This window comes from Malus domestica, chromosome 04, assembly GCF_042453785.1.
Source record: "Malus domestica chromosome 04, GDT2T_hap1".
Lineage (NCBI taxonomy): Eukaryota > Viridiplantae > Streptophyta > Magnoliopsida > Rosales > Rosaceae > Malus > Malus domestica.
In genome coordinates, this window is record NC_091664.1 from 22,905,464 (window position 1) to 23,037,930 (window position 132,467).

Here is a 132,467-nt window from a genome sequence, read left to right on the forward strand (position 1 = left end):
TATGTGATTTTTATTTAATTGCTTATGATTGATTGCATGCGTACTTTGAATTGTTAATCACCGGGATAAAAACTATCTAATTGTTTTAATGCCTGATCACCATTAGGATTTTTAGAAAAGTAATTTGATGCAATTTTGGTCGGAAAGTTCCCTGAAATTGACGCTGGCTTCTTGTGATTAATAATTGTAACTTCTTTTAGGATGAATATCACGTCTTAAGGATTGCATGGTTTTTCAAAGGATTTTCATAAAGCATAATGAGTCTTTCATGTTTAGATTTGATCCGAACGTCCGGACGGGTTGCATGTTAGATATACGTTCTATATTGGAGGTTCCAAGTAGAATATGAATTAGGAAAATCTAACCTTCAAAGTGGCATGTGTAGATCATAAGTAATGGGTAAAAATTCATAGGATTGCTAGGTGATGGTGGAACCCTAGTGCCTTCTTAATTTGATTTTCTCATAACTGTTTTCTTCTCTCTAGCTTTAATATTGCAGATTATCTATTTTAATTCATTAAATTCGTTTTTACTTTAAGTAGGTTATAAAATCAATCATCCAAATTTCTACTTTACAATCATTAATTAAAATCTGATTTGTTTCGAATTATTTAATAATCCCTGTGGAGAATGACCTTGCGAGATCCGTTTATACTACAATAACCTTGTGATTCTTGCAAGTAAAATAGAAGGATTTTATCGCATTCACATGAGTAGTAAAAATTCCTATCAGTTATCATGGCGCGCAAGCGTAAGCTCCCGACATCTCCAAGTTGTCAAGGTGAAGGAATTTGTTCTGAAAGTGGAATAGACAGATTTAGTGTTCTTCCGGATGAAGTTGCTCATCATATTCTTTCCTTCCTCAATTTCAAAGACCTCACTCGAGTGGGGGCTCTGTCCAAAAGATGCAGACGATTTCATCTATCAGTTCCGGTGGTGGATTTTGGTTCAGACTGGAGGCCACGAACAAAAACCAACCAGTTTCGTGCGAGACTGATGAGTTCTTTTGATAGATACTTGCTTGATCGTGGTCATAACAGGCTGCGGCGCTTCCATGTTAGTTGGAAATTCTCTGCAGCAGAAAGAGTGAAGAAGCTTTGTGATGATGATTATCGAGTACACACGTGGATTCAAAGTGCAGTAAGGTGTAAAGTTGAAGAGCTTCATATGTGTAACTTGACTGTACATTGTGCAAACTTGAATGATGACCTTGTTCCAGGAATGGTCTCGCTTCTTAGGGGAATGCCTAGTCTTACTACTTTGTACATAAAGAAGACTAGACCTAGCTGGTTACGGAGACAGATAACAGTAAGTGAATGTCTGTGTTGCCTGTTGATCTCCCTCTCACGCACACAAACTCGGCAGACATAGTTTTCTTGTGCTAATTTCTTCAATCATTTGCTAACAAATTGCCTTTCATATATTTTCAGTCAACCGGCTTTGGTATGGAATACTGGAAACTGCAAAACCTTGCTTTCATTCTTCAGCTGGAGGAGGTAACCATAGAGAATTCCCATGGGTCTAATGATATCGAGTTTGCAAGATACGTCCTCGAGAATGCTCAAAATTTGAAAAAAATGGTCATTGTTCTTCGTGATAAGGATGAGCAAGAAAAAGTTGTAGTGGGGATGGTGAGTACAAGCAAGAAGGGTTCCACTGCCACGGTTCTCATTCGAGTCGAAATGAAACTCAGGATACATGTAAGACTCAACTCCTGGTATAAAACTCAGCATCAGATTACAAAAGCTCATGGTACTTTGACTGGACATTTTCTACAATTTCTCTCAGATACTATCTCCTTGCAACTTCACTCAAACCTAAATTGTCTTGCAAGGCACAAAAATTAAAACTTTGGGGAAGAAAGCGAAAGGGGGTATTATATAGTTTCGAAAAAAGAAAAAAAATCAAACCGCACTCGACACTTCGCCTTGGCACTCTCGTGACCTTAACCCGAAAGGAGAGGAGAGAAATCAACTTAATTTCTTCTTCACCAAATCCTCGTTTTGAAATCTGCTTACATACTCATAATCTAGCTTAACATACAACTGCAGCAACTTCCTGTACCCCATCATCACATATTTGTCCACATAATCCTCACACCTCTCGTAGAGCGCCGGAATTGTTAGAACAATGACGAGACCTGCACATCGGAAAACAAAAACATAGATCAACTGACTAAAATTACGACATTTGAATCTAGTGATGGCTTCAATCCAATGGAAATGAAGATTTAGACTCACTGGTGTAGCTCAAAGTAAGGAAATCAGTCAAGCCGCCAACAAAGTAGATCACCAAGAGAGATGTAGCTACTTTGAAGAACAATCTCGAGTCCTTTCCCAGAGAAATATTTTGGAAACCCGAGAGCAAAGCGTTTAAACGAATGCGGATGAAAGATGCCATTTCGTTTGCCATTTCTTCCGATAAATGCAATTCAGGCAGGGGAGGAGCTGGTCTGTTTACAAAGTAGGGAACGTGAATTGAGAGTGGCAATGTTGACACATAAACATACGCTAGCCATTCCAAAATCTAAGACGGTGTTCGGATAAAATCAGCAAAACACGAAACATCCCGAGGAAGAAAAAAAATGCTACAAACCAGGATGTTTCGTGTTTTTCTTATAAGTTATAACGAAACCTGTTCGGGGTTCAGTTGTTTTGGATGAAGAACGATGAGTTTACATGAACTGAACAAAAAATCAACCGATTTAACTACATAAATGTTACAATTCAGGAAAAGAAGCTCGGTTCAAATCAAGAAGCAACAAATTTTTGCGCTTACCGGTTAAGAACGGCGGCGGATTTAGCCCAGAGAAAGAGAGTTGTGATGAGGAGGAGAAGAACACTGGATGCAAGTGATAGCAGAGTGTAACCAGACTTCTCAAACACCAGCCAAACAGATAGAGTTACTAACAGTATCACCAAAGTCACATTCTTCTGCCTCCACAGAATCACGTCTGCAACTGTAAAAACCACAAAATCCGATCTCATCTAGATCAAAACTTTGTAAGGAATTGTGGATAACCGGCACACCTGATGCATAATGCATCTTAAATGCATACAGTACAACACCAGATATCAAAGTGAAATCGAACTACATTCATCGAGTCTATACTTAACTTTGAGAGCTCCAAAATACTGGATTACAATTTTAATCAAAATTTTAATCACAATTTAAGTAGAATGATAAACAAATCAGACTTACCAAGACTTGCTCCAAGGATCTCGTGAAGGGTTCTCTGCCTGTTGAACAACCTTTCGGATGAACCCATTTTCCAAAAAAAATACAGCCTGGAATTCCAGTTTGGATCTCCAAGACACGAATAAAGATGTTGGCTTTGAGTTTTCAGATGATCCTCAGTAAAAGAGAAATAATGGGTTCCATGTATATATATTATATTATATATGTGTGTGTATATGGATCAGGATCCTCTCCTGAGCTAAGGATGAGGATCCTCCTCATCAAGGGATGTGGACCGTTGGATGAAAATCCAACGGCTACAATTATTATAACTTTAAAGGGATTTCCCTGTTTGTAGCCGTTGGATTTTCATCCAACGACCCACACCAATTGATGAGGAGGATCCTCATCCTTAGCTCAGGAGAGGATCCTGGTCCTGTGTATATACGGACGAATGTTAAAAGTTGCGGGCGGTGGTGGTCAGAGACAGAGAGTCGTGGCATTCAGCTGAAAAACGTCTTCCCATGGCTTTTTCTTGCTTTTTTCTACCTTCCTTCTTTTAATTTTTTTTTTTTTCCAAAATGTACAACTATTAAATGGTTTTATTTATCCTTGATTTATATATACAACAATTAGTCAATTACTATCTACGCAGAAAACAGAGAGAGAGAGAGAGAGAGATCAGACTGCTGCTCTGCTCAGGTTGGCTGGAAACTGCTTTTCTTAAATTAAATATCCGGTTTGTCATTTTCACCCTTGGGTGAGTCTACTTTTTAAGGGTACTACTGTCATTTCGAGGATATTCTCGTCCACTTAGGGTCGTTGGTCGGCTCTTGTGGGCCCATTTTGTGACCACGAACGATCACTCCGATGTTGGATTTTTTTTATCGATTATTTTTGGTAAATAATACTGGTAAGAATTAAGAGATTATCAAATTTATCTTTCTTACCAAATTTATCTTTAATTATGTTGCTCTATTATTAGAGGAGTAGGGTTCAAACTCGAGATCTTAAGGGTAAAAATTAAAGTATCATTCAATAAGAGTACTAGCTAATTTAATTATTGATTAAGTACTTGTTTGTTATCTTAATTATGGTTTTTGTTTAACAAACGATAGTTTTTATACTAAGAGAGACGAGGTGAGCTTAATCTCACAATAGATTAGCAATAATGTAATTCAAATTCGTCTTTGGCATAAATCGAACTTAAGACCTCTCACTTATAAATGAAAATGAATACTGTCATACCATAGTACTAGGTAGCTATCTTAATTATGTTTAAACTTGTCAACGTTAGTTCTTTCTGGTCTACTCCTAAGCTTGGGAATGGAAAGAAAATGCTTACCTTCAGAAGGAAAGATTCTTGCATACAACCAACGATACATTCCTCTCTTCCTAGTCACCTGAAGAGGAATGCATCTTTGGAGGACAGCATCTCCCGCTCAAAAACTACCCCCAACAGATGAGGCAAGAAAACCAGACCTTTGAGAAAATGTGACAGAAACTTATCCCCAATGACTTATGCCTCGAGGAAGTATTACCAAAATGCAAAAAATTGTAATCATCCAATGGAAAAACTGGGAGGTTATTTCTTCAAGTTTATACATTTTGAGTTGACGAAAGTATAAAGTATAACAGAGCTGTATATGCGGCAAAGTGCGATGACTTTGCACCAAGGATTGTAAATCAACTGTCTAACCTGACATAGATCATTGCCCTCAACCATAAACATAAAATTTAAGAAAGAATATACTTTCCTTTGCTCAATCAATTTTCTCAAGGCTCCCTGAACTTTCTATCTGAGGATTGCCAGTGCTGATCCGAGGATTGCCAGTGCTGATCTGAGGGCTGCCAGTAATGTTCTGAGGATTTCCAGTAATGTTCTGAGGGGTTCCGGTAATGTTCTGGGGGTTTCCAGTAATGTTCTGGGGGTTTCCGGTAATGTTCTGAGGGTTTCCGGTAATGTTCTGAGAGTTGTCGGTGCTGTCTTGAGGGTTTTGGGTGCTATTCTGAGGGTTGTCGTTGCTGTCCTGAGGGTTTTGGGTGCTGTTCTGAGAGTTGTTGGTGCTGTCTTGTGGGTTTTGGGTGCTGTTCTGAGGGTTGTCGTTGCTGTCCTGAGGGTTTCTGCTGCTATAATGTGGGCTTCCGGCTTGAGCACAGGTAATGGCTGGGGTAGAATCCATAAGACTGGCAGCTATAGCAGCTTTCAAATCCTCATCTTCCATTTCTGAAAGCAAATCTGCTTCCTCATTTGATAGAAATTGTGCTGAAGATTGTGGATTCAAATTTGTTCTTTCAGGCTGAGCCTTTGTGGAGTTGCAGGATTTATTTATCCTCTCAGCATCTTCAGGTGAAAGCCACTGCCCATAACCATTAGAAGCTTCGGAGGATGAGATGGGACACTCTTTTGGGAAGTTGCCTCTCACCAGGAAAATGCTCCAACCCGAGCCTTTTAGTGTGTCCAGATAGGCTGAAAGGTAAAACTTTGAGAGGTGCAATGGAGCCGCATAAAGACTGTCGAAGTTATACCACTCTCCACTCACTTTCCGGATACAAAACCAATGATCCTGCAAATGACAGATAAATGCATTTTCAAGCTCAGGATCTATCTGGGCGGGCTCAGCAACCGGAGAATCAAGGGGGATGACCTGCAGATCCCAAACCTCTAAAGCCCTTTGTAGAACCTGCGAATGAAAACTTCAATGGTTTGCAAATCATGGAAATTCTGGAATCTCTTGCAAAGCAATAATCATGATAAAAAATAATGAAACTGCAACCTGTTGTTACAATCAAAGCTTAAAAGTAAATTAACCAAAAAAGAACCAACTACATACTTGTATATAACCACTAACTTTGTTTGGCAGCATAAAATGATAAGGAAATTCAGTACAAAGCTAAATTACTAATATATGAACTCGGTATGGAATGGAATCACACCCAGCAAAATAAAATGCTACGGAACTAAAAATATTTCCAAATTTAGTAATTACTATTTTGCAAATGAGGAAACCCGAAGGCAAATCCATTTCAACGTAATAACATATAAAATAAGTCCATATAAAAGAACCTAATTAATAGCTTGTTTTGCTTTTCCACTGTCATATATCCATACAATTCATCGCCAATTAGGGTAACCACAATCTGCTCATGCTGGGGGAAGTTGTACTCTCCATGGGTGTATCAAAACATGTCGAAGCGTAATCATCACGAAGTATATAGGACCAAGTCGCTTACAAGCTTCCATTGGTGAAATAAACCAACATGAAAACCAAAAAATACCCTTGGAGGAAGCACATTTTCCACCAGAGATTTGTGACTGGGAGACACAGGGTTAAGGCCATGACAAAGTAAAGTGTAGTAGTATTGGTACTCTTGAATTTTTCATGCAAGTGAAAAATAATAAAACTGAAGAACAAAGAATAATTCAGTACGAACATTTGCATATGTTCACTCAGCATTAACAGATTGACTAACTAAGGCATCGTAATGACCTCAACTTCATCATTCGTACAATACTACACCCGTAAATTGTTCTATCCCTCATTTAAAACATCCCATATGTATACATATCCAATTTGTACAGACACGCATACATAGGGGAATAATCAAGTGAAAAGCCCTTCATCCAAGTTAGTCTTACTAAAATACAGGTCTGGCTTCATCATTGCCTCTTAAACCTAGATAGTTAATACCACAAAACACGTGGCCACGCACATGCACGTGGCCACGCACATGCGCGTGCGCACACACGCACATAAAAGTAAACAGCTAATCAAAAGTAATTGGTGATCGAGTCCTTTGGTACACGTGGCCACACACACAAACACATGGAAGCCAAATACTAATCATAGTACTCAATAATCAAGTTGTTTGGTACTGCTAGTTAACCGGTACTATCAGCTCTAGTATGAAACAACCACGTGACAAGCTTTTCTTGGCCAAAAATTATTCAAGGCATACGTCCCACGGAAAGCCATGCCAAGATCAACCTCAATTCAACATGGCTCCAGCTATATTCCAGAAACCCTCCCTTGCACTCAACAACAACAACAACAACAACAAAGCCTTTTCCCACTAAGTGGGGTCGGCTATATGAATCCTAGAACGCCATTGCGCTCGGTTTTGTGTCATGTCCTCCGTTAGATCCAAGTACTCTAAGCCTTTTCTTAGAGTCTCTTCCAAAGTTTTCCTAGGTCTTCCTCTACCCCTTCGGCCATGAACCTCTGTCCCGTAGTCACATCTTCGAACCGGAGCGTCAGTCGGCCTTCTTTGCACATGTCCAAATCACCGGAACCGATTTTCTCCTTATAACATTACAAAGGTTCAAGAACCACCTAATCAATCTTTTGTAAAGCCAAATCCCAGTGCTTTTCTCCTGGTGGAATAATGGAATTAACTAATACAAATCCCATGACAAGAAAACCCAGATGGAAAGCATCATATATTCGTAAACATTCATAAACAATTAACAAACAGAGAATCATATATTCAAAATGTTTCAAAAAACAAAAGACTCTACTTTTTCCCCCCTCCAACTAGCTCAAACGTTAAATTCAAAAACCAAATAACCCAATGCAACAAAGATTACTATACCACTGAATCAAACGATAAAATCACAGACTAACTCTGTCAAAAGTTCCAAATTATACAATAAATCAGTAAAAAAAAAAAAATTAAAAGCAAATTTAAGTTACAGCAAAAAATTAAAACAGACAATGTCGATACCTCCAAACAGAAAAATCGAAACTTTGCTTAAAGACGGAAGAAATAATTGAAATTTGAGGATTAGAATTGGAATTGGAACCTAACCTGAATACTGAAATCGCCGTCCAAGGAGACGTTGTGAGACTCCTCGGAGAGGAAATCGCCGGCGTGTGAGCCGCCCTCGACGAGCATCATCTGCCGCTCCTTCCGATCGAGATCGGAGGCGAGCGCCGCCAAATCAAATTCGGAGAAGAAAGGACCCTGCAGCACCGTGTTCACGCAATGCACGGCGCATAGCTTCGACTCTTGTACCTCGTGGTACAACATCCCTCCGTTGCTCGCCCCTTCCATCGTAAAAAAAAAATCCCCAAATTACAAAAAACGGAAACCCTAGATTCTCACAATCTTCGTGTCTGAGAATTGAGTAGAAACTGGATTGAAGATTTGCGGGAGAAGGGCGTAAAAGGATTGAAGATTGAGGAATTGACAGGAAAAATACCAATTTTGCGTTTTATTTACATTTTAATTATTTTATTTATTTTATAATATGGAATTGGGAGTTTAACGTTTTATATGTGACGAGGGCGTTTTGGTGAGAAACCACGTGCATGACACGTGTAAAGACGCGCGAGGACAAGGTTCGTTTCTTTCTGCTTTTTGTATTTTTTATGTTTTTGCTCGAAGTGGGAAGGAAGATCTAAATCCAATCCATTTCAAGGATGTATTTTGTACTTCGATTCGAATCCGGATCCGAAGATTCGTGAATTATATCCGTTCGTCGTACATTGTGTAGTAAAAAATTATTTTAAATATTTTATTTAAAATTAAACACAAACAATACAGGACAAAAAATAACCATACGATGTATTATGATGAACGGACACGATTCACGGATTTCCAAAATCCTCACCAAAAGGATCCAGATAGGATCATGTTGGCTTTGATTCAGTTAAAGTAAATAGGATCATGTTGGCTTTGATTCAGTTAAAGTAAATAATTAAGGATTAGTTTGGCGTTGTTGTGTTGTGAAAAAAAACGAGATTTTCAGAAGTAGATGTAGAGCTGCTTCTGCTTTTTACTATTTTGGACTCATAATTTTTTTTAAAAATAAAGAAACACTTTTTTTCCATTTACCAAACACAATTTTAGTCTCAACTTTTTCAAAAAACTGTTTTAAAAAAAAATTCAGCAATAATTTACAGCGGTAACCCATTTTTTTACCTTTTTAATTATTTATGTTTTGAAAGCCAATAATATGATATAAATGTGGTTATGCTCTAACAAACAACTCTCAACTATTAATATGTAGTCACATAAGAAATTTACATATATTTACTGATAATCACTCATGCACATTTCGACAATTATTCTTATCATTCCTCTTTGTAAAATGGAAAAAATTTGGTGATACTTTTTGAACTTTTATAACATTTTTCCCACTCGCCTCTTTAAATTTTAATTAAGTTTTGAGCCCTATAATCTTTTTGAACTTTCAAAAGAAAGCACTAGGGACTAGGCTATATGGTACACAGGGCTGGTTTCGGTTTGGTAACTCAACCGAAAATGTCAAAGAACCGAAATTTTGTGTGTCAAACAAAGAAAAAAAGGCAAACAAAAGAAGACACATTGCTATTAAATTAAAACAAAAATACACTTTGTATTAAATTCTAAATCTTTCTTGATAGTTATACAACAACAAAATGCATCTCTCTCTCTCATACAAGCAGATCATAATGGTTCCTGCCACTGTATAGGAGTCTCACAACCTTTCTGGGCTCCTTGTTTCTAGAACCTTTAGTAAACTCGCTTCCATATTCTGCAATCGGAATGAAACCGGAACCCCGTCCACCACTTGTATGCTACAAGATATTTGAACCAACAGATCACAACTAAAACACAGTAAATGTCACAATCCGACTAATTGAAGAGAAAACGCGCTGCTAGAATAGATATATAAACGCACACACTAAGAAAATGTGCAATGCCAACGATCTCCACCCTTGTAACAATATCCAGACGCCAATGTCAGAAGATTATATATTGGGTTATAAGGTGGGGAAGAAATGAATGAAGATGCTCCGTGCACAAATAGTTAGCAAGTCGATGAAGGTAAGAATTTTAAAAGATACATTGGCATCAACAAAGGTAAGAATTTTAAGTGAGAAATATACCTCATGCTCCGGTATGTAAACAGCGATTGGCTGCCCACATAACTTTGACAGCACCTGCAGTATTGAAGAGGGTGATAGGTCGCACAAAACGTGCAGGATAGAGTGAGAGAGAGAAAGAGAACTCAACATTCACATAAACAACTGCGAGAAACGAATTACAGCAACAATTATGAGAAGTAGCATTTGGTTTAAAACATCAACTCCCTCCATATGGATAATCTCCTATTGGGGACTGTAAGCCTTTAATTGAAAGCTAAATTACAATGATTAGATAACTTCAGATACCACCTCCCTAAAACAAAACTTGATTGACAATATCTACAGCTGACAACCAATGATACTATTTATACAATACTTACACAGCGACAAAGTGTTAGAAAGGAAATAGTCTGATCAAGAAAACTGACTGACCAGCAGCTCGGACTCTCCTCCCCAGAAATCCGGTCTATTGATGCGCTGGCAATAAATGCGGAAAGAAATTTACAAATATAGGAGATTAATTTCTATTGGGGTGTGATATTCACACACCCCTTTTTACTTCTTGCACACCCTTTAATTTTCGGTCGTTAAATCGGATGAATTGAAGAAGATCAAATGACAGAAATTAACAAGAGGTGTGTGAAAAGTAAAAAAGAGTGTCGATAGCACATCTCATTTCCATTATAACGACATACTAAGGCACCTGCCAGAACAACAAAACCTGAAACCGCTTCTATAGTAAAAAAAAAAAAGATAGAGATTTACCGCTTTAAGGACTCATCGACGATGATTGCAACCAGAGCAGGTTCATACTTAAGGCGCTCTTCCTCATCTTCGCATATAACCTCTTTCACAGCCATCCGTAGTTCGTCTATGAATTCACAATACTTTACTTGGTCATTCTCAATTGCCAGTTTGCCACCAAAAATAATAAGAATAAAATTCCAAACCAAACATTAGTGCAACCTATACCAGTCCTAAACATTCTCCTTGCAACCAATTTATCGAGCAATTTGATATAATATATTCAAACAAATTCGACAATTCTTTTCTTGGCATCCATCGGATAAGTTCTAAATCCTTGAAATCCACATTGAAATTGAGAACTTTTGTGTAAAAATCCAGCATATACCTGCATCATCTTTCTCTTGCCTTGGGCTAAGAGGAACCCCTTTATTCAAAGCCATTCCTTTCACCTAAATAAATTTTATAACTTTGAGAGAAAGGGATAGATGGACAAGACCTTGGTACAAGATGTTGTAGATGTCAAGAGGGTAGGAGATAGAATCATGGCAATCAAGATTGTAATAGGACAAGAACTTATCAATGTGATTAGTGCGTACGCACCTCAAGTAGGGTTGGATACGAGTTCGAAGGAGAAATTTTGGGAAGATCTTGGAGACTTGGTGCAAGGAATTGCTCAGACGGAGAAGTTATTTATAGGAGGAGATTTAAATGGACACGTGGGCAGGGAGACAAGCAACTATGGAGGTTTTCATGGTGGCCATGGTTTTGGGGAGAGAAACGAGGATGGGGAAGCTATCTTGGATTTTGCAATGGCATATGATCTCTTCTTAGCCAACACCTTCTTTAAGAAGAGAGAAGAACATGTGATCACCTACAAGAGTGGGTCGTCAAAAACACAAATAGATTTTCTTCTAATGAGGAAAGGGGATCGTATAACTTGTAAGGATTGCAAAGTTATACCAGGAGAGAGCGTGGCTAATCAACATCGCTTGTTGGTGATGGATGTACATATCAAAAGAGTAAGACAAAAGAACAAGACTTGGAAGTGCCCAAGGACTAGATGGTGGAATCTAAAAGAAGAAAAACAAGTCATTTTCAAAGAGAAGGTAATCACCCAATGTGTGTGGGATAGAGAGGGGGAAGCTAGCCAAATGTGGGATTCCATGGCTAGTTGTATCCGAAAAGTAGCAAAAGAGGTATTAGGAGAGTCCAAGGGCTTTGCCCCACACCAAAAGGAATCTTGGTGGTGGAATGAGGAGGTACAAACAAAGGTGAAGGCTAAGAAGGAATGTTGTAAAGCCTTATACAAGGAGAGGACCGATGAAAATGGTGAAAGGTATAGAAAAGCGAAGCAAGAGGCGAAAAAAGCTGTCAGAGAAGCTAAGTTAGCGGCTTACGACGATATGTATAAACGACTAGATACCAAAGAAGGAGAGTTGGATATCTATAAACTATCTAGAGCAAGGGAAAAGAAGACAAGGGACTTAAACCAAGTGAGGTGCATCAAGGATGAGGATGGAAAGGTTCTTGCTACAGAGAACGCGGTTAAAGACAGATGGAGAGGTTATTTTCATAATCTTTTCAATGAAGGACATGAAATGAGTGATTCTTTAGGGGAGTTGAGTAACTCAGAAGAGTGTAGAAACTACTCTTTTTATCGTCGAATCCGGAAGGAAGAAGTGGCTGTAGCTTTGAAGAAGATGAAGCATAAAAAAGCAATAGGCCCAGACAATATACCAATCGAAGTGTGGAAACTTTTGGGAGAGACAGGTATAACATGGCTCACTGACCTTTTCAATAGGATTTTGAAAACGTTGGCGAACGAGCACTTTGGTGCCTATCTACAAGAATAAGGGCGACGTACAAAATTGCATGAACTATAGGGGTATTAAGCTAATGAGTCATACAATGAAGCTCTGGGAGAGAGTCATTGAGCATAGATTGAGGCAAGAGACACGGGTTTCGGACAACCAATTCGGGTTCATGCCAGGGCGCTCAACCATGGAGGCAATCTATCTCTTACGAAGATTGATGGAAAGATATAGAGATGGGAAAAAGGATTTACACATGGTCTTTATAGATTTGGAAAAAGCGTATGATAGGGTCCCAAGAGACATTCTTTGGAGGATTTTAGAGAAGAAAAGAGTACGAGTAGCATATATCCAAGCTATAAAGGATATGTATGAAGGAGCAAAGACTGCCGTAAGAACTCATGAAGGACAAACCGAAAGCTTTCCCATAACTGTAGGATTACATCAAGGCTCATCCTTAAGTCCTTACCTTTTTGCGTTGGTAATGGATGAGTTAACAGGACATATTCAAGATGATATTCCTTGGTGTATGCTTTTCGCAGACGATATAGTGTTGATAGATGAAACTCAGGAAGGGGTAAATGCAAAGCTTAACCTTTGGAGAGAAGTGTTGGAATCTAAAGGTCTTCGCCTAAGCCGATCAAAGACAGAATATATGGAGTGCAAGTTCAGTGCAAATGGAGGCCAAAACGAGTTAGGGGTGAGGATCGGAGATCAAGAAATACCAAAAAGCGATCGTTTTCGTTACCTAGGATCTATCTTGCAAAAGAACGGAGAATTAGATGGAGATCTCAACCATAGAATACAAGCTGGATGGATGAAGTGGAAGAGTGCATCCGGCGTGTTGTGTGACCGCCGTATGCCATTGAAGCTCAAGGGAAAATTTTATAGGACGGCAATAAGGCCGGCGATGCTGTATGGCACAGAATGTTGGGCGGTTAAACATCAACACGTACACAAAATGGGTGTAGCGGAGATGAGGATGCTTCGTTGGATGTGTGGGCACACGAGAAAGGATAAGATTAGGAATGAGGATATCCAGGGTAAAGTAGGAGTAGCCGAAATTGAAGGAAAGATGAGAGAAAATCGGTTACGGTGGTTTGGACATGTGCAAAGAAGGCCTACTGACGCTCCGATTAGAAGATGCGACTATGGGACAGAGGTTCAGGGCCGAAGGGGTAGAGGAAGACCTAGGAAAACTTTGGAAGAGACTCTAAGAAAAGACTTAGAGTACTTGGATCTAACGAAGGACATGACACAGGATCGAGCACAATGGCGTTCTAAGATTCATATAGCCGATCCCACTCAGTGACTTGGATTTTCCAAGTCTCCAACCGAGAAGTTTTCCTCACTCGGGAAATTAAGGGAACACTACCCCAACCTACATGCTCCACTCAGAAAGCTTCAACATACAAGCTTCAACAAAAGAAAATTCAAAGAACTTAGCGAAGAAGGCTTTGGTGTATTTAACACAATACGTTGAAATGAAGGAAAGCTTATTTATTGATATCCCCGATCAGCTACAAATATGTACATATACATGAGTCAAAATAAACACACAAGACGGAGCCTTCACAAAGGTTGCTTAGGAGAAGTCTCAGCAGTCGGTAGAGCCCCAGAAAGAGAAGGCACCGGAGGGGGATCATTTGGAGCCTCAGTACTGGACAGAACCCAAGAAGGAGGAGGCATCAGAGGTTGATCATTCGGAGCTTCATTACGCGGTACAGCCCCAGAAGACGAAGGCAATAAATGCCTTTGGAACAAACCCACAAATCTCTGATGATCAAGTAAAACCTGACCATCAGTTTCCTTCATCTGGTCAAGCTTCCTCTTCATGTTTGTAGCATAGTCATGTGCGAGCCGGTGCAACTGTTTATTCTCATGCTTGAGCCCTCTAATCTCCTGTTTGAGACTCATCACTTCAGCCGCCAAGGATTCAACTTGGCGGGTTCGAGCAAATAGGCGTTGGGCCATATTAGACACAGAACCTGCACACTGAACACTGAGAGCCAGCGAATCCTTAACAGCTAACTCATCAGACCGTTTGGAAAGTAGTCTGTTATCTTTGGGAGTGAGAAGGTTCCTGGCCACTACCGCAGCGGTCATATCATTCTTCATCACGGAATCCCCAACGGTAAGAGGACCAGTAGGGGAGACGAAGGATGGGCGCCATATGTTGTCTGGAGAAGGCGGGGCTGCCTCTTCAACAATGTTCAAGTCAAAACGACGGTCGGAGGGGCCAGACATTTTCAAAGGTGTTGAAGAGAGAAGAGGTCGGACAAATCAAGATCTTAGAAGTGCAAGAATGAAGCTTCTACTGGTGGAGATTCAAGTGTGCTTTGGAACTTAATGCCAGCCTCTATAAAAATCTGCACTCGACGGAGCTTCAGAAATCGAAGAGGCGCCTGCTCAGAAATCGAAGAGGCGTTTGCTTTCTCAAAAGCTGGGCTGCTTAGAGATCACGAGGGTTGATCTCAGAAATCGAAGAGGCGTTTGCTTTCTCAAAAGTTGGGCTGCTCAAAGACCACGAAGGCCGATCTCAGAAATCGAAGAGGCGCTCGCTTTCTCAAAAGCTGGGCTCCCCAGAGACCACGAGGGCCGATCTCAGAAATCGAAGAGGTACCTACTTTTCCAGCCTTGTCAGCACCCGTCACACGCACACTCAGCTTTGCAGAAATTATGGGCATTCTGTCGAAGACTTCTGGGGAAGTAGAAAACACATGAATCTTACTGTTCAATCACCCACTTCCCACATGCAACAATAGCTCATGGGTACCACAGATAACTTTGCCAAAGTTTTCTGCCAAAGTTGAGCACGTGAAGCTTGCAGCTCGTACTACATCGCTCTGACCAAGAAGGGTAAAAGAATAGCAAAGAAACAGCACTAACAAAGTTTAGACCCATAAATTTTGAAGGTCTAGCTACCATATTATTACCCACAAGGGTAAAGGAACAGTACCACTGCTGGATAATTGGAAAGTCCCTGTGTGTCAACCTCTGTGCTTCGTGGCAAGGTAGACTAGCAAACATGTCCAACCTTTACTCACATTCGAGAAAACACTACCAATAAGATTGCTTGCTCCAAAATCGAAGAGGCACCGTCCTCCGAATCTCGAGAGCCAGACTCCCAACATGACTACTTTCTTAAAAATCGAAGAGAGGGTAAAGGAACAGTACCATTGCTGGATAATTGGAAAGTCCCTGTGTGTCAACCTCTGTGCTTCGTGGCAAGGTAGACTAGCAAACATGCCCAACCTTTACTCACATTCGAGAAAACACTCCCAACAAGATTGCTTGCTCCAAAATCGAAGAGGCACCGCCCTCCGAATCTCGAGAGCCAGACTCCCAACGTGATTACTTTATCAAAAATCGAAGAGACACTGCTCCCCGAATCTTCGAGAGCCAGACCCCCAGCATGATTGCTTTCTCAAAAATCGATGAGGCATCGTTCTCCGAATCAATTGAAGAGGCGCTCGCTTTCTCAAAAGCTGGGCTGCTCAGAGACCACGAGGGCCGATCTCAGAAATCGAAGAGGCACCTACTTTTCTAGCCTTGTCAGCACCTGTCACACGCACACTCAGCTTTGCAGAAATTATGGGCATTCTGTCGAAGACTTCTGGTGAAGTAGAAAGCACATGAATCTTACTGTTCAATCACCCACTTCCCACACGCAACCATAGCTCATGGGTACCACAGATAACTTTGCCAAAGTTCTCTGCCAAAGTTGAGCACGTGAAGCTTGCAGCTCCCACTACATCGCTCTGACCAAGAAAGGTAAAAGAATAGCAAAGAAACAGCACTAACAAAGTTTAGACACATAAATTTTGAAGGTCTAGCTACCATATTATTACCCACAAGGGTAAAGGAACAGTACCACTGCTGGATAATTGGAAAGTCCCTGTGTGTCAACCTCTGTGCTTCGTGGCAAGGTAGACTAGCAAACATGCCCAACCTTTACTCACTTTCGAGAAAACACTCCCAACAAGATTGCTTGCTCCAAAATCGAAGAGGCACCGTCCTCCGAATCTCGAGAGCCAGACTCCCAACATGACTACTCTCTCAAAAGCGAAGAGAGGGTAAAGGAACAGTACCATTGCTGGATAATTGGAAAGTCCCTGTGTGTCAACCTTTGTGCTTCGTGGCAAGGTAGACTAGCAAACATGCCCAACCTTTACTCACATTCGAGACAACACTCCCAACAGGATTGCTTGCTCCAAAATCGAAGAGGCACCGCCCTCCGAATCTCGAGAGCCAGACTCCCAACATGATTACTTCCTCAAAAATCGAAGAGACACTGCTCTACGAATCTCGAGAGCCAGACCCCCAGCATGATTGCTTTCTCAAAAATCGAAGAGGCATCGTTCTCCGAATCTCGAGAGCCAGATACCACAGACCACTTTTTCAAAGTGCTCTGACAGAGTTAAAACATGTGAAACTGGCAGCTCCCACTACCGTGCTATGACCAAGCAGGGTAAAGGAATAGCATTACTACTTGTTGTTAGGGAGACTCCTATATATGTCGACCTCCATCCCCAACGGACAGGCAGACCTGCAAAAATGCTCAACCCTTCATCATATCTGAGAGGGCACTCCCAACGAAGCCTTTCGAAATATTCAGCTTTCTTTCCCCCCGATAATACCTCTGCAAACAAGCTATACTAGAGCAAGAATATCTCATATCATCAGGGTTAAAAGCAAGAGTATCCCATATCATGCTTTTTCCCTGTCTTTTCCTTTGGCCTTGTTTTTACCTGCAAGACAAGGAGAAAGAGAGCAATCAGTCAGCACTTGGAATTAAGCTTCCAGCCAGGAACTGACTGCCTGGAACCCCTTACCTGATTACTTACCTGGCATTGCTCTCGAGTACTCATCTTCAACATCTTATGTTTCCAGGGAAGATTCCGCATCTGCTTGAGGAACAGATAGGGCAAGTGCGAAGGATACAAGGAAGCATGTGGCGACAAGCGTAACAGCACACGTGCCGATACATCCATTACTCTGTCAAAAGCAAAAGTATCCCATATCAGCAGGGTGGAACGTACTCTAGATTTGATGGACTTGTTTTGACCCTCAAATTCTTCAGTCGGCCTTATACTCTGGAGGAAACCAGAAAACCCTCCAGCTCAGTTCAAGAATAAGCCTGTGGAAAGTTACTTCTTCAAAAGCAAAAGTATCTCATATCATCTCTTCTCATTTTTCTTCTCTTTATCCTTCATGCTGCTGCAAGATGGGGAGAAGGTGAACAATCAGTCGGAGCTCTGATTGCTTACCTTGTCTGTCACCTCTTTCAGCAGACCCCCTAGCTCGGCGACTTGGGGGACTCCTACTACATGGTTTGTATCGCGCTTGACCAAGCTTGAGACTACAAGTAAGCTTCAAGTGAAATTGATACATTACCTTGTGCATCTCCACCAGTTAAAGATACCACCCCTGGATGGAGGAAGAGTACTTCCAGAGAAGATGCCACATCTACCTATGAGACAGATAAGGCAAGTCAAGACGACACCACACTCCGATACTTAGAAGTTTCGTGATTACGAGATCATTCTCCCACAATATTTCCTAATGTCATTTGTACTAAATCATTCACTTGTACTCACTAAAGGAGAGCTTGAACCTATGTACTTGTGTAAACCCTTCACAATTAATGAGAACTCTTCTATTCCGTGGACGTAGCCAATCTGGATGAACCACGTACATCTTGTGTTTGCTTTCCTATCTCTATCCATTTATATACTTATCCACACTAATGACCGGAGCAATCTAGCGAAGATCACAAAAAGTTACCGTTTTCACTACCTAGGATCTATCTTGCAAGAGAACGGAGAATTAGATGGAGATCTCAACCATAGAATACGAGCTGGATGGATGAAGTGTAAGAGTGCATCCGGCGTGTTGTGTGACCGTCGTAGGCCACTGAAGCTCAAGGGAAAATTTTATAGGACGGCAATAAGGCCAGCGATGTTGTATGGCACAGAATGTTGGGCGGTGAAGCATCAACACGTACACAAAATGGGTGTAGCGGAGATGAGGATGCTTCGTGGGATGTGTGGGCACACGAGAAAGGATAAGATTGGGAATGAGGATATCCGAGGTAAAGTAGGAGTAGCCGAAATTGTAGGAAAGATGAGAGAAAATTGGCTCCGATGATTTGGACATGTGCAAAGAAGGCCGACTGACGCTCCGGTTCGAAGATGTGACTACGGGACAGAGGTTCAGGGCCAAAGGGGTAGAGGAAGACCTAGGAAAACTTTGGAAGAGACTCTAAGAAAAGACTTAGAGTACTTGGATCTAACGGAGGACATGACACAAAACCGAGCGCAATGGCGTTCTAGGATTCATATAGCCGACCCCACTTAGTGGGAAAAGGCTTTGTTGTTGTTGTTGTTGTTTGAGAGAAAGGGATAGAGCTCAAAATTTACTAGTTTTAGGCTTTTAGCGGACGTTCAAGATAGAAGGGATCCCTTTCCTCCTAATCCACCAAATCAGGAAATCTGTATCATAATAAACTTATAATAACTTCAGCCGTTGAATCAAATTTAATGGCACGGATACCTTGATTTGATGGATTAAGAGAAAGAGATCTGAAGATCCCTTTCCGTTCAGGATAATGCGCCCTCCCCCACCTAAGTTTAGCTGAATATCAGAATGCGTATACCATAATAAACGAACAAACGGATTACAAAACTAAAAATATTATTGATATCAAACACTACAAAATCACCGAGACGGCTACATAAACTCCAAGAGGCTACATTGTGAATAACATGATTCTCAAACTAAATTACAAGCTATATTTATAAAGCAATAAACCTAAGAAACCCTAATGCGTAAATGCCAAAAATACCCTAATACAAAATCAAATCAAATCTCTAATTAATTTCCTAAATAAACCTAATAAATTCCAACAAGTTTGAATCCCTTTCCAGTACATTAGAGTGGTCTAAAGTATCGAAATTTACTCTTACTGGCTGTAAGTCTGAAATGTAAAAAAATCACAAAATACCAGAGCACGAAATAAACAGCGTCCGTCGCCGGTAACTTTCTGAACCGATAAACGTTCAACTTTCTTCATCGCCGATGATCCTCTGCCTCTGTAAAAACGAAAAGGTACGAACTTTAGGGTTTAATTCCTATGAAGTCAAACAAAATTAAACGAAAATCTAAAAACGACGAAATGCTGAAACATGGAGTGGGAAATTAACAGTGGCGGTCCAATTCTAGCGAAGAACCGGTGGCTGTGGTCCCCGAACGACGCCGTTGGGTTCACCGGAGAATTGGAAGCTGAAATTGAAAGGACGGGGGAGGCGGCGAGCTCGAACCGAGCAGTTCCGTTCCTTAGCTGCTCGAGAATTGACTCTGCCATGGAGAAAGCTGCTCGGGGACGACGACCGTGGATGGATGTGAAGTCCAAGACCGGATAAAGCAAATGCGTGGGGGTTGAAACGGCGTCGTAGTCTGCGAGACGAAGCCGTTTGTAGTTTGGGCCTTGGCTTTTTAATTTCCTACGCGCGGGTAGCCCAGTCCCGCCTATAAACAGATTGGGCCTGGGCTTTTTAATCGTTTTCCATCTCATCCCTCGTTTTCCTTCTCCCTTCTCTTTGAGGAAAGTATTTGTGCATGGTAAACCTCATGCTTCAGGTAGCATTCCTCATTGACGCCGGTACCGCGCCGGACAACGAGAGGCAACACTCATTTTCAATAGGTAGCCCTACCCATTACGCGTACAAAACATTTTTTGATGCATTGCAAAAGCGGGGTATGAGCTGACAGTTCAATGCAACATATCGATAAATACAACATAATTATCACTCATATACTGTCACATTAGCTAAACTCAGCATTGCCCAACGAAACACACATCTCAACTAGCCCAACAATGTGTAGTGCAATAAGCCAGTTAGGAGTCAAGCTGCTAAAGTCATTGAGGTTTAGCCTAGTGGTGAGAGTGAGTTAAGTAATAAGTAAGAGTATAATAGGTCCAGATTCGAAACCTCCAATATAACAAAATAAAAAAAATAAAAAACCATCTTTACAAAACATTAATCAAATTATATATTATTTCATTCACTATGATAACAACTACCATTATCTCATCTTTCATGATGAACTCCAATTTTTAGTTGGTTTTGACATCCTCATATTCTCATTTTTTTTCTATTTCTTCACTTAATTAAAAACTCAGACTTTGACTATCGTAGTTTGCAGTTTTGTTAAATTTGATGCTTGTTAACACCAATAGCAAGCATGGCACGGTCCACCAACCAACAACCTATAACCTAACAACGATCAGAATTAGAGAGGGAGGTTCAAATATTTTTCACTCACGTCATGCCATTTCCTACTTATTTGGAATTTGGAATTTGGAGGGGCCGGCGATATCTGCTCCATCTTCTTGTCTTTGTTTTATGTCTTAATTTACACTATTTAGGGTGGCTTTGAGAATACTCGCCCACGAAGCACTTTTAGACACAAAGGGTTGTGGAGAAAATGTTTTTATTAGAAGCATGTTGTTGTTGGATTCAAGCATGTTGTTTTTATTGATTGTCTGAAAGGTTCTTGTGTGATATCTTGGAGGTTTAATTGTAACACTTTGCATGAATATTAAGGATCAAACATGCATTTTATTTGTTATTGGAATCTAAACACCTTGTTAACTCTTTATATCAAACAATGACATCTTTATCTTTATAGAAGCACTACCAAACTAGGCAAACGCTTATTAACACATTGTGGGTATGTGTGATCACATAATATGATAAATGTGCATCACCTATAAAAAAGAAATCACAATCTTTTTTAAAATAAAATTGATATTTAGTTTTCATCTATTTTCAACATCTGAAAAACCTTTTTATATATACAAAGTCTTGACTATCGCCTTCGCATTTACTATTACCATACCCCCAAGAGCCAAGGGTAAAAGGAATGCACAATAGATTCATTCATATATCCATTGTACCGTCCATTAATTGTTCATTTTCATTTGAAAATGAGATGTTCTAAGTTCGAATATCGTAGATAGCAAATTTGATACCAAATTAGGCTACCAATTATGTGGCTTAACCGAGCTCTCTCTTCTCATAATGTAAAAATCGATGTACTAAAAAAAAAAAAAAAAAAGGATAATTAGGAGTGTAGCCCTAGGAGTTTGAACATCGACGGCATCGAGCCCCAAGTCACGTGCGCAAGAGCCAGAACCACACGTGCCTCAGAATCATCTCTCCCCTCAACGGCCAAACCGAAAAATGCTGGCTATTTATTTATAATTTTCCTAACTCGAACCAGGTCCCTCCCTTTCGCCACCCCTCCCCCACTGAGTCAACTCACTCCCAACTCGGAAGTCATAAGAAGTATCGCCCAATTCACACACGGACGCTCGGCTCTTAAAGAAAATCCCAAACAGAAACTGCATCGCTCTCCTTGGCGATCTCCACGAAGCGCCATTTATCTCTCCTCTCTCTCTCCTCCCTCGCATTGCCAATAACAACACTCGTTCATCTCTCTCTCCGCCCCCATTCTCTTTCAGTTCATCCTCTCTCTGCGCGATCTCCAATCAGCTACTTTCCGGTAAAGTTCGATTTTCCCGAGATAATTTCAGCTGTTTGTTTCATTTCTCACTTTCTCTATCGATTGGAACACTTGAATTAGGTTTTTTGTTTCATGCACGTTGAATATTTGGTTCACTCTCAATTAGTTCGATTTTAAAGTTTTTTAAGTTTAATTATGTGGATTTTGTTTTGGCGGGGAGCTGCTAATTAGAATCAGAAACTATTGATTGGTACTTTTTGTTCTAGATAATCTTGGATTTGGAAATCGTTGATCTTATTGGCGAGATCAGTGTGTAACTTGGAGGAATTAGCCTTCGGGTTCGGAGAATGGCTTCGATATCTCATTCTCCACTGGCGTTTGCTGGAACAAGCACCGCTTCGGATCTTTTTCGGAGCTCCAGTAATGGCGTCGGCGGTGTTCCGTTGAGAGCTTTAGGGAAGGTGCGGTTGGGCATGAGGAGGAACGTTGTGTTGGCCGCCAAGCTCAGGAAGGTGAAGAAGCACGAGTACCCCTGGCCTGAGGATCCCGATCCGAATGTCAAAGGTGGAGTGCTCACTCATCTCTCTCACTTCAAGCCGCTGAAGGAGAAGCCCAAGCCGGTTACCTTGCCGTTTGAGAAGCCGCTTGTTGATATCGAAAAGAAGATCATTGATGTAAGCCTTCTAGCTGGTTTAAGTTTTTTCGTTTGTTTGACAAATTGTCATGCTTTAGAAGCTTTGTTTTAATGAGAGATTTATTGATCACAGGTGCGGAAGATGGCGAACGAAACTGGGCTGGACTTCAGTGATCAAATTATTTCACTGGAGAATAAATACAACCAGGTTTGATGAATAAATGCATGGTTCTCGTTCAGTTAGGGTGCGTTTGGTACGCAGACGGGACGGGACGGAACGAAGGTGTAATTTTTGAAAAAGACATGGGGTATATTTGTCTTAAAATGGTAAAACATTGTGTTCCACAGACGTGGAACAAACCCGTTCCAAGGGGAGGAGGTGGGACGCAAAAACACCCAAAATCTGTCCCGTGGAACAGCCCGTTCCATCCATTTTTGGCGCACCAAATGCGGGACGGAACGCCTCGTCCCGTTCCGTCCCGTCCCACGTACCAAACGCACCCTAGAATTAGTAGCTAATGTACATATTTTGATTCCTGTCCAGTTCTGGTTCTGGTTCTGATGTTTTTTCCGGACCTACATCTTTTGATTTCAGGCTTTAAAGGATTTATATACGAATCTGACTCCTATACAACGTGTGAATATTGCACGACATCCAAACAGGCCAACTTTCCTTGACCATGTGTTTAACATTACTGATAAGGTCTGATACTGATTTCTTTACATGCTTACGGACTTTCTGCATATTGTCGATTTGATCTTTAATTTCCCTTTTTGAAAAAATGAGTCAATTAGTGGGTTTGCAAGTGGTGGAAATAATTGCACACTAAATGGTTTCTTTTTTTAACTTGTACAGTTTGTAGAGCTTCATGGGGACCGAGCAGGGTATGATGATCCTGCTATTGTCACTGGTATAGGAACTATAGATGGTAGAAGGTATATGTTCATGGGTCACCAGAAAGGTAGAAATACGAAGGAGAATATTATGCGTAACTTTGGGATGCCTACTCCTCACGGGTACGCAAAATGACAGATAATTGTGCATTTGATAAGATATAAAATTAGCTTTCATGTCCTACTTAATCTGCTTTCCGAAGTTTAATATTTGGAACACTATCAACATGCAGTTACCGGAAAGCTCTGCGCATGATGTACTATGCAGATCACCATGGTTTCCCAATTGTTACTTTCATCGATACGCCTGGTGCATATGCAGACCTTAAATCTGAGGAACTGGGCCAAGTATGTCATAGTTGTACTTTAAATTCCACATGGTTCTTATTTAGATTTTGTACTGGGTCATCTAATTTGTTTGTTTTACAAACATTCAGGGTGAAGCCATAGCTCACAACTTGCGTACTATGTTTGGTCTGAAAGTACCTATTGTCTCTATTGTCATGGGAGAAGGTGGCTCTGGTGGTGCCCTTGCCATTGGCTGTGCTAATACATTACTAATGCTTGAAAATGCAGTTTTCTATGTTGCCAGGTAATTTGGATTTGGTTGTCTGGTTCAGTTTCTTGGGGAAGTTGTTCAAATTGAAACATGCTCGTCTTTTCTTCATTGTTTGAGTCACCAGATGATTCTCATGTGGTGGTGTACAGTGTACTAGGTATACTAACTGTGTAAGATATATCTCTAAAGGGGTCACTTCCCTGGAAGGAGGCAAAGACTGTAGGCATGCCATATATCCAGATTAATCTGAGAAATATTGAGTTCTATATATAAGGAGATTAGCAATTTATTTCCGGCTTGTTTTTCTTTTTATGTTCCATTAAGCATCAAAATAACTTATTGTCTTTTGGGGTTTTCCCTTTTCTTCTTGTTTTTAGTCCAGAAGCATGTGCAGCAATCTTGTGGAAGAGTTCTAAAGCTTCTCCAAAGGTCTATGCGACATTTACCATTGGCTATCTTGAATTGATTAGTTGATTATAGACTACTAAAACTTACGTTTTTCTGCAGGCTGCTGAAAAGCTGAAAATTACTGCAACTGAGTTGTGCAAACTGCAAATTGCAGATGGCATCATCCCTGTATGTTTTGCAAATCCTACCATTTTAGCTTTCTATATGTTTCTTTTATTTTAAGAATGCGGATATCTCAAAGAAACATGGTAGCTTGATGACATTTTTGTTTAAAAAATTTCTGCGGTGTTCTTTGTGGTGTGCTTGATGACATTCCTTTGTTCCTTTATCAAACTCATCCTTGTCATTGGAATCGTTGATATATTAGAAAAGGTCATTCCTAGCTATGAATTTTCTTTTCTTGTTAGTCTTTGTTCAATTTTGTCAATCTGGCTTAAACTTTTCTATTATTTTGCCTTTGGCGGGAACCTGATACAGATTCTTTTACTCAAAAGTCACTTGTTTTCTTTTTTTCTTTATCCAAGCGTACCCTGTCTCATTGGAAACATTGACATTCCAAGAAAGAACATTCCCTGATTTATGCAAATTTTATTTTTGTTAGTGGTCAGTGTTGCTAATGTGGTATCTAAAGATTCAATTTGTTTCCCCTTTAACAGGAGCCGCTTGGCGGCGCACATGCGGATCCTGCATGGACCTCTCAACAGATCAAAAATGCAATTAACAAAGAAATGGATGTAAGTGATTTCTCTTCAACAAAAACTAAATTTATGCTATCATATTCTAACTTATGTCTTTGGTTATGTTCAGGAGCTCCATAAGTTGGACACAGAAGCATTACTAAAGCATCGCATGATGAAGTTCCGGAAAATTGGTGGGTTCCAAGAAGGAATTCCTATAGATCCAAAGAAGAAAAAGAACATGAAACCAAAAGAGCAGCCTGTCTATGTGAAGACTCCGGTTGTAGATTTGGAGGGTGAGGTTGAAAAGGTAAAACAGCAAATCTTGAAAGCCAAGGAATCTTCTAATGAGCCTCCATTGGTGCCACTGACTGAGACGATAAAAAAACTGAGAAAGGAAGTGGATACTGAATTTTCTGAGGCAGTTAAATCCTTGGGTTTGAAAGAGAGGTTTGCCACTTTGCGAGAAGAATTTGCAAAAGTAAATGCACAGAACCAACTCCTGCATCCAGCTCTAAAAGCAAAGCTTGATAAGCTTAGGGAGGAATTCAACAAAGGGCTGCTGACAGCTCCTAATTATGAAGACCTAAAATATAAACTCGACATGTTGAAGGAATTGTCAAAAGCATATGATCTTGCCGAGAGCAACAAGAAGGCTGCAAAACTGAAGCAGGAAGTTAACAAGAAATTCAGCGAGATCATGGATCGGGAAGATGTTAAGGAGAAGGTTGTGGCACTTAGGGTTGAGGTTGAAAACTCTGGGGTGTCTAAGTTTGATGATTTGGATGACAGCCTGAGGGAGAAAATCAAGGAATTGAAGAAAGAGCTGGAGTTTGAATTTATTGATGTCCTCAAGTCATTGGGTTTGGATGTTGAATTAAAAGCAAAAGAGCCCGTTGAGCAAACTTTGCCCTCAGAAGTTAAGAACAAGATCGAAGAATTGAATGGAGAAATTAATGAGAGGATTGAAAGTGTGATCAATACAACAGACCTGAAGGACAAAGTTGAGCTACTGAAGTTGGAGATAGCAAAGGCAGGGAAAACACCCGATTCAGCAGCCAAAAATAGAATCGTGGCATTGGAGCAACAAATCAAACAAAGCTTAGCAGCAGCTGTGGAATCTTCAAATTTAAAAGAGAAGCATGAGAAGCTGAAGGCCGAGATTTCCCAAACTGTTGGATCGAATGAAAGTCTGAAGAAGGACGATGAAGACTCTTTCTCCTTTGATGCATCTAGAGTAGTGGGTGCAAATCGCACGTTCGGTTAATGTGAGTTCATCTATTTTCCCCTCTTTCTTTAATGAGTGACGCACTACATTTTCCTTTTTGCTTATCATTTGATATGTTTCCTCTCTGAATTATGAAATAACAATTTTTAACGGTATCATGCATGATCAAAACTGAGTGAACTTATCATTTTCGGTTGTAGTCCTACATGTTCTTTATTGGGAAGTCTACCTTTTCAATTTTCACTTATTAGCCTATGCTTTTCTGCAGTACTTCTCTTTTAGTCGGCTTGTTTGCTGATATGGTGCCCGGAAGACGATCTTGTTCGAAACAGATGGAAGTGCCAAAAGTGGACAAATAGGGTAACCTTAAGCTGTTGTGAACTGCCTTTTAGCATATGTTGACATCTTGCAATAGCGTACAAGTTTTGCATTTTCGAGGAACAAGGAGACACATCTTAGCTCCATAGTTTTCTGCCTGAACTTTTTAAATTTATATTAGGTTTCTATAATTTTTTTGTTTTTCCCTTCTTTTTTTTCAATTAAGTGCAATTCTGTTTCTATAAATAGACACCAAATCATTTGAGTTTCTCTTTTTATAGATTCGGATCGCTCTGTATAGATTGTGTGGGGAGGCTAATAAATCGTTTTCGATACTTATCTTTCCTTAACCCCTCGTGCTTTTTATCTTCAAGGCAATATGCCTGAGTTGCAGTGCTGAATAGATCTTTTGCTGTTCTAGATTTTCTTTCATTGAACTCTTCTACTCTGTTCTTCGGAACAAGAATTTCGCTCTGGTCAATATTGTGGCGGCACAAGCGGATGTCGGTCACCATCCATATTGGCCGCCACGAAATTCTTGTTCCGAAGCATACGTAGGCTGCTATCTGATTGCTTGAGAACCAAGCTTCGTTGGACTCAGATCAATTTGAGTTTATTCTCTCTAAATATCGCATTCAGTCATACATCCATGTCCAAGATGGTTTGATTCCTCTTTTTCCCGTCAACGTTTTGTTGGTTGGAGATGAATTTTACTTTCCACATTTTCACTGTAAAAATAGCTCAGAGTCTCAGATTATGCACTTACAAGATATTGTGTTTTTAGCCCTTTTACAATGGGCCGGAAAAATGAAAATTTGAGTGAGATTCTAATATATTGAACTCGTGGAAATCACATTCTTACAGTGGGTAGGAAAAATTAAGTGTGATACCAACGTTGAACTCATGAGTGGTATATTAAACTCATGCGTATGATCAATATATTGAACTCACACTAGTGTACCGATAGTATCATATATATCACATTCAGGTTATTTGATTCCCACACTTACTCATTTTTGTGGAAGGCCTTAGTAACCTACCTTTATATCCAATTTTGTCACTGAAAAGAAGGAATATTGTAGATTATCATTCATTTTGATTACCACTTCACATCACTATAAGAAAAGTTGACAAAGTCATTGATGACATTAGTTGTACAAAATAAAGTGGGTAAAGATCTCTAAGTGACTAGTGAGATGGGCAATATCCACCCTTTATCAAGCTCATTTTGTACAACTAATGTTAGTGACTATTGTCAATCATTGTTTGTGCCAAGTCCACATTCTAACCTCATGATTTAAACTGTTTATTTTTTTTTTCCAGTTTTCATCCAATATCATCCTCATAAATCTCCGCCCAAATTAGAAATCGTTCAGTCATTTATTCGTTGATGTGAATATTAACTGATTAACGCTTAAACGCATTCACATTAACAAAGAAAGTACAACAATAATACCAATAAGTGAAAAAACAAAAAAGCTTTCAATTAGTTTTTTAGATCAACTAAAGGCCTTTCAATACAAGAATGGGAGGACAGCTTTTCTACCCTTGGGATAATCCTCTCCAAACTTCTCTAAATACCACCGGTGATTCGCACGTGCCCTAGGCACCAAGTTTGCACACGTGTAAAGAAAAAACCCCAGCCCTACCCAGGACCACGTCATCACTGCCCATCCTGCCCACTCCACTATCTCCCCATAGTAGTTTGGGCAGCTCACCAACTCAAACCACCCTCCTTTTGGCACTTTATACCCCCCACCCTCTTTTTTCAACCCCACGAGGACGCTATCAGACCATATATTTACACCCATGCCATAACCAAACACCGCCAACCCACCCATAAACCGCCACCAAAACCACCCGTCAGATTCATAATCTTTGTACTCAGAAATCCACCTGCCCTGCAGATACGCATTCAACAGGTTGAAACCAAACGCCATCGCCGCCACGCTCACCGGAAAACCGCCGGCGGAGGATTTGGAACTGGCGGTGTCGCGGTGGAGGCGGAGCGGGTAGAGGCAGGTGCGGTGGAAATAGTGGAAGAGAAAGGGGGTGATGAGCAAAAGGGCTTTTGGGTTGGAGGAGTGGCGGCCGGAGGGGAAGAGGAGGAGGGTTAGCCAGAGAGTTGGGGATTCCATGAGGAACCAGGCGAGGGGCGGGGACATTGTGGGGCCCCACCCCGGGCGGCGGTGCTTGCCGTATGGGGCTTGGAGGAACCGGAGGGAGATGAAGGTTGGGGGAGCTATGAGGTAGAGAGCTATAAGGCAGTTGTGGAAGAAGGTCTGATCTGACAATGCCATTGGAAAATGGATCAGGAATTGCAGTGGAGTGGGAAAAGGGGATAAAAAGGCAGATGGGTTTGGATTAAGATAAGATTTTGTTTGCTAACATGAACCCCGCTTCATATGCAAACTTAGCAGGGGTAAAACAGGAAGCACACTGTGCTTACGGGGATAAATTTTTTATTGTGACCGGAACCCGGGATACACCATGTGTTTTCATAGAAATTGTCATAACTTTTATTTTTTATGTTATTAATTTTTTTAATACACATATCATACTATTTATATAATAACATATAATATACAATCTATTTCCAATTACATCGAAAAATCTCGTGTTTCAAAGTGTTTTGGATTGTAGTAAAGATTAAATTTTGAGAATGATTTTGTGACGATGTGATTATCAAATAATGATGATTTGATTTTGGCAAGTACATCGCGTAAGTTGGTGGGTCTTTTGGAGGGGATTGTTCTTCTGGATGCACACCTTTCTTGGATTTTGAGCCCGAAACCAAAATTTGGGTGAATAGGGAAGGAATTATATGCTACTCGTACACCGTTATGGGCCACACACCATGTAAGATGTTTTTGAATAACTCCGCATGGTTGATTCTTACGGGCAACTTCCGTCTAAAACTTACTTAGTTTGATGATATAGCTAATGATCTTACACAAGTGTAGGTGGGTAATTGAACTGTTTTATTAGAGCACTTCTAACATTTGGATCTACTGATGGGACCAAAATGTATGTTGTTTAGAAAGGTCTTACGAATATCGTGATTGGAGTGTTCCTGCTCAAAATTTTCAAACGTATAATCAAATTTGTGTGGAGATCGATCACTTAGTGAGTAGGAACTAGTACTGCATCAATTTTGTTGCCATTTGAGTTCAACAACTAATGGTTATCAACTAATTTTTGATCTAGTGGCATTTCTTTCTCAATGTTGGGAATAACTAGTAACTCATCAATTTTGTTGTCATTTAAGGGTCCAGTTCGAACAACCAACAACCAACGGTTATCAACTAACTTTTAAATCTAGTGTCATATTGTGATGTATATTTGTTATTTGTTGTTTTTACTGCTAGTTATCCATCAATTGTGCATTCTATTGACATTCTAGAAGAATTTTACTAACATTATTCACGTTCAAATATGTAATAAACTATGATCGATTACACATGCATTAATAGTAAAAAATTACCAACACGTGCACAAATGATTGCTTTAGCATAAACCTTGCCAAAATTTGGATTTAGATGAATCTTGGTTGAATTGACTACCAGAAAAATTTTAGCTGTCGTCAATCATGCATATCACGTATTTGCATATAATTAAAATCTAATTGAACTCACATACTTGATTGAGCTTACATGTCTCAATGGTCATAAATCATCAACCCATTCGTGTTTCGTACATTTTTAACTAACTTTTGATCAAATGTGACAACCCATCCAAAACTTACCATTTTATATGACACTATTAGATCTTTTGAGCCGAATGTTCCTTAATGAATGGCCTATTTTATATGACACTACTAGTACGTTGGACCATTATCTACGATAGTTTGGTTGAATTCTGGGTCATGTACATTACATCATTTCAACTCCACCTAATATTTAACTTTGTTTTGAGAATGAGAGTGCTTATACTCGAATCTCAACTTTTTGTACGATGTTAAAGAGTAGATTGTTCACATGTAAAGTCTAGTAAATACACATATTTCATGTCACCTAATTAAACTTATTCACGTTTATGTTTGAAATTTCGTCAAATGTAACTTCAATAACTTCCCTACGAACCTAGAGAGTTTTAGCCATCTATAATTGTATATTTTCTTAATTATATATACACACGCGCGCGCGCGCACACAAAACGTACGAGAAATTTATTATAGTTACAAATAAACCAACTTTGACGTTATATAAACCAAAATGTAACACTTATAAATCACATATGCACTATTAAGCGATTGATCGTAACATAACTTTTAGTCATCGTAACATACACGATCTTCATTCGGGGAACTGAAAAGGACAGAAGAAGGATCAAGAAGACCCACCCAGAAGAGAAGAGTATCAAACTGGCCAGGTATCTTCTGAAAAACATACCAACCAAGTGAACCCACGTGGCGGGTTGTGGTGGAGGGAAGTCGGGGAAGGGAGGATCTTTGCTTTCCAAAGAGTTGAACTCTCCATGCCACTTTATGGGATCCTATTTTTGGACCTTTAGCTACGTTTTCTTTTGTCGTTTTCCTGATTTTGCCAATCCTGGGCACACAAAGCATGTTTCACACTCCACTCCATCATCCTTTTCTTCTTTCCAATTTTCTCATTCCTTTTTACTGTTAGCATGTGATCCCTTTACCTTTTTACCAACACTAAATTAATTTTGAAAAAAACTTACCTGCATCGGATACACTTTCTTACGTTTATCTCAACCTTAACCATTCACTCGATTTAGATATGTATAAAAGAAGTATATTCTCGTGACGAGAGTAATTTATATGGCACGATTACACTGTTATTGTAACGTTTGTGCCCATAATATGACACAATATGGACGAAAACTTACATATGTATTTATATTATTAACACAAAACGTCGTTGTAGCAGTGTTCTATCATGTAAGTCTTTTTTCTCGTGACAAGTAAGTAGTTTTGCACCTCTCAAAAGAAAATGGCTTACAAGTTTCCAACCTTTTTTTTGTTCCCAAATGAGTTGCATCCTAAAATGGTTTGATGGGCTCAATCGTTTTAAGGATGCATTGCAAATTTTATTAACTAAGCACCAAAAACTATTTTGATTTGGAAAAAGAAAAGGTACTTAAAACCTAGGCTAGTCACTCAGTACTACGGTCTGATGATATTCCATTTCACTTAGAAGTGAGAGGTCATAGGTTCGAATCTCGTGGATGACAAATTCGATACCGAATTAGGCTGCCCATTGTGTAGCCTAGTCGAACTCTTCCTCTCCTTAGTGTAAAAATATCGATGTACTCAAAACCTAGGCTAACCACATGAGTGCTTCAATATACTTACCAAGTTTTCCTTCTCTTTATATTTAAAGAGCGGTGCTACACACACTAAGTTTGTGCACCAAATAATGTGACACAAATTTGATGTACGTACCCTAATTTTTCTTAAAATACTTTTCTTGTTTCAATCATTTTTTATTTGATTACTTCTCAAATTATGTTCCAAACTTCATTTTGCAAAACTTTACTATTCATTAGCCACATAGAGATTCCACAACATTACTCGACATATATTCTTATATAAGTATCTCATTTATTACGTGACTAGCAAAATTGAAATTGAAAACCTAATAAAAAAATCAGGACACAGTAAACCACATTTTCCTTTTGCTCAGGCTGCTTGTGCCTGTTCTCACGTGGCCGTCCCTAAAACCCAAAAAAGTAATTTTCACAGCAACTAATTTTCCTTTTTTGGTTTTTTGGTCAAATAAGTAATTATTCGGTTTTTGATAATTTACTCTTCGGTCATTTTCCTCAAGTTTCACACGTATATAAATAGTAAAAAATAATATAATATTTTTTTTAAAATTCAGAGTCATACGCTTGTATAAATTCATCGTTTACCCGGAGGGTTTTATCTGCATTGTTTATTCGATTCTCCAAACTGAATCGTTCCTCTCTCGCTCTCTCTCCTCCGTTCGTGTTTCTTCTCTCTCATGACAAACCGTCTTTAATTTTTTACTTCGCTCTCTAAACCGACACACCCCAGACTTTCTCTCTCTTAGGGTTTCGCAGAGAGCTTCCCAGTTGCGAGGAGCAAGATAAACAATCGTTAGGGTTGTCCTTCGACTTCCGGAGGAAGCCGCTGCGTTTGCGCTGATCGTGGAAGTGTTTATTTGTTACGGCTACGGGGACGGTGAATTGGCTTCCGATTGGAGTTTCGTGAGGTTTGAGCTCTTCTCGATTGTGTTTTGGGTTTTTTAAACTGTGAAGCTTTTGGGGTCTCGGGATTTGAAAATTTTATGGGAAATTTGTGGTTTAGGGATTGTGGTTTTGGGTTGCTCATTTGGGTGCTGGGTAGAAATTGGAGGGGAGATGAACAAAATGGAGGGTGTTTTATTTGGCTAGGGCTTTGGGTGAAGCAAATTTAAGCTAATTTGTAGTTAGATTAAGTTGATTAGGAGTACATTACATGAATTTTACACTTTTGCTCTGCTTTCCCATACAAGGCAAATGCCGTCTTTCGGCCGAGCAGTAGTCTGCATTTTTGTTTTATGGGTTTATAAACTTAAAGTTCTACGTCGATGTAGTTGTATCGGTTTGTAAACTATATGTTTCTTATTAGCTTTTAGTTGCATAAATGGATTATTTATTGACAATGTGCTTATTTGTGCAGCGGACAGTTTGAAGCAATTTTTGAATGAAAGGTTGTTTAGTTCTTACAAGTTATCGAGAGAGAGATAGCCCCCTGACCATTTGAGATTGTGTGTTGGTAATGTAGTGTAGTGGATTATGAATGATTGCTGTCATGGACTTGAATGCCTCGCCAGTACCTGAAGAAGATGAAGATATTTTTGAGAATCATATAGAATACATTGCACCAGAAGAACGCATAGAGAGTGGAGCTGATATAGCACGCCGGGTACTATTTTTTTCTTGTTTAAATGGCCTATCTCCTGCTCGTTTAGTGGCAACTGGATCAACTCATTTCTTTTGTTAGTGTAGTTATTGGTCTGGCCATATACGTGTTTGTCCTGGATCTTCAATGAGGTTGAAATCATTACAGGGAATTTTGCATTGTTTCGATCCATTGTAGTTTGGGGCATTCATTACTGCTTAAGCTTCTATCCTTCCATGGCCTTTGGAATTGATGGATATTATTTTGTCTGCAAACGGTTGTACGGAAACCACAAACTTGGTGGAAACTGTTACCACATTTACGGTCATAAGACAAGGATTTAGAATAGAATAACAGAAGAGAGAAAATACTTTATGCTGCTATATTCAACTGCATCTAGATTTTTTTTGAAATTAATAAGTTGCTTCCACCTTGCTGTGGGGCAAACAGGTTTTTTTTTATGTCCACTTAGCTTATTAATATATCATATATGGGGAATATTATGCCTTCAGAAGTATTACAACTCTCTCTCTCTCTCTCTCTCTCTCTCTCATGTGTGTGCACACAGAGTCCCCCATGCATACACCTGGGAGCACATACACACCGGTTCACATACACAAAGATTAGCTGTGAAATCTTTTCATTTTTTTTATATAATATGTATATATGTTGTTCTCAACATTTTTATGTGCCTGGCTGCTGATCTTGTGTTTTCCTTGTATTAGGAGCGTGAAGAAAGACGTAAGCGATTGAAACGAGAACGCCCAGATGAAAAACCAGTGCATGTTTCTCAACCCCCTGCATACGATTCATATCAAACAAAAAACCCCAAAGTTTACGACAAATCTAGGCTTCCCAATGGTAAGTATGCTGTCTGAAGCATGTTATTAGGTTTGCGAATGTGTTTTCATTTCCATAAGTTGCATTTATTGGTAGAGTTATTTATAGAACTACATTTTGATCAATTCCATGTCGAGCATTAACTGAATTATTACCATTTACATGTTCTGTTACATTAAAAGGTGGTTCTGCCTTTCATAGAATTTTAATCTTCAATATTATTTGTCCTTTTGATCTTGGAATAATAATTCTTCGTTTGATATTGAATTATTGAGTTAGTGGGTTTGACTTTTTAGATTTTCCAATTATTTGAACCGTAAACTCATATAGATATAAAGTGAGCATATTGATATGTTGCGCCTGTATGTTAAATGAATATGTCGTGATTTATTATTTTCATCATACTAATTAGTGAGATATATTTAAATCACTAGTAGCCTTCTGCACTGCGCTGTGTGGAGAGATGCTTTCTCCCAAATACATATTGAAGTGAAGGAGATAAAATGGGAAGATATATTTGATTCATTTTGTGGGTGAATTTAATTCCACATGCATTAGATTGCTCAACTCTTTGTTTCTGATGGAGAGATGGTTGTAGATGATTGTGGGGTGGTAGACACAACGGAGTGAAATACGTTTCTCAAAGGAGTGTTAATAAATGGAATTGGATTTGAGTTGTGGATTAAGTTTTATTTTAGTTTATTTTTTATAAGGATGAAATTAAAGTAATTGGTTAACTGCCTCTGGATGAGTTTGATAGTTTGCTTACCTAGCTATCCATATAATTTAGTTCTTCCATAGTTTTGGGATGATGCGGAAGGGAAGTTTGTATTTGAATTTTGGAATAAATAAAATTTTCTTCATCTTGAAGACTGTAGCTCTAAAAAACTGGTGTTCCCTTTATATACTAGTATGGATAAAGGATTGTAGACCTTTATCTGGGAAAAGAGGTTTCTGTCTGTGGCACTGATACAACTCAGGAGTGTGCATATTTGGTACTATTTTTGTTTTTATAATTGTTATATTATCTTGAAGTTGACTAGTTTTAAGAACCCTAGTTTTTTTCCTGAATTTGCATCTAAAGAGTTATGTGTTTTAGTTTTTAGCTTCAATTGCCATTTTCTTAGAGCTTAACTTCTGTCATCTTTAATCACATTTCTCTTCATAATGCAGGTTGGTTGGATTGCCCGGCAGCTGGTCAAGAAATATCTTGCATTATACCTTCTAAGGTGCCACTTGGTGAATCCTACAATGATTGTGTTCCTCCTGGTAAAAGATACTCATTTAAACAAGTGATTCATCAGCAAAGAGTTTTGGGAAGAAAAGTAAGCCCGCTAAAATTATGCTCTTTTTCTTTTAGTCTTATTTTATTATTTTTTAATTTCTCTGGATTGAAATTTTATATCTACCATACGAACACTCAGACAAATTTCTCTTGATAACTGAAAGGTAGTTTTTGTTACATGCAACGGCTGTCAAAGCTTGGCTATTGTATGTGTATAATTCTTTTTGGACAACGGACTAAATGGTAACTCTATGAGAGTCATTCTGTCTTGTTCAATGGTTGAAATGATTTTAAGATCATCTTCATTCATTTTCAGCTTGGTTTGGTGATTGATTTGACAAATACTTCTCGCTATTATCTAACATCAGATTTGAAGAAAGAGGGTATTAAGCATGTCAAGGTGAGTACTAGATTATTGTACAATTTGTATTCCTTGGTACTTTTGCCTGTATTTTATTATTTATGGAATCCTGTTCGATAATGTAGATTGCGTGCAAGGGGCGGGATTCCGTGCCGGACAACCTTTCTGTAAATCAGTTTGTATACGAGGTTTGTTTCATACTTGACACTTGCCTCTTAAGTTATATTCTCATTTTAGCCAGTGGCTTGCCTGTTTAAATGCGAGGAAGAGAGCTTTTATTTATTTATTTATTTTTTCTAGATATCATATATACTCATATGGTGTATGTACGTAAAATATTTCTGGTTATGATACTTTATTAATTATTCTCATTTCAGGTTATACAGTTCCTGTCACGTCAAAAGCATTCGAAGAAATATATTCTTGTGCATTGTACACATGGGCACAATCGCACGGGGTATATGATCATCCACTACCTAATGCGCTCATTACCAATTTCCGTCACTCAGGTAATTATGAGCTTATTTTAACTGTCTTAGATGTAGAGTAAATCAACCTGCTTTTATTTTATTTTCTTATTCTTGTCATTTTTCTGATGCTGCATTGTATTACACAGGCAATAAAAATGTTTGCAGATGCACGTCCTCCAGGAATCTACAAACCTGACTATGTTGATGCTTTATACTCTTTCTATCATGAAAAAAAGCCTGATATGGTTGTCTGTCCCTCAACTCCTGAATGGAAGACTTCAGAATTTGATCTTAATGGCGAAGCAGTTGCAGACGACGATGACGATGATGGAGGTCCTGCTGCTCCTGTAAATAATGTATGCATGATCTTTATAGTGGAACTGTTTTAATTGGATATGATATATTTCTTTGCCAAATGAATGACTCGAAGATAGAACAGTCTAGTAAAGGATGAGTGGTCTTTTGTTTTTTTTTTTTTGTCTGGGAGAGGTCGCACTTGGTGCGATGGCAAGTGCCTTCGCCCATGAGCGGTAGGTCTCGGGTTCGAGACTTGGGAGCAGCCTCTCTATAAATGGGGGTAAGGCTAGCCGACATTCACCTCTCCCAGACCTTGCGTAAAGCGGGAGCCTTGTGCACTGGGTACGACCTTTTTTTATGGCATTGATGGAGGAGTAATTTTTTTGCCCAAGAAACTTTTTGTATTGTGTTTCATTATTTGTAATCCACCTCGTATTTCTGTTTTGATCATGTAACGGAAACAAATGACCTTTTGCTTCTGTATCATCATACATGCTTGTTTTTTTTTATGTTGTCCTCACTGTAGTTTGACATTCCTCTACCATTTCAGGAGAGTCTGGATACAAGTGGAGTAATGACAAATGATGATATCTTGGGCGATGAGATACCTTGGGACCAGCAGGAGGCAATGCGGCAGTTCTGCTATCAAACTCTTAAGCTGGTTAATGTTGGGGTAGGCATGTTGAGACCTATATTCTTGATGGTTTTTGGCTTTTGCTTCTAAATCCACATATACCTGAGATCTTGAGTTAGCCTGTTTTGGTTTTCAGTCACATATTTTAGTTTATTTCCTACTTGCATAACATCTCACTTTTTTATTTTCTTTCATTTCAGCCTAGAGGAAATTCACAATTCCCGGGGTCGCACCCAGTTTCTCTTGACAGGTGCTCCTTGTTCCTTGTTTTGGTTTGGGTTTCATTTTTTTTTCTAATAGTTTGAGCATATAAAATTTCATCATATTTACCAATTGTAACTTTGTTTGACTCAGTATTGATATATGCAATAAGCTGTAAAATTTCATCATAACTTGGCGAACAATATCTTGAAATGAACTCTCTTTTGTTAACATGTTTTGTGCTGTGTAATTTAGCAAGTGGGAACATTTGATCTGAAAGAAAAGTTTGGTGGGCATTCATCTCGCAATTTTTTATTTGGAATGATAACTGAAATGGTACCTCAAAGTCATTGGCATTGTCAACAATGAATCTATTGATATTGGTGGATGCTTCTCGAATTGATATTTGAACTTTTGTATGTAAGCACAGTTTGTGTTTGTTTTCTGCTTAAGAAAGATATATTTGTGGCACTGTTGAAGCGCTTTGTCTGGTTATTTTTCCACTATCGTGTCCCGTAATAATGTGTTAGTTTTAAAAGAGACCCAGTGTGGCATGAATTTTGATTGCATCTTATTAGATCTTTGGTGGTGTAATGTGCTTGGTTTCTTAATAATTGTTGGCTGGTAGATGACAAGTTCCTTGTGAATCTGTAAAGACTTCTCTTGTACTGCATATCACATATTTACTCTATTCTCATATACTGCTTTATACATGTTGCATGCTTCTTCATCTTGATATTGTCATCTGAATGGACTTCCTTCTCATTCATGCAGGGACAACTTACAGCTGTTGAGGCAACGTTATTATTATGCTACATGGAAGGCTGATGGAACACGATATATGATGTTAATAACCATGGATGGGTGTTACTTGGTTGATAGAAATTTTAATTTTAGAAGGGTCCAAATGAGGTTTCCCTGCAAACACACAAATGATGTATGTATGCACTTACTTTTGGAAGGTTAATGATATCAGGAAGATTTCATGTAGAGCATCCTTGACAACTTAGAGTGACCTTGTTTCTCTCTGTTATTTCTTTTTATTTTTTTATTTTTTTTTATTTTTTTGTCTTTTAAGGGTTTAGCCGAGAAGACTCACCACTACACTTTATTGGATGGGGAGATGGTAATTGATACCGTGCCTGATTCAAAGAAGCAGGAGAGAAGATACCTGATCTATGATATGATGGCAATCAACCACGTTCCTATCATAGAGGTGGGTTTGCCCTTTATCTGTCCCTTGTTGGGTGATCTACCCCTTAAATTATGTTGCACAAACTTCAGAATTTAAGATATTGTATTTATAATCACAAGGTATAACAACTATATTTTTTAATTCATTTTTCAAACTTGGGCTAGATTTTTGTGCAAGCAAACATGCAAGTCATTTGGCGACTGGTAACACACTGTAAACCGAACATAGGGAGTGAATTTTCAGATATAAAGGGAGTCCTAGATTTTGAGTATTGGGAATGTGCACAAAACTGTTTGCAGGCTTCTTGTTTTGTTAGGTATGGTACAATCAACTTGAAGAGGTATCTGCACTGTGATTTTATGACACCCTTATAATCATAATTTGTGGTATCTGCAAGATTATATTTCTTAAATTGTAAAATAACAGTTGGATCCAACTTCAATATATGCATTGAGATGGTGTGTCAAGGTTGTAAATTGCGTTATTATATTATATTGGCCTAATCAAACCATACGAGTGCATAGGTTATCACTTGCCTTTGTTTTTTTTTATAGAATTGTTATCATATTTTGTTACAATTTTATCCCTAATTTTTTGGGGTAATGTTAAGCTACCCATTATACACTCTAATCTTTTAGAATTGTTGCAGCGGCCTTTTTATGAACGGTGGAAGATGCTTGAGAAAGAAGTCATTGAACCTCGGAATCATGAGCGCCACAATATTTACCAAAGTAGGAATCCTTACTATAGATATGACTTGGAACCATTCAGGGTATGTATCAATAAGCTCTGTGTTCTGGCATTGAACTTCATTCCACTGTTTACTTTTCTGCCGAGATTAATTTTCTCAGTGTGTTCAATCAGGTGAGGAGGAAGGACTTTTGGTTGCTCTCTACAGTAAACAAGCTTTTGAAGGAATTTATTCCTAGGCTTTCACACGATGCTGATGGTCTTATCTTTCAGGTAGTTCTATGAAATATCATTTGAACTTTTTTATTGGTTTCAAATTACTTGGTTAGCTGGCAATAGAATTTATTTATTGCCATGCCAGGTCCTATTATTGGTTCTAAATTAGCAGTCCTCTCTCTGATTTGTTTGCATAGAATAATAATGTATATTTTTGATATGCTAGGGTTGGGATGATCCATATGTTCCCCGCACACATGCAGGACTTCTAAAGTGGAAATATTCTCATATGAACTCGGTTGATTTTCTCTTTGAGGTCGTGCTATCAACTTTATTTAGTTATTTTTGTTATAAAAACTCTATTGTGTCACTTAAGCTATTGTTTTCTGAATCTCTCATTTCCCTTTCCATATCTACCACTTAAATTTGTTCTGTGCTTGTTTTCTCATGTGAAGATGCTTGTGTGGACAGGTAACCGATGATGATCGGCAGCATCTTTTTCTGTTTGAACGTGGAAAGAAGAAACTAATGGACGGAAATAGAGTTGCGTTTAAAGGTCGACATGAATATCTTCAGATTTTTCTGTTTAAAACGTGACTCTGTTTTTATCATTATTAGTACAGCCGAAGTTTTGCATTGGGGTGCTTCCTGAAGAAGAACCTGGCAGGTGCTTCTCCAGAAAGCATTTCTATGACCCATAAGCATTTTTGAAGTTTTATTTTTTGTCAAATATATATCGAAGTATTTTGGTTTTCAGAAAGCACTTTTGCCCTTCCTGAAGCAGTCTCAATAGGCCCTAACTTTATAAGCACATTTATTTGGTTTCTTTTTGTTTAAACCTGTGAAGGACTTGCATGCATAGACATGTGGATTGATCCCAAAAAAGGAAATGTTAGAAATTGATGGATGAGAACTTTTGTTGTTTTTATAGCTTCCCTTTTATTGCTTAAAGTGTTCTGGGAAACCTAGATAAAATAATGGTTACTTCATCATATCGTCTTCCACAATCTAATTTGCACTAACATGTAGTATTATGTTTCGCTGGGTGTGATTTGGTATGATCCTGTTGCGTTTAACCTAAATGCTTTTTTTTTTTGTATTCCCATGTAGCAGATGGCCAAGACCCCTCATCTTATTCCGGAAAAATAATCGAGTGTTCTTGGGATGGTGAAGAACAAGAATGGGTCCTTATGCGCATCAGGACTGACAAATCAACTCCAAATGATATCAATACCTACAAGAAGGTCCTTCTCCACATATTTTAAATAAACTAATATTATTTTTGTTTAATCCCACTTTGGGCTCATTGATTGCTGACTTGAAAAACAGGTCATGCGAAGCATAAAAGACAATATCACGCAGGACATCTTGTTGAATGAGATCTATGAGATCATTCGTCTGCCTATGTATGCTGATAGGATACGGAATGATAGCAAAGCAGCCCAGCAGCATGCAAATGCAGCACGAAGGAGGTGACTTGCGGAGGTTTTATCATCACGGGGTTTTCTTGCAAAGGTTTGCTGATAGTAGTGCCCACAGACACCTGCTTGGCAAGTCGTTCAGAGTTCTCTTTACTCGAAGCTGGGTATAATTTGGGCGTATCAGCTGATGAATCACATATTTACTGTGCAACTTCCTAAGCCTAGCTATAATTCGTACTGAGTGCTGTGCTGGTGAGTTGTTTGGTCCAGTTTGGTACGCCGCCAGATTGTCCCCGGGATTACCGTCACATTTATTTGGTTCTGATAGTAGTTCAGATGAAGAGGAGTAGGGTTAGAGTCAGATCTGTATATTATGATGAATGATGTTATTAACTTGTTTAAAAAGGTAGGCATTTTTTATGTTTCGCCTTTCCCTTTTCATGTGAATAGACAACTTTGGGAACAGGTAAACACCCTTTTCTCTCCAAATCCTGGTTTACTTTCTCTGTGTTTTCTACCTTGTATTTGTTTGAGACATGCTCCCTACTTGTCCTCTTAACCGTAGATTTGGCAGTCGTCTCACCGTAGATGAGCAAATCGTCACCGTCTATTAGCATTGGACTTCATATGATTACTTGAGTGATTTTTTTGCTAATTATTGTTTTAGAGATGATGCATCTCCTGGTTCAATTTGATTAAATCCGTAAACTGCATGCTTATTGTTGTGGGCTCCTTGGTGACCTTTCGGTTCTCCTTGCGTTGTTTGGCGTACAAGACTTCACTACTCTGGAGGTATTTTAAGTTCGTGGGATTTTAGTTTTGTGCTATGGTGCTAATGTGTTGAATAAAAGGGAAATCAACGAACAAGATTGAGCAAAGAGCGTGTAAGGTCAGGATAGTGCGGAAATTATTTTCCTTGGTAAATAACGTGGCACTAAATCATTTTATCTCGGCTCACTTTCTAGTGTAATTTCATTACTTGAACAGTCACCTTAAAGACTTTTTGAGAACCATTTTGTTTTCAATTTTTCTTTTAATTCACTATTTTTTTTAAATTGAAAATGTAATTACAAAACGGGTTTTAAAACTAAAAATTAAAAAAAAAAATGGTTGTCAAACATCCTGGTAGCAAAATATTAGGGTTCGCTTGACAAATGCTTTTAAATTGCTCGTTCGACAAATGCTTTTAAACGATTTAAAACATTTTTAAAGAAAATATTTTTGAGTCCTAAAAAAGGGTTTTAATTGTATAAAACTTAAAAGCACTTGCTAAATGAGCTCTCAAGCACGAGTCTTAGTTTAAGGTATGGTTTGGCATTGAGGTGCTTAAAAAAAAAAATGCTTATTTTTCAAAGTTTTTATATTAAAAGTGTTTGGTAAACGAAAAAAAAAAAATTATTTTAGAAGTTAATGTAAGAATAAGTTGAAATCATCAGAAAAGCTGAAGCAGCAGTTGGATTGGAATGCGAGTCCCCTCAATGACCAGAGGCAGCAGAGAGCAGACACTGTCACACTGGTAGTCTCCAAGGATCACGATTAACCGTCTTACTCCGTAGACTTCACGTTTCGCGCGTGATACCTACACAGGGGTCACCGGACCCAGAATCCTCAAACATCATCGGCATTCAATTCAACCTCTGCTAAGTTATAAAACAGCCCCCTTCACATTTCTCGCACTTAATCGTAATTTTCTCAAACCCGAGTGGCATTTCCAATCGCAGTCCTCGACTGTTGACTCTGCGCAGCAACCCATGTCCTAAATCCACACCGCCGAGACGTTTTTAGAACCCCGAGCTGGGGTTTATCTTCTACCCCGCAATTTCTTCCCCAATCCGATTGAAACAAACCGGATCATATGGAATCCGCAGCGATTAGGGCTTTTCTGATCTGTCTAATTCTCTGCGCCGGTTCGAGCTTCGTTCATGGCGAGGAGCCGGTGACGAATAAGTTCCGGGAACGAGAGGCCAGCGACGACGCCCTTGGATATCCGAACATGTATGCATATTCATTTCTTAATCCGTCTTATTTGCCTTGATTAGTGTATAGTCGCTGGGATTTGTGTTAATGTTTCCTTAATTCTGTTTGGAGTTTTTGCATTTGATTAATGGGTTTCTGTTGTTGGATTTGTGTGTTTGGTTAGAGATGAGGATGCCTTGTTGAATTCGCGGTGCCCCGCGAAATTGGAGCTCCGATGGCAAACCGAAGTTAGTTCCAGTATATATGCTACACCCTTGATCGCCGATATCAATAGGTACGAAAAAGATTGTGCTTTGGTTGGAAATTTTGTGTATTTACTTGTGCATTTTGAGATTACCAAGAGATCAATTTTGTGTCCAGCATTGATTTTTGGGGCTTTTTTTCGGGTATTCGTTTTCTCTTATTACAGTGATGGAAAGCTTGAGATTGTGGTTCCTTCTTTCGTTCACTATCTTGAAGTTCTTGAAGGTGCTGATGGAGACAAACATCCAGGTATGACCCAATTTCATTTCTTTCATTACGTTAAGCTGTCTTGAATTTTCTTGAAGTGATTTCGAAGTACCTGCTTGATGATTCATCAGGTTGGCCTGCTTTCCACCAGTCAACGGTACATGCTAGTCCTCTCCTGTATGATATCGACAAGGATGGTGTGAGAGAAATAACTTTGGCCACCTACAATGGTGAAGTTTTATTTTTCAGGTAATTCAGTTACATTGCCCTAGTGATGTTACTAAATATTTTACAATTTGTTTTCTTGTCTGCAATCCTATATCAGCCTCCACAAGCTCATAAAAGTTTTTGTGTATATTTTCTTTTAGGGTCTCAGGTTACATGATGGTAGATAAACTTGTAGTACCTCGTAGGAAAGTTAAAAAGAACTGGTATGGGGGTTTGCATTCGGATCCCGTGGATCGTACTCATCCAGATGTCCATGATGATTCTCTTGTCATGGAGGCTATGGAATCAGCTCATCGTAAGCCATTTACACATTAAAGTAGTTTTTCTTACTACTGCTATTGTTTTTGAGAGTGTCCTTATTCATATAATCCACTTTAGTAGACCTTTAGGAAGAGCATGCCAAGCCAACTGACACAGTTCTGATGTTATATGATTGTGAAAGTATTCCTTTTAAGTTTTAACGGGAACTAATCATGTTTGCAACTGTCGGTTATTTTTGTAGAAACAAATGGAAGTACAGCTAAGTTAAACAATTCTGCTTCTATTTCAACTCCCGATTCCAACACTTCAGCTACTATTTCAACTCCTGATTTAAACAATTCAACAACTATTTCAAAAGAGAGCAACCTTGGCATGGTAAATGCATCAAATCCAGAGAATAAAGGGGAAACAAATTCAAGTCAGGTGGAAACGGTCATCAAGCTGCCTACGGGCACGGACAATTCTTCTGTGAAAAATGTGTCAGAGGAAACTGTTAATGTAGTGAATGGAACTAGTTCTAGTAGACGGCTTTTAGAAGATAAAAATTCAAGTGAATCACAGGATGGTGGTTCTGGATCTAAAGAGAATAATAAGGAGGATGTTCCTGTTGCAACTGTACAAAATGAGGGAAGCTTGGAAGCAGATGCTGATTCATCTTTTGAGTTGTTCCGTAACAGTGAGGAACTGGCCGATGAGTATAGTTATGACTATGATGATTATGTTGATGAATCAATGTGGGGAGATGAGGAATGGGCTGAAGGGCAGCACGAGAAAATGGAGGATTATGTCAATGTTGATGCACACATCCTCTGCACTCCTGTGAGTTCTAACTTTAATGTTTCTTCTTTACACGTGTATGGGCACACTGCACATGGATTTATGTATGTAGGCATGATACTTATTCACTCCTTTGCCATATGCAAGTTATATTTGGTTGATGATTTCTTTTTTCCGTCAGGTCATAGCGGACATCGATAATGATGGAGTATCAGAAATGGTTGTTGCTGTATCTTACTTCTTTGATCACGAGTGAGCTCTCTTCCATAGTGTCAAAATTCACTTATTTATTAATATTTTTGGAGTGGAATGAAATCACATCAAGTTTCATTTTAAATTCCCATTAAAGGTGTCTACCTTCTTATTTTAGAGGATTTATACAGTTTAGACTCTGATAAAGCAAGTATTTTCTAGGCATGGTGTACACTATAGGATTTATCAAAGCAAGCATATCTTTTAACTTGTTTCTGTAAGTTTGACAAATAAGTACCATATGTATGTATTTCATGTAAATACTGCAAGCAGTATACAATCTGGACTGTTGGAGTTATATCTGCATTTGGAGTAGTTGTAATGACCTGGTATGGTCGCCAATGAGCTCAAAACTATAGCACTATTTGTATTGACCAGGAGACACTCACGAGATCTGTAGATATGATGTAAATGAAATAGAAGGGTTATTTTAAGTTGTAGGTAGATTCTGTTTGATCTAGAAATTTACGGTGCTCTTGGTTTCTTCCTTCATCCATACAATAAATTGTAATAACCCTTTAAGTTAAACTTCCTGCAAAAATCAATTTGGTGCATTTTCTTTATCATTTGTTATGCAGCATCATCCAAGATTGAAATGTGAACCGTGTGTTGGAGTTTGCTTAGTAATTAATGGCTTAATGGCTTGAAAGTAAATTCCCACCTTGTACGTTCGCAGGTATTATGAGTCCAATGAAGATCATCGGAAGGAACTGGGTGACATTGATCTTACAAAATATGTTGCTGGCTCAGTAGTTGTTTTTAATCTCGACACAAAGCAAGTTAAGTGGACTGCGGAACTAGATCTGAGTACAGAGACTGGGAAGTTCCATGCTCATATATATTCTTCTCCAACTGTGGTGGATTTGGATGGTGATGGGAATCTGGACATTCTTGTTGGAACTTCCTTTGGCTTGTTCTATGTCTTGGACCATCATGGTGAATTAATTTTTCTTGCTCTCATTGCTTTGTTTGCTGACATTTTTACCTCAGAGTGCATGAGTTGCTTTAAGTTCCCTGGCATACAAGACACTGGATCATCTTTGATGTTACATACAACGCTTTCTGTTTAGTGATATGGAAATTGAATGGTTTCTTTTGTTCAGGCAAGATCAGGGAAAAATTTCCTCTTGAAATGGCTCAAATTCAAGGAGCTGTTGTTGCTGCTGATATCAATGATGATGGAAAAATTGAACTTGTGACCGCTGATGCTCATGGAAATGTTGCTGCATGGACTACAAAAGGAGTAGAAATTTGGGAAAGGCATCTTAAGAGTCTAGTTCCCCAGGTACGTTAAATGTTTGATTTGATATTAAGTTGTGTACTAGTACAGTAGTTGGTTCAGTTGTTTACTGATTTCTTTTTCTGCTCTGGACCTGGTGAGATTAGTCTACCATTTTTCTGTAGAGATTAGCAGTTTTAAACTTGCATGCACAAATTTATGCTTGTCATTCTTCTAGAACCTGGTAAATTACAACTTGACTTATATAATTCCTAGTGAATCTGATGCAGAGTTTTGTTCCACAGGGTCCTACTATTGGTGATGTTGATGGGGACGGCCATACTGATGTTGTGGTTCCAACGTTATCCGGGAACATATACGTTCTTAGTGGCATAGATGGGTCAATTGTTCGTCCTTATCCATATAGAACTCACGGGAGAGTTATGAATCAAGTTCTTCTAGTTGATTTAAGTAAAAAAGGAGAGAAAAAGAAGGGACTTAGCCTTGTTACAACTTCGTTTGATGGTTACCTGTATGTAATTGATGGACCTACATCATGCGCCGATGTGGTCGATATTGGTGAAACCTCGTAAGATGTTTTTAAAGTCTTCAATGTCCCCACATCTTTAATTAGTTCTCCCCCTTTCCATGGTTTACCTGAAACATTAATCTCTGCATGACAGATATAGCATGGTCTTAGCAGACAATGTTGATGGTGGAGATGATCTTGATCTTATTGTTTCAACCATGAATGGCAATGTCTTTTGCTTCTCGACTCCTGCTTCCCATCATCCCCTCAAGGCATGATAGATCTCAAGCTTGATCTGTCGATAGTTTCTTCTGTTGTCTTCAGTTTTTATTTTTTTGCTTTTTGTTGGGTTATAACATTTTGTTTTTAATCATCTTTGTTGTGTTTCCTTTCGCAGGCATGGAGATCACCAAATCAAGGGAGAAATCATGTTGCAAATAGGTATAACCGTGAAGGTATCTTTGTTTCACATTCATCAAGAGCTTTCCGTGACGAAGAGGGCAAGAACTTTTGGGTGGAGATTGAGATCATAGATAGCTATAGATACCCATCTGGGTTGCAAGCACCATATAATGTGACAGTAAGTTGCTCATTCCCACCGATTATTTTGGCCAAAGTCAACTACACGGCCCTCTGTCTCTTGTATGCACACGCAAGTAGCTTGTGAGTCTAATATACAAAACTCAGTCAATATTTGTTTTTTGTTTTTTAAACCATGCAGGCAACGCTATTAGTGCCAGGTAATTACCAAGGAGAGAGAAGGATAAGAATAAACGAGACCTTCAATCGTCCTGGAAAGCATCGTATGAAGCTTCCGACAGTAGGTGTAAGGACTACGGGTACTGTTTTGGTGGAGATGGTTGACAAGAACGGACTCTACTTTTCAGACGATTTCTCACTCACATTCCACATGTATTACTATAGACTCCTCAAGTGGCTGCTTGTCCTACCAATGCTTGGAATGTTCGGCGTGCTTGTAATCCTTCGTCCTCAAGAAGCTGTGCCTTTGCCATCATTTTCGCGAAACACTGACTAAATGTTCAACCTTTATCAATACAAAGACAGATGCTAAGGCTCACGAAATGCGACGGCCATTCTCACCCGAAAAAGTGCAGAAACCGTGGCGGATGTGACAACAATGTGCGCTTGAGTGGATATTTTTTATGATCAAGCTAAGATTGATCTTGGTTTGGCCGAAAAGAAACTGGGTTTTGAGCAAATAGGTGTCGGAACTTGTAACATAGTTGAATATGAGTCAAGGAACGAGTACCAAATCCAAGTTTCTCAATGATAATTGTTTAGAGGATGATTCTATATATATCTCTATAAATTGGCAATCTCAGTTTTCACTCAACCCTTTAATACTTTCAGTAGGCCTCTCTAAGTTTGGATCACTAAGCCATGCTTACTTGAAAAGAATTGGTATTGATATTATTTTGACTCGTCGGCTTTCTATCTGTTTACTAAAAAAAAATATCAAATTATTAGCCGTTGCGGCATTCTTATTTGTTTAATAATATTTTTATTATTTTGTAGTCTTGTTCGTTGTTTACTTTGATATTCAACTTGATATCAAAGCAGGTTTGATCCTTCAAGGTTTAAGCTGCTTTTCACGAGTATCAGTTTTTGTTTGTCTGTTTTCTCGGTGTCAGTTTCGTCTTTAGGTTAGGATTTTCTTGTTTGAAAAAAAAAAAAAGATGACTAGTTGATCCCAAATTTATTCCTTCGTCTTTACTATATCTAGCTGTATCGGTTCATAACTTTGCCCATCCCAAAGTTATATTACCATAAATGGGTTTGCTCTCGTGTTTCATTTACGAGAGCAACTTACATAGCACGGATACACTGTTACTGTGATGTCCTGTAGCAATGATACAATGACATGTGAATATAAATTTACATATATCTTTATATCATTGACACGAGACGCCACAATGACGTGACACGAAAGTCCTCCCCCAAATACATACTCCCGTTGGATTCATACTACCATACTAAAAAGGGACGGAGTAGAACTACCTTGTAGGTCCTATACAAGGCAGTTTTTATTCGCAGTTGTTATTCATACCACCTCCCCCTCCAGATTTCGATTCCCTCAAAATCAGGAATCAGACTCCTGATAATATGTGAGGCCCGCGCTACGCTTGGTTCCCCTTAGTTTTGTAAACAACGGAGTAATTCGGAATATGAATGGCTCTCATTCTACTAATACGGTTTTCGTGTAAGTAAACATGCCCTAAAACGGTTTTCGTGTAAGTAAACATGCCCTAAAGTGAATGGTTTCAGATATAACATTTTTCCTTTCCTAAGATAGAATACATTCTACCATAAGCTTCGGTCCAAATATGAACAGAGTCCTAATTTGATGCAAAAAGTTATCACAGATTTAAGCCAAAACTATATAACCCCACAAAACTAATCCATTTATATCTCAATAAAGCTCAAAAGTAAATAAACATGTTCAAAATACAGACCAAAAATGGAAATACAGGTCCAATAAGCAGAATGGAATATGATCACACGATACAGTAGTGATTGTCACGCTCTCGTTTTCTTCTTTTGCACTCGCATTTTATTTCTGTCCAAAGACTGGAACAAACAATACTAGAAAACGAGAGTGCGAAGATCACTTCGGAGCTCTCGGAAAAAAAGAGAGCGCAAAAAGACATGCTAGATAGGCCTCTTTCCGAGCCTCTTAATCTCTCTGTCCATGTTACCAGAAAGCATCAAAGCAAACATCTTGTAGTCGCAAAACAGAGACCAAAACGGATGCCCGAACGTCGCCGGAATATTCCCCTCCACGAAAAAATGGCTGTACCACGCGAGTCCGTACCCAGAGAGAGGCACACAAACCAGAAACCGCCAATCAAACAGCAGCGAGTAGAGGAGGAAGGAGAGAGAAGCCAGGGTTCCTGCAAAATGCCAGCGCCGCGTCGATGGCTTCGAGTGCTGGCTCATGTAGAAGGCCCAGAACTCCTCCAAGCTCCTGAATTTCATATCTTGGAGTGAAAGTAAGAACAACCCAGTTCAGGATTCTGGTTTTTGTGAGGACCCAAGTGGAAAAATGATCAGAATTCGGATTCGGGAAAGATTTTGGAAGACGGTATCTAATCTGAATTTGGATAATTTTTTGGGGGTTGAATTAAATTTTGTGTGGGGGGAATCTTGAGGTTGAGGATGGGATGAAAATATAAATCTGGAGTTTTGGGTGATAGATCTTAGTTTTATCCGCTGTGTGGTTGGCGTGGCGTCCGTGGGAGGATGAAACAGAGCGGGTGAAAAGTATGAGAAGGTGAACAGTTTCTGTGTGTGTGTTGTGTGTGGTTTGAATAATGCAAGTAGGTTATATTAATGTCTTGTCCACGGCAGCGACTTTGTAGTTATCATCCGGTTTTTGTTTCTTTTTTCTTGGATTTAACATGTTGATTAATTGAAAAGAACAAGGGGGATTGAAGAGTTTTTTAAATCCGAATTGATATTTCATTTCGATCATTTGATGGACATCCTAGTGTACGGTGTACCATCCAAATATAGTGTAATATGGAGAGAAATTTACATGTGATATTGTCGTATTAGATCATGACACCACAATGTTAAAAAGAAGGATATCGTGGAAATCATCTTCATTTCATTGATACTGATATGCTTAGTCACCTTAACCATTAATAAGAGATGAAACAAAAATGTTCTCTACCAACTGATAAAGAGATATGCTTGGCCACCTTAACCATCGATTTGATATAAAAGGTTGAGATTTAATGGATGTGCTTTTGATGTTTAAATCAAAACCTTTAAGATCAATTCAAGGGCCTGTGATCACAAATCTTTGGTCACTACCAAGTGACCAACAGAGTTGGATTCGTAGATGAAAATGCTTTGGAATAGGCATTTTATAACTATTGTTGGCCGAAAAGTCTTCAGCAAACAAATTTTTATAGGACGTGAAATATTTATCTTGATCGAAAGATATAAATTTTGCCTTTAAAGGTGAGATTGCCAATTAATGAGGAAACTAAAAAGGATCTCAAATTTAGTCTCCTGGTTGGAAGAATTCATATAGTCATATACATACATACATACACGGATAATTCAAATAGAAGATAAAGTAGAACTTCGATAATTGAATATCTGATAAATTAATAACAATACTTTTGGCTGGTCCCAACTCGAGATAACATGTTAAATTAATAATTCGTTAAATTTATAAGATAATACATTATAATTTTTTTATATATAGATCCTATGTAATATATAAATTAATAGTTCCCATTTACTCTGACATTTGTTTATTTAACTATAATTTTTGCTTGGTTAAATGTTTATAAAAGAAAATAAGTAGATCCATGAATTTACTTGATTAATCAAATACATACAATTGTTAGTTCGTAAAACGATAAACTAATACAATATACAACATATAAGAAAGTATGTAATTTCTTGATAAATTAATAAGTTATTAATTCATTTGATAAAAAAGAACTGTTATTAGCGCTTCAAAAATATCATTTTTTACTCCTCATAAGTCTATTTTTCTTCCTAATTATAGAAAGTTTAGAATGCCGAATGAGATTTTTTGAGTACTAATAACAATTCCGTTGATGAATTAAAAACTAATAATTTATCAATTTTCTAATATTTACTAAATTAATAATTTTTTATTGATCACAAGCACCATGTCAGTCAGAATGTCACATTCATCTGACTGTGAAATGCTGCTGTTTTTCTATTGGCCCATCCGTAGCATATGCTTGGAATCCATTGGACTCAACAAAGAAAATTAAGGATTAAAAAAAGTTATAAAATAGAAAAATAAACGTTATGAGTAAATAAAATTCTTGCAAAATTATTGGCCAGGACGGCTGGATTCATATAAATGTGATGAGGATATATATTTGTAGTGGTTCATATAAATCGTGGCTCAATATAGTGTTTTTTTTATCGGTGAACTAACAATTCGTTAATATTCATTTTCTCATCGAGAATTTTAATGAAAAAAAAATATTTCACATCGAGAATTAACAAAATAATGATATATTTCCACCTACAAATGAATTAAAAATAAGGTAGTGTTGTCCACGTACCTTTTTTTACTTTTCAATATCTTTGTTAATTTTTGTTTATTGATCTTCTTCAATTCATTATTCCAACGACCGAAAATTGAAAAAATATATGAGAAGTAAAAATGAGTGTGTGGATAACACTACCCTACAAATATACAACTTAAGAGCAATGGAAAATAACAAATGCAATACAGAAGCACTTCAGACAAACATTTTGCATAATCAAAAGCTGAACTCTACATGATCAAATGACCCTAAATTTTGAACTCCCAAGTGAATATTTTATGTTCATCTGTTTCCTAGCCTAACATAAACATCGGACATTTACCAACAAACGTAAGCTAATGATTTACTTGCGCAAACTGATGGAAATTTTGGTCTAGAAGACGCGCTCTCCAGTAGCAAATAGGTTCCAAAAGATTGTCGTCGCGAAATATAGCCCTGCAGTGACCGTTAGGAATGCCTGAAACGATCCTAACCATTGTACAAAATAGCCAGTTCCTATCGTGCTGATTATCGCCGCCACTGTCCCGGCTGAATTTGTAATCCCTGTTGACACAGAATGTCATCGAATCATTGTAGTCAGCTAACCAATTTAAGAGATGAGAAAACATAATATAAACATTCCGTTTCTGGCGGGCTAATGGGAAAGAACGTACCATGGAGAAATCCAGCGGATTGTGGCGCTATATCCTGATGAAATGAAACCGCAGAAGCTAAGATCAGATCGGAAGCAAAATGTCCAACATCTATTGGCTATGATTGGATTATTTTGGTAATTAACTATCTGCTGCATCAGTTTAGTTTGACAGTTCTGTCATATGCTTATATGGGTGGAACTTACCTGGATATTAAGGAGAAAGCCGGCTTGACTGAAAGAGCTCAAACACAAGGCTGCTGTGAGGAGTACCGCTGCAGCTTCGGGTGTTTTGGCATAGTTTAGGCCAAGCAATGACACTCCAGGCCCGATGAAACCAATAGACTGTTATGCACAAATATTTGTCAGTATAGTGATTTGTTACAAAAATATACTACAGTGTTCGGATAAGTGCAGCTGAATTTTAATTTGATTTGATTGAATCGTATAATGTTCTTTTAAAGACAGACGGCAATTCAAGGGCTACCTGCATGATCTTTCGAACTGTAGTCAACGAGTAGCCAGCCTTGATTAATGAATCCGATGCTGCACCAGCAATGTAACTGGAAATTGCCATTGATCCCCATGGAACAGCACTAAACCATGCAGCTTGCTTCAAGTTTACACCAAATACCTATAACAATAGAAAAATAGAAATCGTCATTTCCTAGAGCACACTGCCACAAACCACTATTGGTAATTCAACGTGAACACGTATGTGCACACAAATACTAAACCAGTAACATGATAAATTTATTTGCGATCAATCAATTTTTACGCTATTAATGGTGTTAACGTAAACAAAGATCTAGGAAAAATGAACCTACCGTCTTAAAATAAACCGGCATCCATGAGAGCAGAACAAAGTACCCCTGTAAGGTAGACCATGATTAAGAATCAATTGCGCAGCGGAAAAGAAAGGATGAATCCACAGTAAAAGCTATTAGAAAAACTCACCCAATTATTAGTTATGTTGGCACAAATAATGGCCCAAGTTGGAAATTTTGAAAACAGGAGCCGCATAGATGGGAGCTTTCCACCTTTTTTTGGAGAATCAGATTTACCAGCTTGGATCAATCGGATCTCCGAGTTGCTGATGTAACGACTCTCACTTGGATCATTTGTGACTGTGTATGCCCATATTGTCAGCCAAAGCAGTCCAATGGAGGAGAAGAGAATAAAGGGACCGGAAAGTCCCATTGTTGACAACATAACTGGAGTTAGTAGTAAGCCAACAACATTGCCGAGGTGAAATCCAGCCATAGAGATTCCAACTGCACTTGCTCTTTCATGGCTCGGAAACCACCTGCTCATATTACAAGCGACATGAGCATTGACTTCAGCTAAAATTTTGAAGTATTGTAAGTTGAACGCATCTGATAGTTTGTTTACAAGAACTCTCTAAATTCTGTTATAGATTTACTTGCTCTGCAAGTTACCTAAACCAAGCATACTGATACATCATTTGGTAACAAATTAGGTGACCCAAGCATTATTGTAACTACAGTTAGAGGTATAATGAGTAATTATGAGCAAGGATTAGGGAGACATTATATTACCTTGATAAGAGGGTGCTCATGGACGGGAGGGCTACACCTTCAGAGAGTCCAAAGAAGGCGCGAACGGCCAAGAGGCTGGTGGTGGAATGGTTGGCAGCCCATGGAGTGAGGAGAGTTGCCAAAGACCACATGGCCACACCCCATGCCATCACTCTCTTTCCTCCGTATCTGTCTACCAAGGCACCTCCAATCACTGATGAGAATATGTATCCCCATAGAAAGGATGACTGCAAAATGAATCGTTCGAAATTCTAAATTGTCAACAATGAGAAGGAAAAAAAAAAAAGTCAAACAATAAAAACAAATTGCCCATTTTGTAACCTTTCCGTTTTTAATTTCTAGTTTTAATTTTTCTGTTAATGTCTATTTCCCCTACAACTCATTAGAAAGAGCAGTGTAATGGAGGATTATTTTGTTTACCACACTTACCAACCGATAAAAATAATTTTTTTCAATATACATTCTTAACTATTCTAGTTCACAAGTAGGGAGATTTGAACTTGAGTGTAAACGGGGATCCATTGCCCTCTGAGTTTGCAAATAATTACAAAAACTTATCTAAAATCAAACATTTGTGGACGAAGTTTTTCTAGCAATAAAATCCAAAAATTAGAACTTTTACTTGAGAGCCCCATCCAATCCCTATTTGTACTTACACAATTGAACCAACTTGAGATGAGCTTGGGTGAGATATTTCAGCAGTGTAATCTGATGCGGGTACGAATAAGGGGCTAGCTTTTTTCCACAACAACCCAAGAAGTGGAGAAAATTTTCATTGTAATAGAAACATGAGTGATATATCATGTGTTTCTATATAAGTGGTGATAAATTTTATTTTTGAAATTATTAACGTTTTAACATACATATCTCACCATTTGTATATAGACACATGATGTACCACCACGTTTTCCGATCATATTGAAAAATCTCTCCAAGAAGTGACAAACGATTGATGATGTGAGAAACAAATTTGAGATGCAAAAACTACATGCTCGTTGGAAATTATTTTTAAAATGATTGAAAAAACTTTTGATGAGAGTATGCTTTAAAAACCAATCTTTAGTAAAAATGCAAGTGAATCATGCAAAAAGTACAAAGTGAATCCTGAAATAGCACATAGTGCTTCTTGTAGGAAAACTTCCTACAAGAAGCACTTCAAGTGCTTTTAGAACTCAAAACACTTTCACCAAAAATGCTTGCAGTCATTTTAAAAACATTTTTAAACAATATAAACTTGAGATCTCATTTACTTTGAACTCTTTATTTGGCATGCCCTGCCTACAAAAAATGTTAAAAATAGGTGCAAAGATGAAAACTTTACATCTTTCCATTAGGAGGAGGATTCTCTTCAGATTCACTTTGTGGGGATCTTAGGGATCCCCACATCATAACCGTTTATCGTACATCGTGCGGTCAATTTTCATTAGATACTATTTGTGTTTAATTTTAAATAAAAAAGTCAAATGATTTCTGACCGCACGATACACGATGAATGACTAAGATGTAAGAATTCTTAAAATCCCCACAAAGTGAATTTAGATGAGATCCAATTCCTTTCCATTAGAGGCATCTCTTATCAACTCATTTTTATGAACAGATGACAACAATGATGCACGATTGATAATAATACTCTTCAGTAAATGTTACAACGGTACTCATCCATAAACGCTTAACAAGCACTTGCAGTCATTTTAAATCTTGTTAAGTTATTTGCGCATAGAGGCACAACACGCAAAGAAAATTTATACCTACACTCCCAAAAACACGTTCCAAACACTAACCAAACTGTGTGCCCGCTAGTTTCGATGCTATGGACCTTTTGGTAATCCTATCATCGCCGTTATTTTCGATGTTCCAAACAAAATGTCAAATTTTTAACAAAAACAAACAAACAAACAAAAAGATGAAATTGACTAGAAGGGAGAAGAACTAAAGCTTTAAAACAGCTAAAAGTACTTCGAATGATCAAAAGCGTTTCTGCGTCAAGTTAGTAGTGCTTCTTACATATGCGGTCGCAAACAAGCTCTGACATAAGTCTATTTTATTATCGAAAAGTGCTTTTGGCTATACTGACATTCCCAAACACGCCCTAGGTTTTTGCGCTCAAAGAAAGCAGAGGACGGGTTTAAAGTTTGAAGTTGAGAGTAACGGACCTGAACTACGCCAAGGAAAGAACTGGACCAGCCATTTTTAGCAGCAAGAGGGACGATGGCCACCGACATGACGACCCTATCGGCATTGCACAAACACATCACGCACGCCACCAACGCCGCCACCTTGAATCTCTCCGGCACACTCACTATTTCCTCAGCCGCTACCTCTCTCGCTCCTCCTCCTCCTCCTCCTCCTCCTCTGTTTTTCCCCATCAGCATTCCTCTCTCTATCCCCTCCGCCGTACAAGTCACCGCCACCCGCCGTCGGCGCCCCCTCTGAACCTCCTCCGTTCTTCTCCTCCATCCTCCTTTGTTTTTTCCAAACCCAATAACCAGCTGATCCCATTTTTTGGGCTCAAATCCCAGCTGGGTTTTCTTTGTGCTGGTCAAACTCGATTGGGTTTTCAACAATCGAGAAGAGGGGTCGGAATGAAGCTGAGATTTAATGGGAGTTGCAGCCGCCATGAGAGAGAGACAGAGAGGAGAGAGAGAGATTAAATAAAACAGTGCATATTGATATACAATATTTCAAACACAGACTGACTTTGAATGCTGTTTAAATAAGAGAAATGATCAAGTGGGATTATCTAACATTTTGTAGCTACGTAGTTTTATAATAATCGTGGGAAGATTTTGGGATTTTAAAGAATTGAAAAATAGAGAAATTTAAGGTGAAGGAGAAGATTGTTTTGTTTTGGTTTGGTTTGGGGGGGTTGGTGGGAATTGAGAAAGAGAATGCAGAATGGCACTTGGACTCGGTCCCAGAACGGAAATTTCGTCGAGGGAAAATAAGGGTGACGTGTCACCCGATGGCATCGTCCACGTCGATAAAACCATACGTGGCAACACGTACTGCTCTGCTTTTGGTGGTGGTAAGTGGCAACCAAACCACATGGTGGCTTCTAGCTACTCTACTCTCCACAATGTGAAACTCACATATCATATGTCATGCATAGGAGATGCCACATTTCTTAGGAAGTCCCAAGTTAGTTGTAACCGGAATTTTTTTGATGCGAATATTTTTGTAGAGGTATTAAAAAAATTAGTAAAAGATATAGAAAGGGAGAGTGAAGTAACTTCACCCCACATAGGAAAAACAGTTAAATTTCAGCTAAAATCGACACATTTCGTCGATATTTTCTGACATATAGGTTAAATATTGACAAATTGCTATATGATATTTCCTAAAGTTTCATTTTAAATTTCCACATTTTTGAGCAAATTTTCATCATTTCCATCGAAGGTAACAAATATCAATATTGATATATCCATTGATATTTCAATAAATTTGCATATCGATATTTCCATCGATACCCATTTTTTAAACACTGAGTGTAACTCATATAATTACACATGGGAGTGCCACATTAATTTATTGAACAATGCTTGGATTCACTTGTTCACCATGTTATGATTAGCGACTGTTCAGGCTACACATGTTAAAAAATGTTTCTTTTATTTGTCGTCGTTTACATATTTTCTGTGACAAGAATCAATCAAGTTGATGATCGTTTAACAACCTATTGAGTATTTACTTTTTAATTTTGTCCGATAATCTCATGCCATACAAAACAATTTCTTACTGCGATCTTGTCATTTTGATATTGCAAAGGAAAATAGCTCCCATGTCATACAAAACAATTGTATTTGGCAATTTTTGACGTTATTCCTTCACAAAAAGCGCTAATGAGTAAAATCATAATTGCAATTCCAAATAAAACAGGAAACAAGTTGATCAATCACAAACATTTTTTCAATGACAATGCTCAACACAAATTCATCGTATTGAGTCTCTCATGTTATAATGCCAAAAGACCCAAAAACTTAGACGACACACATACGTCTTCCACTCAAACAAGTTGATCATAATTCAAACCAAAAATTTAGGTTTAGGTGGTGACCACTGACCCTGGTGTTGCATTCACTTACCCACAATTTATAGAAGAAAATTATGCAACACCAACAACAAAGACGTTGAAAGCAATCGATTTGGACTTCGAAGGTCGACGAATAAATACAGAATATTATTATAATGTGAGCCATCGACCATGTAAGGTCATGCTCATGTGTAATGCACCAACCCTTCATTTGCTTCCTCACGTGGATGGTAGAGATTGTGAAAAATATTATTCTAATTGTCCAACCAAACCTTCAAGATTTCAAGTATTTATTGTGCTTTTCTTAGACTAACTCCAATCCTTGGAGTAAGTTCTAAAATTTCCTTTCTATTCCCCACTTCCATGTCATTCCAACTCTTGTTCTAAAATTGGGTTAAGTGGTAGAACTCAAATACCGGCCAAGAAACCGGCTTGGGCTAAATATCCTCGCCCACTGTGTGTGTAGACGCGCTGTGAAAAAAAGAAGAAGAAAAAGCGCGCTAGTAAACGTGCTAAAAGCACGGCAACATGCCAAAAAGCAAGGAAAATGGGACACTTTGAGGGGAAGTGGGGCCCAACCTGATGGGATTGTCAGCCACCCATATGCAATCTCATCTCCTTTATTTCTATCGGCATATATTTCCATTTCCTTTAAATCTAACAGGTGATATTCATTCTTTAATAATTTGGGGCTAAAATTTTAGGCTAGACGGCATGAAGCAAAAAAGCTGTTTCTGGGTTAAAAAATTTAGGTTTTACTCCAAGGGTTGGAGATGGTCTTAGGCGATTTCAAGTATTAATTTGAAGGCTAAATCAAATTCAACCAAAATCTTTTCAAAACCTTTATTTCACGCAAATTGCAAACCAATAAATGCACCTGATATTTTAGCATAAAAAATTCTCATCCCGATCAAGGTTGGCACAAAAACCTACAATCCAAGCACCTTTCACTTGTGGAATTTCTGAGAACACTGCCAACTCCAATAATGAGACTATTTTTGTGTAACAAGAGAATATTTCATAATTAGATTATATTTTGTAATAGATATATCAAAGTTTGGTAGATTCGATTGAGATTTTTAAAAGATTTTAATGAAGTTATAAATTTATAGGATTTGATGAAATTTTAATGGACTTCCTAGGCTCCATGAAAAATTGAGTGGATTCTTTTAGGGTAAATTACATAGTAGCTGTGGATGCAAATTTCTTCCTCCTTGATCTTGGACAATTTTGCGCCTACAGAACAATTAACACCTTAGGTTAAGGCCAAGAGCCTCACGCACCCACAATAAATGGGGGGGCTTTGGCCGAAGAACCTTCGATGCCAAAGTTAGAATTTAGAGAGAAAAAGTGTTTAGAGAATTTTGGGATTTTTGCCAAAGTGTTGGAATTAGTATTTGGTGAAAATGGGAACCAATTTATATGAGAGGAAAGGATGGCTGGCCACTTAGTAGGGTTTTAGGTTTTGTTTTGGTTTAATTAGCCAATTAATTGGCTAATTAAACATAAAAGGAAATGCTTTTGTGGTTATGGAATTTATTGGCTAATAAAAAGGAAGAAATGGTGAAAAAGGTAGAAAAGGTGATGGATGAGGTTTTGAAATGGGGATAGCCGGCCCTTTTGTGGGAGTTAGGGTAAAGTGAAAGGTCTAAATGCTAATTAAGGGAATAATTAGCTAATTAACCCATTAATTAGCTATTTATCATTATTTTAGAAGGAATGTTTTAGGAATTATGGAATAAGTGTAGTATTTAGCTAATTGATTAGCTAAATAATGAAATAGGAAATATATGAATAAATTAGGTTTTAAGTTGATACCTATTTTGGGCACTTTTGACTTGGTTGAGGGATAATTGCCCGCTGCTTGCGCGTAGGAATCCCGGTATGCCCCAAGGGTAGTTTTGTCTTCTTTTGTCAAAAATCCACATGTCGCCTTGTGAACATTTTTGGCTCCACAAATGCCCCCACACATGTTGGGCTGCTTGCAGAAAAGGGCAGCAGGTGTAAAGATCTTCTTACTTTAGGAAACTTAGGACTGCTTCCTATTTTGATGTAGATTCTCTCTTTAATAGGAAATTAGATCATTCTAGGAAAGGGAAATAAATTTCTCTCAAAGCCTATTTAAGTCCACCTTAAGTGGGTTATTAAATCAACTTTGGAGAGCGATTTATTCTACCTTACAAGAGAGAGATAGCTTAGAGGATATTTGTTCCCCCTCCTCTAGCCATTTTCTACATCTTGCCCATGCAAACGACCGTCTTTCGTTGCTTTCTTCGCCTTTTTCGTGCCGCACTGAAGTAAGAAAAAATTAATTTTCCTTGTCTTCTTCTTGGATGGTGCTACCTCGGGGTAGTCGTCGAGGTGGTGCGGCACGTCGGCTGGCATGGGCCAGGAGTCGGCTCGGCATGGGCCGATGAGGTATTGTGGCAGGGACCACTGCTTTAAGTTGCTCGACTTGGCTAGAACCAAGGTTAGCTTGTATGGTTGGTGCCACGGGCGCTGTGGCGCAGTGCTAGGCGAGTCACATGGCTCATGTCTTTTTGGGCTTTTGGACATGACGTGAGCTAGGTAGGTGATTGAGAGAAATGAAGAGGTTGAGGGCTTCATGAGCTGCTGGAATGTTGGGTTGAACTCCCCTGCTGGGTACCACGAATGGCGTTGGCTACTTTAACTCTCTTCGTTAGGAGAAACGTGGGCTGTTTCTAAAATAAGAGGTGAATAGGATCAAGGCGGATGCATTGGCTCGTCCAATCACCATTGTGGATCCTGCTGCAAGTGAATGTGGAAAAAAGGATCTTCCCTGCCTGCTCAAGAGATGCCGGCTGAGAAAAACCAAAAGACTTCTTTCGCTGCTTATGCAAAGGATGAAAAGTTGATTGCTGCTTATAATCAAGTGATCCACTTCAAGAGAATCGTCGATAGGCTTGAACCCCAAGTGTTGGAACTTCAAGGTGTACTGAAGACCAACGAAAGTTTGAAGAAAGAAGTGGATGAGCTGCAGCGCGTCCATGTTGGTATTGGTGAAGTAGTTGGAGAAGTTGGTGCCCAGGCTGGAGCAGTCGGGGGTGATGCCGCTGCTAAGAGCTTCGCGGCTGCTAAAGGTGTGGCGACCAAATAGTCGTGGGATGTCCAGGCTGCTAAAGTGTAGTCATCTAGGTAGCCTTTAAGATTTTCTTTGTTTTTCCTTGTAGCTCTTGTTTTGCTTGAACTCTTTCGGCCTTTGCTAGTTGTTTATAAACATGTTTTCCTTAGCTTTTCTTCATTTTTGCTTCTTTTGTTCATGCCCTAACCTTTAGACTTGATAGACCAGTGGCAAGCATGCTACTTTTTTATAAGCAGACAAGCTCGCGTAGCCTATGTAGCCGTAGGTGTTGGTATAGAACTTTGCAAAGTTGTTAGCCATTGGGTTGGCAGCCGGATGCCTTACTTACAGAAGTAGACAAGTCCGCGTAACCACTAGGCTGTTAACCTTGAGTTTCTCCAATTCCATAGGTTGCGTAACAAGTATCACAACACTTTAGGACTTGGTGTAGGTTGTTCCGCGTTTGGCAGAGGTGAAGCTTATCGACTACCTAGTATGTCGGCAGTGGATAAAACTTCGTATATGCGCGCTAGCTTGTTTAACCTTTCACAAGAATGTGCGGTTGTAAAAGTCTAGTGCGACTTTACTGCTCGAAGGGCAAGCCGTAGGCAGTTTTCCGGAATCCGTAGGCTACCTTAGTGCACTCGGTAACAGCTTTAGGATTCCAGGGCAGCCGTCCATCGGATGTACTACGTAATGTGCCATCTCCGTCTCTAGGGCCCGGTTCCCCACGGATTAGGCCAAGAGACCCAAAATCCTTCAAGTAGCTAAGCCTTGAAAAAGACCATTGCGGCTACTTCTAGGAATCCCAGCGCAAGCCATCGTGCATCTAGTTATACTAGGGCAGCCCAGCTCATTCACGTCTGGATATTCGGAGTGTAGAGTTTATCCTTCCGTTCTTGGAGAGTTGACCCATGTGGGTGTCGGGGAATTGGTTTACCCTCTCGCGTTGGAGAGCAATTAGTTTACCCTCTCGCATTGGAGAGCATGGTTGGTCCCTTGGGGGACGCAATTCCTGCGGTAAGTCCTTAAGAATGGCGCAGTCTTCTTTTGAAGTGCAGGAGTGATCAGTTGTTGTAAGCATGCAGCCAAGCCAAGTCGTGATTACTTTTGAATTCCTCATTGAAAAACGAGTTAAACGAACGAGAACTTAGATGTAAGGTAAGAACTGCATAACAACTGGATAATCCTCGGCTGGTGAGGTAGTGCCCGTCGAGCTGCTTGAGTCTTCGAGCCTTGATGTAGTGAGAGGTCACACATGGTACTTCCTCAGATTGTAGGCGTTCCACTGTTTTTTTATCTTTTTGTCATTTTATGGTGGCGAGGGTGTAATTGTTCTTGCCACCTACTCTGCTGATCTTGTACGGACTTTCCCAGATAGGATCCATATTTTTGGAGCCTTTTCTGCTGGCAGTGATGAAGGTTTTTCTTATGACCAGTTCTCCAGGTTGGAACTGCCGGATCTTGGCCCTTTTGTTGTAGCTGGAGATGAGCTGATGCTGGTAGGCTGCGATGCGAGTAATAGTCTGTTCGCGCCTCTCTTCTGCCAGATCTAAGCTTGTGGCCATCTCCTTTCGGTTGCTCGTCTTTTGGTTGTGCGATATGCCCATAGACATCCTTGGAGTTCGTCTGGCCATTTTCTTTTCTTATTGGTGAAGTAGTCGGTTGCTACGATCATCATGCCCTTGCCCCTAGTAGTCTGGCTGGTGATTAGCTAGGACTTCGGAATGAATTGAAAGCTTTTTCACCACTAAGTCTTTTATCATTCGAAAGTCTGCTAGTAGGGCTTCGTACTCTGCTTCGTTGTTAGATGCTTTGAAGCTTAGAGTGATCGCCTGCTTGAGCATTAAAACGTCTGGGGTGGCAAGAACCACGGCTGCTCACGAGCCTTCGTAGTTGGATGCGCCGTCGACATGCAAACGCCAGAATCTCCACTGAGGGAGCGGGTGTGGCTAAAGTGTGCTCAGCTGCCTTTGGGGCATCGTTGGGCTGAGTTGTTGTGTTAGTCAGAAAACTTTGCATCTGCCAGGGTCTACGCCTTTATCGTCGCCGGTTTGGATTCGGCGGAATAGTGCGTCACGATGATGACTGCTTGTGTTTGAAGGTAAAACTTAAGCTTTTGGGTTACAACAATTATCGCCAAAGTTAGCTTTTGAATTTTTAATAGCATCGATGAGAGCTTTTGAACTGTAGAATACAAGTAGTTAGGCCCCCAGCTCTTCTCGCATGATGGTAGAGCTTATTGCTACTTTAGATACCGTCAAACATGCGAATAAGTCATTTGCTACTTCTAGGGAGATGATGTCGGGTACTTCCTCAAGTCCTTGAATGTGCATTGGCGAGCCTCATCCCAAAGTGCACGCTTCTCTGCCAAAACAAAAGAGTCTGCCAGAGTTAGATCTTATTTCATGATCAATTTTTCGAATAGCGGGTGGTATGTTGGAAGTCATTTTTGGAAGGCTGCTCTAGCTATCGAGTCGTTGCATCCGACTATTTTTGCCTTCTCTACTTTAAACCTCCTTACATAGTCGCAAAGCGACTCCTTTGGGTTCTTCTTGACGTCGAACAAATGGTCTGACTTCTTTTTGATCGAGCGATATGATGAATATTCTTTGGTGAAAGCCAAAGAAAGTTCGTAGAAATTTCGAATGGATTGTGGCGGCAGGGTGTAGAACCAATCTTGCGCCTCGCCTTGTAGAGTGGTAGCGAATATCTTGCACATGAGATCATCGTTGTTTCGATAAAGGATCATTGCGCTTCGGTAGCGCTTTAAGTGTCTCTCCGGGTCTTCATCCTCTTTGAAAGATGTGAAATGTGGCATGCTGAACTCGTGTGGAGGCTCTGCCTACTCGATCTCATCCGTGAAGGGTGACCTGCTTATGTTGGTCATGTTTCGTCGTAGTGCCTCGTCGGTGACCTCGTTACATTGGAAATCATGCAATCGCTTGGTCAATAGTCTCTCTACTTCTTCCTGAATTTACCTTTGTTGGGGTAGCGGAGCTCTCGGCTGCCCTCAGCTATGACTTGCTGGTCTAGGCTGCTCTTCCATGTGTTTGGCTCGTCTATACCACGGATGCAGTGCATGTGGTGCGTTCCTAGCAGGCGAGTGAGTTCTTCGCAGGCTGCTGGTTGAACTTGAGCTGGATTGAGTGACTGCTTCTCTCTGTCCGTCGTGCTGCCTACTCTGATGTGAGGTGGATGATGCTCCTTGTGGGCTTAGCCTCGAATGAACAATTTGCCCGGAAGGTTGCTCATGTTAACTATTGGAGTATGACCCCAACCGTGAATGTATGCTCATCCGTGGGCCTAGTCGAGAGTGCATGCTCCTCTGCGCACTAAGACAAGAATGTTGTATGTCTGCCCAAACGTTAGGCTCGTGGCTGGTCGAGTGGTTGCTTACCGGGACGCTGCTGGAAAAGTCCGTTTGCCCTTATCCTACTTCGGGATACCTCGTCCGGGGCACGTTGGATTCCGATGCGTTGCAAAAGTTGATTCACCAAGGTTGTATGTTGTGCAAGGGCACTCATCAACTCTATGACTTGTCGAGACAAGTGTTGTTCGCCATTTAGATTGGAAGAGCTTGGAAGGAATGTGCCTCCTTGGGCAGTGGAAGGGTGGTAGACTCCGGGCGTGAGATTTGAGTTGGGAAATATCAAATCCGTGAAAAATGTGGTGAGAATGCCCTCAGCTCGATGGTAGGTCCGGATGGTTGAGATAGTCTTGGGCCGACTTGGGCTGCTTGGAAAGCCACGGGAGCAGGCTGGGCAGTGAGAATGGGCTGCTCGACTGGAGCTGGCTAGGCCATGGGAGTGGGCTGCTCGTAGGGAGCTGGCTGGGTCACGAGAGTAGGCTGCTCAGCAGGAGCAGGTTGGGCCGTAAGAGTGGGCTGCTCGACGGGAGCAGGCTGGGCCACGGGAGTGGGCTGCTCGACGGAAGCAGGCTGGACCACGGGAGTGGGCTGCTCGTCGGGAGCGGGCTGGGTCACGAAAGTGGGTTGCTTGGCGAGAGCAGGTTGCTTGGCGGGAGCAGGCTGCTTAGTATGTGATGCATGCGAATGCGAGGCTTGGGCCCGGGCCCGTGCAAACTTGGATGGCTCGACTTGGGCCGTGAGCCTTGGATGGCACGGCTCGAGCCGTGGTGAAAGCACCATGGACCTCGCCACGGGTGGCTACCGAGGTAGCCACCGTGGTGGTTCCCATGGTGGAAACTCGTGGTGGTGGTGCTGCTGCCCCACTTATTATCGCATTTAGCCTCACGGATCTCCGCAATCCCATTTCTTGAACATTAGAATTTTCACTTGTGGAATTTTCTAAATTTCTTTTTGTGCGAGAGTCTTCTACGAGTATGGATTTCAACTCTCAATGAAAGCACCAATTTGTGGATGCAAATTTCTTCCTCCTTGATCTTGGACAATTAACACCTTAGGTTAAGGCCAAGAGCCTCACGCACCCACGATGAATGGGGGGGCTTTGGCCGAAGAACCTTCGATGCCAAAGTTAGAATTTAGAGAGAAAGAGTGTTTAGAGAATTTTGAGATTTTTGCCAAAGTGTTGGAATTAGTGTTTTGGTGAAAATGGGAACCAATTTATAGGAGAGGAAAGGATGGCCGGCCACTTAGTAGGGTTTTAGGTTTTGTTTTGGTTTAATTAGCCAATTAATTGGCTAATTAAACATAAAAGGAAATGCTTTTGTGGTTATGGAATTTATTGGCTAATAAAAAGGAAGAAATGGTGAAAAATGTAGAAAAGGTGATGGATGAGGTTTTGAAATGGGGATAGCCGGCCCTTTTGTGGGAGTTAGGGTAAAGTGAAAGGTCTAAATGCTAATTAAGAGAATAATTAGCTAATTAACCCATTAATTAGCTATTTATCATTATTTTAGAAGGAATGTTTTAGGAATTATGGAATAAGTGTAGTATTTAGCTAATTGATTAGCTAAATAATGAAATAGGAAATATATGAATAAATTAGGTTTTAAGTTGATACCTATTTTGGACACTTTTGACTTGGTTGAGGGATAATTGCCCGCTGCTTGCGCGTAGGAATCCCGGTATGCCCCAAGGGTAGTTTTGTCTTCTTTTGTCAAAAATCCACATGTCGCCTTGTAAATATTTTTGGCTCCACAGTAGCCCCTCAGGTTTGAGGGTAAAATACAATCCCATACAACATCTTTAAAACATTTCACTTTCATACATCCAGTACCATTTTATTTCAAAATAACACCTCCGTTAGATTTTCCATCCATTAGTCTGTTAATGCTGACATGGCTGTCAAATGTGTGTCACGTGGTAAAAAAAATAATTTAAATTTTTTTAAAACCTAAATCTTGTCAAAAAAAACAAAAAACAAAAAAAAAACTGAAAAATGCAGGATCCACACCTCACCTTCCCCGCAACCCTTCCCCACCCATCTTCTTCCCCGAGCCTTCCCCCTTCCCTGCAACCCAAACACCCCATCCCACCCCAACCCCCCACCCCAACCCACCTCCCTCTCATCCACTCTCTTCACCTCCCTTCCCATCCAAAAACCCACCCAATCTCATCCAAACAAACGCCCAAATCTCCTTCTACCCCACTTTTCTTCGATTCAGATTCGACTTTCCCCATTTCAGATCTGCCGAGATCATCCCCCACCTCTTCATCACCTGCCATCATGCTCCTCCTCAAAGGTGACACGATCTGACGAGATCGACTCCAAGGTGAAGGTCCACGATCTCCTGCAACCCCACGATCCGACGACTCACCTTTCTCTTCGCTTGGCTCACCGCGGGGTCCACCTCGGGCATCAATTCCAGCTTCAGCAGCAGCCGCCACATCAGGGATTTGGTGGTCGGTATCCATTTGAAGGCGGGAATCTGGGCTGGAAGCCTAATACTTTTCGAGGAGGCCATAGTTGAGGGATCCGGGGAGGTCTGCTAGGCAAACTTTGAGAGAATTTTGGGGAGAGAGATGGGCGTTTTGGGACTGAAAGATGAGCAAGAAGGATGAGAGGAAGAAGGAGAAGGATTGGAGAGGAAGAAGAGAGAAAGAGAGAGAGAGCGCAGAGGAGAGTGAATATGAAGAAGAAAGTGGGAACAGAGCAACGGGGGAAGATGAGTTAGTTTTGTTTTTTTTTTTTGAGAAGATTCAGGTTAAAAAAAAAAAAAATTTGCCACATGGCACAAATGTGGCAGCCACGTCAGTATTTAACAGACTAATGGATGGAAAATCTAACGGAGGTGTTATTTTGAAATAAAATGGTACTGGATGTATGAAAGTGAAATGTTTTAAAGTTGTTGTATGGGGTTGTAATTTACCCTCAAACCTGAGGGGCTACTATGTAATTTACCCATTCTTTTAATATTTTAGAGAAAGAGGCAGAACTTTGATAAGGCCCAACGTACACAATGAAAATACTTTTTAAAATTCTTTAAAATTAGATCCTAACAGAATATACATAGACTTTTATAAGAGATAAACTTTCATAGAATTAGTTCACCGCAACTGTAGTGTCTCGAGCCATTAATACAAAATCATGTGTATAAACTTTCTACACATGATCTTATACAAGTGGGACGAAACATGATGGTGGTAGTCATAGACTCTCTAAGGGCTAGTTTGGTATTGTTTTGCTTTGAAAAAAAAACAAAAAAACTGCTTCTGCTGTGCTGTGAGAATAAACAATTGTGAAATAAAGCAGCATAGTGTTTGGTAAATTTTTTTTGTAAAAGTGCTTTTGAAAAAAAAAAAACAATATTATAGTGTTTGATAAACTTTTATCTAAAACAGATGTGAAAAAAAGATGATTTTTCAAAGCTGGGTTTTGCAGCTTTGTGTTTTTAGCTTTTTTCACAAAAAACTGTGAAAAACAATTGAAGCTGAATGTTTACCAAATAAAAAAAAACTCCTAGTTTTTTTTTATAGCAATTTTTTTCAGAATCACCTCAGTACCAAATCAGGGCTAAAAATCTTGATAAAATACACCTAAATTTTTATATACTTGTAAACATTATAGTTTTGATTGAATACCCCTAAACCGCACATCAAGTTGGTCTAAGAGTCCACCTTGTACAAAGAGGTGATGAAGCACGAAGGTGCAAACCATACTTCATTGCTCTTTGAATTTAACAGTTTGTCCCCCCAAAGTGTCTTGTAGCGGCTGCTGAGATTATCTTTTAGTTATCTTAATAGATGTGTGCATATGAACGTACGGATAACAAAATAATAGATTTAAGCTGCTCTAATATTGAACTTTGCATTTTGTTGGATATCACGTGCATGGTTGGTGATGACATAACATGCAGCTCATGACTCTACGGTTTCAGAGGATGATAACGATGGACGATGATGCGACCGCCGACTGGTTAAAGACGTAAGGGAGTTGTGTGGGGAACTGATGAAGTTGATGGATTCGGATGCTGCCGAGGCTCAGGATTCAAAGGTTCTAGCTGGCCGGTTGGGAATCACTGTTAGGATTCAATTGTCGGACATTGGAAAAATAGCATATTTTAAGTGTCGGTTTTAAAGACAAATTATATTCATGGGCTCTTAATAATTTGTATTAAGGCACGATTTCACCACGCAACTGGGCCTAGCTAGACTTTGCTATAAGCCGGTAATGCGAGTGCTTTTGATAAGAGTTTTGAAAAGAATATAGGAGGGCTCAGTCGTTAACTACTTACTAATACGATGTTAACTACTTGTTCTTGAATTCAATATATTAAACTTTTATAGAATAAGGGCTCCTTACTTATTACATATTTGCCCATTCATTTATTACATAATTACATTTAAGTCCCCCGAATATTTATACGAGGTTTAAATACGGAGACCTTAAGTATGGTATAAACAAAATTGTTCCCCAAAGATTTTCTACTTTTAGTTGAGAGAGATTTGGTAAGCCACACAATAGGCAAACCATGTTCATTAAGTACAAAATTAGTCGTTCAGGTGATTCGAATTTAAGACCTCTTATTTTTAATTGGAGAGTAATACTGCTAGTAGCAATACTATTAATATTTGTGGAGAGAGAGAGAGTCATTTTTTGTCTCCTTAGTCATTATATCTTTTTTATTTGAACATGATGTCGAACATTGTTGTTTAAGCTTAAAAATCCAACGTATTTTGAAATGTGTATTTTTCTTTAGTAGAGCAATACCGTTAGTTGGTTATGTAATTAGTTGTTAAGAGAGAGTGGAATCGATGGGAGGATTGAACCCACGTCAAGGTGCATAGACATAATTATTTTTTGTCACTGTGGTAAAACGTCATCTGCTGAATTTATACTTTTTAGAATTTAAAAATACGATAGACCAATTAAATAATCTGGTCAAATGGACAAATTAATTGATTTGGTTCAAATTAATACCAAATCAGGCTCCAATCAAGACAAATTCTATAAATCAAGGCTTGGCAAATAAATTGATTCAATGCAAAAAGTCATGGAGAGGCCAATAAATACGAGGCTCCAAGACAAAGAAAGGAATCCTCAGACATTCAAACTCTCAAAACACATTAAACACTCAGACACACTAAACACTAAAAAAACTCTTTGCCTTCCACCTTGTTCCTCCATCACCACAAGCCAACATTCTACACATTGGATCAACCACCCCTATACACACACTTTGTATATTTGGAGATCGAATCAGAGGATAAAGTCTTGTACTCAGAGGTTGTAACCCACCCCGTGACACTACGCGTAGTCCAGTTTCATTCAAGATCCAGCCCCACCCAACGGTCCTTGAATAAACCACAAGCCTAATTCAAGACCAAGTGTTCATCACCCTTGAATCAAATTCTACCTTGGAGATCGAATCAGAAGATTATTCTTGTAAGAGAATAAACCACAAAGGTTGTAACCCTAAATATTTATTAATTCAAACATTTATTTTGTGCACGTATTCTTCTGCTATTTATTACAGTAGATTATGATACGTTCCAGTTCTATTTCTAATATTTGATTTGGGTTGTCTGTGATGAAATTTTTCAAATCATTCGGACGAAATTGAAATTTCAAGTTCATGCACCCTTAAAAAAAAGGCTAAAAACATGAAGCTATTTAGTACTGGTTTGGTACTAAGGTGCTTTTATAAAAAATGGGTATAAAAAACACGTGTTTGGTAAACACGTAAAAACAGCTTATTTTCACAGTTTTGGGTGAAAACAAGTTGAAAACGTGAAGCAGCAAAAATGAGCTTATTCTCACAACACAGCAGAAACCGTTTTTTTTCCAAAGCACAGCAATACCAAACCAAGCCTTAATCATCTAATTGTCAATAAAACTTACATTGTTTTTTTGAAAACTTAAAACTTACATTATTTGGCAATTTATTAGCATTGCGAACTTGAAGTGTTCCTTTGTTTAACCTACATAATCTTTCATCGATGATCTATAGATAGATTTTCAGTGCAGTACACTTGTTATATTATAGGAGTTGTGGAACCTAAAATAATCCTATTAATTCTAGAGGCGACACATGAACTTTTGCCTAAGAAAGACAAGATTACTCTCAATAAATGGGCATGCTTTTCACATGCTCCCACTCGCAGCTCACATCCCTGAAGGTCCGAGCAGCTGAATACGATTGCCCATAGCTCACTTGCCCTTGGCAAGGAAAAGTCAAAGCATTAAAGATAAGGATTAATTACCCAAATCCTATTTTTAATACATTTCCAATTGAAAATTGACTCAAATCAAGTAAGTAATCCCAATTTAAATCAATTAGGGATAATTACTCTATTATGTCAAAATATTATTTCCTATTTAATATCTTGAGCATATCTCTCCATAAGCCCTAACACTATGGCCGACCTTATCCTTATAAATACCTCATATTCGACCAAATTTCAAAGGCTTTTGCTATCCTGAAAAGGCCCTAAACACTTTATTCTTACAGAAAAACTGACTTGGGCATCAAAGATCCATTGGCATAACTCCCCCACCCCCCCACCTTGTGGGCGTGTGAGGCTTAGGTATTTGATCAAAGTTGTAAATTGTTTTGTTGGTGCATTTTCGTCAAGACTGAAAACGGCAGAAATTTGCATCGACAGGAGCATCCTGACATAGGTGTCTCGATTTTTCAATTTCGTTGATTAAACATTTGTTTCTTTTAAGATTTTGTTTAAACATTTTCATACAATTTTGATGATTAATTTCATTTTATTAGAGGTTCAATTTTACACATTTTTTAATAATATTTATTTTCGTGAATTAAATAGAATGTTCAAAACTCATTGTCATGTACATAAACATAGTAAAGGTACGTATGATTGTATGATTCGTTTGATTATATTAGTACATTTGATTATCTATGATATGGGTAGATTTTGTTCTATGATACATTTGAATTTCTGGTACATTTAGAATCTAAACGTACTAAAAGGCTATATGTTTATTTTTAAATGTATCATAAGTTTTAAATAATTTTTTTTATATAATTGTACGTAAATTTTAACAAATTAATGAAGTTTTCTTATGGAAGTATTAATGACTTCTTTTTTTACTGTAGGAAGAGACTAATCGTACATAATAACAAAAATAAAAAGTTATTTCTTTTTAATAGAAAAAGCCACGAATTTAAAATTTCTAGATACTCCAGCATATATATATATATACACACACACATATATATATATATATATAAATTTTTTTTTCGAAAACTTCAGTAGATATATATTAAATAAATAGAAAAATGATCATAGCATCTTAATCAAATTTTATAAAGTAACAGATAGTTAAGAGGGTGTATTGAATTAGGATTATGAAGGATTTTATTCTTTTTATAAATCTATGAGTATTCAATCATGATTTAAATAATTCTGTGAAATTCAATCAAATATTTTAAGATAGTTTATTAAAATCTTTAGAAATAGTGGTGTACTCAATTAGGATTTTAAATAAATTTATAACATCCGAGGTGTATTCAATTAGGAATTTATTTTAAAGATTTTTTTTTAAATGTGAAATTTGAGGGAAATTGAGAGATTTCGTAGTATATTTTAAGCATTCACAAATCTCACATTTCTCTCTGAGGTTTCCAGAGAATTGAATAAAAAAAATTACATAGAATCTTTACAAATTAATTAAACTCTATAAAATTTCATGGATTTATAAAGGCTTTTAAGCCATTTTGATCTTCGAAATTTGCATAACTCATCATTTTGGTCTCTGAGATTTGAAATCAATAGAAGTGGTCTCTGAGATTATCCACCATCAACCACTTTGGTCATTCCGTGAAAAATTATGTTAAATAAAAATCAAAATGACAAAAATACCATTAATCTAATAAACAATAGGCCAAATGATTTGATAAAAATTGAGGGTATTTTTATCATTAAATATATGCTTATTTAATAGAGATTTTTCACGAAATGACCAAAATGATTGATGGTGGACAAACTTAGGGACCAATTCTATTGATTTCAAATCTCAGGGACCAAAGTGAGGAGTTATACAAATCTCAGAGACCATTTTGGCTAAAAAGCCATTTATAAATCTCTTGGAATCCTAATTGAATACACCCTCCTTAGTTTATACAAGTTGGAAAAAATGATAGGGGATTCTAGTTACTCCTATAATATAAGTGGAAGGATATTTTGAAATAACCCCTAAAAGTAGAACATATCATCCACTTATATTATAAGACTTAGTGTAACAAATTATGTTTCAACTACATATAAAAGTTTCTCGTTCTTTAGTTCTCTCATCTCGTTCCTTTATTATGATTTTATTATATTATTTTACTTTTTTTGTAATTGTAAATTAGTTGCTAATGTGCTTGTGTATATCTTTTAGGATTCTATAACATTGATAGATAGTTTCCTAATTGTAATGTATTACTTGAAAGACACGGATTTTCCCTTTCTTACTATTATAAATAAAGAGGATGAGAATTATCACCACAGAATCACTAAATCCTCTCTTCTCTCTGTCTTTGCCGCCGACACCTCTCCGTGTTTTTACTATCAGTAAAATAAGCCTACAACAATTTTTTATATTTTTTCATCCCAATAGATATATTAAATGCAAAATTAGCCATCAACATCTCCAGGGACCACAGGTGCAAACCAGAATCCACAAGTTTCCAGAGTCCGAACCCGTCCTTCCTACCCGGCTCTCCCAAAGGTACATTTTTACCCCTACACTCACTTTTCCTTTTTCTACAGAGTTTCTTCAAAGCCCATTAATGGCGGTCGCCACCTGAAGCGACCGAGGTCAGCCCTCCTCCCTCCCTCTATGCAAAAACCTTTTTTTTTTTTTTTTTCCATCTGAACCCAAACTACTAAACACATTAGTAGAAAAGCCCAACCATTAATTTTTTTAGTGTAATGCTGTAAGTTTGATTAATTAGAACTTGACGAAGATGCAAATTCCATTGCCAAAGTTACCCACTTTAGGGTTTTGGGTGTTGCTCTCGTCAGTAAATGGCTGGCGGAGGTTCTGTTTGGTTCGACCGAAAATGGGTCGGAATATTTTCTAGGGGAATGTTCATTTTTGAAGTTTCCTGGCAAATTGAAAGATCATGAATCTCCATCGAATTCCATTTTTGTGCTGACGTATTCTCTGTTTGCAATGTACTGTTAACTTTTTTGATGCATGTCTGGCAAGTTCAAATTCTTTGCTTTTTTGGGGGCAGAAAATTACAATGTGTTTGGTTTTTGTATCAAAATTCAGGAATTTATTATGTTGTTTTAACTTTTATAGTTAGTCAGATGGCGAAAATGCCATTAAATTCATGTTTCGTGTAGAAGTTTCTTGTTGGTGTCAGTGATAATGACATTTCTGTTCTCAGCATTCCAAACACTAGGATGAGAATGTCGGATGCCATTAGTTTCTAAAAACCCTATTGAAAGGATGGGTTTAGAATTCTTGGGTTCGGTTTGGCGAAATTAAACCCACTGGACACGAGCATTGTGCTCCGACCAAGGGTCTCAAACAGTAAGAACATGAATGCTGAGTGTGTAACTGATAGCCACAGGGCTAAGATTGGCCATAGGGAAATCTCATCTTTTACGGCTATAGTTTCCTAATTGGATGAGATCCCTTGAGTTGGGAGCTGACTTTGTCGAATTTCTTGTTACGCATATTTTTGCTCACTTAGTGGGAAAAGGCTTTGTTGTTGTTGTTGTTGTTGTATTATAGGATTAGGTTGATTAGAACTAGGTACAATGCCAGAGTGAGCACTTGTGCATGTTAGCTTGATATGCATTGTTGGTTCATCCTCTAACAACTTAAGCTTAGCTTAAACTTTTGATGTCCAGTGGTAGTCTAACAGTGTGAATCAACGTTGATGACTTTGGACTAGGAGAACTCTGGGCGTTGTTGTGTCTTTTGTTTCTGAAGAAGTTGTCTCTTGTTCTTCTGGATGGAAGTCTTCCCTCCTGGATGAATGGTCTTCAACCTAGGTTTAAGGAGGGTTGAGGAAGTCAGATCAGGGTAGAGCACTTGAGTTTTCTAGTTTTTGTTACCTTCTTTCTGAGTTCTTGATCTAGTCATGGTTTTCAATGTGTAGGGGTCCCATGATAGTAGAGAGCCAATGTTTAGTGCTAAATTTGATGTTTTTACATTCCTTAAACAAAATAGAGTATTGGACTCTAGGTTTGAAATTTTGTATGTATTTGTTTACTATCTACTACTACGTTGAGTATAAGCTAGAAAGCGGCACCTGATAAAGGTGAGAAAATTTTGTACAGGGTTTGATTGGGATTTGAAGGATAACATCATAACATTGCTAAATGGCTCCTTCAAGAAGTCGTGGTCATGACAATCAAGAGAGTGCTAAGAAAGCTTCTTTTCCAATGGGGGACCAGCTGCAAAAATGGAAATCACCTTTTGGCCTCTATGCTGATTCTGACATGTTGGTGTGGTTGAAAGGACTTGCATTGGACCCTTGTGACCAGAAAGCATCTCCTGATTCAGCTCGACAACTATGGAATCAGACTCTTAAAGTGCGGAAATTCTTGCTTCTTGGTAATGCCGAATCTCCTCGGGTACGTTCAATACAACATTGGTATTTTTTTCTTCTTAATCTCATTGCACTGTTGTCTTAGTGATAAATGAGTATTTCTTAATTTGACTGAACCATTTACCATATTAGTATGCTGGGATAATGAAAAATAGTTGGGTTACATCCTAATAAATGTAAATTTGATTCTACATGCTGGGTTCTCTACTGATGGTGAGAAGCCCAATCAAGTTGTATACTGTATTGCACTAGTGATAAGACTGGTTATCCTGTTACATACCTGTAATCTACCAGTTTTATGCTAACATATCCTATCTTTTCGCTCGATCCGAAGAGCAACTTATCCTGCATGTCAAGCATACCTTAGGAGCATTTCTTCAAATATCAACCTTTGAGTTGACCCATCATGTAACTCATAGTCGACTCATCATCGTGTTTCGTTGTCTTAAAAGTTATCTCAAATAACGTCATATTCTTGATAAGCTCTTCCACAATCATTACTGGAAGGAGAGGGCTATTGAGCTAGCTTATTGCTCGACATAAATTTGTTTCTTCTACTTATTGACATAGCACTACTCAAGTGAAACGTTTTGGTATCAAATTTCAAAACATTTCACCCTTGCTTACAATTGGTGATAATTTATCTAAGTTTGAGTTGTTTTCTTTGTATTTTAAGGCATTTGCCAGTTCAGAAGTTATTTCTTACCATGAACTTCATTCTTCAGCCCCAATCTTATGAAAACGACCTTTCCTCCCTTTTTTATACAGAGAAAGCGAACACTTGATCAGTTCCTAAAAGTTAGTAAGTTTGCAGAAGTTTCTCGATTGCATCCTGAGAAATCTGATGTCCATAGTGTCAAAAGATTGAGTACAGGGCATTCCGTCTCATGCTTAACCCATACAAATGCCAACAATGGAATTTCCAAACCACAGCTTCTCTCTAGCTCTCACGGTTCAGGAAGTTTGTTAACATCTGAAGATGAATATCATGGGAAGCCAGGTTCAACATATTTGACCTCTATGGATATGGAAAATTATGGTGCATCTTGCAAGGATAATTCTGCCTCTCCTTTATTTGATACAGATGAATCGAACAATGGTCTGAACACATTGAATCCCAAAAACTTGAGATTCTCTGATGCAACTTTTGCGAATGTTAATGATACAGCCAATAGCTCAGACTCTCCAAGTTTAGAAGAGAATAGTACAGAACTTGAACGTGCGTTGAGGTGTATGATTTTTAGTGATGATTATCTTCCAAGATGTATTCCTGTGAGAGATTTTGATGGTTCAGTTCACTATTCAGATTCATCCAGGTCAATGGAGCAAAATCTGAAACTTCGAGAAGCGGTGAGATTACTATTTACAGATGGTAGTCTTCCGATATCTGTTGTTCCGACTGGTCCTTGTTTTCAGGCGGACGTCCCAGAATGGACAGGTCCAGTAAATAGGAAAACTCTTTATGGTGGTGGTGATTCAGCAGCGTTAAAGTGGTTGGGCATGCGAACGTGGCCCATTAAAGGAAAAAGTGCAGGAACCACAGTGAAAGCACTTGGGAAAGGGAGGTCCAACTCTTGTTCTTGCATATCTCCAGGATCTGTTGGTTGTGTTAAACTCCACATTCATGAACAAAGACTCCTCTTGCAATTCGAACTTGGTTCTGCCTTCCGGAGTTGGAAGTTTGACGAAATGGGAGAATTTGTCTCAAAGTCATGGACATCAACTGAACAGCAGAACTTTGAATCTCTTATGAAAGTGAATCCACTATCAAATGAAGCAAGTTTTTGGAAGATCGCCTATAAGCGTTTCCCTTCCAAGTCTCGGAAGAGCATTTTGAATTATTACTATAACGTGTACATCCCTAGGCGTATGAGCCTCCAGACCAGATCCTCCTGCGATAAAATTGACAGCGACGATGATGAGGCAGAAGAGTAACAGAGGTAGCTGTAAAGATGTAAATCTATAGGGGTAGCTTGATGTTGGCTCTGTATATGCTTGTCCCTTCAGGTTTAGCTCCGGGGCAATTTTGAAGACTGATCAGAGCTATTTTGGGTTCATAGAACCTTACACCAAATTGCAAAGCAATTTTGACACTCAGCTACATCTGTTTTGCTTTCTTATGAACTTGTTTCCTGTAATCTTTCTGTATTTAGTTGTCTCATATCTTCTCAGTATTGTTTCCCATTGAACGTATGGGTAGCAGTCAAGTTTTCTGATACCAACTCATGCTCTAATTTTGACCTGCTTAGGGCTCGTTTGGTAACCTTGTGTTTAGTTTTTAGTTTTCATTTTTCGTATTATAGATAGAGGAAAATATGTGGGAGAAAGGATGAATGAAGAAGGGTGAAGAAATTATGGCGGAAGAAATGCGAAAGGAACGTGTGTAGAGAATGGAACTCTTACTCATCTTTGAGTAGCCAAGTGCTATTCCTCTAGAAATACCCCTTCCTCTTAGCCGATCCTTTTCTACCCACTTCCAAGTTTTGTCAAGATGGCAAAAGCTTTTGTAAGAGGACCGAATTGGGTTAGAGATGAAGATAACCTTCGTGCTTGGCATGTGGCATGAGTTTCCGTTAAGGAAGATGGTGCTACTGGCAATTATCATGACACAACGAGTTTTGGAATCGTGTCCTCGAATTGTTGAAGCATCAACACCCCATTGGTGGACGAAAAGCCACGAACCTTCAACGCCATTTATACCAAGACCATGAACCAACCAGTTTGGTGGGCTAGATAAGATAGGTTGCATTCGGTCTGTTGTTTGTTGTGCCAAAATGTGATATGGATAAAATTGGACATGATGAGTTATGAATCCACAATAGACGAGTTATCTAATATATCTTTACACATGAGTTACAAGTTTTGTCGCATAAGTCATTACCAATCAAATCTCATCCCTAAGGCCCATCTCATTCAACCCACCAAACAACTACCAATTTATTTAGTTATGGATTTCTTTGAGAAGCGGGCTTATACCTTTCTTTCTATATGATTGTCTTGTTGGAAAATCTTAGTATTTTATCATTATTTGGGTTTATTTGTTAGTTTAAGTATATAGGCTTAATCCATCTGAATTAGGATTTCTAGGTTTTGCTCTCTATAAATATAACTTATAGTTTAGTATGAATGACTTGTTAGTCACGATGTAACATCTTGAGGTTTTATAGTCGTTTTGATATTCTTATTTGTTTAATAATATTCTTATTATTTTGTAGTCTTATCCTTCTCGCACTCTGATATTCAACTCGTCTGCAGGAAGGGACTATTAGAGTACAATAGGTACGATTCCTCTCCCTTCTGCCGATTCCCCTCTTCCTTGCAGTCGAGTCCCTTCTATGGGAATTCCTCTTCCCGAGCCTCTTTCTTTGCACGGATTCATGGTTTGGTGAATCCGGTTTTGGAAGGGATGCTTGAACAAAGTGGCAGTAAGTGAATCAAGTGAAAGTGAAAGGAGTGGCAGTGTGAAGTGGTGAATGTGTCCCTTCATAATTTTTCTTCTTCTTGTGCATAATTATATACGTCAACTAATCGATCTTTTATTTAATCCATGCCTATGTCGAAAAAGATTTGTTATATTTACGGTCATTGATAAGCCTAAAAAAAACCTTTTACATAGTTTCTTGCTCGAAACATCTTCAAGATTGTCTAAAGTGACATAAATCTCTGGTCGTTCAGGTGGCAAGATCGCAAACGGATGGTCCAACTGTTAATCTTGGTGATTATTTTGAAGAAGATGTGACCTCAACGTTATCGCAAAGGTCTCCGGGACGTGATAAGCAAAAAGGAAGCAAAGAAAAACAGGAAGATGCATGATCCAGATGTTGCCAATTGAGCTTTCGGAGTTGAAAAATTAGATCAAAATGGTGATGACAACTAGGCGGATAGGGAATTACACTCCTGAAATTTCAGGAATTGGACTCCTTGGAGGTGTATTTGGATTCCTAGAAAAAAATGTTCACCTTTTGTACAAAAACTATCATATTGTTTTGCAAGTCCTTACAGGGGAGGTGTATTTGAATCGTGTCCTCCAATTGAACTCCTTATTTATAAGTGTATGTAATAGAGTTAGTCAAGTTCTGGATCAAATTCGGAATATTCAAATACATTTTGATTCCCAACCGATTCTTGTTGGATTTTTATGGATTTCATAATTTCGGTTTCAGTTTTGAATCATATAATATATTCTAGAACTTTTTCAGTTAGGAGTCGGTCGGAATAAGATTTAAAAGTATATTGAATATTTGGGCTTCGTAAAATTGGCTGAAGTAGTGTGCTCCTTTGAATGCACACAAGTTCAAACATTTTCTCTTTAATTTTGATGAATTTAGTGTAATTATCGCTTATGTAAAATAAGAGTATTCGTTATGATCAATTATGTGGAAAAACTAGATGTTATGTGTATATGCAAGTAGACTTTCTCAAAGTGAGGCTCTTCATGTACTTTGTTCCACTTTACAGTTTAACATTAATTTTCGTGTGAATATTATAAACCGTTGTGCTAAAAATATGAGGTGGTAGAAAATTCATGAAGAATCTCACTCACTTTCGTGAGTCTCTTTAGCATATTTTCCATATAGAGGAAACAAGAAACAGTCATTAACAAAGGAAGATTACATGAACCCCAAGGTTGAGGTTTAAGTCAAATATTTTTGAACAAACAATATTATCTACACTAAGGGGTGAGGGAGTGCACTAAGTCTCATAGTGAACTAACAATAATATAGTTTAAATTCGTCTTTGACGAGAATCGAAGGTAAAACTCCTCTTATTTAAAACAAATATTGTTGAACAAAATCTCAGTAAAATAATAAAGGCAAGTAATTCAGAGGCAAACCCAGCCCCGAGGCTGAGTTGCAGACAGACATTAGTAGCCTACAACCGTTGACAAACAAGTCCACCCATGACCTTAAACAAATCACTATCCACCTCATTTTCCTATTGAGGCCATTGGATTATGAGCCTCCTCCCCTCTTTTTCTTTCCTTCCCTCCTTTTGTCTCCTCCATGAAGAAGCATGCCGGGATGTTTTCATGGCCACCTTTTGACTCTTGAGGCAAATTGTGGATCATTGAAGGTTTTACATACCCAAAAAAAGGAGAAAGGATAGTCTCCACGATTTAGTTCGAGTGATATTCTAATTTAACTTAAGATAAAAGCGATGGAGATTTGAATTAGAATGCAAATGTAGCACATTAGTTTGAGCAATATTTTAATTTAATCTAAACTGCAGATATGAGGATTCGACCTTTGGCTACAAAAGGAAGCACATTAGTTTGAGCAATGCTGAAATTTAACCTACACTACGAGGAGACAGATTCGAACATAAGTGTTAAAGGAGCAGACTGATCTAGCTAACTTGAGAACGCACTGAAATAGAAAAATGTTGATTGGTTTGATTCCTTCAAACATGGTGGGGTGACCCCATTGGGGATAAAGAGATGAGTAAGAATCTCAAATTTTGACAGACAATAATTGTTAAGATTGGTTCATGTGTTTGACAATGGGGATTTGGGTCGATCAAATGATCCAACATGTCTTTACATTATGTTGAGTTTTGCGGTCAAAGTTTCATTTCCTTTGCCTTTTACTCAAAGTGTTATAATGGACAACGAATTTATAGGCTTTTGTGTTTTCTCGACTTCGCACTTTTGCTTGGTTTCTGCACAAGCTCACTTTTCACTTTATAATCCGGTCAATATTGCCTGAAATATTCATACTATGTTCATATATCCGCATGATGAACACTATAGAGAAGGTCACTTTAATACTTCTTGATTTTAAATTAATCTTTGTCTTTATTTTTTTTGGCCAAACAACTAATTTATAAAAGATAAAACACACTAATACAAAGTGAGGCTAGTTCCAAGACAGTCCACAACACAGTAAAAGTGCGGTACAAAAGTAAAGAAACAAGCCCCAAAAGTGAGTCCAAGATAAAGCCTAAACTGAAAACCCTAAATTTGGAAACGAGAATCGATCGCTTCCACAAAAACAGCCGCACCACCATCGCTAGGGTGCTGCCATTAGTAAGAAGAACCATCGAACTGAAAGGATGAGCGGAAAATGGGGGTGGACAAGCCATCCACGCAAAAAACGCTCCCATAATCCTACCAAATAATGAAAATGCACTTTAGCAGCCAAGGCACGCCTCCAACCGAAGCTCATGGAGGAAGAGCACGAGGAGTCAAATAGCCGAACCAAGTGGGCGGAAGCTCGCGACTGGGAACAACAATTTGGGAAGAAAAAAACATGGAACTCGGATCTGCAACCAGATTGCTAGACATTGAGATAAAGCTCAAAGAAATTGAGACAAAACTCAAGAAAAATGAGACAAGCTCAAAGCAAAACAATCAGAGAAAAAGAAAAGGAAGAAGATGGGGTTTAGCGAAGAAGGAGAAGGGGAAAAAGGAAGGAGAAGATGGGGTTGCTACTGACCCTACCCAAGAGGCAGCAAAAGATGAGCTTGATTTGGAGGTTCTGAGTTTGGGGAAATGGTGTGTTCTTGATCTAAATTGTTTTGGTTATTTGCATTATGACACGAGTCATCGATGCGGTGCAAGTTACACGTTAATATTAGTCGCGGTGAGAAAACTCTTGATATTTGATAATACGTTTGTGTCTTAAGTTCGTTACTAATCTCATTTCGATCCAATTTGTTTCTCTTTCCGAGTTTTGTCAAATTTGCCTATTTGTGAGTCACATGCAAATGTGAAAATGACGCAGTACGAAGCAAAAAAATTACAAACGTAAATAATTGCATGAACCAAAATTACTGGAATCCACTGGTTCGATAGGAATTTGAAAGTAAATGATATTAATTAGATGAAAATCAAAAGAACCAATTTTTATTACAGAACACAATTTTGGAGGTTAAAATGGCATCGGATGGCTAAATTCATCTTATGCCACAACAAAGTGATGATTTTGAACATGGCGTTTTTCCCCTTCCGAAAAGATATCATAGGCCCAAATCGGATCTCGAACACCAAATCTACAGATTCTCATTGCGTCCTTTTGTTTTTCGACGGTCCATTTCCTCTTCAATCCACTCGGTCATTTGTTCTACATCAGAAAATGACTGAAATTGGTAACGAGGTTAATTATATGTATATTATTAAGAGTTTCCTAACTACATGAGTAAAGATTAAATACATAAATCACACCACATGTATAATTTCGGCAGTTTAGCCATGTGTTATTGTTCTTACATTTTTGGAATGAAAGAGCAACATGTGCCACTGCCACTGCCACCGAACTAATCATAAAATAAACTCTGTTGAAGCACACTAAGTCAATATGTGGCAGCAGCCGACCAATCATTTCATATTCCATTAAAAATATGTAAATTCCGTAAACATATTTCTTACTTTTTCAGGCAATTTTTATGTGTGAAGCTGGGTTTTGGAAGTTTTGCTGCATCTGCATTTACAGTCTTCTTTCCTTTTTAGCGATTTTTGTGTAATTAAATCATGCTAAATCTCATAATCCAAATGGCACCAAATTCGAATTAACGCGTAGAGTGAGATTAGTGCAAGATTAAAGAAAGATTAGAGGAAGCAAGGATTCTGGTGTGAGAAAAAATGCATGTGGAAGGCAAATGCTCTGCAAACGCAGATAACGAGACGTTTGAAGAGAGAAGCAAACATTTCAGCAGTGAAGGGGGTCCGGAGCCAACACAAAAGAGCAACATTTAGCGCGCGCGCTCTCTCTCTCTCTCGCTCTCTCTATATGAGAGTGGGGTCAAAATTAGGCTCTTTCTCTATTTGAATGAGGGAGGCAGATTCTCTGCCCTCCCACTTCATGTGTCCTCCTGTTTGAGGGTATGGGAGGACGCGGGAAGTGGAAGGGCAGAGAATCTACCTCCTTGAATGAGACTCTACCTAACCAATTACATTACTGTGTCGGTATTTCAAACCAACGATACATTAGAATTCATTTTAAACTTTTCTCACATGGCAGCATTTGGTTTGAGATATAGCCGCAATGGTACTTGAGTATAAGTTCGTCCTTCGTTTCACATCGATGGTTTTCTACATTCCATCCAACAGTACCTGTCATTACATATTTGCTAGTAGTAAGTTATGTTCAATGGGAAAGTCGAAGAGACTTAAATGCACCATCGGAATACAACGTTACGTGAGAAAGTTAATACGTATAACAATAACATTGTGCTATTGTTTTGGAACCCTCTCGCTATTCGGCTATTTTATATAGTCGTTTCCGCTCAATGGGGACGGAGGCTACTACTGTATGGGCCACGGCAGAAACCCTAGGGACAAATAGCAGAACCAGGAGAATGAAGCCGTCGACATACATTGTTACTGTTTTCCCTGCAATGTATAAGATGCCAAATAACACAGGAAAACACATTCTGCAAACTCCTCAGCCTTCAAAGGCTTAAAATCTTCCCCCAATCAGCCAATTATGCTCAAGACAATAAGCAAAAGAACAAAAACTGGGTCCTAGCTAACTCCTAACAAGCCCGGCACGTCCCTTCTCTTTCGGAGATTCTCGCCGCCTCTCTCTATCTCTGACGTCACGTGATATATCTCCGAATGGATTAAATATCCAAAATTTACAAGTTGCACACATTAATTAAGACACTAATTAACTATGATTAAAGACGAACGAAAAACACCGAACTGTTGTTATTTGAGTAATTGAACCAAGTAAATCGCTAATGGCATGAAGAAAAAAAGAAGGAAGATTTCAAATTTTTTATCCCACCAACCAACAAGAATGCATTAGGCAATGTGTGGTTTTACACAAGAAATGCAGCAAATGAACAACATGAACTTTAAACCCAAAAGAAACAACACCCCATCCATTCACTCATCGTTCAATACAGTTTCAGTACGCTTCTGGCGATCGAATGAGCATGGCTGGACCTGCTTTTCCCGACTCCGCCGCTCCTCCAGCTGCTCCTCATCGGAGTCAAATAAAACCTCAGCATTCCGTTTTCAATATGGTTCGGGGAATACCTCGCGCTCCGGTTCCGTTCCAGCACAACCTGATCATCTTTTTTCTTCCTCCCGGCAGTCCCATTTCCAAACCCATTTGCGTCGACGACAGGAACGCCATTGCTCTTCCTCATGCTCCCAAATGCACCGCCACCGAAACCGCCATACCCATGAGAACCATTCCTCCAACTAGCACTACTATTACTCCTCATAATCTTTGGGTTAAAGCCCTTGGCTTCCCCATTCCTCTCACCACCACCGCTGCCGCCTCTGAGCTCCGGCCACGATTCCGAATAAGACCGCTCCACGCCGTTTGATCTAACACTACTATACCTATCATCGTCCTCATCTTTGTTCCCACCCCTCCTGTGTATAAAACTCCATATATTCCACGCCTTGCCCCACCTCCTAGACTTTTTACACCCTTTATTCCTCTCCCCATTTCCCACCACCGAACCCGTATCTCCGCCGCCCCGAAACGACGCCATATCAAAGCTCTCAGAACAGTCATCCCTCAGAGAATTCGAGTTGTAAAATTCCCTCAGATCTCTGTTATCAGGAACAGTCGTGGGCGACACCTTGGCGTTGGCATTGGCATTCGAAACCGACTTCATTTCATCAATCTCCGCCACCACCGCCGCCGCAGTCTTCCTAATGGAGTTGGATCGGTCGAGGCTCTTCCTCCGCCGAGAAGAGGAGTCCGAATAGTAGTCCCGGGTCTGGGCCGAACCGCCTGGAACCGTCTCCTCTTCAATCGAATTCTTGGGCGGCTCCTCCACCGGAATCTCAGCGTCGCATCTCGACACGTGGACCACCGGAGCGTCCTCCACCACCGAGAGCATCGTTGGCATCCTCGGAAACGTTCTTCCGATGAGGTACCCGTCCCATGAGGCCCGAGGCTCGTCAAAGGAGTATCTCGGGTCGTCGAACGACATCCGACCCGCGTCCAGCGACATCCGACCCACGTCTAGCGAAAACCTCGGATCCGTGTCGCAGGAGCGCCGGCCGAAGCCGTAATCGGCAATCTCCGACTGAGTTTCTCTGAACTGTCTCCCGATTGGCTTCTCCACCGGCAATGTGGCCGATCCGCCGCCGTTCCGCCGCTTCTTCAGCTTCTGTTTCTGTCTCCATTTCTGTAATTTCTTGCTGAAAACCGAAGCTGCTGACCAGAAGCTTCCCGCAATCTCCTTAAGGTCTCGCTTCTTCGTCTGAGAATCAAGATCTATGTGATCTTTCATTGGTTTCAACTCCTCTTCTTCGAATTGCTCCGGCACTGGCTGCGGTGGTTGAAAGTCTTCCTCCTCCTCTAAGATTTCAGGAACTCTGTCTTCTGTTACATTTGGGACAATTGCATCCTCACAAATTTCAATTCCGAAGTCCTCGCCGCCACTAAACTGGTTCTCGTCCTCTTCGGCTTTATCTTCCTCTTCCTCTTCCTCCTTGGCCTCAAAGACCGGACCCCGGAAGCTGGAAGAAGACCCACCCAAATTCCGGGTCTCGACCTCAACGTCAGTGGGCGGTGCTTCCTTCTTGTTGGGATTCCGGCCGTCGTCTTGGTGAAAGAGTGTCCACAGAGTGTTCCGAACGTCGCAGGATTTCCTCTGCGGCTCAAACACGCCGGAGAAGCCCTCGTTTTTAGAGGCAGAGAAAGACTTGGTTCGTCGGAGCTCCGGGAAAAATGAGGTGGGTCGATTTTTATTGGAAGAGGAGGCCCCACCACCGCCAATGGGGGGCTTGAAAATGGCCTTAAGCGCGGCTGCGGCGGTGGAGGAAGTAGGGGGCTTTCGAGAAGTTGAAGAGGAAGAAGAGGTCGTTGAAGGTTCCAACACGGCAAGGCGTTCGCAGAGGCATGAGGGGCAGAAGCCCGTGAAATGCTCTTCCGGGTGTCGGGCGCAGGATGTAGAGGGTCGTTGGGCCTGAGGCGGCTGCGGCGGTTGTAGCGTTGGAGGCGGCGGTGCTGCTGCTTCTCCGCTGGGATTCATAACCGGTGGCGGTGCTCTGCGTTGTTGCCCACTTTGCTGCTGCTGCTCATGTTATGAGAGTGAAGCAGAGAAGAAGGAAAAGAGTGACTTTCTTTTTGGCTCCAACGGAGAGAGAGAGAGAGAGAGAGAGAGAGTGAGTGAGAGTGTGAGAGACTGGGGAGTGAGAAGCACAAAAGGGGAAATAAATGAAATGAAATGAATGTATTTATTTTTCATTTTTCATTTTTTGTGGGGGTTTTAATTAATTTTCTCTGGGGGCACTCTCTGGTGAAAGGACAATTACGGGCCTACTGAATCCTTAATCGAGGTCAGTAAAAGCGGACATAGGGGTGTGTTTGGCAAGTGGGTTTTTTAACTTGTTTCGGATGGCTTCAGATTTACATGTTTACTTGGCTACTCTCTGCCATATACTATATACCTCTATTCACAATGTATTATTGCAAAATCATTTCTTTTGATTTTAACTTCTCGTTAAGAATACGATATTTTAAAACCACTCTAATTTATAACATAACGCAAATTGTAAAATTTTAATACGGCCAACCACTCTCTCCAATATTATGTCAATATTTAGCGATAAGGGTTAGCAGTCTACTACTTATCGCCAACTTACATCTTACATTTCTACAACAGATTAATTACAATAGTTTTTTGTATAAGACTTTGGTTTTTTTTTTTGTTTCGATTCAAAAGAACACTTAAATTAAATAGAGTCATCACGATTACAACCAGTTTTCATACAATCAAACAAGAAGGCTCGATGAGCCGCACTCGGAAGAGATTCACCCCAAATATGAAGATTATTATGGTGAAAGCCAATATTCATAACATTGTCCGCTAGAAAATTACCTTCTCTAAACACATGCGACCATGAAATACAATCAAAGAAGTTTGCAACATCCTTGATATCATCAATGACATCCTAAGGCGCCAAGGACTAGTGCACGATCCCACAACAGCATCAATCACTAGCTTCGAATCGCCCTCTGCACAAATTTTCTTAAATCCTCCGCTCCTTGCAATCCAAAGTGCATCCCGTTGAAAGTGTAATTAGAAGTTGAAAATATATAAAGCAAGTTACTTTCAAAATTTCTCGCCGTAGCATTTTCGTATTCTTAAAAAACATTGCACAGTTAAATCTACAACGTAAGAATGTGAAAAGTAAAAGTTAAATTGGTCAATTATTCGAAAAATGTTTTGTAAAATGTCACCCTACTGACCCTAAACTTCTTAAACACTCAGTTAGCATTAATCAAATTCCTAATTAAAGTTATTAGCAAAATAAGAGGATTGAGGTGCCCCAAATTGGTTGGCTTTTTCCCTTGCTCTTGCTAATAATATCTGTTTTTCTTTTCTTAATATATTTTTATATTAAAAATTCGTAAGGACGCTTTGGATTTCAAAGATTCCTGTTGATTGAGAAAAGCAAAAGCAAAACCCACGCCAGCCCAAAACGAGAGAGATAGAGCGCTGCCCTGCTGTTGCTCTCTTTCTCACATTTCGCTTTCTTTCCTTCTTTCTTTCTCTCTTTCTTTCTTTCTTTTCCTCCTTTTTCTTTTTCCTGTTTCGGGTTCTTTTTGTTTTTCGGCTTTTCTCTCTTTTTTTCCCTCCCAAAATACCTTCCCATCGATCGTATTCTCTGTTTGGCACTCTGGCATTCGCTTTCCTTTCCCACTTGGATTCATTTTTCTCACCAACCAAACAAAAACCAAAACCAAAAGCAAACAAAATGATGGGCTGCACTCTCCAAACAGTACAGCTCAAAACCCCTCTTGCAGATTCAGCCCTTGTCATGTTGCACATTCATCACCTGTCATACTCACACACTAACATACAAAGTTACAAACGGGGACAGAATCACACCTAAGAAAATGTCAAGCGGGAAAACGGGGACGTCAATGTGATAGTATCTCAAATCAAATAATGCAATGCGTAAAACTTCAACTTTTTTGTTGATACCAGAGCAAATTAGTCCAGGTGTGAAGTCTAACATTACGGGTGCTCCACGTCACTCAATTTATCCATGTGTAAGGTTTAAATGATCTCACACTCAAGTAGACGTGTTGACAGTGTAAATCTCATGTCAAGAAATTAAAGAATGTTGTTCCTACTTATGAAGATGGCTAATCCTCACATCACCAAATGGTCATAGTAAAACCTCAACCTTTTTTCAACAAGAAGGTTAAAGCGTGTGGCTACACATGATAAAATTTTGGACACCATTGTTTTGGCGTTTGTATTTACATACAAAGAGAGACAAAACAAATGTCTCAACGCAAATGGTAACCAGCTAGGTAAACGACATCAAGGTGATGATATCTCAAACAAGTCCTGCAATGTTATTAAAAAAATTTAAAACTTGTGACGACGCGATAGGTTTAGAACAAAGTTACTTTGGTGTTAATTATGTCCTCTAAACTAAACAAACTTTGGCCACATTCAATTAATTGATGAGAGTATGCATGCATCTTATATTCAGAATATGACGTCCTACAAATCTTTCTGTATTTGTGTAAAGAAATGGGGACTTAAGCTATTGGCCTGCCTTTATAAGTTTGGCAAAAGAGTTTGCATGTATCCGTGCCCTAATGTTTGCCTGCCTCTGCCTGCTGCCTGCACGCCGCTGCACACATAGATTCTCAGAGGGTCACTCTCTCGGACTCTCATCTAACACAAAAACGGACTCACTCGAGAGGATGGTGAAAGCCTTCGGTTCCCTATACATTTTCTCCAAAAGGACAATCTGCTTTTCCAATTATTTACTAGTGATTCAAACCAGATCTCATAACCTCCAAAATCTCTTTTATATATTCATTCTTTTGGCACATGCACGAACACTTTGGTCACCCATTTTGTTTTGTACTGCGACAAGAAAAAGTTACACTTAACATGAAAGTTATTATTTTCTACTCGAACGATATTCTAATAGATCCTAAACTACGAAAAAATGAGTTTAAACATGAATATAGAGGTGCTCACACTCGGAGTGACACACTATCTTAACCAATTCTGCTGCGTTCGGGTTTGCTAATGTGAAGATTAGAAACGGATTAGATTAATTACATATTACTAACAATACTTTGTGCTAATATAATATGATTTTGGACTAAAGATCAAAGAAAATATTTATAAAATTTGTTATGAAAACTCAAATTTTACTTGGTTTCCGTCAAAAAGTCGCATGAGGTGCTTTTGTAACATGCAGTACTGCACGACCATGTTATGTTGAGTACCGAGTAATATACTGTGCTGGTGTATGGTGGGGAATATTGGGAAAGGAAAAAAAAAATCGACCCGAAATGAAGGTTTGATTTTCTGATTGATGCGATACAAGCTTGTACATGTTTTGCTTGTGAAAAAGAACAAAAAAAGTGAATGATTTACGCTAGTATGTATATATATATATATGGTATACGAAGATTTTAATATTCAAACTTAATTTTGAAACTCCGTGAATCGAACATAAGCATCGTACATTTGTCATGCTGTTAATATATTTGACTTATTGGTTACGTTGATTCTTGTTTTAATGTGCGGTTTAGTTTTATAGTTTAACAAAACAACATAATTTGATAATGGAATATTACCTTCAGTTTAGGGTTTTGATTAGTTAACATTCTCGTAAAATATCTATAAAAAAATATATAATCATTGGGGAATTCCACTTTTAATATATAGTTTAAATACACAGTCTATCAATGCATTTATCTCGTAAATATAATCTGAATTTATTACTCTTCGAGGTATATGATTGAGAGTTGATAGCCCACAAGTTACGAGCACCGCTGAGTCACGAGATAACCCGCCGGCTACAAATCAATAGAGACCATCGCATCTAGCCAGCAGACCTACCTCTCAATCGGTTGCACATCACGCGGTCCCATTAATAACACAACCTTACTCGCTTCACATGCGCTATGAATGCAACCAAGGAGCAAGTATGTTTGAGATAGAGAGAGGGAGATAGAGAGAGGGAGAGAGAGAGTGAGAAATTTTGTGGTGTGGTGGCCCTTATGGGTTGGTGACACATAGTGGTGGGGTGGGAATTTATGAGAAATGTATTTGTCGTGACTGTCGTTTTTTGTCACGTGGTATTAATAATACACGTATTATGATATTATTATCGATTAATTTTAGTAAAAAAAAACTTATGTACGAGGGTATGAACCATATGTCTCGCTCCCCTCCCCCCCCCAATATAAAAGCTCTTTCACCTCTTCATTATGTCCCATCCAACTGACTCGTAAACCCTCACTTTATGTTTGTAGTTGTAGTGCGACAACCGCGCCAAATATTCCCGATAATTGATATGGCATGTTTATAAAAGGTAGTATTACTGTATACATATCAGTATGTTACAACTTGATTAGAGTTTTGCTACCACGTGACAATCTGATCCGTACATTAAGAAAATCATTAGAAATTTTTTTAATACAACGATACATTTACACTAAAAAGGTGATGAATAAATTAGCATGAAACTCGTCATTCTTAAAATTTAAATCTAAAATTTCTCACTTACAAGTAAAAAGAAATTTTAATAAACCGTTGTCAGCAACAACTCCTAAAGATTTAAGCAAAGCAAAATGTATAATTTATAGTGTGTAAGCGTTATTTTTTGTGCATGGAATGTGGCGTAAAGTGTTGGCATGTCTTCTCCACCTTTATCTTTTCCTTTTCTAATAAAGTGGCTTATATATAAATGTTATGGAAAAACTATATAACAAAAAGAAATATGTGGCTCAAATGGGTTCATGGGTCTCTCTCTCTCTCTCTCTCTGGGTTTGTCTTTCTAGAGTCCTGTTTGTTTGGTTGGGTATATAGTATTGGCAGATCTCAGACAGGTACATAATTATCCGTATTCAAAGTGGATATCAATAATTTTCATGTTTTATGCAATAGCCTAGCTACTTAGTGGGGAGAAACATAGAACAAAAACAAAGATTTTATTCTCCAAAAAAAAAAAAACAAGAATTTTAATTCGGGTAATGCTAAAGAGGCTAATTATTTAGACTATATTTCATAAATCATATGACGTATTTGTGGATAATTGAATTATTATTTAAATATTAATTAACGTGATTATTTATTATTAGTGATACGTCATATAATTTGTAAATTTGGTTGATATTACTCTTTAATTTGAAGACAAAAATTCTCCAACCCTAATGTGGGTATGCATGCAGTGGGCCCCATAACCTAGCTACAATCTGGTTTTTATATTGGCCAATTCCAAATTTCTTTCCACTAAGCAAACATATGTGGGATATGGTCATTGTTTTCAATATGCATATCATTTTCTTTGAATGGATGTGTGTATATTTGTGTGACGGCCCACAAATATAGTCCCCACAAAATATATGCTCCTAAATAAACAATACTTTGGCAATATAAGCTTGTCTTTCTCAAAATCAATCATTGTCACGTTTATGTTGCGAGAGATTTTTCAGTGCGTTGAAAATACGGGTCAGTACACTTAGCGTAATATGATATTTGGTGTGCCGGATCGTATTCTCGACACATTGAAAAATTTCTCGTGTATATATTGTTGCTTGCATTATTTCTTTGGAGTACTTTGAAAATGTACTATTTCTTAATTTGGTTGTCCTCCTCAATGTACACGTATGTCCACAATGTAGCATATATACGTAGAAAACATATAATCACATGCAAAAATAAATGGAAATATTGTTTGTATCATACTTCACCAATCTTGAAACTACTGAGCACTAATCAACTTCATACCTTCAGGGATCCATTGAAGGATTCGTGCTGAGGCACTCTGCCCAAGCACAATAGTTTTGCTCCAACTGAGAGACCAATCACAACACAAATATGTGTCAACATCATAATAAAGCTCCTAGAGTCCCACATCAACTACGGACGAAAGCCGAAAACTCTCCTGAACTATAAAAGAAGATAATCCACAATGTCATTATTGTACTTAAACTCGTCATTAAAACTCATTAATGGTGATTATGCTTGAACTTTTGTATCATGTACACACTACATTATTAATGAGAACTCTTCTTTCCTCGTGGACATAGCCTGACTTAGGGTGAACCACGTACATCTTGTGTTTGCTTCCTTATCTCCATCTCTTTACATATTATCCTCACTAGGTGACCTGAGCAATTTTGCGAATGTCACAAACTTGACACTTGTCATTGTTCTAAAGTCTCATTGATTTTGTTCATCAACACACATTATAAAATTGATATTTCTTACTAATGGGATGAGGGAAAGAGAAAACTGACCTTTGGATCACTTATAATGTTGAAAAAACAAATATTATATGGGTGATGCTATCTAAACTCTCATTTTTACTTTTGATATGTCATTTGTTAATTTCTGTCATTTGATCTTCTTCAATTCGTTCGATCCGACGACTGAAAATTGAGAAGAATACGTGGAAGGTAAAAAGAAGTGTGTAGATAATAACACCATATCATATTAGATGGTGTAGGTACAAATGTAATATTAGTTAAATTGCCACTACTACGTTAATCATACAATAATTTACCTCTAATAATTTTGTGCACCCATGCCTTTTGTTTAGTGTGAAATCATTGCACGATCCTCCCAAGGCTAGCAAATCCGATATGTTGATAACGCATTGCACTAAGCTAATATTATATCTCTGCAACTTGGCATGTGTACAGATTTACCCATTCACTTGTTGGAGGGTAATTAGCTAGCTAGGGTTCTTTCTGAAACCTAGCAGCGCCTGCGTTGCATTCTATTGTCTCGATCGTATATATTTGTATTTTCTCTGCAATATGTAATGACATGGAAAGGATCTGATTAGAACTGTTCGAGCATGCAAGAGCAAAGATCGAAAGGTAGGCTTGGATTTGGATGCATCAAAATTTTCAGGGTTTGTTTTTCTGTAGTTTTTGAAGAACTGAAGATTCTATATGGTCAGATTACTAATAGTTTTGTCTCCCCGATGGGCGATGCTAATGCTTTATGCAGTGAGATTGAGCTTTCCCTACTTCTTATCTTTATTATTTTGTCATTTTCTAAATAAAAAACAACCAAATACTGAATAGTATATATAGAGGACCCAAATTCTGTGTATATACCGATAATGATGTAATAATGAAGTTAATTAAATTAATCTTCGAACTATTTGAACTTAGCCAATTAAACACCTTACTGTTAGATTCGATGAAATTTCATTCAATTTACCGTCAAATACTGGCACGAATTTACCCTTCAGAGTGAATCGCGTGCCATTATTTGACGAAAAGTGGATGAGATTTCATCGAATCTGATGGCAAGGGCTTAATTAGTTAATTTGAAATGGTTCAGGGGGTTAATTTACCAAAAAGTAGTTCAGTGGTCAATTTCAACTAGAGTAATAGTTGACGGGTTCAAACGACAGTTTACACAATACTGAAATAATGCATTTTCTTACTCTACTATACTCTATTCGTGTATTAACATAAATTCTGATATTCAATCGTTAATGTCTGAACTTCATTATATAGTTATCAATTTTATTTGAGGATATATATAAGGGAAATGATAGGCCTGGTTTACATTATATGCATCTAAGAAACACCCTCCAATAAAGCATAAACCTTTCCTATTGAATCATTATTATTGATCATTCTCAAACGGATTAATACAGCTTTCTCCTACTCAAATATTGCAAACATAAAATATGCACAATCACATATGCATGCGCACCCTTAGATTCCACTAATTTCGCTGAAGCCATTATTTCCAATTATGCTGTTTTATTTCACCATGTCCAACAAACCTAAATAGTTTTAACGTAAGATTTTCGTGCTCCAATAGAGTTGTCAAATGAGTCTTCAAATTTAGAAAATGTCCAACATTTTTTAAATACAGAGAGTACCTGATTGAATAATATTATACTTGATTTATTGCGGACGTGAGTTTTCCAATTGTCTATCTTGATTCTTTCCTTCTGAATTGTTGTTTTTACAATAATATTGAAATTCGTGACTCGTGCACGTTTTGATATGAGGTTGCTCAAGTTCTAAGTGCTTCGAGTGCTTACCTCATTAACGATAGAGTCCAACTCTAGTTCATCAAAGAGATGTCACGGTGCTACATTTTAACTGTGGAAATTGAAAAGGGCAAAATGTATGCTCATGATTACAAAGGGAAAATGGATGCAAAAGGACAATCAAATTGAGTTCTCCTTTACCCCACACGCATACACACACCACATACAAATCACAGGCTTTTGATTTCCTCCATTTTTTTTTCCTGAGAAATGCTAAGCAGGCTATTTCAAAGTGGACTTTTTATGAACCCTCTGTCACCTTATAGTTTAATGTTTATAAACCATTGCTAAGGAGATTTTCTTAAAGTGAGACTCGCCATGAAATCTCTAATATCTCACATTTTAGCGTTATTTTTCATGTCCATTTTGTAAATTGTGCCAATAACATGACGTAATAGAGAGTCCATGAAAAGTCCAACTTTTAAGAGAACCTCCTTAACATGTAGAGTCTCGCTTTTGAGAATCTTCTTAACATTTCTCTTTCCTTTTTACTTAAAAGTAAATAAATTGCAGATATAGTTGTATGATTATCCACTTTAAACAAAGCCTCCATTTTGGACCCAACATGCCTGCCTGCCTCCCAAGTCCCACCTTATACTTCATACAACTCTATTATTCTCAAAACATTTGCATGATCAAATCCCCGTTTGTGCCGCTAATCACTCCACATGGCATCTTTTCGACCGAAAGATCTTGAACAAACGCTCCACTACTCGTTTTACTTTTATTTTCAGATGTGTCCTAATTAAGTTTAATCAAGATTTCTGTTTCTGTGGTCTATGAAATGGAACACTATTTTGCCAATGAAAGAAAAGCAGCAGCTGCAGCTAAAACCAATCATAAATAGACACATATTTAAATAATTAAAATTAAAAACACCGATTAAACATGTGTCTATTTGAGATTAGAGTTTTAACAACAACAGCTGTTTTCTTTCATCAGCGAAACAATGTTCTCTAAAATGGTCATCATGAGGCTAATTTGAGGCAATTAGGGTAGAGATTAGATGAGGTAGGTGTATGAATATGATGGTGGCAATTGGAATTGGAATTCCTATCATAGCCATGAAAAGAAGCATATGATCATCCAAGTTCTAGAGTGAAGGAATCCCAAGAAAGAATGTAGAGTTTGGCATGTTACTACCTCTTAGGGATTTACAAATATTCCAAAACAAAGATCTTGGGTGTGTGCAAAGTCTTGAAATTACACAAAAAGAAGAACTTGCAATGTAGTTTATTATATAATTTGCATGAAAATCATCACTAGAAATGTTATTTTTTCCTTCAAAGGTGAAGGGGATATGGGGAAAAAAGAAAAGATGGTCTTTGCTTTTTTGCCCTTTATCTTTTTTAGGGGTAAAAGTAGAGAGAGGCTGAGGAAATTGTGACTGGATGGAAAGGATGTGCTTAAAAGAAAAAGAGCTCACACAAGAAAGATCCACAATTTTTCTATATTTCTTTAGGGATTAGAACAATGTAGTAACACACATTTTCTTCCAGTCTTCCAATTAATTTGTTATGTTGGGCTTGTAAGGGGCTAGTACATGCTTCCGCAGGCTGGGCTTCCATGGATCCAAGCTTTAGAAATTTATTGGTACTTTGATGATCAGATTCTCTCTCTCACGCATCATGCACGTGCGCATGAATGAGCATTAATTTACTTCATCGAATGTCTGCCTTTTGTTTTTTGAATGAAAATGAGTGGCAGTGAATTGATTAAGTAAGTTGATGCTCATTCCACGCCTATGAGAGAAATTCTACTTTGGTGATATGTTTACTTATCTAGAATGGTATTGGATATATTCTACTTCTCGACCTTTCATACGTCCTACGTTACAATTTGTCACCCAACATCTGAATAACTAGAGATTAGATTGATTGATGGACGGTAGTTGATCTCATAACCATTCATTCTCTCCCGTCTATTGACTTCTCTGATTAATCACTTTCCTCATTTTCAAGTAAGCAAACATGTCACAAGCCCTTTCTTATGTGCAAAGGAAAGAAGAAGAAACAAAAAGCCTTTTATTAATGTAACCATAGCATCAACAATCTCTACTCTCTACTACGTTGGAGGAGGTCATTAGTTGGGTTCTAAGGTCTCCAAGGTTTAGCGCAAAAAGTATTAATCCAAAAAATGTAGATCCACCAAATTGGGCCACTTTGTATCAGAATTTGACCATTCGGCCCATTACCCGGCCCATCGAATTCCGTTAACATGCTGTATAATGAGACATAGCAACCACACAAATTTGCAACTCTGCCACTGCCATGGTCGACTTCCCCAAATCTCTCTCCCCGAAGCGAGTCCTGAAGCTCCTCAAAGCCGAGAAGAATCCTCACGCCGCATTCGCACTGCTCGACTCAGTGACCCGCCACCCGAAGTACAACCACTCCCCCGATAAAGCTATGGCCGTGTTTCAACAGATGGAAGAGATTTTCGGGTGTGCGCCCGGCGTAAGGTCGTACAATTCTCTGCTGAATGCATTCATTGAGTCCAATCAGCAGGACCGAGCTGAGAAGTTTTTCGCCTATTTCGAAACAGTTGGTTTGGAGCCGAATTGGCAGACTTATAATGTTCTGATCAAGATTTCGTGCAAGAAGAAGCATTTTGAGAAGGCCAAAGGGTTGCTGAACTGGATGTGGGAAAAGGGTTTGGAGCCTGATGTGTTTGGTTATGGGGCTTTGATCAACGGGCTGGCGAAAGGTGGAAACTTGAGTGATGCATTGGACGTGTTTGACGAAAAGCTTGAGAGAGGGGTTGGTCCTGATTGATGAGTTATAATATTTTGATTGACGGGTTTTTGCGGAAAGGTGATAGTGTGAGTGCTAATGAGATTTGGGAGAGGTTGGTGAAGGACTCAGAGGTTTATCCTAATGTCGTTACTTATAATGTTGTGGTCAATGGTCTGTGCAAATGCGGGAAGGTCAATGAGAGTTTGGAGATATGGAGTGGGATGAAGACAAATGACAGAGGGCCCGATTTTTTTTTTTTTACTTGTAGTTCTTTGATTCGACATTCACCTCTCCAAGACCCTGCGTAAAGCAGGAGCCTCGTGCACTGGGTACGACCTTTTACTTGTAGTTCTTTGATTCACGGGTTGTGCAAAGTGGGGAATGTGGATGGAGCTAAGAGAGTTTATAAAGAGATGGTTGAGAAAAGGGTATCGCCGGATGTGGTCGTTCATAATGCAATGCTGAATCGGCTTTGTATAGCAGGGAAGACCAAAGAGTTGTGGGAGGTGATGGTGAAGTGTGGTTGTTGTAATGTTGTGAGTTATAACACATTGATTAGAGGCTTGTTTGAAAATGAGAAGGTTGATGAAGTGATTTCTGTCTGGGGACTAATGTGTGAGAAGGCTTGTGTTGCAGATGCCACAACCTATGGAGTTTTAGTCCATGGACTCTGTAAAAATGGGTATTTGAACAAGGCCTTGCAGATTTTAAAAGAGGCGGAAAACGCAAGAGCTGATCTGGATGCCTTTGCGTATTCGTCAATGATTAATGGGTTATGCAGGGAAGGGATACTAGATGAAGCAGCCAGACTAGTTGGTAAGATGGATAAGTGCGGCTATGAACTGAGTTCTCATGTTTGCAATGCATTGATATGCGGGTATATCCGAGCTTCCAAACTTGAGGATGCCATTTTGTTTTTCAGGGAACGTGCACCAAGGTTTGCTTTCCAAATGTTCTCTCCTACAATACTCTCATAAATGGTTTATGCAAAGCAGAAAGATTTAGTAACGCATATGTGTTTGTGAGGGAAATGCTGGAAAAAGGATGGAAGCCGGATATGATCGCATAGCTTGTTAATGGATGGCCTTTGTCAAGGCAAGAAGATTGGCATGGCCCTCAACATGTGGCATCAAGCTCCCTCAACATGTGGCATCAAGCTCTTGACAAGGGCTTCGAGCCTGATGTAACTATGCATAACATTGTAATTCATGGGCTTTGCTCTGCAGGCAATGCAGAAGATGCTTTGCAGCTTTATTTTCAGATGGGGCGCTGGAACTGCATTCCTTATCTTGTGACCTACAACACCCTAATGGAGGGTTTTTACAAAATTAGAGACTGTGAGAAGGCATCAGAAGTTTAGGCCCACCTTCTTAAAGATGGACTACGACCAGATACCATCACCTATAATGTTACTCTCAAAGGGTTTTGTTCATGCAGTAGAATATCAAATGCCATTAGGTTTTTAGAAAAGGCTTTGCATCTTGGAATTCTTCCATCTTCCATTACATGGTACATACTTGTTAGGGCAGTGCTCAGTAAGGTGCCACTTCTAACTCTGGGATTGTAAGATGAGGCCTCCATAGTTTCCTTTCATTCACTTGTCAAATTTTGTTAGGCATGGGCGTACTTCAAAATTCCATGTGCCACAAGAAACGGCCTGTGGAAATATGTTGCTGGGCTAGTTGGTGGATGCTGGGATATCTACCGATGACTGATGAGGAATCTGCAGGATGATATATTCTTCATGAACAACATGCTTTTCTTTTGGAAGTGACACAAGGTATGAATGAGCTGTCCACTGCCTGCATTTGTTTCTTGGGTGTGTTGCATTCTCAGTGCAAAATCTGCCTGATGCAGGTTGGATCCCAAGTGTATTGAATCCTGGACAAGACTCTAGTTGGCAGAAGTTTGAGTTTTCCAGAATTTGGATCCAAAATCTTGCTCACCAGGTTTCATGTCTATTGCTGTTCAGTTTTCAATTCTGGTTCTATATGCATTTTACATGCACACTAGTGGGTTAAAGAACATATAGAAGCTCATGTTGAAAACTTTACTTCTTAATTTAAAAATCTTGAGGCCTGTCTAGCACTAACTACAATAGTTAAAAGTTCATGAAGCATCATATATGATAACTGAGTGCCATAGTTTTTGGTGATTGCAGTAATATCACCAAGATCACCTTTTGATGATGCAAGAGCAAAGTGGCTTCATGTATCAAACCCAAGGTGTCAGGTTTACTTGGGGTTATTAATCATGCTATATTTGTACCAGTGCAGAGCTCCTGATGCAGGTTGGATGCAATCATACTGTAAAGTCACTATCTGGCACAAGCGTGGCTTTCACGGAATTTATATCTGTACCTTCCTCACCAGATGTTAATTTCTGCAGCTACTCCGTTCAGATCAACATGCATTTGTTGTACACTAGTGGGTAGAAGAACATTTAGAAGGTCATATATACACTAGTGGATTCATAAAGCATCATATATGTAACTCGGTTACATAGTTTTTGGTGATTACAGTAGTATCACCAAGATCACCTTTTGATGGTGCAAAAGCAAAGGCTTGATGTATCAAACCCAAGTTGTAAGATTTACTTGGGTTTATTGATCATGCTATATTTTTGTAGCTGATACTGCATTGATATCATTCGTCCTTTTTGACAGTTAAATTCTGAAATGTGTCTATTAGAGTTTCTCAGATTTTTTTCGAGTCTACACTTTTAATTAGACATGTAAATTCGTCATGGCTCAAAATTTTACGTTTGAGTTGATCAGGAAAAAATATGTTATATTTGTGAAGACCCAAGCTATGTTTATGTAAAATAGTTGAGGCTGAAAATTTTACAGCATAATACTTTTGCTTCTAAGGGTATGGCAAGCATCACCTTCTTTCTTCCTCTGTCTTCCCCTCTTCTGTACTTTCTGTTTCTGATAACATTTTCTGCTCATAGATGACCTGAGAAACCAAACCCACAAAAATCGCCCCGAGAAGTGCAACTTTTCTCCAATCAGGTGTTGGAGAGATGAAAGAGTCGACGAGTTGTATGAGTAGCAGGCCAATTAGTGCAAGGTAAATATTCCTCCTGATTTCTGATCCTGCAGTGTTTTTGGTAAGCTCCTTGATCTTATTTATTTCCTCGGCAGCGTTCACTTTTTCTTTCGGTTTCCCCTGCGTTAGACTCTTGAAAAATAACCCTTCATTTCGCTCCTTTTCAATCTGACCTTCGAATGCTTCTAACTCGTTTTCGTTTTTCTCCATCTCCACTATGTTTACTCCCGCAGATTCCTCAAAGGCTTGCATGCGGCTGTTTATATTCTCCAATATCTGCTAATCACAAACGAACAAGAATTGGATTATCAACAGAATTGCATAGCAAGTCGCGTTTTTATATCTTTAATGCGGTGCATAGAGGAGGAACTTAAAAACAGACCCTGTCGCTGGCTGCGTCCAGGTCTTTGAGGGCATCTTCTCCAATCTTGTCAAACTCGGCGGTTACCTCCTCTCCAAATTTGGTAAGATATTCTGACCTTTCGTCCAAGTAATCGGCAAGACGGACTTTCTGAGCTTGAAGCATTGCTATCCTCACCAGCAGCTCTTGCTTGCGAGTGTCGCCTTCGGGCGGGGAAGCTTCCGACTCGGAGTCTGAATCATTGGACTTGCTGCAGCGCAAGATGGACGTCTTGGCGCTGGACGATCTTCCTGTGTATAAAATGGTATGTTGGGTGGTGGTGAAAGAGGTTTGAATGAGCTTGAGGCCAATCATCTTCTCCGGTTTCAGTCCTGGTTTTGAGTTTGGATAAAGGGCAGAGAGAGGAGAGGAGAGAGAGAGAGAGAGAGAGAGGAGAGAGAGATTTGTATGTCGACAGTTAGAACTGTTGAAAGTGCTTGTGAGCCTCTCATCTGGCGTTACATTATCCATTAGTCTAGAAAAGAATGGGATTTATCACCTAATCATTGAAGGAAAAAAGAAAGAAAAAGGAATTGTTTCTCCTCTCGAAAAGAAAAAGAATATTTGGCAAGTGGCCCTTTACCATAGTGGTGGAGAGTCTTTGCATGACGGTGTGTGTTCAAACCTCATTGGTGACTAATCTAACATCTAATCTAACAAGATTTATTGTATAACAAAAAAAAAAAAAAATGGAAGAAAAGAATGTTTGGGATAACGTTTGACAACCGATGTCATGCTTGCTTACTTGGAATGAGTATTAGAATCAGTATATGATGAAACCTTTCTATGTTTACTAACACAAGGGGTATCAGAATTAAAATCATTTCTGACTTCTTCCGTGTTTACTACTTTACTCACACAAAGGTATTAGAATTCTTTAGATTCCTGACCTCTTATGTGTTTACTGAAACATACAAAATCACGAAATATGTAGTTCTCACACTACGATCGGCAATGCAATACTTGGAAAGGAAGAATTATATATGTTGCTTTTACGAAGTATCTGATCTCAGTTGTAGATCTATTTTCTACTCTCTCAATTCATGACTTTTCTCATCCGAAGTAAGTTAGTATGCCTAAAAAAATGCAGAATTCGATCTATCATCTCTCGTTTCAATTTCATCAATAAATGAACGAGTCATTAATAAAAATGCAGGATTCGACCAATTATTTCAATCTACGAATGATTAATTGCCACGAAGTGAAAAAATAACTACTACGAAAACACTAACAAGCATACATTAAATCAATCTTGAAATCAACACGCAAATCCTCCCAACAAAAATTTTCAAACACCAAACAATAAAATCAGACAAAAAAAAAAAAAAAAAAAAACTAAAATGGCAGACCAAGTAGAGATTCACAAGTGCCAGTCCACCACCCTGCGTATCATTGAGCACGCCCAGTCGCCTTCTTGTACGTAAACCACTTAGCAATCCAGAGGTACACCAAGAAATTAATAACGCTCAGAACAGCCAACAGCCAATAAAAATAGTCCAGGTGTCCCCTGTTAAGGTTATCCGGAATCCACCCAAGATTCCCATTCTTCTTGGTAACTTTAGTTACCACAGTAACTAGCAGAGTGCTGAGGTAATTCCCCAGTGCAACAGTGGTAAGTGACAGTGCAGAGCACAAGCTTCTCATGGCATCCGGCGCTTGGTCGTAAAAAAACTCCATCTGCCCAATGAAGGTGAAAACCTCAGCACACCCAATGATGAAATACTGCGGGACCTGCCAGAAAATTGACATGGGAATGTACTCTAGGTCGTAGTAATTATTTTTTCTTACAGTGCCAAGCCTAACAACCTCCAAAATCCCAGCAACAACCATGGAAAAAATGGACAGTGCTAGGCCGATTCCCATCCGTTGCAGCGTCGTGAACCCTCGTTCGTGGCCCGTGAAGCGCCTGGCGAGGGGGACGAGGAGCTTGTCGTAGATCGGTGCCCAGAAGAGGACGCTGGCCGTGTCAAAGACGGAGAGGGAGGCTGATGGGATCTTGAAGTTTGGGCCCATGTGTTGGTCTAGGGTGTTGCCTTGGAGGACAAACATTGTGCTCATTTGGCCGTAGACGGTGGCGAAGACGATACCGGACGCCCAGATTGGGAGTAGTCTGATGACGGATTTTAGCTCCTCTACTTGTGTCACTGTACAGAGGCTCCATGGGCTTGGCAGTTCCTTTGCACGGTCTGTCTCTGACTCCACAGCTGCCTTGTCAAAGAACCTGAAATTTGAATTATATTATTATACAAATTATTTTTTTGTACATAACGTCCATTCTTTAATGCAAACAAAAAACAAATCAATTATATTATTGAGAACACATCGATAACAAACCAGTTTGGTTAGAAGTGTGTATGATTAGAAATATGTTGAATTGTTATTAAAAAACAAAGTGTCTCCTTGAACTTGAAAGTATTTTAAGAAGAAAGGTTTTTTCAAGAAAGCGCTTCTATAATTCAAAAACACTTGTTAAGTATTTATGCAAATTGTAGTTAGAAGCACTTTTAACTATGTGCAAACACTTTTTGTCCTTCCAGATGAGGTCCTACTTAAGGGATTTGAAAGTGCTTTTAAAATAGTAATAGTCAAGAATATTTTGAGAACGTTAGACATGAGGTCAAAATTGCTGCTGCTAGCTAGGTTATGAAAACTGTGTTTGTTCAAGAAGCACTCAAGATTCTTGGGAAAAGTTTCCTACTTTCTTTTAGAAAAATCGCTCATGAGCAAAAATGTTTCCTACTGAAATTCTATCAGCGTGTGCTTCTTACCCTAATTTGTTGGTGTGCTCAAGCTTCCGACTTCCTTGGATGTTGCACTCCTCATCTGCAGTCTCATAGAGAAGAGACTTGTTAGCAGGAATTTTCACTTTGCATTTCCTGATGGATGCAACAACCACCTGAGCAATCCTTGTGAGGGGACTCCCGCCCGGTTTCTGAAGACGATATAACTTGCTTCCCGAGAAAAAGAACACAACCGCAATCGCCATTGCAACTGCTGGGACTCCGAACCCCCAATTCCATCCTACATTCATTTGCATCCAGACCAAAACCGTGGAAGCAATAAGCGCACCGACATTGATTGACATGTAAAACCAGTTGAAGAAGGAGCTCTTCTTCTTCCTCTCAGTTTCGTCAGTTTCATCAAATTGATCTGCGCCGAAGGATGAAACGCATGGCTTGATTCCACCAGTACCTATTGCAATCAAGTACAGCGCTACAAAGCAGGCCGCTCTTTGGGATGCTGTTGCGTTGCAACCAGAGCTATCGCAATGTGGTTTTAATCCATTGATAGATGCAGTGAGGGTCAAGAGAGTCATACCCTATAAAAAATAAAATTCTTCAATATATAGCCTCTTGAAGAACACAATTTATATCTGGACCAAACTTACAAGAACATAAACGATTGAAAAGATGGCAATTGTCCAATATCTTCCCAAGTATGCATCAGCCAGGAAGGCTCCTATCAATGGTGTCGCGTAGCACGTCCCTGACCAATTAGAGACGCTGGTCGCTGCCTTGGCAGTTCCCATGCCGAGACGTTTCTCGAGATAGTTCACTAGATTGGTACCCATTCCGTAGTATGCCAATCTTTCACAGCATTCATTACCTGCAACAGTATTATTTAGTGATCAACATTAGGCCATACCATGAATAAATCAAAATCAAAATCAAATTCGTAACCTATAAAACCATACCGAGAATAAAGCGGCATGCCTTCCAATTTCCAGTCTTCTTCTTGTTAGCCGGTTTTTTATGGATGTCCACGGTCCCATCGTTTGTGTAAAGATCACTGTCTGCCATAGCTACAGATTAGCTATCTTTCGAGTTCCAGGTCTTCTTTTTCTAGATATTCAAAACCAAAGAGACACCTACAAAGTCACCATCATCATCGTATACATGCTGAGATAACAGTTAATCATGAAAATTTGAAAGTGAAAGCATTGACTTGGAATATTCTCTATAAGAATGCAGTGGCCAACTCAATTCTACATTCTCAAAATATGAAATCAGGAACTTCACCAAACACTTGGACATGAAACAGATCACATCATGGCACATAACCAACCATACAAAAACCATCTATCTATTTTTTTTGGAACATCGTTAGATTAGATAATTAAAGTACAATTCGAGCAGCCTGTCACATAAAACTGGAATCATACATCACACGAGAATTGCTTCGTACAGTCCCCTAACGAGACAAAATCTTAATAAAAGATAATGGCAAGGACAGAAGCCCAAACTAGCTAATTAGGTTTCTTTACCTCTCATACAAAATTGAAGGGGCATCTATCTAATATTAGTAGAGTCTCTACAATCATCAAAGAATCGCAACCCATATTTTAATTAATCGAAATTCACTGAACACAAATAAGCAAAAGTTGATCATTATGCGAGTCAAAACCCATCTTTTTGAGATTAGGGTTTTCTCAATATAAAAGGGTAACGTCCACAATCCAATATCATACGGAAAAAAAACCAAGAAAAATAGAGTATAACTGCGTGCAAGATCAACACAAGCAAGTTGAAGAATCAGAAATCATAAGACTCGAGACTTGCTGGGGGCTTGTTGAGATTAGGGTTTTCTCAATATAAAGGGTAACGTCCACAATCCAATATCATACAGAAAAAAAAACCAAGAAAAATAGAGTATAACTGCGTGCAAGATCAACACAAGCAAGTTGAAGAATCAGAAGTCATGAGACTCGAGACTTGCTGGGGGCTTGTTGCTCAGTTGGCTACGAGCATTCACCCTGCACTCGAGTTCCATTGTCCCCTTTTTCTATATCGCATATATAAAAACAAATAAATAAAAAGACTTGAGAACTAGTCTAAAGAAATCTGCATCTTTGACATGAATGACCAGAGAGGGAGAAAAGTGCAGACAAATCACATACCTCTCGAATAGTAGATTTTTATGAGGGTTGGTGAATGGTGATTAGGGATACTGAATTTTAATAGGAGATTACGGAAAGGAAAAAAGGAAAGCCTAGTCCGGTTCTTGCTCACAAACAATTCAAGAACCACGCAAAGAAAACTGTACGTGTATATTAGATTTTGTTTTTATTTTTCTTTTCAATTTTTGGCGTGGACGATTGATAGCCGTTGATTAGTGTTTAGCACACGACTTAGTGGGTCCTGCCGTTTTAACTGTGATTAGCATGGCCCTTTTACGATAATACCCCTACAGACTGTGCATTATGGAATTCTAGCGTATTGCTTAGGGAAATGATACCTTTTCTTCTCCTTGTACACATTTGTTGATTTTTGTCTCTTGATTCTCATTTGGCTTATTTCATCGAAGGGTTAGACATAAACAATGGTGTGCAAAGAAAGAAAAGAAGCGTGCAGAAGTCAATTTCCGCTTATATACAGTTAAAAGCCAAAACGGTCCCAAGGGGCTAGTTATTGAATCAGCATATACCGCCTTTAACTGGAAACCCATTATTGTGCAGAAGCAAAATCTCATCAATTAGGTTGGTTGGTAAAGATGCTTCGATCTTTATCCTTACCAGACTCAATCGCAATGTGAAAGCTCATTTTCCATAAGTGCTTATGAGTCTTTGTGGTATATAATAATCGATGGGTAAGGAAGTTTCATTAGAAATTTTGTTCTTGTTTTACCGTAAAAACCTGAACTTATTTTTGTAATCCTTATGTTATTGTCATTTTAGGTTAACTTTGTACCTGGACTCCTTACTGGAGCCAACAAATTGAAACCTCCATTTTCTTAGTAAACTTGAAAACAAAGAGATCCTACTTTGACATCACAGTCCGACTCTAATTGAAATCCGACGGTTTAGATTTTCTAGTCATGTGAAAGTATCCCATAAATTTGACTGGAGAGAAAGTCACGCCATGCCCTCAACAGCTTTCATTTGTTTACAAACTTTCTAAATGGATATATTAGAAGGAAAAAAAAAATTAAAATGGTGTAAAAAGAGAAATTCATTTGTGTGACAGCTACACGGTGTTGCTGATTCACTAAAATTACAACATTTGCTTAATTATTAAGTAGTGCCATAAGCTCAGCATTATGCATATTATAAACTGGGTTGACTCATAACACCATGGCGGTTGATCAAATTTCTAGTAGTGACCTCACATGCACATCGCTGAGAAAAAATTCCTAGTTCTGCCCTTGGACGCTGTTGCTACCATCATTACGCAATTGTTTTTCGTAATACATTGGAAGTCAATATAGTAAGGCTTCATGAAGTAGGTGATGTTTGATCTTATTAGTTTTGGATCAAGATATATCACTACCAAAATGGATACTTGCTAGATAAATTTTATGCTTAAAAATGCAATAATAATAGTAGTCACTGCTTAATGACTAGGTACCACTGCCCTCTTGTAAGTGTACCATCTAGCAACCAAAAGATAAAACCCTAAATTCACCACACTTAACAAAGCCAAAAGCCAGAAAAAGTAGTGAAGGTGTCCATAATTCAAGTTGTCTGGAATCCATCTTGGCTTCCCATCCTTAGAGCTCACATCGGTCACAATGTTCACCAGCATTGTACTCAAATAGTTCCCCAAAGCAGCAGTTGTAAGGGAAAGAGCAGAACACAAACTCCTCATTGCATCAGGAGCCTGCTCATAGAAAAACTCCAGTTGCCCAATAAATGTGAAAACCTCAGCACACCCTATAATAAAATACTGAGGAACTTGCCAAAAAATCGACATGGGTACGTGCTTTAGGTCATAGTAGTAGTGTTTTCAAACTTCACGGAGTCTCACAAGCTCTAAAGTCCCCGCAGCAAGCATGGCAAAAATGGAGATTACTAGCCCAACTGCTATTCTTTGGAGTTGGGTGAAGCCGCTGTTTCTGTCCTTGAATCTCACACGGTAGTAAACTGGAACCCAAAAGATGACACTGACGGTGTCAAAGAGGGAGAACAAGGTGGAATTTCAAAGGATTTGCTGACATGGAGGTCCATTTGTGTTGCCTTGGAGCACAAACGATGTTCCCATTTTACTGTAGACAGCTGAGAAGATTATGCCGGTGGCCCATATGAGAAGCAATTAACCTTATGAGAGACTTGAGTTCCTCCACTTGTTTCACGGTGCAGAGCCTCCATGGCATCGCTGAGCCTTTGATTTTATCGAATTATGTCTCTACCGCCGCCTTGTCCAAGAAACTACATAGTTCGTAAATGAAAAAGTTGTTATGGCCTCCTTCGTCATGTTGGACTGTAATTGATTGTACAATAGTAAAACATATACAACATTTTCTATTTTACCATGTCGAGCCTTTCTATTCTAGCAATTAGCAGAACGTAAGCGTCATATCAAATTAGGTTTCACAATCACCATATTAAAGTACTTCTTTGCTACAAACTTAAGAATTACCTTAGCTGCTTAGTGTGATCAAGCTTTCGGATTCCTTTGACGGCAGGTTCCTCATCGGCAGTCTCATACAACTACAAGAGCGACTTGTCACGAGGCACTCGAACTCGGAACTTCCTGAAGGATGCAACAAGCACCTGGCAAATGCGAGTGAGGGGACTCCCACCGGGAATCTGGTTTCTGTACAACCGAGTGCCGGAAAAGAAGCTCACAACAGCAAGTGCCATAGCCACGGCTGGGATGCCGAAGCCCAGCTCCACCCAACGTTTGTTTGTATCCAAACAAGCACAGAAGAAGCCACAAGGGCACCAATGTTGATTGAGAAATAGAAACCAGTTGAAGAAGGAACTCTTGGTTATTTTTTTCGGCCTCATCGGAGTCATCGAATTGGTCTGCTCCAAATGATGAGACACAAGGATTTATGCTTCCAGTTCCAAGTGCCACGAGAGGTAAAGCCCCATGAAGAACACTCATGTATGTAAACCTGTGGGATGGCACATGTTGTCACAGAGTGGTTTTAGTCCTTGGAGACGCTGACAAGGTCAATAATGTCATTCCCTGCGAAAAATTATGGCTTTTCATTTCATATAGATCAACAAGAGTTCTAATATTTAGTTTGACGTGAAAGGTTTCACTTGTCGACTTATGTTGTCTTTCAAATGCTTATATTATTGTCAAATTGGGTCGACGAGTCAAATAAATGTTGGGCGAAATCTTATGTCGTTGAACAAACCGAAATAGAACATTTTCCATCGTTTGACAAAGAAATTAACTTACAAAAACATAGATGATGGAGAAGGCAGCAATTGTCCGATATCTTCCTAGGTATGCATCAGCTAGGAAGGCTCCAAGAAATGGTGTGACATTGCATGTACCTGACCAATTTGTGACATTAGTGACAGCAACCACATTCCTCTGGTTCAGTTGAAATTTGAGGTAATTAACAAGATTTGTGTTAATCCCATAGTAAGCCAGTCTTTCACAGCATTCATTCCCTGTCAATCAAAAGCCAACAATTGCAATTTATTCAGCATATATATTTTGTTGATCACTTAGATCATATTTCATAGTTATAAATTATAAAATGTATTTTAGACTTTAGAGTATTTTGCGAATTTTCTCTTGAACTTGTACTGTCGATTTCTCTTTTGAAATTTTATTTTGACCAATTTCCCCCCGTACAATAATGTTTTTCCACATTTCATCTAACATTCCTTAAAATATTGCATTTCAGTAAAGGAAAAGTAACACAAACATTTAATGGATGAAATGTGAATAAACATAACGAGGGGGAAATTGGCGAAAAGAAAATTTCTCTTAAAAAAAACTTAGGATATCCAATCAAAATTTTAAAAGAGTGAATGAAAGTCTAGCTAGGGGTAATCATGATTTTAAAAGTCTCTAAAATTTTATAAAAATCTGAGTGTATCCAATCAAGATTTATGGAATATTTGAAAGTTAAGTTGTATTCAAAAGTCACTGGCTTGAAACAATTATATATATATAAAAAAAAAACAACAACAAATTTTGATAGATTTTAAGAGACTTTACAATTTATTTAGAACATCACAAATCTAGCCTCCGTCTTGAGATTTTGATATTTTTCTCCATCTTATGAGGATACGATCCACCACCTTCCTCCTAACCACAATGTCTTCGCTGCAAATTAACACCGCCAGCTTCGCCTCCTCCACCATCTTGTCACGACCCCTCTTCCACTCCACCCCCACCACCATGACGCCACCACAACCATAAACACTTGACGCCATCACCATCGCCACCGCAACTCACCACCACTTCACTATCACCACTAACATCACAGATGATAGCCCGCCACTACTTCGAGTAGTGAAATGTGAAACTATGGGAAATGCCCACTACCACTAAATAGTTCATATTCCATGAAAGTTTATTCATTAAAACCATAATAAAATGCTCACAAACTCTATTAAAATCCACAAATAGAATTCTGTCAACGTCCATTTGGAGAGTCACATACTTCCTCAAAATTCATGAACTTATAAACTCTCTCAAAATTCTTTAAAATCTCAATTAATTATTAGTGCACCTCTCGGTGGTCCATGAAGCTAGGATGGGTGTCAGCTACAAGCCCTTTTGGTAAAAATTCAGAATGGGCACCCTTTTGGGCCAATTGAATGACTTGCATACACACGACCCAATCCAAAATGCTCTTGATATCTTTGACTAGCCCATGCTGTTCCTGGGTTGGCATTTGGTCAGCCTTTTTTGGAAGATCAATGCTACACTTACTATGTATTTGTATTAGCATTTGTACTATCTTTTTAATAGAAGTAGTGCCCACCAACACATGTCGGTTCAAACTCATCTTATAGCAAGTGGGCTGCTTCTTCCTGCTTGCTTCCTTCGATTTGTGGTGGCTACTGCTGTGATGCTTGGTGGAGGAGTTTGGGGCTCTACTTGGAGGTCTTGTTGTGGCTCAGTTTTGAACCAGCTTTGGGGCTCTGGTTAGTTTGATTTTAGATGTGTGCATGGGATGTTTGCTCGGAAAGTGGGTTTTCAGCGGAAGCAGTGGTAGGAAGCTTTAGGGATTGTTTTGGGCTCAAAAATTATGTTTCGGGCTATTGGGTTACTATGAAGGTCCCTTTTTTGTTTATCCGTTTATTGTGTTGGTAATAAAGTAACTTTTGACCAAAAAAAAATAATAATAATAATAAAAGAAAAAGAAAAAGAAAAAAAAGAATGGTATTAATAATCTAGATTAACCAAATAGTCATGATCACTTACCTATCAATATGATATTAATAAATTCAATGATGAATGACATACCATCAATTCTTTAATCATTTGATAATTAAGAGAACATTTATGTTATTTAGATATCGAACTAAATATTAATATATATCTTCCCAACCTCATGAAAGTTTTACTACAACTTAAATGAAAGTTTTGTCGCAACACGTGGTGGTTTAGTTACAACCTCAGAACTTTCTAGAATATGTAATTTCTAGCTGTGAAACTTTTTTGGTTCACGAAGATTTTGAGATGAAGTCGTGTCTTCAGTGAAAGTTACATGAATTCTTGTCCTACTTGTTCTGGATGTGCCATTGTTTCAAAAGATAATTAATGAAAATGATTTGAAAACTTTAAATTTTAACGATAAGGACAAAATAAAGAATAAAGTGAATAGTACCATGTTTGACTTTTTAGTATAAAAATGTGATTTTTTGTTAAAGTGAACAGTACTGCGGACTTTTCGTTAAAACTCTCTTGTTTCAATGCGATTAGATATCAGCTTACACTAACCTACTTAACTCATGGTGTCGAATTTGATTAATGTCACTCAACCATCAATATCTTAATTACTATGACTCTTAACCTAGCCAAACTAATTTCCACCTTTTTCCCATCTTGTCTAAACACTCGAACATCACATCTAGAAGATATTGGTGACTCAATATATCTAGTTACCCATATTCAGATTATAAATAAGAAATTATTATACAAAACTAAAACCAAATATTAACTACCAATTTATGCGTTGTAACATATGACTGAGCTACGAGTTATACTATAGGATTTAGTATTATTACCTATACGCATATGTTAAAACATAAATATACTAATTATACTGTACGGTACATTGATCGAAAATTACAATCTCACAATTACTTTACTAGGATAAGGAAAACATTGTTTTCTCAAACAAAAATACCTAATCATGATGAAGACTAACTTCCAACCAAATTGACCATCAAAACCTCTAATCACAAATCCATGTTAATTTGTCAAGTACGCATAATGTGGTCAGTCATGAGAGAGAGAGAGAGAGAGGTTTTAAAAAAATTGGGGAAATAATAAGGACAAAGCAGAAAAAGTCGACGAAGAAAAAATGCATGCTGAAGAGGAAGTTTGATGAATACCGAGTGACTTACCCACCGTCGGTTTAAATTTTAGTCTTGGCTTTCAAACAAACTATCATGTCGTCCATCCGTTGGGGCTCCCATCTGATTTATGACCTGAAAGCCATTTCTCAACCATTAACTAATTTGTTCCCTAAGCATCCGATTAGGCAGTCTGACCCAAACAAAAAGAAGCATCCAATTAGGAGGCATACAGTAGGTTTTTAGTACTTATACTTCCATATACGTAATTCTCTACCTACCACATCTACATGTATTTGGCTTCTCACTACCATTTCATACTATATGTATAAAGATCATATACTGAATATGTATACACTTTTTTCTGAAATTAATTAATAGCTTAAAATGTCAAAAAAAATCTCGCAAAATGATTCTTTGATGGTAACCCTCCTAATTGTTATAAACTCAAGTAGAGTACCTTTTAATTAAAACTTTAAAATTTATTATTATTAAAAAGAGGAGGAGATTCAAAACTATTATAATAATTTAGCAGGACAAAATTCAAAACTCAGCCACCTTCGAAATTAAACTTGATATATACAAAACCCTACACCTAGATAGTTTACTATTTTCTTGCAGAATGAGCTTCTTTCTTAAATGTCATTGTTTTGCTCATTTTGAATGTCGGGATTGAGAGCATCTTCGGTGTTGGAGAGATGCAATTAAATCTAAGGTTAAAAATACATTTACATTTTATTTTGCATTTTCGACACATGTGAATATGGATTTTACTCCAATGGATGAGGAAATTTGGAAACTCATTTGTATGTAGAGTACCATTAAAAGCGAAAAATTCGTTCACTAAATGATGAGACAGTGCTTAATTGTTTCAAATTTAGGTCCACTTTAAATACTACATGTTATTAACACAAACACTTGCACATCATTTGGTGAATAAATTAATTTGATACTAAAAATTGGTGCTCTAGCATTATTGATACCTCTATTTAGCTTCATAATTATGTATAAGAAATTTGGTGTTAACTACTTTGCTTCCAAATATCCTCAAAATTATAACTAATGAATGGACAAAAACTCTGTGATTTCTTTTAGTATTAACTACCAGCTGCTGGGTTGACCCAAAAACTCTCTGCAAGATACAGTAATTGGGGAACATATACACTAATTATAAGCTGTCCCAAACACTTAACAAAAAGTCCACCCGATCAACCAAATTGCTAACAAAAGTGTTTAAATCAGATGAGAGGGAATTTAATAAGCATATCTTTTACAGCATTTACCAGAAGTTGCAGCTGGAGCTGGTCAATCAAAAACTTTATGTAACATGTAAGAAATCACGGAGAAAGCGTTTGAGTTAGCTTAAAAATCTTGTTTCCAAAGATTATCATCGTCCACCTACCCTGGAAAAACGACATCACAGCAGTGTCTCTCGTCACCCTTTATAAGCTTGCGTTGGCCAGTCATGACCTTGTATACAACAACAATAGCAGCACAAACAATTAAAAGCGAAGTTTATAATACTAGTACACTAGCTAGTGCAGAGAGAATCAGAGAGAGTACTGAGAATGGTGTCGTCGATTCGATTTCTCGTGCTTTTTCTGGCATGCATTCTTCCTGCATTGGTTGAAAGCAGAGTCCGACACTACAAGTTTAATGTAAGTGCTTTTAACAACGTTTATCTTGCTATATTACACGGTTTATTGTTACATACACTACTACTAAAAAGGTCACATGTGACGGAGCTTCACCATCGTCTGCATGGAAATCGTGCCGTCGTCTATGCTATTGCCGTCTAATTCATTAATTCTGTTCTTGCTATGTATGGTATTTGTTCTGGCCATGAAGAGCAAATTATAAATGGGGAAAAGATATTAGATATGCCAAAACTGAAAAATTCAGATAAAGCCAAAATCATGTAATCTCAGACACGGATTTCTTAGACTAAAAGCTAGCTGAGCATGTAAGCTGGTACACCCTCAAAACCTAAAAGTTACGCCTTTGGATAATTTTGCTTCCAAATGACATTGCATTGCTAATTTCTCACCACACCATTACAACATGTGCATTTATAATTGCTTAACTAAACACGTTCAGTTACTCATAATTAAGTCTAACATGAAGATATAAGTTACGCTTGTTGGTTAGGGCAGTGGATCATTCTCTTAAATTGTACACAAGTTTGAATCCTTGTTCGTGTAAATTAGAGAAGATTAGAATATTGACTTGGGTTTTCCATTGTCATTTTGATAATCTGCGCAGGTGGTGCTAAGAAATAGTACTAAACTATGCTCAAGTAAGCCAATTGTAACCGTTAACGGCCAGTTCCCAGGGCCAACTCTCTATGCCAGGGAAGACGATACCGTGCTTGTCAAAGTCACCAACCATGTCAAGTATAACGTTTCCATTCACTGGTGAGAACTTAGTTGCCAACTTAATTATATACCGCTTTATGATTAATCAACCCTCAAAGTTACAGTAAAATTCAAATTAATTTTTGGACTGGCAGGCATGGTATCCGGCAACTGCGAACCGGCTGGGCAGATGGTCCGGCATACATCACACAGTGCCCAATTCGACCAGGTCAAAGCTATGTGTACAACTTCACCATCACAGGGCAAAGAGGCACACTTCTTTGGCACGCACATATTCTCTGGCTAAGGGCAACTGTCCATGGTGCCCTTATAGTTTTGCCCAAGCGTGGGGTTCCTTATCCATTCCCAGCACCCCACAAGGAAGTACCTGTCGTATTAGGTAAGACTAATCTAATTCTCTTTCTCCCTAATAACAACACGATTAAGGTGATCAATGTTGGAATTTTATGTAATTTGATCAAATATATGAAAATTTTCAGCTGAATGGTGGAAATCGGATACTGAAGCTGTGATCAATCAAGCTCTCAAATCTGGTTTAGCACCTAATGTCTCGGATGCTCACACTATAAACGGCCATCCAGGCCCGGTTCCAAATTGTTCTTCCCAAGGTATGTACGCACTGAGTAAAAATAACATATCAAATAACATATCAGTAGACTGTTTGACAAAAGAACATTATGATATTTTTTTAATGCAGGCGGCTTCACATTGCCCGTGGAAAACGGCAAGACCTATCTGTTACGAATCATCAATGCTGCACTCAATGAGGAGCTCTTCTTCAAAATTGCAGGACACATTTTGACCATAGTGGAAGTAGATGCCACATATGTGAAACCCTTCAAGACGGACACCATTGTGATTGCCCCGGGACAAACCACCAATGCTCTAGTCACGGCGAATCAAAACTCCGGCAAGTACATGTTGTCAGCCTCGCCATTTATGGACTCTCCAATCGCTGTTGACAACCTCACCGCCACCGCCACTCTTCACTATACTGGCACACTTGCTACCACACCCACAACCCTCACCAGCCCACCTCCCCAAAACGCAACCCAAGTTGCTAACAGCTTCATAAACTCTCTCAAAGCCCTAAATTCCAAAAAATTTCCAGCCAAAGTCCCATTAAAAATCGATCACAATCTTCTGTTCACAGTTGGGCTTGGGATTAATTCATGCCCTAGTTGCAAAGCTGCAAACGGAAGCAGAGTAGTGGCTAGTGTTAACAATGTCACATTTGTTATGCCAACCACAGCTCTGCTTCAAGCACATTTTTTCAACAAAAGTGGGGTTTTTACCACGGATTTCCCCGGAAACCCACCGACGGCTTTCAACTTTTCTGGAGGTCTACCGGCAAATGCAAGCTTGGCAACTACAAGGGGGACAAAGCTTTATAGGCTAGCTTATAACTCAACAGTTCAACTTGTGTTGCAAGACACCGGGACTATAGCCCCTGAGAACCACCCTGTCCATTTGCATGGATTCAATTTCTTTTCAGTGGGTAGGGGAATTGGGAATTATAACCCCAAGACGGATCCTAAGAAGTTCAATCTTGTTGATCCCGTTGAAAGGAACACAGCTAATGTTCCAACCGGCGGATGGGTAGCTATCCGATTTATCGCTGATAATCCAGGTAAATTTTATTCAATTATCTCAACAAAAAAAAAAAATATCATGTGACTTCATCATATGTAACTTCTTTCTCACAACATGTATGTAGAATCCACTATTATCTAATGGGATTCACATGCATGTTATATGAGAGATGCCACACATGATGGATGCATACAATTTGGTATAATTTTTTAGTTGGTCTTAACTCTTGCCCACCCCCCAAATTTGTGTACAAATTTTAGGGGTTTGGTTCATGCATTGCCATTTGGAAGTGCACACAACATGGGGGCTTAAGATGGCATTCTTGGTGGACAATGGCAAGGGACCTAATCAATCTCTTCTTCCTCCTCCAAAGGATCTCCCAAAATGTTAACCTAGCCAAAAGGAGCCTCTATCAATCTTGCAAGTAGAGAAACCTAACAAAAATTGAGCTGTGCAGACTCAAAGGCACAAATGATCAAGAAAAGAAGAAGAAGACAGAGAGGATGAATAAACAAACAAATTTATCTATATGTAGATTCCTTGAGTGAACAAGCAAGTTTGGATTCATTTTTTTTTATTTCTGAGGTTAATAAAGTACACATTCTTTCTCAAGAATTAATATATGTATTGATCTTGGATGTCCAAGTCTTTGTTCATGTATTGCAAAGTTGTGAAATGAGATTTTCAAATTTCCTTTTTATGACCTCGCTTGAATATCTGGACTCTCAAACGCTGGCGCATATTTGGAACTAAATCAATCCTCATAATGCATGGGATCTCCCAAGTAAATGACTTGCAATTAAAGCAAAAAAAAAAAAAAAAAAAAAGTCCCCTTTTGGGGCCATAAAATCATAAAAAATCTCTAGTGATATGACTTATTTTATAGGAAATAAACAATTTTGTTTCTCCATATCTTGCTTATTTCTGGCCAATGGATTGAAGAAATTATATTTAAAAAAATATATTATTATTATTTTTTTATTATTAAGGGGAGGGAAAGGTTCAAAACAATTGATTTAGGAAATCAAAGAGTTTCGAACTCGGGACGTATGAATAGAAACCTAACACCATATCTACTAGAATATTGATCACATGGAAAGGGTAAAGAATCAGTTTACATTTTTGTGATGGAAGAAATGGTGAATTTTAACTTAATGGTTGTATTAACTAACTGTCTATATGAAAAAACAAAAAACCTAGTCGCTCGAGAGAAAAAACCAAAGAAGAAAAAAAAACCTACCGCCATTGACTTCAGCCTTTGGCCTTGGGGTCGACGACAATCTTTCTTGATCCTTTCCTTCCCTTTGTTTTCCTCTTTTTAGTAGTGGTCGCTCTCTCGCTTTGTCAATGAGAGCCTTTGAGTGGTGGTTGTGGTCACTCTTTCTTTCTGAGTAGGAGAGCTTTTATAATGGTTAAGACTTACTGCACAACCTAGGATCTTAAAGCGACAATTGTTGCTCAATCTGAGGTGTTGATTTTGTGGTTTATGCACTTGGCAAGAAATATGCAAAGCAAGCTTGGCATTTGTTGGAGGCGACTTATAGCAGGGTTTTTTGTCGATGATTGCAAGATCATCATAGGATGTAGTTTTTCCCTAGTGGGGTCCTTGCAGTGGTTTGAGGGATTCACATTCATGTTTTCTTGTTGTTGCAAAGTCTTCAGGTGATGGTATAGTGTTTACCATGTGTATCTATAAGAATCCTACGTGGACTTAACAAGTTGTGATAAAGGAGAGGTTATGTGTTGATAATATAATTCTTAAGAGTTTTAATATGTGGAAAAGTTAATGTCCTATTATTGTGGAAACACATTCTAAATACTGGGAAATAACTTATTTGTTCAACTGATATTCCATCACTCCACGTCTACTGGGATTTGGGGCAACGAGGTTAATAACCACACTTCCACAATGGATCGAAGTTGGCTGCCTTGCCTTTATAAATGCAGAAATTCCTTGCTCACAAAGACAAATTCTGAGATTAGGGTTCTATCACCATAAGAACATAAAGGCTTTCGGTGAGTAGAAGAGTTTTCTAGAGCAACCATTAACGATGTCTTCCTCAGGTAATCATGTGTTGATCTTTTCTCTCTTATGTGACTAGTGTTATCAGTTAAGTGTGTGAATCTTCCAACATTTGGTGTTAGAGCAAGCATAACTGGTCATAGTCCATCGTTTCGTATTTTTTTCATTTTTTATTTGGAATTAATGAATGGTGATTCAAAACTCATAAATGTGAACATTCTTTTCTAAAGAGAAGTATGTATGAATTGTCGAGAGTTTTAATCAGTGTATTGGGCCATATTGGTCTATCTATGTGTTAGTCCAAAACTTGATTAAAAATTGCATAAATGATCCTATGAATGGTAGCTATACAATAAGGAAATAATGGCAGTTCATATCTCTAGCCTAAATGTGTGATACAGGCATTTGAATAATTTTATTTGTTTGTTTTGATGTCTTCCTCAACTTTGAACCTATTTTCCATTGAACCCTTGAGTGAAAGAAATTACAAAAAGTGGAGAGAGGATGTTGAGATAGTGCTAGGGCTAATGGACCTTGATTTGGCCTTGAGAGAAGATGAACCAGCACCATTAATTGATGATTCAACTCCTGATCAGAGGATGAAATTTGAAAAATGGGAGAAGGCTAATAGAATGGCTTTGATGGTGATGAAGAGGACTATGAGTGATATAGTGAGGGGTGGCTTCGCAACATGTGACAAAGCAAAAGATTTCTTGGAAGTTGTGGGTGTGAAGTTCAGAGAGTCAAAGAAGGCAGAAATAGGAGATTTTATGACAACCCTGACAACCTTGAAACTTGAAGAGAATAAGAGTGTCAGAGAGCACATTCTTAAACTTGTTGAAACTGCTGCCAAACTCAGAGAATTGGATGTTCCCATTGATGATGCATTCATAGTCCACATGGCCCTGAATTCGTTGCCTCCAAAGTTTAACCAACTGAAGATCTCCTATAATACTCAGAAGGAGAAATGGGTATTGGATGACTTGATTTTGATATGTGCATAGGAAGAAGCAAAAATCAAAAGGGATGAAGTCTTTCAAACCGTTAATATGGTGCATGCTAATAAGAGTAAGAGAATGGCTTATAATCATGGTAAGGTTCTTAACCCAAACCTTAGTTTCAATTCTGCCATTGCATCCTCCTCTAGGGGCCCCATGACACACATGGATTACATGGACAATGTTAAATGCTATTTTTTGCAAAAAGTATGGAAACAAGAAAAATGATTGTGAAAAACGGAAGATTTGGAAAAATAAGAAAGGTACAAATTTTGTTGAAATTTTTGTTTGTTTTGAAACTAATCTTGTTGAAGTCCCTCCAAATTCTTAGTGGTTTGACCCTGGTTGTTCGGTTCATATCACTAATTCGTTGCAGGGGTTCACAAGAGGAATTGCAACAAAAAGAAGTGAAGATTTTCAAGTTTATGTTGGCAATGGAAATAAAGTAGCAGTGGAAGCAATAGGCAACTTCAAGCTAAAGCTTTCAAGTGGTTTTATTTTAGAATCAAGTGATGTTCTCTATATACCTTCTTTAAGAAGGAATTTAGTTTTTGCTTCTCAACTTGTAAAATCTGGATTTGCTTTTAGTGGAGACATTGAAAGTATAAGGATTTTTATGAAAAATAATCCAAGTGAAATACTTGGAATTTGTTTCTTAATGCATGATTTATGGCTTCTGCTTTGCTCAGTTTCAAATGATAAGGATTGCCTATATGTGATTCCAACATTGCCAACTAAAAGATTTATTTTGAATGAGAATTCTTCCATGCTTTGGCACCGTAGGCTAGGTCACATTTCTAGGGCAAGAATGGAATGGTTAATAAAAGAAGGGATTTTACCAAACTTGGATTTTGGTGACCTAGTCAATTGTGTTAATTGTTTTAAAGGAAAATTAACCAATACAAGGAAGAAGAATTTGACAAGGAGTCTGAAACCTTTGGAAATCATCCATTCGGATATTTGTGGACCTTTTTTCACAAGGACTCTTTGTGGTAATGTTTATTTGTAACCTTTATTGATGATTTTTCATGGTATACTTATCTTTATTTAATCTTCGAAAAATCATCCATTCTAAATTGTTTTAAAATCTTTAAAACTAAAGTTGAGAATCAATTGGATTTGTCCATTAAAGTGTTAAGGTCCAATAGAGGAGGAAAATATTATGGTAGGCATACTGAAACAGGTTAGGCAAAGGGACCCTTGGCGTTATTTTTGGAACAAAATGGAATACAGGCGCAGTACACGAATCCTGGTACACCACAACAAAATAGTGTGGCAGAAAGATGGAACATAAATCTTATGGAAATGGTCAGGAGCATGATGAGTCACTCAAACCTTCCACGATTCCTATGGGGTGAAGCTTTACAAATGGCGAACCATGTTTTGAATAGAGTTCCACCGATGGTAGTAACTAAGACTTCGTATAAGCTTTAGACGGGACATAAGCCAAGTCTTAATTATCTGCATGTATGAGGATGTCCTGCAGAGGCTAGGATGTTCAATCCAAGTGAGAAGAAGCTGGATCTTAGATCAGTCTCGTGTAACTTTGTGGGTTTTCCTGACAAATCCAAAAGGTATAGATTCTATTCACCAAACCTGTCGAATAGAATTTTTGAAGCAGGATGCACCAAGTTCATTAAAGATGGAGAAGAAGTAGTAGACTTTGTTGATCAAAATGAGGGATCATGGTTTGAAGAAACTAGTATTGTGTAGCCAGAGAAAGAAAATGATAGATTACTTGATAATGAAGGCAACAGAACAAATACCATGCATGGTAGCCATGAAACCTTATTTAATGCCCTACAATCATCGAGTTGCCAGCCCACAATTTTGATCATGATCCTGAAAGGATTGAGCCAAATGCAGATGGAATTTTCAACTAACGTAGCAAACTCTTCAACCAATGCAGTAGGGTCATCATCAATGAATGCAACCCAACAACATAACCCAATCACAACTATCGTGATGAGATTGTAGCCACCAAGAACCAAAAAATAAGCAATTCCTGATGATGATTTAGTGTATCTCCAAGAGTTTGATGTATCTGAGGAAGTAATAGAGGAACTAATGAATTTCGAGCACGCTATGAACTTTGAGCAAGCAATATTGTGGAAAGATGCAATGGTAAATGAAATGAAGTCTATGGAAGCAAGTAAGGTATGGAGTGTTGTTCAAGCACCAGAAAATGTTAAACCAATTGGGTGCAAATGGATTTTTAAAACCAAGAAATACTCAACTGGTAAAATCGAGAGGTACAAGACCAGACTTATGGCCAAGGGCTACATTCAAATGGAAGGGGTTGACTACTCTGAAACCTTTTCCCCAGTGTCAACTAAAGACAGTCTTCAAATCATGCTAGCATTGGTTGCACACTACAATCTTGAACTTCACCAAATGGACGTGAAGACGACTTTTCTCAATGGTGATTTAAATGAAGAAATTTTCATGGAACAGCCACTTGGTTTCATAAAAGAAGGAGAAGAAAGAATGGTTTGTAGATTAAACAAATCAATCTATGGACTTAAACATGCATCGAGGCAATAGTTCTTAAAGTTTGATGAAAAAGTGACAGCTCTCAGATTAAACAAGAACAAAATCGATGACTGTATATACTTGAAGGTATGTGGCTCGAAATTCATATTTTTGATTCTATATGTGGATGACATCTTTATAGCTAGCAACTGTTTGAATTTGCTGGTTGAAACTAAGGCTCTACTGTCCAAGAATTTTGAAATGAAGGACATGGGAAATGCCTCTTTTGTTTTGGGAATTAAAATAATCAGGGATATGGCAAAAGGAATGCTTGGACTCTCACAAAAGGCATCTATTGAGAAGGTGCTCCAACATTTCAATATGCAAAGTTGTTCAGGTGGTGAAGTTCCAATGGGTAAAGGAGATAGGCTCAACAAGTCACATAGTCCAAGAAACGAACTGGAAAAAGAAAGCATGACGAACAAGCCCTATGCATCTTTAGTTGGGAGCTTGATGCATGCTCAAGTTTGCACAAGACCTAATCTTGCTTATGCTACAGTGTTTTAGGCAGATATGAATCGAATCCGGGAGAACAACATTGGGTAGCTGCTAAAAAGCATTAAGGTATTTGTAAATGACTAAATCGTATATGCTGGTTTACAAAAAGGTGCAAAACTTAGAGCTTGTGGGATATGCAAATTTTGACTTTGTTGGCTGTATTGACGATAGAAAATCAATGAGTGGATATGTATTTCTTCTTGCATGAGCTGCAGTGTCGTGGAAAAGTGTTAAGCAAAAGGCACTCACAACCTTGACAATGAAGCCTAAATTCATGGCCTTGTTTGAAGCTACGAAGAAAGGGATGTGGCAGAAACATCTCATCACATTCATGAGATTGGTTGACACCATTTCGAGGCCATTAAACATATTTTGTGACAACAAAGCAGCTGTGTTCTTTTTGAAGAACAATTAGAAATCAGAAGCAACTCGTTTAATGGACGTCAAGTATCTATCAGTGAAAGACCATCTAAAGAAATGAGAGATTTGTGTTAAGCACATAGACACAAAGTTGATGATAGCCGACCCATTAACAAAGCCACTAGCTATGAGGGTGTTTAAAGATCATGTTGCAAACATGGGGCTGCACGAAAACTTTGAATCTGCATAAGTGTAAGAGTAAATAAGGCTTTCATGCACAAGTTAATTTTCATTTGTTCATTTCAAGTTTATGGCTGACAATGTGTTTTCATTTTGAAGAATGATTAACATTAGATAAATGCATAATCATCATTCCAAAGAATGTGTTATTTGAGTGTTTATCATGCAGGAAACTTGAATTGGAAAAGTCTAGTGATTGAAGACAGTGATTCTGAAGTCAATCAATGAGGTAAACTGGACAAAATGTGGGAGAAATGAAGAAATGCTAGTTATTTATTGTCATTAGAAATGTGTATAAATGGATGAATACACTTGCATTATACGACATGAGTTTAAGGACTGTGATCTCGGGGTGAATATACTAGTACATGTATTATTTTTTGAGGTTCAAGGTTCAATCCCCAAATGATTGCTGGTAAATATGAATACGACATTAATTGCATAAAACTCAACGTGATCACATAAGGACGAGTTTATATTAGACATCAAACCTTAAAACCACAACTATTTAGCTTATATGTGGAAGAATGTAAGAATCCTACGTGGACTTAACAAGTTGTGATAAAGGAGAGGTTATGTATTGATAATATAATTCTTAAGAGTTTTAATACATGGAAAATTTAATGTCCCATTATTGTGGAAACACATTCTAAACAATAGGAAATAACTTCTTTGTTCAACTGATATTCCATCACTCCACGTCTACCGAGATTTGGGGCAACGAGTTAATAACCACACTTCCACGATGGATGGAAGTTGGCTGTCTTGCCTCTATAAATGCAGAAATTTCTTGCTCACAAAGACACATTCTGAGATCAGGGTTCTATTACCATAAGAACATAAAGGCTTTTAGTGAGTAGAAAAGTTTTCTAAAGCAAGCATTAACGATGTCTTCCTGAAGTAAACATGCGTTGACCTTTTCTCTCTTATGTGACTAGTGTTATCAGTAAGTGTGTGAATCTTCCACAGTATCTTGACGGCATTAGGTCTAGCTCATAAGGTTTTGGCCTTGTGAGCTTATTTTTCCTGCTGATTAGGTGTGGGTCTCCCGTGGTTGAGAAATCGCACTTCTGAAGAGTTTGTTTTGTTTTAGTTGTGGTTTCATCGTTTCTTTCCCTGGAAAATGACTGTGAGGACATATTTGTGATGTCTCATAGTAGGGCTTCTTTGCCGAAGAAGCGTCATCTTTTGTAAGTTCATCAGGAAGTGATGCAAGGTTTATGTTCTTGAGACATTATCTTTCCATTTGGTTAGATGGTGTTATGTGGTGTAAGTTTTGTATTGTCTTTCTATTGCATTTGTAAATCATAAAACTATATTCTTGAATCATGATGTTTCACATTTTATTTGATTAATGAAATTTGTATTCCCTTAATTAAAAAAAGCTTAACGGTTGTCTTGTGGATCATGGAATCGAGCAAAACATAAAAAAGAGAGAATTGGCTGCACAAATGCACTAGATGTAACATTTACATTGAGTTAGCCCATAGTTATAAAATTGGGGAAATTTCTAATTTCTATTTACAAAGAGACATTACTCATTGGGCGTTTGACTTTGCATTACAAAATTGCACTTTGTGTAAAATTAATGTAATAAACTTTTCACTTTTGTTTTACTTCTTCCAATAGTGCAAATTAATTATAATAATAATAATAAAAACTAGCTTTATAGCCACTTAGTTTCATTTTCACTTGTAAGTAAGAGATTAGGTTTGATTCTCGCCAAATGCGAATTTGAACCATATTATTGCTAACACATTGTGATCCTAAGCACACACCCCTCTCTCTAGTACAGATAATATCGTCTGTTAAAAAAAAACTTTATATGAAATGAGATATTTTTTTTAATTTTATTAAAATATAGCTAAGATTTAAAAAATAATAGCTGCTAAAATATAAATGGTTGATATAAGCAAAAGTTAAATTAAAAAATGTTGGAGAAAATCTGGCTATGAGGTAGAATTAGGGATTTTCTCAGTAGTAGAAATTAGAGATACCCAAACAAATACATATAATCAACAAACAATTTTTTGTTAATATTGTTTGTACCATACTTGATCAATCCTTAAACTACCAAGTACTAGTTAACTTCATACCTTCAAGGATCCACTGAGGGGTTCATGTTGAGGCAACCCTGCCGAAGAACAAAAGTTTCTCTCCAACCAGGAGGCCAATCACAGCACGACACATGACAACGTTAGAATAAAGCTCATAGAATCCCACATCGACCTCGGACAAAAGCTGGAGATTCTCCTCAACTATAAAAGAAGACCATTCTCTTACAATGAATCCCTAATGTCATTATTATACTTAAACTAGTAATTAGAACTCACTAATGATGATTATGCTTGAACCTATATATTTGTGTAAACCCTTCACTATTAATGAGAACTCATCTACTTCGTGGACGTAGCCAAACTTAGGGTGAACCACATACATCTTGTGTTTGCTTCCCTATCGTTATCTTTTTACATATTTATCCTCATTAATGACCGGAGCAACCGAGTGAAGGTCACAAACTTGACACTTTACATTGTTCCAAAGTCTTCACTAATTTTGTGCATCAACATTTAGTGTCGTCTATGGGAATGACACTTATTCCTACTATTTCTAGCTTTATCAAGCTAGTTTCTATCGTTCATACACTCTTTGATCAGGCATCCCTCTCCAACATGGGAGGCAAAGAAAGCCACAATATGCAAAATGATACCCCCATCATGTCTATCGTGAAACAGCGAAGGAAGGAAAGAAAGAAGTTTGCTCTTCAAGCTTAGGTAGAAAAGCTTGAGGCTCAGAACAAAAAGATAGCAATGAAGAATGAGATCCTCCAAGAACAATATGAGAAACTCTTCGAGATGCTCTACGAGGCTAGACAGACTCAATCTCACAAGCTCATCGCCCATATGGATGGTAACCATCACATGGAAGGTCACTGGTTTTCAACATGGAAACTCCTAATGAGGAACGAACTACCCATCAATGTGTTGATCAACGCAAGACTTCTCTCAACCCAACTGCTTCGACCCAAAGTATGAGAAGTAGAGAAAGGCACATCTTCACAGAAGGAGTTGAAGAATCTAAGGCTATTTATTGCAACTGTTGAGACTTCTTGAGGCAACATTAAGAAAACCTATCCACATAAGCTCAATGATCTAAAACCCAAAGGTCATCGAAGGGTTTAGTCCCCTACCACAACGTATGCCATCCCCTATTGCAAGAAAAGAACGACAAGCCCTGAAGGGACAAGAAAGTGTAGGAGACTAAAAGGATTTCCAATGGGCACGCCCTGGAAACGAGTACGGATAATCCAAGGAAAGGCCACATGCCTTTGACTAAACTTCCCTACTTTTAAAGGAAGAGGGAAACTTACGAAGAAACGTTCCAATGATGCTTAACTCCACTCAAGACCCCATTATCTTCCAGCTCATTGAAGAAGTGAATAGGCTGAAGGCCGAACGCCATGCCAAAAAACCTGACTAGAATCAGCCAAGGCCAGGCCCTCTAACAAGGAGGATCATTTACACCTCTCTACAAGGAAAAGATAAACATAAACTAGCTTACAATCTTATATTGGGAGGGAATATCTAATTGAGCATATCTACGTCTTTAAATCTACCATGGTATACCGAAGACACAACGATGATGAACGATCTCTTATATTCCCCTTAACTCTCTCTGGTAGAGCTCTCAATTGGTATTGTCGTCTTCAACCTAATACTGTGGATTCATTCACTGAGCTAATAAAACTCTTCGTGGCTCAACACATCTTCCAACTTGATTGTTTACACTCCGCTAATGAGTTATACATCATTCGTCAGAAGTTGGACAAGTCATGGTGTGAATATGTTGGTTACTTCAGTCACGAGTACTCTTGTTGCGCTGAGGTAGATGATAAAACAACACTCATAGCCTTTATGGTAAGCATGCGTGAATGCTTTTCAAGTACATGATCAATGTTAACACTTGGAAAACTTACTATGAGGTGATAATACAAGCTTGCAATCATGCATTTGTTGAGGTAAGAACATACCAAAGGAACCCTTATATGATTAACCCTTACCAACAAGTAAGGAGTGGAAGTCAAGTTCTACCAAGTAAGAAGGTTTTGGCCATCTAGACACCTATTGCATCCTCTCCTGCCTCACTTAGCTACTCACTAAGTCACCAAACGTATTCATTTATTGGCAAGAGAAATGATTTTTACTCTTAACAAGCTCATTACAATAAGAGGGATAAAGGTTCGTATCAAGACAACCAATGGTGAATCTACCTTCAACTATTATGACCATGGGGTCAAGCCCTACTCTTTCAAAAGGGGGGACTAGGTTGAAGGAAATGCTTTTACAAGAAGGCATACACATTACAAATGTTTTGACCTTCAATCGTTTGAGATCCTTTGTAACACAAGCAATTCGGCAAATATTTAATGAATAGGGAATTCAGACAACTTCGTCTGAGTCTTTTACATTCCTAGCATTGGAACACTTGGTCTATGATGACCTACCTCTATACTCTAACTCAGAGCTTCAGCATGCGTATTTGACACAAAGTAAGTGAAACTAAGTGTTATTACCAACATGGTTTACATATCCAAACAGTGGATTCCTTCATGCATAGTAAAACATTCATAAGAATGACTCATGTCAATCAACATAAACATCATACATTTTAACACATTCATACATAAGCCAACTAAGCTTCGAAGGGGTGTCAACAAGCATTTTGCCATTCCGCACTTGATACAATACGGCTCGGTAACTTGCCCTTATTCTCACCAACCAGGTGATGAATGACCTCACCTTCGTATCACCAACCAAATAATGAAGAGTACAACCCATACTCTAATATCCTTCAATAACTTGCCATTCTTTCCACTACCCAGGTGATGAAGGCACTCATCATTGTATCACCAACTAGGTGATGAAGAGTACAACCAGTACTCTAAGAAACAATTTTGAGTTTCGGCAACTTGCCACTCTTCTTATCAACCAGGTTATGTAGGAACTCACATTCGTATCACCAACCAGGTGATGAAGAGCACAACCAGTACTTTAATAAACAATGTTGGGATTCGGCCACTTGCCATTCTTCTTACCAACTAGGTGATGAAGGAACTCACTTTCATATCCCCAACCAGGTGGTGGAAGATACAACTAGTACTTTAATAAACATTTTTGCCTCAACAATTCACCAAACGGTTGATGAAAGAACTTACCTTCTTTTCACCAACTAGGGAAGAACAGTACATCCTGCACCTGTGGATTCTTCGCATTCATAAGCAGTTGAAAATTTTCAAGCCTTACAACTCGGAAAAGGCATATACAAACTCAACAAAGCCTTCCACACTCTTGCTCAAGAGTATGGAAGTAAAATTGTATTATATGGTTCAACAAACCTTCAACAGCTACAACACATAGATTATCTTTTATACTCTTGCTCAAAAAGTGTGGAAGCAGAATCGTATTATATGGTTCAACAAACCTTCAACAGCTACAACACATAGATTGTCTTCTACACTCTTGTTCAAAAGTGTAGAAGCAAAATCGTATTATATGGTTTAACAAACCTCCAACAACTACAACATGTAGAATGTTTTCCACACTTTTCCTCAAGAGTGGGGAAACAAAATCTATTTATATGGTTCCTCCGAACTTTCAACTACTACAACATGTAGATTGCCTTCCACACTTTTGCTTAAGAGTGTGGAAGCAAAATCTATATATGTGGTGTCATGTCCCGATCCCAACATACGTCCAGGATCGACACATGACATCACCAAATACTCGTATACCTCACATATCCCATCTTTGGAATATGGCAAATCACAACTTGGAAATCAAATTGCAAAATAATTTTTTTTTCGTTTACTTTATGGCTGCATCTAACCTCCTTGTTAGACTGCCTATGTACCCTCATTAGGGATCAAGTCATTCGTAGTTCCTCATTCCACTTCAATCGAACATTCAACACATAGACCACTATGTCTCAACATAATACCACAATTCAATCATGTAGCACCTCAAGGAACATTTAACGAAGTACAATAATAATTTTTAGTCATCTCGTCATTCATCCACTCATAAGCATTCAAACACCATCCAAATATCACATCAATCAATAGAATTTGACAAGCATAAAATTCCTAGACTCAAGGTAACATAACCAACCCACATGAAAAAAAAATCAAGATTTCCCCTCCATCCTTCATATAAATCACTATGACTCAACATGATATCTCAATTCACAACATACATCATATTTAAGAACCAACAACGCACAAAACCACTTCTAGCCACATTAATTAACTATATGGTCAAAATAATAACAATTATTCTCATATCTTCTAAATTCATAAACTATGAAATTATAATTGAATCGTAGAAAATCTCGAAGGAATCCCACGGACATACAACCGCTTTTATACTTCAATTCATAATATTCTCAAAACCATTATTCACAATATACTCAAACGAAGGCTAAAGTGACACAGTTAAATCAACCATGCTTCTCCGAAGAAAGGAATTCCGGACCATCACTCAACGAAATCCGAGGGGATACGATTCTAGACCATCACTCAACGGAATCGTGAAGTACAATGTATAACAACAACTAAATGAAACCCAAATCAGATACGATTCTAGAACATCACTCAACGAAATTGCGGAGTATAAGGGATTCCGGACCATCACTCAACAGAATCCGAGTGGATACGATTCCAAACCATCACTCAACGTAATCGCGGAGTATAAGGGATTCCGGACCATATCTAAACAGAATCCGAGTGGATACGATTCCGGATCATCACTCAACGGAATCGTAGAGTAGGAGGGATTCCGGACCATCTCTCAACGGAATCCGAGTGGATACGGTTCCGGACCATCACTCAACGGAATCATGGAAGGCCAGCAACCATATATACAACGGTTCAAAGAAATGAGACAAGTACAAGTTACTTAATTTACAAAAACTCAACCAAGGAAAATAAGGCACAAATACCAAATTTAGAACGAATCAACGAAGCAGAAGATGAAATCATATCGAAGCAACAAATCCCCATCATCACGGGTTAATGGTCTACCACTAGTTCTCACATTTCATCATAACATGCCAATCAAACCAATCAAACCATATTTCGATATACACATGTCAAATCTCATTTCATAAACTTAAATCAATGGCTAAGCATTAAAAATAACAATTCAATAGAAAACATATTTATAAAACCAAGTCATATCCACATAGGATAACAATTACGAAAATAGGGTAATCACCAATATCACATATATTCAAGTCACTCACATTTCTATACATCACACTAATCCCTATGAATTACAATGTAGTCTCCTACACCATCAACTTCTCATGGCCACCAACTAATATATCACACAAGCATATAAGTTCTACAGAATATTTCAAATAGGATTCTAAGATTGCATAGCCATAAATTTATCATACTTAACATTCACATTACTAGAAATAATTAAACATCCATATATCACCATTATCATCAATACACAAGCCAAATCATGTTTAATAATCATAAGTTTATGGCTAAATATATGAAAAATCACATTTCAATAGAAATCATATTTATAAGTCCAATGCACGTTTACAAATGATATTAATATAAGAAATTAAGGTAATAACCATATCACAATATTCAAGTCACTCTCCAACCAATATAGGTCCACTAGACTTCACTTAAGTCTCCCATAGTACTAATTTTAGTTTTGGGAACGTTTCGAGACATGTTGAGCAAGAGTCAACTCTCGATCAAATATAGGGTCCACAATTCTACACAATTTAGTCTGGAAGATCCACACATTGGATTTCGGATCTGTAACTTCCCAAAGCCCACATTATGCTTCTAGAATAACATACTAAATTCCCATCGCGATCCAACGGTCAGATCTTCACCCATTACTAGAATTAAGTGGCAGTCAACAATTTATTTTACCAACTTAGAAATCCAATTAGGGAAGATCCGTATGTCGGATTCCCAATCTGTAAGTTTCTATGATGTACAAATGTTATGTTCTATCACGAAGTAAGGTTTGGAGACGATCCAACGGTCTGATCGTTGATTCATAATTAGACCAAGTAAGGTATCGTAATGAAACTAAGTCCAAACAATCAAATTACGTCATACGGATATCAATTATGAAACCAAGGCATTTACTTGAACTTAAAAGGATGTCTTCAACTCACTTGCCAGGCCGCCGCCGCACCCGCTGCCGGAGGTGGCGGTCGGCCGCCCCGACTTGCCGGAAAAATTCAACTATTTTTAAAAATTACCAAAAATTACAGAAATGAAGAGCTCAAAGCGTAGAGAAAACTTTATACCTGTGGCCAAGTCCAATTTAGTCGGGAAACACCTCAATTTCACTCAAACACCCCAAAATCCTAGAAAAGGGTGTGCTTTGATTCGGCTTTCAATCGAACTCCGACGCCTCCAACACTGCTTGGGCTTTGTTCCTAGGGTTGAGGGAAATCTTTTGGTGGTGGTTATGGACGGTGAAACTTACCGGAGCCACCAGGAAAAGGGATAAAGCTGCCGGAACACCTGTGGGTTTGTGGCTTCAAACATGAAAAATGGGAAAGAAATTGGGAAATCTAACACTACAAAGATGTAAGGCTCATCAAAGGCTTTCCATGGACTCCAAGATCACCCAAAATAGAGTTCGGATGAGGGAAATACGGCCGGGTCATATTTGAGGGTTCACGGGTCGAAAATGACCCAACTCGGGTCTCTCCTTTTCCCTCCTTGCTCTCCTCCTGATTGGCTGCTCCTCACCCTTTTTAAAATCTGATTCGTCCCCCTCCCTCCTTGTTCCTCCTGTTCCACCTTCTTCCTCCTCTCCCGCTCTTTTCTCCTCTCTCTCCAGCAACTCCCCACCTTCTTTTCTTTTTTTCCTCCTTTTCTTTTTCCTGATTGGTTCCCCCTTTTTTTTTGTTTATTTTTTTAAGAAACTTCTAAAACATCCATAAAGTTCCTTTCTCGATCCGATTCACATATGGCCTTCGCTTAAGCGCTTGTGAGGTCAAGCCCAATTAAAAACATTAAGAGTGACCCTCGAAGGTCTATGGATATAACAATTATTTTCCACAAATTCAAACTTTGTAATTAGGTAATTAAAATCTAGAATTAATTTAAATTCACGAAAATACTATAAATCCCGCCCATACGAAATACGTAGATTACAATAGTGAAATTCAGGAACGGGATTTCACATGTGGTCTCCCCCACATTTTCTTGTCCCTAGTTCTTGAAGGGATAGAGCTTCCCACACCCAAGGGAGAAAGATTCCTACACCCTTGAAGGGAGGGAGCTTCCCACATTTTAAGGGAATGAAGCTTCCCACTCTCTTGAAAGGAGGGAGCTTCCCACACTTTGAAGGGAGGAAGCTTCCCACACCCTTGAAAGGAAAAAGTCTTCACACACTTAAACCCTCCCACACCTTGAAAGGAAGAAGCTTCACACTTTGCCTAACTACAAAAAAAATCAAAAAGCCTTCCGCACTCTTGCTCAAGAGTGTGGAAGCAAAATCTATTTATGTAGTTCAAAAAAGCTTCAACCGAAAGCTTCAACAAAAAATTCAAAAAGCCTTCCCTTTTGCTCAAGAGTGTGGAAGCAAAATCTATTTATGTGGTTCAAAAAAGCTTCAACCGAAAGCTTCAACAAAAAATTCAAAAAGCCTTTCACACTCTTGCTCAAGAGCGTGGAAGCAAAATCTATTTATGTGGTTAAAAAAAGTTTCAACCAAAAGGCTTCACCTATAAAGTTTCAACCAAAAAGTTTCACCTACAAAGCTTCAACAAAAAAGTTTCAACCAAAAAGCTTCACCTACAAAGTTTCAACAAAAAAGCTTCACCTTTACAAAGCTTCAACCAAAAAGCCTCACCTACAAAGTTCAACAAAAAAGCTTCAACCACTCAAGCTATGTGCCCAAAGGAAAAAGCTTCACATACAAAGTTTCAACAAAAAAACTTCACCTACAAATCTTCAACCACTCAAGCTATGTGCCCAAAGCAAAAAGCTTCAACCATTCAAGCTATGTAAACAAAGGAAAAGGTTTCAACCACATTTTCTTTTCTCACCAAAAAGAAAGAAGGAATTGGGCTTAAGAAAAATATATATA

At 38.6% G+C, this 132,467-nt stretch overlaps 15 protein-coding genes, 1 long non-coding RNA gene and 1 pseudogene across 23 annotated transcripts; 7 read left to right on the forward strand and 10 right to left on the reverse strand.

The window, feature by feature from the left end:
• Positions 1-1,636: 1,636 nt before the first annotated feature.
• Positions 1,637-3,614, reverse strand: LOC103408439 (reticulon-like protein B12). The gene is made up of 4 exons (XM_008347291.4): positions 3,202-3,614; positions 2,779-2,959; positions 2,241-2,452; positions 1,637-2,140 (listed from the first exon to the last, which is right to left on the reverse strand). Exons 1-4 carry the CDS (start codon positions 3,266-3,268, stop codon positions 1,971-1,973), a joined length of 630 nt encoding a protein of 209 aa, XP_008345513.1. The 5' UTR covers positions 3,269-3,614; the 3' UTR covers positions 1,637-1,970.
• A 1,109-nt stretch (positions 3,615-4,723) lies between these two features.
• On the reverse strand, positions 4,724-8,425 carry LOC103433562 (ataxin-3 homolog). Its single transcript, XM_008371826.4, has 2 exons — positions 7,987-8,425; positions 4,724-5,861 (listed from the first exon to the last, which is right to left on the reverse strand). The coding sequence occupies exons 1-2, from the start codon at positions 8,230-8,232 to the stop codon at positions 4,941-4,943; spliced, it is 1,167 nt and encodes a 388-aa protein (XP_008370048.1). The 5' UTR covers positions 8,233-8,425; the 3' UTR covers positions 4,724-4,940.
• Positions 8,426-9,513: 1,088 nt separating this feature from the next.
• Positions 9,514-20,021, reverse strand: LOC103419393 (OVARIAN TUMOR DOMAIN-containing deubiquitinating enzyme 3). The gene is made up of 6 exons (XM_070820643.1): positions 19,795-20,021; positions 19,596-19,683; positions 11,164-11,227; positions 10,797-10,902; positions 10,053-10,106; positions 9,514-9,740 (listed from the first exon to the last, which is right to left on the reverse strand). Exons 1-6 carry the CDS (start codon positions 19,953-19,955, stop codon positions 9,641-9,643), a joined length of 573 nt encoding a protein of 190 aa, XP_070676744.1. The 5' UTR covers positions 19,956-20,021; the 3' UTR covers positions 9,514-9,640.
• A 1,772-nt stretch (positions 20,022-21,793) lies between these two features.
• Positions 21,794-27,188, forward strand: LOC103419374 (acetyl-coenzyme A carboxylase carboxyl transferase subunit alpha, chloroplastic). Its single transcript, XM_008357487.4, has 12 exons — positions 21,794-22,159; positions 22,387-22,794; positions 22,888-22,962; positions 23,350-23,457; positions 23,611-23,771; positions 23,882-23,996; positions 24,086-24,240; positions 24,585-24,636; positions 24,715-24,783; positions 25,272-25,349; positions 25,423-26,560; positions 26,789-27,188. Exons 2-11 carry the CDS (start codon positions 22,468-22,470, stop codon positions 26,557-26,559), a joined length of 2,277 nt encoding a protein of 758 aa, XP_008355709.3. The 5' UTR covers positions 21,794-22,159; positions 22,387-22,467; the 3' UTR covers position 26,560; positions 26,789-27,188.
• A 1,113-nt stretch (positions 27,189-28,301) lies between these two features.
• LOC103419376 (steroid 5-alpha-reductase DET2) lies at positions 28,302-29,408 on the reverse strand. The gene has a single exon (XM_008357488.4). The coding sequence runs from the start codon at positions 29,136-29,138 to the stop codon at positions 28,353-28,355; it is 786 nt and encodes a 261-aa protein (XP_008355710.2). The 5' UTR covers positions 29,139-29,408; the 3' UTR covers positions 28,302-28,352.
• Positions 29,409-32,678: 3,270 nt separating this feature from the next.
• On the forward strand, positions 32,679-41,811 carry LOC103433569 (uncharacterized). Its single transcript, XM_008371831.4, has 18 exons — positions 32,679-33,041; positions 33,491-33,736; positions 34,438-34,573; positions 35,726-35,877; positions 36,154-36,237; positions 36,324-36,386; positions 36,576-36,707; positions 36,815-37,024; positions 37,516-37,638; positions 37,800-37,849; positions 38,575-38,737; positions 38,879-39,016; positions 39,645-39,767; positions 39,860-39,958; positions 40,128-40,217; positions 40,373-40,457; positions 41,015-41,145; positions 41,231-41,811. Exons 2-18 carry the CDS (start codon positions 33,611-33,613, stop codon positions 41,375-41,377), a joined length of 2,052 nt encoding a protein of 683 aa, XP_008370053.2. The 5' UTR covers positions 32,679-33,041; positions 33,491-33,610; the 3' UTR covers positions 41,378-41,811.
• Positions 41,812-42,719: 908 nt separating this feature from the next.
• On the forward strand, positions 42,720-48,369 carry LOC103433570 (protein DEFECTIVE IN EXINE FORMATION 1-like). Its single transcript, XM_008371834.4, has 13 exons — positions 42,720-43,317; positions 43,463-43,573; positions 43,709-43,791; positions 43,881-43,998; positions 44,118-44,272; positions 44,480-45,057; positions 45,197-45,267; positions 45,944-46,203; positions 46,371-46,552; positions 46,792-47,075; positions 47,170-47,287; positions 47,413-47,595; positions 47,737-48,369. The coding sequence occupies exons 1-13, from the start codon at positions 43,178-43,180 to the stop codon at positions 48,049-48,051; spliced, it is 2,598 nt and encodes an 865-aa protein (XP_008370056.2). The 5' UTR covers positions 42,720-43,177; the 3' UTR covers positions 48,052-48,369.
• Positions 48,370-49,417: 1,048 nt separating this feature from the next.
• Positions 49,418-50,359, reverse strand: LOC103433571 (uncharacterized). Its single transcript, XM_008371835.4, has one exon. The coding sequence runs from the start codon at positions 50,010-50,012 to the stop codon at positions 49,686-49,688; it is 327 nt and encodes a 108-aa protein (XP_008370057.1). The 5' UTR covers positions 50,013-50,359; the 3' UTR covers positions 49,418-49,685.
• Positions 50,360-52,117: 1,758 nt separating this feature from the next.
• Positions 52,118-57,127, reverse strand: LOC103433572 (probable anion transporter 3, chloroplastic). Its single transcript, XM_070820644.1, has 8 exons — positions 56,425-57,127; positions 54,272-54,498; positions 53,670-54,018; positions 53,540-53,584; positions 53,200-53,346; positions 52,920-53,057; positions 52,735-52,768; positions 52,118-52,624 (listed from the first exon to the last, which is right to left on the reverse strand). Exons 1-8 carry the CDS (start codon positions 56,887-56,889, stop codon positions 52,455-52,457), a joined length of 1,575 nt encoding a protein of 524 aa, XP_070676745.1. The 5' UTR covers positions 56,890-57,127; the 3' UTR covers positions 52,118-52,454.
• Positions 57,128-73,481: 16,354 nt separating this feature from the next.
• LOC103433574 (uncharacterized) lies at positions 73,482-77,549 on the forward strand. Of its 2 annotated transcripts, none has more exons than XM_008371840.4 (3): positions 73,482-73,576; positions 75,056-75,352; positions 76,096-77,549. In XM_008371840.4, exons 2-3 carry the CDS (start codon positions 75,098-75,100, stop codon positions 77,260-77,262), a joined length of 1,422 nt encoding a protein of 473 aa, XP_008370062.2. In that variant the 5' UTR covers positions 73,482-73,576; positions 75,056-75,097; the 3' UTR covers positions 77,263-77,549. The 2 variants fall into 2 exon arrangements, with proteins under 2 accessions (XP_008370062.2, XP_070676743.1); XM_070820642.1 differs by lacking the exon at positions 73,482-73,576 and adding an exon at positions 73,583-73,936.
• An 861-nt stretch (positions 77,550-78,410) lies between these two features.
• On the forward strand, positions 78,411-79,445 carry LOC139195311 (uncharacterized). The gene is made up of 2 exons (XR_011580130.1): positions 78,411-78,796; positions 79,003-79,445. It is a non-coding gene; the product is annotated as an uncharacterized lncRNA (long non-coding RNA).
• Positions 79,446-83,952: 4,507 nt separating this feature from the next.
• On the reverse strand, positions 83,953-86,469 carry LOC103433573 (protein OCTOPUS). The gene has a single exon (XM_008371837.4). The coding sequence runs from the start codon at positions 86,266-86,268 to the stop codon at positions 84,166-84,168; it is 2,103 nt and encodes a 700-aa protein (XP_008370059.2). The 5' UTR covers positions 86,269-86,469; the 3' UTR covers positions 83,953-84,165.
• A 9,853-nt stretch (positions 86,470-96,322) lies between these two features.
• Positions 96,323-101,103, forward strand: LOC139195314 (pentatricopeptide repeat-containing protein At3g09060-like). Of its 6 annotated transcripts, XM_070820652.1 has the most exons (5): positions 96,323-98,584; positions 98,660-98,824; positions 98,902-98,993; positions 99,206-100,115; positions 100,328-101,103. In XM_070820652.1, the coding sequence occupies exon 1, from the start codon at positions 96,580-96,582 to the stop codon at positions 97,081-97,083; it is 504 nt and encodes a 167-aa protein (XP_070676753.1). In that variant the 5' UTR covers positions 96,323-96,579; the 3' UTR covers positions 97,084-98,584; positions 98,660-98,824; positions 98,902-98,993; positions 99,206-100,115; positions 100,328-101,103. The 6 variants fall into 6 exon arrangements, 5 of the variants coding, with proteins under 5 accessions (XP_070676753.1, XP_070676751.1, XP_070676750.1 ...); XM_070820650.1 differs by having other exon boundaries at positions 96,323-98,824; XR_011580131.1 differs by having other exon boundaries at positions 96,323-98,824; positions 99,321-101,103.
• On the reverse strand, positions 99,813-100,965 carry LOC103408440 (uncharacterized). The gene is made up of 2 exons (XM_008347292.4): positions 100,477-100,965; positions 99,813-100,370 (listed from the first exon to the last, which is right to left on the reverse strand). The coding sequence occupies exons 1-2, from the start codon at positions 100,963-100,965 to the stop codon at positions 99,927-99,929; spliced, it is 933 nt and encodes a 310-aa protein (XP_008345514.2). The 3' UTR covers positions 99,813-99,926.
• Positions 101,104-101,731: 628 nt separating the features above from the next.
• LOC103408442 (protein NRT1/ PTR FAMILY 8.1-like) lies at positions 101,732-105,531 on the reverse strand. Of its 2 annotated transcripts, none has more exons than XM_008347293.4 (5): positions 105,392-105,531; positions 104,189-104,362; positions 103,883-104,100; positions 103,263-103,813; positions 101,732-102,715 (listed from the first exon to the last, which is right to left on the reverse strand). In XM_008347293.4, exons 2-5 carry the CDS (start codon positions 104,292-104,294, stop codon positions 101,884-101,886), a joined length of 1,707 nt encoding a protein of 568 aa, XP_008345515.1. In that variant the 5' UTR covers positions 104,295-104,362; positions 105,392-105,531; the 3' UTR covers positions 101,732-101,883. The 2 variants fall into 2 exon arrangements, with proteins under 2 accessions (XP_008345515.1, XP_070676747.1); XM_070820646.1 differs by having other exon boundaries at positions 104,189-104,336; positions 105,392-105,516.
• A 1,292-nt stretch (positions 105,532-106,823) lies between these two features.
• LOC103408471 (protein NRT1/ PTR FAMILY 8.1-like) lies at positions 106,824-109,621 on the reverse strand (annotated as a pseudogene).
• Positions 109,622-113,180: 3,559 nt separating this feature from the next.
• LOC103440577 (laccase-4) lies at positions 113,181-116,377 on the forward strand. The gene is made up of 6 exons (XM_008379276.4): positions 113,181-113,367; positions 113,972-114,123; positions 114,219-114,463; positions 114,564-114,692; positions 114,782-115,714; positions 115,938-116,377. Exons 1-6 carry the CDS (start codon positions 113,278-113,280, stop codon positions 116,066-116,068), a joined length of 1,680 nt encoding a protein of 559 aa, XP_008377498.1. The 5' UTR covers positions 113,181-113,277; the 3' UTR covers positions 116,069-116,377.
• Positions 116,378-132,467: the final 16,090 nt, after the last annotated feature.

Excerpts from the sequence above, each read along its gene's own strand:
- LOC103433569 (XM_008371831.4), top strand. The coding sequence starts at position 33,611 with ATGATTGCTGTCATGGACTTGAATGCCTCGCCAGTACCTGAAGAAGAT. Across the intron at positions 37,639-37,799 it reads TTAAGCTGGTTAATGTTGGG|CCTAGAGGAAATTCACAATT; the intron begins GTAGGCATGTTG and ends CTTTCATTTCAG. Across the intron at positions 40,218-40,372 it reads CGGTTGATTTTCTCTTTGAG|GTAACCGATGATGATCGGCA; the intron begins GTCGTGCTATCA and ends TTGTGTGGACAG.
- LOC103408442 (XM_008347293.4), bottom strand. The coding sequence starts at position 104,294 with ATGGCAGACAGTGATCTTTACACAAACGATGGGACCGTGGACATCCAT. Across the intron at positions 103,814-103,882 it reads TTTCAATCGTTTATGTTCTT|GGTATGACTCTCTTGACCCT; the intron begins GTAAGTTTGGTC and ends TATTTTTTATAG. Across the intron at positions 102,716-103,262 it reads GAGCACACCAACAAATTAGG|GTTCTTTGACAAGGCAGCTG; the intron begins GTAAGAAGCACA and ends TTCAAATTTCAG.
- LOC103419374 (XM_008357487.4), top strand. The coding sequence starts at position 22,468 with ATGGCTTCGATATCTCATTCTCCACTGGCGTTTGCTGGAACAAGCACC. Across the intron at positions 23,772-23,881 it reads GGGATGCCTACTCCTCACGG|TTACCGGAAAGCTCTGCGCA; the intron begins GTACGCAAAATG and ends ATCAACATGCAG. Across the intron at positions 24,241-24,584 it reads GCAGTTTTCTATGTTGCCAG|TCCAGAAGCATGTGCAGCAA; the intron begins GTAATTTGGATT and ends TCTTGTTTTTAG.
- LOC103433572 (XM_070820644.1), bottom strand. The coding sequence starts at position 56,889 with ATGGCGGCTGCAACTCCCATTAAATCTCAGCTTCATTCCGACCCCTCT. Across the intron at positions 54,019-54,271 it reads ATGAGCACCCTCTTATCAAG|GTGGTTTCCGAGCCATGAAA; the intron begins GTAATATAATGT and ends TAATATGAGCAG. Across the intron at positions 53,347-53,539 it reads TGCCGGTTTATTTTAAGACG|GTATTTGGTGTAAACTTGAA; the intron begins GTAGGTTCATTT and ends CTATTGTTATAG.
- LOC103433562 (XM_008371826.4), bottom strand. The coding sequence starts at position 8,232 with ATGGAAGGGGCGAGCAACGGAGGGATGTTGTACCACGAGGTACAAGAG. Across the intron at positions 5,862-7,986 it reads ACGGCGATTTCAGTATTCAG|GTTCTACAAAGGGCTTTAGA; the intron begins GTTAGGTTCCAA and ends TTTCATTCGCAG.
- LOC103419393 (XM_070820643.1), bottom strand. The coding sequence starts at position 19,955 with ATGGCAGAGTCAATTCTCGAGCAGCTAAGGAACGGAACTGCTCGGTTC. Across the intron at positions 11,228-19,595 it reads GCTGTTTATTTCGTGCTCTG|GTGAAAGGAATGGCTTTGAA; the intron begins GTATTTTGTGAT and ends AAATTTATTTAG. Across the intron at positions 9,741-10,052 it reads TTTACATACCGGAGCATGAG|CATACAAGTGGTGGACGGGG; the intron begins GTATATTTCTCA and ends AATATCTTGTAG.
- LOC103408439 (XM_008347291.4), bottom strand. The coding sequence starts at position 3,268 with ATGGGTTCATCCGAAAGGTTGTTCAACAGGCAGAGAACCCTTCACGAG. Across the intron at positions 2,960-3,201 it reads GATCCTTGGAGCAAGTCTTG|TTGCAGACGTGATTCTGTGG; the intron begins GTAAGTCTGATT and ends TGGTTTTTACAG. Across the intron at positions 2,453-2,778 it reads TCCGCCGCCGTTCTTAACCG|ACCAGCTCCTCCCCTGCCTG; the intron begins GTAAGCGCAAAA and ends CTTTGTAAACAG.
- LOC139195314 (XM_070820647.1), top strand. The coding sequence starts at position 96,580 with ATGGTCGACTTCCCCAAATCTCTCTCCCCGAAGCGAGTCCTGAAGCTC.
- LOC103440577 (XM_008379276.4), top strand. The coding sequence starts at position 113,278 with ATGGTGTCGTCGATTCGATTTCTCGTGCTTTTTCTGGCATGCATTCTT. Across the intron at positions 114,124-114,218 it reads TATAACGTTTCCATTCACTG|GCATGGTATCCGGCAACTGC; the intron begins GTGAGAACTTAG and ends TTGGACTGGCAG. Across the intron at positions 115,715-115,937 it reads ATTTATCGCTGATAATCCAG|GGGTTTGGTTCATGCATTGC; the intron begins GTAAATTTTATT and ends TACAAATTTTAG.
- LOC103433571 (XM_008371835.4), bottom strand. The coding sequence starts at position 50,012 with ATGAAATTCAGGAGCTTGGAGGAGTTCTGGGCCTTCTACATGAGCCAG.
- LOC103433570 (XM_008371834.4), top strand. The coding sequence starts at position 43,178 with ATGGAATCCGCAGCGATTAGGGCTTTTCTGATCTGTCTAATTCTCTGC. Across the intron at positions 43,574-43,708 it reads TTGATCGCCGATATCAATAG|TGATGGAAAGCTTGAGATTG; the intron begins GTACGAAAAAGA and ends CTCTTATTACAG. Across the intron at positions 47,076-47,169 it reads GTCGATATTGGTGAAACCTC|ATATAGCATGGTCTTAGCAG; the intron begins GTAAGATGTTTT and ends TCTGCATGACAG.
- LOC103433574 (XM_008371840.4), top strand. The coding sequence starts at position 75,098 with ATGGCTCCTTCAAGAAGTCGTGGTCATGACAATCAAGAGAGTGCTAAG. Across the intron at positions 75,353-76,095 it reads GTAATGCCGAATCTCCTCGG|AGAAAGCGAACACTTGATCA; the intron begins GTACGTTCAATA and ends TTTTTTATACAG.
- LOC103419376 (XM_008357488.4), bottom strand. The coding sequence starts at position 29,138 with ATGGCATTGTCAGATCAGACCTTCTTCCACAACTGCCTTATAGCTCTC.
- LOC103433573 (XM_008371837.4), bottom strand. The coding sequence starts at position 86,268 with ATGAATCCCAGCGGAGAAGCAGCAGCACCGCCGCCTCCAACGCTACAA.
- LOC103408440 (XM_008347292.4), bottom strand. The coding sequence starts at position 100,965 with ATGGATAATGTAACGCCAGATGAGAGGCTCACAAGCACTTTCAACAGT. Across the intron at positions 100,371-100,476 it reads TGGACGCAGCCAGCGACAGG|ATATTGGAGAATATAAACAG; the intron begins GTCTGTTTTTAA and ends TGTGATTAGCAG.